Here is a 144,179-nt window from a genome sequence, read left to right as displayed (position 1 = left end):
TGTGACACATTCTGGTGATTCTGCAGTTCCTGTAAAAGGAACCTGCAATTACTGTAAACAACTAGGCCATTATGTACACGATTGTCCAGTCCTGAAACGTAACATAGCTACAGGTATTGCAAAGGAGAGACCACGATTAGTTAGACAAGATCAGAATGAACAAGGAGCTATGCAGCATGGACAGTCCATGCCAGTTCAGCAACAGTCCATGCCAGCCTCACAGCAACCCATACAGTTTGTGCCAGCCGCACCACCGTTGCCTGCTACTGCCACACAAACCACAACACGACAAATGTATCAGACTGCACAGTATGAATACCCTGAGTATCAGCGCTACGCATGAACCAGCCTAGAGAGGGAAGTTGACTTACCGCTTATCGAGATTCCTGTAGATCAAGAAGGACCTTATGTACATAGTGAATTATTAGGTCAAGATAGAAAATTCTTACTCGATACAGGGGCAAGTCGAACAACTATAAAACGAAGTGAAGTTCCAGGGGCACCCCTCTCAGGCTCTCAAAATGTTTCCCTTGGTTTTTCGGGAAAACCTATTGTTAATGAAGTATCACAGCCTCTACCACTCACGATAGGACCTTTGACACGAACTACAGATTTATTGCTTACTAAATCATGCCCAGAAAATCTGCTAGGAATTAAAACTCTGAAAGCACTAGGAGCCATAATATGTTGTTCTCCGGAAGGAGTAAGGTTGTTTTTGCGTGATTTTAAAGGTCACTATGTGTCTAGAGACATGGATCCCCGACTACAGACTTTACCAGTACATCTATGGGCACAAGGCCCTACGGATGTTGGCAATACTGCACTGCTTCAATATGTCGATGATCTACTGATCACAGCGAGAAGCGAGCCAGAATGTGAAAAAGCTTCTCTGACAGTTTTACATTTCCTAGCCGACAAGGGGCACAAGGTGTCCCCTTCTAAGCTGCAATTCTGTGTCCAGCGAGTTATTTATCTTGGTCACTCGCTGTCCAAGGAGGGAAGGCAGCTTACACCAGATCGCATCCAGTTAATTGCTAACATGTCAATACCCCAGACACAAAAGGAGGTGCGGGCTTTCATAGGCCTCACTTCATATTGTAGGCAGTGGATCCCTCAGTACGCATTTCTAGCAAAACCACTCATTCAGTTAACCACACAGGAGGCAGCCACATCGACTGTTCTCCCTTGGACTCAGGAACATACACAAGCTTTTGAAAGCTTAAAGAAAGCTTTATGTCAAGCACCTGTTTTAGCAACACCATGTTATAGCAAACATTTTACACTCTTTGTTACAGAACGCGAAGGTACTGCCTTGTCAGTACTCACTCAGGACCAAGCCGGATCACGCAAGCCATGTGCTTATTTTTCCAGTACATTAGATCCCGTAGCTCAGGCTTTGCCTGCATGTCTGAAATCAGTGGCAGCGACAGCTTTAGCAATCAGACAAAGCGATGCCATAGTATTAGGACACCCATTGACAGTACAAGTACCACATGCAGTAGAGGTTCTTGTGAACCGAACACAAACACAACACTTGACCATAGCAAGACTTACCGGTTATGAACTGACATTGTTTCAACCACACATAGAGATCCGACGGTGTAATACATTGAATCCTGCTACACTATTACCTGTAATTGGAACAGACCCACTAGCTCATGATTGTGTTGAAATCATTGAAATAAAGACGAAACCTAGACAAGACTTGACAGACGTTCCATTGTTAGATCCAGACCTGACGTTGTATGTAGACGGATCGTGCATGAGAACAAGTACAGGAGATTTAGTGGCCGCGTATGCAGTCACAACAGACAGTAAAGTTATTGAGACAAATTGTATAGATACTTTGTCAGCCCAAGCAGCAGAACTTATTGCTCTAACACAAGCCTGTATTCAAGCCACAAATAAGAAAGTTAATGTATACACTGACTCACGTTATGCATTCGGAGTTGTACACGACTTCGGCGTGCTGTGGCGAGAGAGAGGTTATTTAACCTCCCATGGTGCCCACATTCAGCACGGACCCCTCATTCATGCTTTGTTAGACGCAATACATCTACCCACTGCTATATCGATTATGAAATGTAAAGCACACACGAAGGTTACTGATACCATTTCTCAAGGCAATGATTTAGCTGACAGAACAGCTAAACAGACTGCTCAGAATCGCACATTAGACATGACAAAGCCAATAGTTCAGACACCAACACAGTGTATGACAATTAAGGATCCCGCACTTGACGTAATTGACATACAGACACATGCCACAGCAGAAGAAATAAAGAAGTGGACTGAACTAGGAGGGATCCAGACAGATCAAGGGTGGATGACGAAGGAGAAATCTGTATGGTTTCTCCCTGATTCCATGGTTCAAGCCATTATAGCTACAGTTCACAGTCCAGCACATTTAGGAGAGAAGGCTATGCTAGACAGCATTCAACACATTTGGTTCAACAAACATTTACGAGCAGCAGCTAAACAAAAAGTTCGTACCTGTATGATATGTTGTCAGTTTAATCCAGGAAAGAGTGTTCCCGTAGAGCAGGGTGGATTTCAGCCTCCTGACCATCCTTTTGAAGTCCTCCAGATGGATTATATTCAGATGGAACGTTGTCGAGGATTCAAATATGTTCTCGTAGTTGTCTGCGCTCTCTCCCGTTGGACAGAGGCGTATCCCGTATCAGATTACACTGCCCCGACTACTGCCAAGCAGCTAGTTCGAGAATTCTTCCCACGGTACGGTTTACCACGTGTTGTATATTCAGATAACGGCCAGCCTTTCTCATCCGAATTAATGAAACATGTCTCACTTTTGTTGGGATATCAGTGGAAATTCCACTGTGTCCGACACCCCGAGGCAGCAGGTCTCGTGGAACGACATAATCAACTTTTAAAAATCAGATTGTCTAAAATATGTCAGGAAAAAGGTGTGGACTGGATAGTAGCCTTACCAGTTGCGCTATTTTACATGAGAATGGTAGCACACTCTCGAACAGGGCTATCCCCTTATGAGGTGATCTTTGGTAGACCACCGAATATGTGGGGGACGCCTATACCCCGTAAAATAACTGATGTTGACTGTAATATGCTGACAGATTACCTGGCTTCCTTGATGTCTGCACTACAATCTTGTCGTTCACAGGTAGTCGCAGCTTTTCCCGACAACACCGAGGTGAAACCTCATGACGTAATTCCCGGTGATTATGTTCTCGTCAGGAATTTTGATCGGAAAACCCAACTGGAGCCAAGGTGGAGGCTTCCTAAGTTGGTCCTGCTGACGACCAGAACAGCTGTGAAGATCGAAGGGAGAAAAGGCTGGGTGCATTCCAGCCATATCAAGAAATTTCATGGACTTCCTCCTGACACAAACAGTACTCCCCGTGTGTCTTCCCTCATTGACTCAAAGCTACCCTTGGCTGAGGCCAGTAGCACCGAACTCTATAAGCAGAAACTCAGGTCCAGATCCAAGCTGTCGGACGATTTGATTGTTTAAGTCCTCTCCAAGGTGAAGCGGTTGAATCTGTCCCGACATGTATCCCTTAGGTCTGAATCACGTAGAGTCCAGAATCATAATGAAACGACATGCTTATTGTAAATTACTGCGTAGCCACTGTATTGTGACTTTATTAATTTTGTTTTCCTTGAGTTTTTTTATAGTTACTGCAAGTATATTGTTGCATATGTATTATCCTGTTTCTAAACGTGCTTTCAATATAACTGATGAACATTCTTTTAGTGACCTACCCCCACATGAGTTGTCCTATAGACTTGCGCTGCGCAATAACACATTCATTAGTATGTTACATCATTCCCATCAGACTAGTAATGCCACCAATTGTTGGGTGTGTGGCCGACTCCCTCCCTATCAGAAAAACAAAGGAGTTCTGCCTTTCTTTCCACATCCGTTCACACACAATGGCTCCTGTGGAGCATGGTTTAGTTTATTAAATTCCATAGACCCAGACACAGCAGTTTATCAACAACATTGGATATGGGGAAATCTGAATCTAGTTTTATTCAAAGTCTGTCACCCTAATAAGGAGGGTCACCCCAGTAGAACAGGAACTGATTTAGAAAATGAAGTGTATAAATTAGGTAATTTTACGCCTAATCTTATGATTTTGAATGTCAAGTCCGAAGTTGAACTAATTCTGCCCACTATGTCAGTATTTCCAGTTAAAGGTGAATTATGTGTAAGAAAAGTTGGTTCCATACATATGGGCCATAGCCAATGCGTTACTACAGTAGAATATAGCGATCAAGGTAAATCTTCATTTAGAGCTTCTCGCCATTCTTACTTTATATGTGGTCAAACGGCATATATGCGTCTGCCTCTAGATTGGGATGGTACCTGTTACATAGCATTCCTTTTGCCACCTGTTTTCCTAGCTCCCCCTGATTATTATCGAAATGTTCATTTAGTACATAAAAGAGAGCGTAGAGATCTCCCAGTTGTCGATTATACTGAGACGGCATGGGACAAGTATGTAGATTTCAATAAAGGTATCTTTCCCTATATAGGTACAATATCAAATAGTAAGCTGATACGTAGACTCACCAAGACTCTTGAAGCTGTAGTAAACGAGACTATAACCGCCCTAGGCAATCTGACAGAGGAACAATCAGTGATGAGAATTGTTGTTCTCCAGAATCGTCTTGTCCTTGACGTCATCCTGGCCGATAGGGGCGGAGCTTGCAGGGTCATCGGATCCAGCTGCTGCATATTCATACCAGAAAATTCGCCATCTGTATATAAAGCTATAACACGCCTTCATAAGATTGTAAGCCAGATACACGAGAATCCAGGCACTTGGACGTGGTCCGGGTGGTTTTGGAGTGTGATATCAGCCTGGGGATGGAGAGTTCTATCCTTCCTAGGTATTGGCCTTCTTATGCTCTTCAGTTGTTGTTTATGCCTGCAATGTGGACCAGCGATTTGTGGTCTGTGTGCCACATCATGCATTCCATATCACAGTTCTCGTTCAAAATGCCGGAAGAAGAAGGAAGAAGAAATGATGCTCCATGAGCAAATCGATGGAATGATGAAGATTGATATCTCTTGAAGGGCAAGTAGGGGACAAGGAGGGAATGTGGAAATGTGGATTTTCCTGATCAGTTATGTCCCCTATCTTGGACCCCAACGGTTCTATATGCATGTTACAAGTACATGTATGTTCCCTCCAGTTCCAGTTTCTAAGACGCAAACATATGTGTGTCTACCGTCAACATGTTCTTTGTCAGATCCGCCATCTATGGGCTGGATATTCGATTCCTAAGTATGAAAGGCCACCGACTTTATATGGCTAAGTTACTCCATTTTTACAGTTCAGGCAAGTAGGCCCGATTCTGTCCTCAAAGCCTTTCCCTGCTCTCTGTCTCTGACAGCTTCAGCTTGAGCTCGCATCTGTATCCATGAACTTTGTCCTACTCCCTGTGCAGCTAACGGTGCCTGCCTCGGCCAGTTTTCGCCTGCCTGCCAAGAAGCTGTATTTCACCTTCGAATTATCTATTTTGCTCTTCAGCCGATGCATTCCTGTCTAGTGATTTAGGTAAACATTTCCTTTAGCTCACAAGCAAAGGACTCAGCCTTTCCGTCCTCCTGCAAGTGATTCATAGCCCTGCTGCCATGGAAAGTTTTCTGCCCCTCGCATCTCATATAGACACTTAGACGCCTGTACACGCACACACAGTTAGTATAGAATAGATTCTGTCCGAGAGTCCTTCCTTGTGGATAACATAATTCTCTAAACATAGGATGGTAGATATGATTTGGGATTAGGTTGACTTGACCCCCCAGACTTCTCGTCTCCACATGTAGAGCTAAATGTCAAGTTCCCTTCACCCCCTAGTTGCACGTCAATTACACGTCATACTGCTGCGCACGCATCTATGTCAAGTATTATCGTATAGATCCACCTATGTCTGATAATCCTAACCAATCATGTTTCTTTTATTCCTTATTACGCCTAGTTTCGATTACGTACCTGTCATGTCACTTTTCTTATCAAATGTTACGCCTTCTACATTCGTTTCATTGTAATGCACTTATTATAAAAATACATGTCTGTCAATAAAGTATTGTACTTCACTTCCTGAACCCTCGTGGTGACGGAACCTGAAGGCCGCGACTCGAGTCGGCCATTTTGAATGGAATAAAGCCCATTTAGAAAACCTCTTATACCACGGATTCTGCCTCTTGTTATTTTGAGCTATTTTACTTTATTTTAAGATTCCGTATGAAATTCAGTCCGGTATTTTATTTACCACAGTCACCAGGGGGGGCTCAAATTAAGGATGGGGTTCTGTGCTCAGCGGAGCACGCTGCCGGGGGTCCCAGACCAGGGCAGGGAGCGCAGAGGTCACAGCGCTAATACCTGGTCGATCCCCGGTGGTTCTCCAGTCAGCTTTGCATCAGGGTTCAGGGGTCAGTCTGGACACGCAGTCTCAGTGCTTGGTGAATAGGTTTCAGAGTTCAGTCTGGCCACGCAGTCTCAGTGCGTGGTTTTGGTTCTCAGCTGTTAGATGAAGTCTTATTGGCGCAGATGTATCTGGCGCCCTTAAGGGGTTCTGTTACAGGGGGTTAGGAATGGAGAGGGCGACTAGATCCTTCCTAGTCAGGCTGGGCAGAGAGTCTCTGGGTCCTCCTACTGCTGGGCAAGATCAGTGGGTTTCACAGGGTCCCTCACTCACTTAAGAGGCAGCACCTAAATCCTGTCACTCTCAGAGGCATAAGTCCCTGGCTAGGCCCTACCACCTACACTCCTGGTGGATTCTTCCAGCTCTGCTTCACCCCAATGGCCAACTCACCACAAAAGTTTCCCTCCCTCTCTTAAGTAGCCGTAGGTCAGGTGACCTCTGGCCAAGGCGGCAAAAGAAAAACCACACCTCCCTTCTAGAAGGTTCCAGCACATTCCAGGAGCTTCCCCACTCTACCTATGGGACAAAAAGGCGGGCTGGAGTCGCAACATTGTTGTGGGGTTCCAGCCAGCTCCTGGCAGCTAGGGTGCTACTATGCAAGACCACTCTGCAGTAGCAGGGGCCTGTGGCAGCCATCTTGGGAGAAGGGAGCACCTGCACCTTAACACTGATTGGCAATGAAAAGGCGCCCGGAGACCTAGTCCAACATAAAAATGAGGGTGGAAAAAATGAGGCACGATACAAAAATAGAAGGGGAGACCACCCTAGGGCTGACAGGTCCAACATGCGTCCCCCCCAGCCGAAAGAGGGGAGAGCTACCCAACCTCTAGGGAGTTCTCATCACTAAGGTGGAAAAACCTGGAGAGACCTTCAGCATTGGCGTGGTCAACCCCAGGCCGATGTTCCACCCGAAAATCCATCCCCTGTAGGGAAATGGACCACCTCAACAACTTGGGGTTTTCGCCTCTCATCTGCATGAGCCAGCGAAGGGGCCGGTGGTCGGTCTGAATAAGGAAGTGAGTTCCAAAGAGGTATGGCCTCAACTTCTTCAGTGCCCAGACGCCCGCGAAGGCTTCTTGTTACAATTAAAGAAAGCTAGTCAGTCCATAGATGTGGTCCAAGATCTTAGCTTTATTCTTTAGACAGGATCCACAACAAGTTCAGATTAGGCCTTGATTAATATCCAACAATGCCCCACCAGGAGCAGCCTCCCTGCTGCTCAGCCCATCTCACCAACTGATCTTTCCTTCCACTCAAACACACTCAACATTCCGATGACATCACATAGACTGAGCAGCAAGGCAAGGACAGCAACAGAGAGTAGATGCATTATAAACTTCCTAGATTACAACACATCCCCCCCTCATCAAATTAATGAAAATATGAACATGCAAAAACAATGTACCTTAGTGCAAATTGTGAAGATAGTAAAAAGCAAAAACAAAGTACATTATGCAACAAGGCCAAATAAATAAACTGTGCGAAGATAGAAAAACACACATCCCAAAAACCAATGACCTTCAAGTAAAAACTTGAAAAGATTAACATTGCTGACAACAAATCAAGATGATAAAAAGATAAACAATATCTACGCGTGCGCTCCCATGACGCACAGACCAACCAATCACACCAAGTAACCTATTAAGGGTACAACCAGACATACGTCTGAGAAGGCTCACATTAGCAGTCTTCTAACGTGCATACTGATAACACGCAGTCCAACACCTCACACGAGGTACCACTAACCCAAAGGTAAAACCAGACAGTAAAGTCTGAGAAGCCATGACAAAGGTCTTCTAACGTGCACATCCACCACGCACAGGCCAACACTTCACACAAGTAACCAACACTCATGGGTAAAACCAGACAGGTAAGTCCGAGAAGCCTTAGTAAGGATCTTCTAACGTGCGCACCCATAACACACAGACCGACACCTCACACGAGGCAACCACCAACTCATGGGTAAAACCAGACAGGCAAGTCTGAGAAGACTTAGTCTTCTTACGTGCGCACCCATAACACACAGACCGAGACCTCACTCGAGGTAACCACTAACAAATGGTAAAACCAGACAGGTAAGTCTGAGAAGACTCAAATTAAGAATCTTCTGACGTGCGTACTCAAACACACAGACCAACACCTCACACGAGGTAAAGTTTAATTAAACACACACTATACACTCTTTCTCCCTCTTATCCATACAAACACACAACACAAACAACCCTCATAACCATCAACTCACAGGACCGGGAACACAAGACACCACCCCTACATCACCCATTTTTTACGCACTACAGTGCAGTAGCATTTGCAGGACTTAGAAGGTAACACAAACACCCCCCCTCTTCTGCACCTATAAGACTACAACTGCACTCACCTAACACCATAAGCCAGCGATGCCATACAAAAAAACACATTTACTTATTACTCCAATATATCAATCAGAGAACATAGTAAGACTTCATAAGCATGAGAAATAATTAAAAGAGTATAAATATGGCATTAGATATAAAGCATAACACAGACTTCGCATGAGAACAATGAATCAAAACAGTCAAAAATGACCGGTGAGCGACTTCTCACCCGAGGTGCACAGTTCCAAAGGAAACCTTCCATCCGACTTTGCCTCTCTCTTGGTAACCGTGGAAGAGACACCCGAGGCACAAAGGTACCTACAGACAGCAAACCAAAGGAACTCCTCCTCCAAGTGACTTCAGCGTTCCCTTCAAAACTCATGGAAAATCGCATGCAAGACCAAACAAAAGGAAATCTACCATGTCACTCCGCGTCTTACACAATCGCCGCTCCTTGAATGCGACTCCGTGTTACCCCCGGAAACCAGGGAAAAGTCTCCGCTCCTCCAATTGGAGCCTTGAATCAAAGATGGTGGCACGTAGGTGACGACGCGTCGGGTGGCTCTCGGCACGTTGTTGCATGCAGGCTACAATAATGACCCATGACGCATCGCAAAGGATCCATGGCAACCTCTCCTAGAAACAGGTACTGCTGCACGCGCGTCGTTTTCAAACTTTAACGCCACAGCCAACAGATTAGTTTGAGTAACGCTTTAAACTAAGTTTACGATATTGTAAAAAAATACCTCCTCTGCTAAGTCACGATCCTAGTACGTTAGTAAAGCCAACAATCCTCCATTAGACACACGCTGGTTCGTTCGTTGTTGAATAAATGTGACACTCCACTAACCAGTCACTCGCCGGATCAGTAGTAACTCAAAATCCACTCCTTCAGATACACCCCAGTTGTATGTAGGACAGCAAACCGAGCAGCTCTCCGAATCATGCTGTCTCTCAAAAACCGGGACTTGCCTCGCTACAGCTACAGGTCCAGTACATCTGAAGTACATCGAGGCAGAATGTAAAAGACATTAGCAGAGCTCCTCCACACTATACTACAAAAGCTTTAGAGATTACGCCATCATCTGCATCTCTGGAAGTGATCAGGAGAGTTAGCCTTCCACAGCACCCTTGAGAGAGTGTGGTACATCACAGCAGACCAACGTAGGAAGATGCAGAAGTAGACAGGCAAACAGAAACTGGCACAATCATGTTGTGGGCGACCGTTGACAGGGTCACTGGTGGGGCATTAGGTGTGCCATGTTTCTTCAAGTCCAGATGATTCACTAACAGAAATTGATTTCTTAAAAGTCCAATCAGCACGCAGGTTCTTCTAACTCGTCGCCAGTGTTACAATTAAAGAAAGCTAGGTAGTCCATAGATGTGGTCCAAGATCTTAGCTTTATTCTTTAGACAGGATCCACAACAAGTTCAGATTAGGCCTTGATTAATATCCAACAATGCCCCACCAGGAGCAGCCTCCCTGCTGCTCAGCCCATCTCACCAACTGATCTTTCCTTCCACTCAAACAAACTGAACATTCCGATGACATCACATAGACTGAGCAGCAAGGCAAGGACAGCAACAGAGAGTAGATGCATTATAAACTTCCTAGATTACAACACTTCTCTCTCAATGGTGCTCCATCGCCGTTCCCGAGGGAGGAGTCTTCTGGATATGAAGGCCACAGGTTGATCTTGGCCCTCGGCATTGAGTTGTGAGAGCACCGCACCTATGCCGTGCTCTGAGGCATCTGTCTGTACAATAAATTCCTTGCTGAAATCTGGTGTTGCTAGTACTGGAGCAGTACACATCGCCTGTTTCAGCATATCAAAGGCTTCTTGGCATGCAGCTGTCCATATGACCTTGCGAGGTTGCTTCTTTGAGGTCAATTCCGTCAAGGGGGCTACGATGGTACCATATCCCTTGACGAACCGGCGGTAATACCCAGTGAGGCCGAGGAAAGCTCGGACCTTTGTTTGGGTCTTGGGGGGCTCCCAAGCCAAGATGGTCTCTATTTTGGCCTGGAGGGATTGCACCTTACCTCCGCCCACCCGGTGTCCCAGGTACACGACAGATCCCTGTCCAATCTGGCACTTGCTGGCTTTAATTGTTAAGCCAGCGCGTTGCAGCGCCTGCAATACCTCCTGGAGGTGTTGCAGATGGTCCTCCCAGGTGCCACTGAAGACAGCTATGTCATCCAGGTAGGCCGCTGAGAAGGACTCCAGGCCAGATAGTACCTGATTCACTAACCGCTGGAATGTGGCCGGAGCATTTTTAAGCCCAAAGGGCATCACTCGAAACTGGTAGTGGCCCTCGGGGGTGGAGAACGCTGTCTTCTCCCGTGCTCCATCGGCCATGGCAATCTGCCAATATCCGGATGTCAGGTCAATGGTGCTGAGGTACCGGGCTGCTCCCAGCCGGTCCACCAGCTCGTCTGCACGTGGGATGGGGTGAGCATCTGTCTACGTGACAGAGTTCAACCCCCGGTAGTCCACACAGAACCGAAGCTCCGGTGTCGTACCCGGTGGGGCCGCTTTCGGCACCAACACCACTGGACTAGCCCACGGGCTGCTGGAAGGTTCTATCACCCCCAGCTCCAGCATCTTTGCCACCTCACGCTGGACGCTATCCTTCACTCGGTCAGAGAGCCGTTAAGACTTGTTCTTCACCGGGGGGCTGTCCCCTGTGTCCACATCATGGGTACACAAATGAGTGATTCCAGGCGTGAGGGAGAACAACGAGGCGAACTGTCCCAGGACATGGCAACAGTCCCTCTGTTGCTCTGGGGTCAAGGATGGGGAGAGGACTACACCTTCCACTGAACCATCCTTCTCTTGTACCGCTAGAAGGTCAGGAAGAGCCTCACTCTCTTCCTCTTCGCTCCCATCCGTCACCATAAGGAGAGCAAGCTCTGATCGCTCATGGTGCGGCTTCAGGCGGTTGACGTGGAGCACCCTGAGGGGCTGACGGGGGGTTTTCATATCGACTACGTACGTGGTCTGGCCTCGCCGCTCCACAATGTCGAACGGGCCAGTCCACCGGTCCTGGAGGGCACAAAGCTCCCCAGGTTCCATAACCCACACCTTCTGTCCAACGTCTAACTCGACCGTCCGAGCGTTGTGGTCATACCACTCCTTCATCACGGTCTGGCTAGCCTCCAGGTTCTCTGTGGCTTCCTTCCACAGCTTGGCCATCTGGCTGCGGAACGCCAGCATGTAGCTGACAATGTCACGGGGAAGCTTCTGTGAAGTCTTCTCCCACCCCTCTTTCACTAAACTGAGGGCACCCCTAACGGGATGGCCATAGAGCAATTCAAACGGGCTGAACCCGACTCCCTTCTGCGGTACCTCCCGATAGGAGAATAACAAGCAGGGGATGAGGACGTCCCATTAACGCCTCAAGCCCTCTGGTAGGCTTCGGATCATCCCCTTCAATGTCTTATTGAAGCGCTCTACAAGTCCGTTAGTCTGGGGATGGTAAGGAGTGGAGAACCGGTAGGTCACCCCACACTCCTTCCACATGGCCTGCATGTCGGCCGACATGAAATTGGTGCCCCTGTCCGACACCACGACCTTGGGGAATCCCACTCGGGTAAAAATCCCCAACAGTGCCCGCGCCACCACCGGTGCAGTGATGGTCCTCAGAGGAATAGCCTCTGGGTACCTTGTGGCGTGGTCCACCAAAACCAAGATGAACCGGTGTCCCGCTGTGGTCGGAGGGTCCAATGGCCCACCAATATCGATACCGACCCTCTCAAAAGGGGTCCCGACCACGGGGAGCGGTTGCAACGGGACGTTCAACTTAGTCCCAGTCTTGCCACTAGCCTGACAAGACTTGCAGGTCTTGCAAAAGGTGTCTGATGCAATCCTCATCCTGGGCCAATAAAAATGGGGGACCAACCGTGCAAAGGTTTTGTCCTGACCCAGGTGTCCGGCTAAGGGTATCTCGTGCGCTAACTCCAGCAGAAAGGCCCGGTAACATTGGGGGACCACTATGGCCCTCGAAGATCCATGTACCGGCACCCTGGGCTCACTGTATAGGAGACCATCCTCCCAATACATGTGATAACCTCCCAGTTCCTGACTGGCCACTTGGGCTTCGGCCTGCCGCCGCATGCCTTCAAGCGTGGGGCACGCCCTTTGTGCCTGACAAAATTCTTCCCGGGTAGGCCCTCCTTGCACATGCCAGTCAGCAAGGGTCAGCAAGTCCTCCACAGGAATGACATCTATCTCCGCGGACTCCGGGGGCACCTCTGCGGCCTCCCCATCCATCTCACGGGGCATGTCCTCTACCACCTTCTTCTTTCCACGTTTGGCTTTGGGTTGGGCCTTGATTCCAGGCTCCAACCCAGGGTGAGTTCCATGCCGGGCAGCCATGGACCGCGTGCTGACGCAAGTCCACCCTGGTAATCCCAGCATCTCGGTGTGAGCGTGAAACTCGACGTCTTTCCACTTGGTGTGCTCCAGGTCGTTCCCTAGCAAACACCCCACAGGCAAGGCAGGGTTCACAGCAACTCTCAGCAGGCCTCTGACTCCTCCCCACTCAAATGGAACACGAGCCACTGGATAGTGACTCATACTGCCGTCAGCCAATACGGCCGGATGGAACTCCTCGGGGACTACTTGGTCTGGGGACACCAGCCGCTGCACGACAGTGGTCATGCTGGCCCCTGTGTCCCTCAGAGCTTCCACCTCCTCCCCATTAATTCTCACCCTCTGCTGGTATTTAGCAGTGTTCGGGGGCAGGGACACTACGGGGACCACCTCTCCATCCCCGAGTGAAACCAGTGTCAGGCCTGTCCACTCCCCTTCCCTATCTAAGGGCAGCTCGACCCCAAGCGCTATACTACTCACCCCGGGACTTTTCCCGCCCGTTGGGGCTGGTGGTCGCTTGCGACACTTGGGATCTCCCCTGTAGTGTCCAATCTCCCCACACTCGTAGCACCGCACAATCCTAGGCTGCTGACTCCTGTCAGGGTAAGTGGGTCTTGTGGAATTGGACGGGGGTGGGGTTCCTACTCCCTTCCCAAACTTATTTTGGGGACCTTTTGAGAACTCCACCTTTTTATCTCCCCCTCTTACTTCTGGGGGAAACCCTGTCCGCCTTTCGAGCCATCTCCCCCGGGGCCCTTGTGAGACACCCGGGTGCTCACCCAAATATCTGCCTCCTCCGCAAGCTCACGGGGATCCATCAACTTGCGGTCCACCAGATGTTGGCGCAGCTCCGGAAAGCTCTTATCCAAGACGTGCTCCCTTAAAAAAAGATCGTACAACCCTTGGTAGTCCTGCACCTCGCTGCCACGCACCCATCCATCTAGTGCCTTCCTCGCATAATCAAAAAAATCTACCCATGTCTGTGTGGACAGCTTATGGCTGCCACAAAACTTTTGCCTGTACCTCTCGGGGTTGAGACCAAACTTTTTTAACAAGGCCTCTTTCATGGGGGCATACCTTACCTGATCCGCCTTGGCCAAATATAGCAGGGTGTCCCTAACATTGGGAGGTATATACCGGTATAAACCACCTCCCCAATTACTCTCGGGTACCCCATGGGCCGTCAAGGCTACCTCGTATGCCTCCAACCATTTCATGATGTCGTCCCCCACTGTGTAATTGGCGATTACCTCTTTAGGTAGGTAGAACTTTGACTCTTGAGGTTCCTTAGGTATGCTGCCACCATTGTCCTTATTGGACACGTTCAATTGGAGGGCGCGTAACTCCAGCTCTTTTAGCTGAAGCTCGTGCACCAGCTTCTTTTCCTCCATTGCCCATCTCTTGTTTTCCCTTTCCTGTTCTAATTTGGCTAATTCCCTTTCTTTCTCATGTTCCAATCTGGCCCTTTCCATTTCTTTCTCTTGTTCTAACTTGGCCAGTTCCCACTTTAACTGCCTCTCCTCCCTCCTGTCCTCGTATTCCTCTGGAGATGCGCTCCTCCTCGACCCTGTCCTACTACTGGCCCCAGAACGTCTCCCTGGGGGCACATTTTCAGATACGTCTACGTTTAAGAGGTCGATCACTTCCTGGGCGCTCTCCTCCTGAGGTGCATCTGGCGCCTCCTGTCCCTCATCCCCTCTCCCGTCTGGGTGGGCCTCTACCCATGCCCTAATGGCGGTGCGGAGTTCCGGTCCTTTGGCCTTCCGCACCCCAGGCACCCCCGGCACCCCCATCCCCTGCCCGAACTCCCTTAGTTGCTTCACAGTGTACCCCTCGAGGTCAGCTAACCGGAATTCCATTCTGGCAGGTGGGGACCTAGGCACTAAGGAGAAAATTTCCTAGGGTATAGGCAACAGTTATCAGCTAACCAGGCTTCTTGCACTCTCAACCTGGACATTGGAAATAGCAGTGCAGCAATCAATGGTTTTCAAGCTCTGGAACAAATAGGCGTTTAATTGTGGCGCCCTTCGCTTCACGGAAGGGTGCTGTATGGTCACAGGCCCTAAGGATCCCACCGCTGCCACCAATGTAGGACCTGGGGTCTCCAGGCCCTATGGGGCGGTAACGTGATACGAGCGGTCGGGCCACCAAAGGTCTGTGTGTAAAGCAACCATGCAACACGCACCTCACATGCAACGAGGAACACACACAATAAGTGACGCCACACTGTAGGAGTTATGTAAATACTCAAGTTTATCCAAGTAGATCACGTTAAATGCAGTTCATGAGGTAGCAGTACATTTCATATGCTGATAATACAATAGCTAGCGATGTACATATCAGTCAGGAGCTATAAAGGCTGTTTCTACCACATATGCAATTCATGAAATAACAGTACTGCCTGGGGCACAACTACCACTCACGTAGCTGCACACGCGCGTTGGGCGCGCTAACCGGTGACGACCTCAGAACGGGGCACCTAGCATGGAGAGCTACTCGTGATCTCTAGCACATAGCACTGTAATAGGGAATAACAGAGCGCTACTCGTAATCAATAGTGTTTAACACTTCAATATGGCACATGAATAATAGCGCGCTACTCGGAATCAATAGCACGTAACACTTCAACCTGGCACATGAATAACAGCGCGCTACTCGGACTTGATAGCACGTAACACTTCAACATGGCATATGAATCACAGTGCGCTATTCGGAATCAATCTCACGTAAGACTCTAAAGCAGGGCATGTAAAAACAAAGCGCCACTCGTAATCGATGACTCTCAGTACTTTGGAGCGGAGCGTATAACGTAAGGCGCCACTCGTAATCATCTCAGTACTTTGGGACGGAGCATATAACATGAAGCGCCACTCGTAATCAATGACTCTCAGTACTTTGGGACGGAGCATATAACATGAAGCGCCACTCGTAATCAATGACTCTCAGTACTTGGGAACGGAGCATATGACATAGAGCGCCACTCGTAATAAATGACTCTCAGTACTTTGGAGTGGAGCTTCCAGTAGGGAGCGCCACGGGACCTGAGGAGCAAGTCTCTGGGCTCCGGTGCAGTTCGTCGGGCACCGCGCTTCAGTACCGCTCGAGGGGGCACACGGAAAGGATCCCTCGGCGGGGTCTCTTCCGTCGCGAAGACAGGGGGGGGGGATCCCACGGAGAGGAAACTCGGCTAAGGGTGCGGTGTGGCTCCCAACCCGCAGGGGGGCGCACCGGGGGCGATCTCAGCCTCCGGGCTTACCTCGATCTCGGCGTCAGCAGGCGTCCGCTCCCACGATGATGGGGGAACTCGGCCCCGGCCTCGCACACCTCCTCACGCAGCTGTGACGGCAGCGACGGGGCCCCGGGCTTCTCCGCGGGCCTCGTGACACGGCAGGGCACTTCTCCAGGCCTCCAGGCCACGGCGGTGAGCGCGCTGGCTTCGTCGTCACCAGGGGGAGCTCAAATTAAGGATGGGGTTCTGTGCTCAGCGGAGCACGCTGCCGGGGGTCCCAGACCAGGGCAGGGAGCGCAGGGGTCACAGCGCTAATACCTGGTCGATCCCCGGTGGTTCTCCAGTCAGCTTTGCATCAGGGTTCAGGGGTCAGTCTGGACACGCAGTCTCAGTGCTTGGTGAATAGGTTTTAGAGTTCAGTCTGGCCACGCAGTCTCAGTGTGTGGTTTTGGTTCTCAGCTGTTAGATGAAGTCTTATTGGCGCAGATGTATCTGGCGCCCTTAAGGGGTTCTGTTACAGGGGGTTAGGAATGGAGAGGGTGACTAGATCCTTCCTAGTCAGGCTGGGCAGAGAGTCTCTGGGTCCTCCTACTGCTGGGCAAGATCAGTGGGTTTCACAGGGTCCCTCACTCACTTAAGAGGCAGCACCTAAATCCTGTCACTCTCAGAGGCATAAGTCCCTGGCTAGGCCCTACCGCCTACACTCCTGGTGGATTCTTCCAGCTCTGCTTCACCCCAATGGCCAACTCACCACAAAAGTTTCCCTCCCTCTCTTAAGTAGCCCTAGGTCAGGTGACCTCTGGCCAAGGCGGCAAAAGAAAAACCACACCTCCCTTCTAGAAGGTTCCAGCACATTCCAGGAGCTTCCCCACTCTACCTATGGGACAAAAAGGCGGGCTGGAGTCGCAACATTGTTGTGGGGTTCCAGCCAGCTCCTGGCAGCTAGGGTGCTACTATGCAAGACCACTCTGCAGTAGCAGGGGCCTGTGGCAGCCATCTTGGGAGAAGGGAGCACCTGCACCTTAACACTGATTGGCAATGAAAAGGCGCCCGGAGACCTAGTCCAACATAAAAATGAGGGTGGAAAAAATGAGGCACGATACAAAATAGAAGGGGAGACCACCCTAGGGTCCAACATGTTCCTATTTATTTTGGCGTGTGTTGTACATCTATATCTAAATCTGGCCATGGCAAATGCCAGACCAGCCTGTCATCCAGCAATGCTGAATGGACCAGCCCGGCCTGTAATCCAGCATTGCTGAATGGGCCAGACCAGCCTGTCATCCAACATTGCTGAATGTTTCAGTGGGAGCAACACTTGATGCCTAGGAGTGCTAGTGGCTCTCTATGCCAGGGAAGAGGGGAAGGGTTAAGTCCTTAGGTAGCACTTGTTTGCCACTGGTCCACTACTCTTGTGATATAGTTACAGTGCTATGGTTATAAAATGTAGATGTAATTCACTATATTCAGTCTAATCATGAACAAAGGCACCTTAATTAGTCCTTGTCTGTATAGTGTACTCAGGTACTGAGCACTGGCAAGCACATGCTCAAATTAAGCACAGCCTACATTGCTGTATTCCGCTCCTATTCCACTTGCTTCTCTACCCTCCTACCTTCCTTACTATTCATTGTCCACTAGGTCAATGATAAGGAAGGACATTGAGACACTGCATAGTGTTATAAATAACATTCCCTGACAATCACCTACTATATTTGTAAACACTAACAATACAAAATAAAGTTTTGAGCTCAGGAACCACTGCTTGCCTCGTTATTCTAAATTGTAAGGATTCACAAACATGCTCAGCAGTTTCAACTAACAGAACCTCAAACCATTTGTCAAGAGCTACCATGAATTTTTCTTCTTAATCATGACTCAGTCCATTGCATGTCACCGCACTCACACATAATGTGTGGCAAATGTCACTCACCATCTGTACATCTTCTGACATGTCTACACTCTAGCATGTCTTTAGATTGTGGAAAGCAACAAAATCTACTACAGGCAGCACAAGTTGCAATAACTTTAACTGCAACATGTAATACACTGAACCTGTAAATGAAAAACACATTTTCCATGGTTCAAGCAGGGCAAGTATGTGTGGCAGTCACCTTGTATGATAAGTCTCGTAAAAGACTTGAAAGCCATGCTATTTTGTGATTCCTCACTTTTTGAATGATAGATTTGGCAAACATTGTTGAACCAGTAGTCTCGATTGACCCAAGTACCAGACTCAGAAAGGAGGAATACCGTACAAAGGACTGCGACTCTTGAGAGAACTACACAATATAAGAGTCAACGAAAGGCAAAATCTTAAAAGGCAGCAACGTAGTGCATCATAAGCTGAAAGCATCCTCAGCAAATTATGATTTGGATATTCAGAACCATAAATGGATCACTAATATCATCCTCCAGCAATAGTCTGAATCACACAGCTCTGTGAATTCTGGCAGCATATTGTGCAAGTGACTTCTGAATAATATTAAAGAAGCTATGGGGTTTATTACAAACCCAGTGTGCAGGCCATTATTCAAATGGGACATCAGAAGCCACGCCTTTACTAACCCTGTTTCATGACAGGCCAGATGGAATGTTTTCTATTTTGAAAAGTTTAAAATCAATGTCCCTTAGGCAATGGGTGTCTTTCTTTCAGGACACTCGATGCTGATCTTTGTTAAGTGCTCTCCACTAGCATGTTGTGCTTGGCAGACATGGCAAGAAAAAACTCTGCTCACATCTGGCACCTTGGATCTGCATGTTTCGCGGCATCTGATCTATCGTGAAGGTGTTTCCGAAGGCAGACATGACTGAGACTCCACTCTGGAAACATAACTTTCTTTTTAAGTTTTAAAGTCTAAGGGGCCCATTACGATGGTGGGTGGATCGTCATCCTGCCAAGAATGACCCCCCGCCACATTAGGAAGGCTGGGGGGTCCGCGGTGGACGGGAAGACCAGCCGCTGCTTTTCTGCCGATCGACTCGTCGAGTGGGCGGAAAACGTGTATAATATGGTGGCGGTGTTTGCAAGACACCGCCATCCATATTATGATGAATACAGAGATCAGTCTTTACATGGCGGCATTGCCGGCATGGAAAGGCATGCGGTCCTGCATTTGGGGGCCCGTTGTGGGGCTCAGGGGGGTGGGGGGTGCACATGGGGGGTACCTATGGTACCCCCCAGCATTTGCATGCACAAGGTGGCAGGCACCACGTGGTGCCTTTCACATTGTGCATGCAAATGCACGACATGCATTTTTAACATTGCAGCGGGTGCTGCTTACAGCGCCGCCCACCGCAATGTAAAAAATGCAGTATGCGCCCGCCAGTGTGGTGGGTGCATCCTAATTTGAATGGCAGGACGGCTGCACCTACGGTGGGCGGTCCCTTTTGCCATTGCTCTGGTGGTGTCGGCCCGCCATCGTAATAGACCCCTAAGTTTATTATGACAAGATATAGTCAGAGAATATACAACAATTTAAGTAAGGAAAACATTAGAATAGGAATATCCGTAATATATGTATATATATATATATATATTTCCACACACATTAGGTTGCCCTGCAAGGAAACGCCATCACAATTGGAAATCTTTCCTTCTTTAATGTGGGAAGTGGGTACAGCGCATTCACCCTCCAAACAGAAGCGCCATACGCGTTTCGGGTTCTGCACCCTTAATCATTGGCTGTAAGTCGAAGTTCAAAACTGCATTTATGGACTGTTCATTTTAACCCCGCCTCTTGTAGGATTTCAATGCAGGTAAGCTTTCTGGGTCATGTAGTCCTAGCCTTCCCATAGTGAGCGCCATTCAGAACATTATTTACAATTGCTTTCCCCAAGTGGGTTCCATGGAGGGAAAAGTTTGCTGACACCACACTTGTCCAGTTGCCCACAAAATCGGCTTTCCAATTCCTCATGGCACCTCTGATTCAAGGTGCTGCCGGCCCGCTGGATGAGCGATGGGGCATTTCCGCGGCGAGGCGCGCCGCAAATTCAATTTCCACACACATTAGGTTGCCCTGCAAGGAAACGCCACCACAATTGTTAATCTTTCCTTCTTTAATGTGGGAAGTGGGTACAGCGCATTCACCCTCCAAAGCTTACCTGCATTGAAATCCTACAAGAGGCGGGGTTAAAATGAAATGTCCATAAATGCAGTTTTGAACTTCGACTTACAGCCAATGATTAAGGGTGCAGATTCCAATTGTGATGGCGTTTCCTTGCAGGGCAACCTAATGTGTGTGGAAATTGAATTTGCGGCGCGCCTCGCCGCGGAAACGCCCCATCGCTCATCCAGCGGGCCGGCAGCACCTTGAATCAGAGGTGCCATGAGGAATTGGAAAGCCGATTTTGTGGGCAACTGGACAAGTGTGGTGTCAGCAAACTTTTCCCTCCATGGAACCCACTTGGGGAAAGCAATTGTAAATAATGTTCTGAATGGCGCTCACTATGGGAAGGCTAGGACTACATGACCCAGAAAGCTTACCTGCATCGAAATCCTACAAGAGGCGGGGTTAAGATGAACAGTCCATAAATGCAGTTTTGAACTTCGACTTACAGCCAATGATTAAGGGTGCAGAACCCGAAACGCGTATGGCGCTTCTGTTTGGAGGGTGAATGCGCTGTACCCACTTCCCACATTAAAGAAGCAAAGATTTCCAATTGTGATGGCGTTTCCTTGCAGGGCAACCTAATGTGTGTGGAAATTGAATTTGCGGCGCGCCTCGCCGCGGAAACGCCCCATCGCTCATCCAGCGGGCCGGCAGCACCTTGAATCAGAGGTGCCATGAGGAATTGGAAAGCCGATTTTGTGGGCAACTGGACAAGTGTGGTGTCAGCAAACTTTTCCCTCCATGGAACCCACTTGGGGAAAGCAATTGTAAATAATGTTCTGAATGGCGCTCACTATGGGAAGGCTAGGACTACATGACCCAGAAAGCTTACCTGCATTGAAATCCTACAAGAGGCGGGGTTAAAATGAACAGTCCATAAATGCAGTTTTGAACTTCGACTTACAGCAAATGATTAAGGGTGCAGAACCCGAAACGCGTATGGCGCTTCTGTTTGGAGGGTGAATGCGCTGTACCCACTTCCCACATTAAAGAAGGAAAGATTTCCAATTGTGATGGCGTTTCCTTGCAGGGCAACCTAATGTGTGTGGAAATTGAATTTGCGGCGCGCCTCGCCGCGGAAACGCCCCATCGCTCATCCAGCGGGCCGGCAGCACCTTGAATCAGAGGTGCCATGAGGAATTGGAAAGCCGATTTTGTGGGCAACTGGACAAGTGTGGTGTCAGCAAACTTTTCCCTCCATGGAACCCACTTGGGGAAAGCAATTGTAAATAATGTTCTGAATGGCGCTCACTATGGGAAGGCTAGGACTACATGACCCAGAAAGCTTACCTGCATTGAAATCCTACAAGAGGCGGGGTTAAAATGAACAGTCCATAAATGCAGTTTTGAACTTCGACTTACAGCCAATGATTAAGGGTGCAGAACCCGAAACGCGTATGGCGCTTCTGTTTGGAGGGTAAATGCGCTGTACCCACTTCCCACATTAAAGAAGGAAAGATTTCCAATTGTGATGGCGTTTCCTTGCAGGGCAACCTAATGTGTGTGGAAATTGAATTTGCGGCGCGCCTCGCCGCGGAAACGCCCCATCGCTCATCCAGCGGGCCGGCAGCACCTTGAATCAGAGGTGCCATGAGGAATTGGAAAGCCGATTTTGTGGGCAACTGGACAAGTGTGGTGTCAGCAAACTTTTCCCTCCATGGAACCCACTTGGGGAAAGCAATTGTAAATAATGTTCTGAATGGCGCTCACTATGGGAAGGCTAGGACTACATGACCCAGAAAGCTTACCTGCATTGAAATCCTACAAGAGGCGGGGTTAAAATGAACAGTCCATAAATGCAGTTTTGAACTTCGACTTACAGCCAATGATTAAGGGTGCAGAACCCGAAACGCGTATGGCGCTTCTGTTTGGAGGGTGAATGCGCTGTACCCACTTCCCACATTAAAGAAGGAAAGATTTCCAATTGTGATGGCGTTTCCTTGCAGGGCAACCTAATGTGTGTGGAAATTGAATTTGCGGCGCGCCTCGCCGCGGAAACGCCCCATCGCTCATCCAGCGGGCCGGCAGCACCTTGAATCAGAGGTGCCATGAGGAATTGGAAAGCCGATTTTGTGGGCAACTGGACAAGTGTGGTGTCAGCAAACTTTTCCCTCCATGGAACCCACTTGGGGAAAGCAATTGTAAATAATGTTCTGAATGGCGCTCACTATGGGAAGGCTAGGACTACATGACCCAGAAAGCTTACCTGCATTGAAATCCTACAAGAGGCGGGGTTAAAATGAACAGTCCATAAATGCAGTTTTGAACTTCGACTTACAGCCAATGATTAAGGGTGCAGAACCCGAAACGCGTATGGCGCTTCTGTTTGGAGGGTGAATGCGCTGTACCCACTTCCCACATTAAAGAAGGAAAGATTTCCAATTGTGCTGGCGTTTCCTTGCAGGGCAACCTAATGTGTGTGGAAATTGAATTTGCGGCGCGCCTCGCCGCGGAAACGCCCCATCGCTCATCCAGCGGGCCGGCAGCACCTTGAATCAGAGGTGCCATGAGGAATTGGAAAGCCGATTTTGTGGGCAACTGGACAAGTGTGGTGTCAGCAAACTTTTCCCTCCATGGAACCCACTTGGGGAAAGCAATTGTAAATAATGTTCTGAATGGCGCTCACTATGGGAAGGCTAGGACTACATGACCCAGAAAGCTTACCTGCATTGAAATCCTACAAGAGGCGGGGTTAAAATGAACAGTCCATAAATGCAGTTTTGAACTTCGACTTACAGCTAATGATTAAGGGTGCAGAACCCGAAACGCGTATGGCGCTTCTGTTTGGAGGGTGAATGCGCTGTACCCACTTCCCACATTAAAGAAGGAAAGATTTCCAATTGTGATGGCGTTTCCTTGCAGGGCAACCTAATGTGTGTGGAAATTGAATTTGCGGCGCGCCTCGCCGCGGAAACGCCCCATCGCTCATCCAGCGGGCCGGCAGCACCTTGAATCAGAGGTGCCATGAGGAATTGGAAAGCCGATTTTGTGGGCAACTGGACAAGTGTGGTGTCAGCAAACTTTTCCCTCCATGGAACCCACTTGGGGAAAGCAATTGTAAATAATGTTCTGAATGGCGCTCACTATGGGAAGGCTAGGACTACATGACCCAGAAAGCTTACCTGCATTGAAATCCTACAAGAGGCGGGGTTAAAATGAACAGTCCATAAATGCAGTTTTGAACTTCGACTTACAGCCAATGATTAAGGGTGCAGAACCCGAAACGCGTATGGCGCTTCTGTTTGGAGGGTGAATGCGCTGTACCCACTTCCCACATTAAAGAAGGAAAGATTTCCAATTGTGATGGCGTTTCCTTGCAGGGCAACCTAATGTGTGTGGAAATTGAATTTGCGGCGCGCCTCGCCGCGGAAACGCCCCATCGCTCATCCAGCGGGCCGGCAGCACCTTGAATCAGAGGTGCCATGAGGAATTGGAAAGCCGATTTTGTGGGCAACTGGACAAGTGTGGTGTCAGCAAACTTTTCCCTCCATGGAACCCACTTGGGGAAAGCAATTGTAAATAATGTTCTGAATGGCGCTCACTATGGGAAGGCTAGGACTACATGACCCAGAAAGATTACCTGCATTGAAATCCTACAAGAGGCGGGGTTAAAATGAACAGTCCATAAATGCAGTTTTGAACTTCGACTTACAGCCAATGATTAAGGGTGCAGAACCCGAAACGCGTATGGCGCTTCTGTTTGGAGGGTGAATGCGCTGTACCCACTTCCCACATTAAAGAAGGAAAGATTTCCAATTGTGATGGCGTTTCCTTGCAGGGCAACCTAATGTGTGTGGAAATTGAATTTGCGGCGCGCCTCGCCGCGGAAACGCCCCATCGCTCATCCAGCGGGCCGGCAGCACCTTGAATCAGAGGTGCCATGAGGAATTGGAAAGCTGATTTTGTGGGCAACTGGACAAGTGTGGTGTCAGCAAACTTTTCCCTCCATGGAACCCACTTGGGGAAAGCAATTGTAAATAATGTCCTGAATGGCGCTCACTATGGGAAGGCTAGGACTACATGACCCAGAAAGCTTACCTGCATTGAAATCCTACAAGAGGCGGGGTTAAAATGAACAGTCCATAAATGCAGTTTTGAACTTCGACTTACAGCCAATGATTAAGGGTGCAGAACCCGAAACGCGTATGGCGCTTCTGTTTGGAGGGTGAATGCGCTGTACCCACTTCCCACATTAAAGAAGGAAAGATTTCCAATTGTGATGGCGTTTCCTTGCAGGGCAACCTAATGTGTGTGGAAATTGAATTTGCGGCGCGCCTCGCCGCGGAAACGCCCCATCGCTCATCCAGCGGGCCGGCAGCACCTTGAATCAGAGGTGCCATGAGGAATTGGAAAGCCGATTTTGTGGGCAACTGGACAAGTGTGGTGTCAGCAAACTTTTCCCTCCATGGAACCCACTTGGGGAAAGCAATTGTAAATAATGTTCTGAATGGCGCTCACTATGGGAAGGCTAGGACTACATGACCCAGAAAGCTTACCTGCATTGAAATCCTACAAGAGGCGGGGTTAAAATGAACAGTCCATAAATGCAGTTTTGAACTTCGACTTACAGCCAATGATTAAGGGTGCAGAACCCGAAACGCGTATGGCGCTTCTGTTTGGAGGGTGAATGCGCTGTACCCACTTCCCACATTAAAGAAGGAAAGATTTCCAATTGTGATGGCGTTTCCTTGCAGGGCAACCTAATGTGTGTGGAAATTGAATTTGCGGCGCGCCTCGCCGCGGAAACGCCCCATCGCTCATCCAGCGGGCCGGCAGCACCTTGAATCAGAGGTGCCATGAGGAATTGGAAAGCCGATTTTGTGGGCAACTGGACAAGTGTGGTGTCAGCAAACTTTTCCCTCCATGGAACCCACTTGGGGAAAGCAATTGTAAATAATGTTCTGAATGGCGCTCACTATGGGAAGGCTAGGACTACATGACCCAGAAAGCTTACCTGCATTGAAATCCTACAAGAGGCGGGGTTAAAATGAACAGTCCATAAATGCAGTTTTGAACTTCGACTTACAGCCAATGATTAAGGGTGCAGAACCCGAAACGCGTATGGCGCTTCTGTTTGGAGGGTGAATGCGCTGTACCCACTTCCCACATTAAAGAAGGAAAGATTTCCAATTGTGATGGCGTTTCCTTGCAGGGCAACCTAATGTGTGTGGAAATTGAATTTGCGGCGCGCCTCGCCGCGGAAACGCCCCATCGCTCATCCAGCGGGCCGGCAGCACCTTGAATCAGAGGTGCCATGAGGAATTGGAAAGCCGATTTTGTGGGCAACTGGACAAGTGTGGTGTCAGCAAACTTTTCCCTCCATGGAACCCACTTGGGGAAAGCAATTGTAAATAATGTTCTGAATGGCGCTCACTATGGGAAGGCTAGGACTACATGACCCAGAAAGCTTACCTGCATTGAAATCCTACAAGAGGCGGGGTTAAAATGAACAGTCCATAAATGCAGTTTTGAACTTCGACTTACAGCCAATGATTAAGGGTGCAGAACCCGAAACGCGTATGGCGCTTCTGTTTGGAGGGTGAATGCGCTGTACCCACTTCCCACATTAAAGAAGGAAAGATTTCCAATTGTGATGGCGTTTCCTTGCAGGGCAACCTAATGTGTGTGGAAATTGAATTTGCGGCGCGCCTCGCCGCGGAAACGCCCCATCGCTCATCCAGCGGGCCGGCAGCACCTTGAATCAGAGGTGCCATGAGGAATTGGAAAGCCGATTTTGTGGGCAACTGGACAAGTGTGGTGTCAGCAAACTTTTCCCTCCATGGAACCCACTTGGGGAAAGCAATTGTAAATAATGTTCTGAATGGCGCTCACTATGGGAAGGCTAGGACTACATGACCCAGAAAGCTTACCTGCATTGAAATCCTACAAGAGGCGGGGTTAAAATGAACAGTCCATAAATGCAGTTTTGAAGTTCGACTTACAGCCAATGATTAAGGGTGCAGAACCCGAAACGCGTATGGCGCTTCTGTTTGGAGGGTGAATGCGCTGTACCCACTTCCCACATTAAAGAAGGAAAGATTTCCAATTGTGATGTCGTTTCCTTGCAGGGCAACCTAATGTGTGTGGAAATTGAATTTGCGGCGCGCCTCGCCGCGGAAACGCCCCATCGCTCATCCAGCGGGCCGGCAGCACCTTGAATCAGAGGTGCCATGAGGAATTGGAAAGCCGATTTTGTGGGCAACTTGACAAGTGTGGTGTCAGCAAACTTTTCCCTCCATGGAACCCACTTGGGGAAAGCAATTGGAAATAATGTTCTGAAATCACCTAGTGAGTTATAGAAATCTGATGACATTTCTTCTAACGTACTGTTTTCAATTTTTGAAAGATTTTTAACAGTAGAGAAGAGGGTTTTACTGGAGTTTTTTGACTCGTTAATTTTTTGGATGAAGTATTTGCTTTTCTCTGTTTTTATTAATATTCTATAGCTGGTTAGGGCTGCTTTATAATAATTTTTTGCCGGGCGTCGTAGTTGGATCTCCACTTTTTTTCTGCACTTCTACACGACTGTTTTTGTTCCTTCAGAACTTCAGAGAACCATGGTTGTGAGGGGGTCTTTCTTTTAAACGTGACTTTCTTTTGTGGGACAGTAAGACGGACTGCGCCCTCCAACCACTCGTCAAATTGTTTACAGGCTTTGTTGCTGTCTGCATCGAGAGTTGGATAGGATGAGCAGAGGGTGTCAATAAAGGCTTGGGGTTGAACCTTGGACCAGTCCAGATATGTTGTTTTTTTTATGGCTTCGATGGGTCTTCCTGTCTCTTGTGCGACTTCTAATGAAAAGGAGACCATCTTGTGATCTGACCATGGGATCATGAGCGTATCAATGTTATTTAGGTTCTGACATGATGTAAAGATCCCGTCTGGCCTGCACAGTGTGTATTTAAATGTACTTTTTGTTCTAAATCAAAGTTTGCCATTTCATCTTTAAATGAGATTACCTTGGGGTCGGAACTTTTCTCCAAGTGTATATTGAAGTCTCCTAAAATTGTATAGTCAAGGCTCGAGACGCTTGATTCTAAAAATGGGCTTAATAGCTCAATTAAAGGCGTCTTGGCATTAGGTGGTCTATATATTAGTAGGCCGTTAAACGTATAATTGTTCGTAATCTTAATTTGAAAGGTCAATGTTTCACAATCCGGGTTGCTTCCTTTATCGGAACTTTTAATTTTGAATTCTTCTTTAGCTATGATTGCTAATCCTCCCCCGCGCTTCATTTTTCTGTCAGCTCTAAAGATGGAAAAGCCCTCGGGAATCGCAAGGGTCAGATCAGCGTCAGACGCTTCGTCTGCCCACGTCTCGGTGACAAATAGAAGATCGCTATTTTGGCTTTCAATTAACTCAGCTGTGTGGACATTTTGTTTGACCATAGACCTGACATTTATTAGACCTGCTTTAATAGAGGAGTTTCTAAAGCTTGGTATCTTAGGTTGGTTTAGGGGCATATTAAAAGCTCTAATCCGTGAAAAAGCGAAAACATGTGAGCAAGATGGACAATTTTTACCTTCCTTATGTAGATCGATCGGAGTACATGTGACGCAAGGTCTTAGTGATAGGAGTTCCTGGCTGGTGTAGGTCCGATTTCTTCTATCAGTATGATTCTGGACAGGGGGTATGGCCCTGGGCCCGGTCCCGGCACGGACGGGCGCAGACGGGCTTGCCTTAGGCGCGCCTTCGGCGCGCAGACGGCGTGCCCGCTGCGCTCGTCCGCTGCGCGTCCTGGTTATGCACATAGTTTATAGGAAAGGGGGAGCGTGGGGAGGGGCATGGCCTCAGGTAGTGGGCGTGGCCTGAGGGCTCACTGGAAATGGCGGCAACAAGTTTTGTATCCCGCGGCAGCGCTAAAATCCGCTGCGCGGGGATGTCTACTTCGTGATTTCAAAGAGTAAATGCCCTGGGAGAGGAATCGTGTAAGTAAAATCACAGTATCACAATAAATTGTTAAAAAGTTAAAACGAGCATCTCCTGGCTTCCACCTCAGGAGATGAGTGTCTTCTGACTGGCACTTGTAATCAGTGCGTCTTTATATACCTTCGGCGGGGGGGCGTGGCCTCAGGTAGTGGGCGTGGCCTGAGGGCTCACTGGAAATGGCGGCAACAAGTTTTGTATCCCGCGGCAGCACTAAAATCCGCTGCGCGGGGATGTCTACTTCGTGATTTCAAAGAGTAAATGCCCTGGGAGAGGAATCGGGTAAGTAAAATCACAGTATCACATTAAATTGTTAAAAAGTTAAAACGAGCGTCTCCCGGCTTCCGCCTCAGGAGATGAGTGTCTTCTGACACTGTCTTTCACGTAGTCAATTATACAACCCAACATTAGTCACTAATCCATGCATTCAGTAACATACATTCAATCAGTGACTTATAGAGTCAGTCATGCATCTAGTAAATAATGTATTCAGGCACTTTTACATCGACTTATTCTTGAATAGACCTTGGCAAAGATATATATGAAAAATATTTTTAATCTTTACAGAAACACACACTGAGTGAGGTCACTGACCATATCATGAGTGATGTAATATGTGACGTCATCAGCAGTGCATTGCAGGCGCGCGAGTTATTGTTAGCGCAACTAACTGTAACAGGCGAATTTCTCTGGTTTTATATGAGTCAAATGTTCAACTAACTATAACGTCCCTGAAACCTATGGTTTTTTCAGTGAATTTCGAAGGTTTTTTAAATGTTAATTTCATATTTTAATATTTATAAAACCTATATTTTTTCAAATTGTTTTTTAATATTTTGCAACTCTATCATCCTTTTTTTAAATTTTACAAATTATGTAATATTGTATATCTTCACCACAAAATATGTATATATATATTTTTTGTTGTTGAGAAAACTACAGTCCTGTACCGGTAGTCTACCAAGCTCGATCAACACGCAAATCCTATCCACCACATTTAAATTATGTGCATTTCATATCCGACGGGTTTGTGGCACCGTGTCCCGTGTAACAACATGTACATAGGAGGTCGCGCCAGCTGCTACTTTGGTATGTGACGGGTACGCACTACCAAGCCGTGCGTTACGTCATGTACGTATAGGGTCGCGCCCGCTGCGTGTTGTGTATGCGACGAGTGCATGCTGCCACGCCCTGTGTTACATCATAGACGTACGATGTCACGTCACATACGCCATTCCCTCATTTTTTTTGTCTCAAAACTATATCTAAAAAACTTTAAAGTGTATATGAGAGCAAGCGATAATTAAAAATATTTTAGCAGTTATATATTTCTAACTCTAATAAACTTATATTATAATAAATATATTTTCCCAAAATCACATCGAGTGCAGTCTCATTGCGCATTGGCTGCGCGATTGCCATGTAACCATGAAAAAAAGCATTTCATTAGTTCATAACATTTCCCATTGTAAGAGTTAAAAATCGCCACCCATTTTTGTCAATATCTGTACTGCAATTCATGAGACACACCTCTTCTGCTTAGAGAGGTTTGTTAAAAACGTTTTGCAATAAACACATATCTTACACTACACACAACATGCAACCATCATTTTTATCAATATTCATGCTCTGTAAAGTAGCCTTCCACCTATGATACCCATACACCTGAAAGTTACATTACCCAAATTTTCTCCAATACCACAGGTAACATGGTTCAATACGCTGTCCACAACACAACATAATATAGTACGGCCCAGAGACAGTATCATGCATAGATAATGAACACACGGACACAGATAGATAGTGGAAGTGGATACGGGCACGTACGCTCAACTCCTTTTTATTACCATATCCAGTGACGTCTGTGCTGGATGTGTGTGTGGTAAGTCTAAACCAGCCTTCAGACAATGGTTGCTGCTAGCATCAACTACAACAGTAATCATTGGATCACACACAGAGATTCAATATTAAAAGAATCAATAATTTATGCTGCTGTAAGGTAGGGACAGTAGATGTGAAATAATACAGAAATAATTCCATCGTAAAAGAACAACAACTTGTGACATACTGACACACAATCAATAGATCTGAAATAATACACAAAAAGATTATATCATAAACGCTCCATCAATTCTAGTGCACTCACATAATCACATCAAAAGCATTCAGCATGTGCACAGCCACCGATAATGCGTGCTGTAGACAGGCCGTACTAGGAGCAATATCTGTTGCCATCAACACTGCATCATCTGCAATACCGACTCAATCTGAATTATGAACACTGCTGTCACCATCTGGCCTCGGAGCCTTATCTGTTTTAAGTGTTAGTGGTGCAGAGTGAAGATCTGCATATGTAATATCTGATTCTAAAGTTGAAAAATCTAACTGTGGATGGTTAGGTTGTAAAAAAAAAGCTTAAATTGGTTTACAATGTCTGAGTCTTTGTAATGGGCAATATTAGAGCAATCTGTGATTGTTGCTTGATTTTGACAAAAATTGCTAGTAGTTTCCCAAATTTGACCACCTTAAAATTTGCTACTAGATTTAAGGAGATAAGATGACACACTTTCTGTAGTTTATTAAAATGAAGAGTAGCTTTTTTTGGTTTAAAAACCTTTTTTATAATAAGTTATATAAGTACAGAATTCCTTGTAGAATGAAAAATACAAGATTGTGCTAGAAAACAATACTATTATAGAAGTACACAAAAGAATAATTAGTTAATAAATAATACAAAATAAACTGTAAACCACTTACAACAATACAATAATTATGTACCTTTACAGAACAATTACCTTTTATATTTTATGATGTATAATAAAGGAAAGAAAAGAAGAAGAAAAAGAAAAAGGCAAAGAGAGAAGAGTGAATACAGGCATAAGAAATCAACAGTATACTTAATAGTACTTATATTATATAATAACATAGGTTGTGTTAAGTTAACAATATATAATAATTAACAGAATAAAATGATCCATATATAAAGAAAAAAATCATGGAGGTTGGAAGACCATCATAGAGTCCTGGGAACCTCTGTACTTTTTGTTTAGATTATCAGGAAGAGGTGACCAAAACAAGTCCTATTTATTCATCTGTAGCGTAGAGGTAATATTGACCATGGTAGCACTTTTCCAATTAGATGTGATGACTTGAAGTACAATGCCAATTAATAAGTCCACAAATTTACATTGGCTATGGTTAGCTGACCAATAGAGTGAAGAGCTTCCCAAGAAGAAGAATTAAATATCAAATGGAAATTTAATTGAGCACATATTGGATATAGTCCTACATACTTGAAACCAGAAGGTTTTAATTGGAGGGCAATGGAAAAACATATGCAGCATTTGTTTGGAAGAGTTGAGATATATTTATGTATAGAAACTGGAGGGATATATAACCTATTATAAAAAATAATAAAGAGTTTGGGAAAAGGAAACATGATGACGGCATTTATCTGCTTCCTCATTGTGAGCTTGCTTTGAGTATGATGCCTAGGTTCCTTGCATGTTATGTAGGCGTGGGGCCAAGTCGAGCTGGCCACCAGGAGTCGTTCCAAAGGGAGAAATTGCTCTCAACGATGAGCACCTTAGGTTTGTCTGTGTTGAGTTTGAGGCAGTTGTTCTGTTTCAATTTGGCGGCACTGGTTATGCACCTGTGAAAGTTTGATTTGGTGGCGGTGGGGTCTGAGGACAGGGATAAGATGAGGTGAGTGTCATCCGCGTAGGATATAATGTTCATCTCATGGGCTCTGCCAAGGCTGGCCAGTGGGGCCATGTATGTGTTGAAAAGGGTGGGGCTTAGAGATGACCCATTGTGGGACACCGCAGATGATGCCCTTTGGGCCCGAGGAGAAATGTGGGAGGCAGATGCTCTGTGTTCTACCGGTGAGAAAGGACGTGATCCATTTAAGGGCTTTCCCTTGGATTCCCATCTGGTGAAGACCCTGTAGGAGGGTGTAGTGGACACAGTGTCGAAGGCTGTGGAACGGTCAAGGGGGGTCAGTGCTGCCGTCTCTCCCTTCTCTAGGAGAGGCATGATGTCATTGATGGCTGCAAGCAGAGCTTTTTCCGTGCTGTGATTTTAGCAGGATCTTGATTGGAAGGGGTCCAGGAGTTTGTTGGTTTCCAGGTGACTGGTGAGCTGAATGTTAATTGCTTTCTCAGGACTTGTTGTAAACAGGAGCAGGGAGATTGGCCGGTAGATTTTGAGATCTGCCGGGTCTGCTGAGGTTTTTTTTAGGAGTGATTTGACCCCTGTGTGCTTCCAACCTGCTGAGAAAACAGGTTAGGTGATAGAGTTGTTCCCCAGGTTGAACATATGGTGGAGCAGGGAACTCTGGGTGCTCCTGAGTAGATGATGCTCATGATGGTGGCAGTGAAGGAGGATGGTGGAGAGTGGGTTCCAAGCAGCGAACGTGTCTAGGTTGCGGTCAGTGATGGTGAGGAATCAGTCAATATTGGCCAGCAGTGGTTGAGGGTTGAAGTGTTCATAAATGGTGGCGATTTTGCTGTGGAAGAATTCTGCAAGACAGCCGCAGAGATTCTGGATGGGTGTGATGGGATTCTCAGTGGCTATGGGGTTGGAGAACTCTTTGATGATGCAGAAGAGTTATTTGGTGTGGTTGGAGTTGGCTTTGAGGTGGGTGGTGAGTGCATTCTTGGTGTTTTTCAGTTGTTTGCGGTAATTGTTGATAGCTAGTTTGAAATGTTCTCTGTCGGAGGGTGCCCTGCTGGTGCGCCAGATCCTTTCCAGCCATTTGCAGTTTTGCAGTTTTGTAGATTTAGTTCAGGGGTGAACTAGCTGATCTGGTTGGAGTGTCTGTCCAGTCCGGTTTGTGGAGCTAGAGGGGTAAGACTTTGTCGGCGCATTTGGTGATCCAAGTGTTCAATTTCTTTATGGCCTCCTCGAGATTGGAGGAGGGGTCTAGCGGAGAGGTGTTGAGGGTGTGTGTCCATAGGTCATCTGTTACGTTGCTCCAGCTGCTGTTGGGAGTGGTAGAGGGGTTGGCAGTGGTATTGGGGCTGTTCGAGATATAGAAGTGGATGATCGAGTGGTCTAACCCAGTTATTTTGGTGGTGTGTTTGTATCTGATTCTGTCGCTGGCTGAGAATATGGGATCTAGCATGTGCTCGGTGATATGAATAGGGTTGATGATCAGTTGCGAGAGGCCGAGGATTTCCATGGTCTCGAGAAGGCTGGATGTGTTGGTGTTGGTAGGGTAGTCCAGGTGGACGTTTAGGTCCCCTAGGAAGTCGTCTTTCCAGTTGATGACCAGGGGGTGATAAAGTCGGAGATAGCATTGCGGAACGTCGAGCAGGGTCCGGGGGCTCTGTAGGCGAGAGTGCTTCTGATTGTGGTTTTGCAAACAGTGTTGATTTGGAAGTTTAAGTGCTCCATGATGTGGGTGGTACTGTATGTGGTGGCTGTACAGTTGAGAGATTCTTTGTGGATGATGGTTAGTCCACCTCCTTGTTTGTTGGTGTGGTCACATGGATTATCTTGTATCCTTCTGGTATGGCAGTGGCGATATCAGGTGCTGACGCTGGGTTGAGACAGATTTCTGTGAGGAAGGAGATGTCCGAAATGAGGGAAGAGATGGAATCCCAGATCTCAACTACGTGCTTGTGGAGCAATTGGGAGTCAGCAGGCAGTGAAGCTGTCCTGTCATGGAGGGGGTGGGAGCGGAATGAGGTGCGGGGGCTTTGGGGTGCAGTGGAAGGGGCAGCAGTGGCAGGAGAAGGGTCCTGCTGTGGATCATGGTGAGGTGCAGAAGCAGTCGTGGTTGTGAGGTCAGGTGTTGAGAGCTTGATGTTTGGTTCTGGAGAAGCTGTAGGTATTACGTGGGCAGGGGTCCTGGCACTGGACGCATTCTGGTGCGGACAGGCACAGACGGACTTGCCTTTGGCGGCCTCCATTAAGTAGGTTCCTAGGTGGCGGGAGGGGCGCTGGGCGAGGTTGGCAGGAAGCGGGAGGGAAAGGGCACGAGGGAGGAGGAGGTTTGGCTGAGGGCAGGAAAACCCTAAAAACTTCAAGAATTAGGAGCCTGAAAACAGAATAGGATAAGTGGGAGGAAGGAGGAGACAAGAAATGTTATTGTGGGACAAAAAGAGGCAGTTAAATGAGGAGAAAAGGATACGTTATTGTGGAAAAAAAAGGTTGACAGATGAAGGCGTAAAGGCAGAAAAAAGCGGATTAACATAAAGAAGTTTTAGGAAGAAAAAGGCAGTTTAGAGGAGAAAAGAGGATTAACACAAAGCGGTTTTGGGAAAAAGAAGGCAGTTAAGAGGAGAAAAAATGATTAACACAAGGGGGCCGATTCACAGAACTAATCTGAGACAAAATCCTAAACGTACTACTTTTGGTAGTCACAGAAGGCACTTACGATTTTTGGTATTCACAGAATGCACCTATGACTCCTAACTTTACGTCCGCACTCGGGCCGTAATTTCCGCACCCGGACCGTACTCTCTGCACCTAGGGCGTACTCTACGCACCCTGACCGTACTCTCCGCATCCGGACCGTACTCTCCCGCTAGGGCCATACTCTCCGGCTCGAGCTAAATTGTAATAAAGTGTAATCAATGAGCAGGATTGCAACTTTTACAAAAAAGGAACATTAGGAATGTGTGATAAATGGTAGAGGAGGTCATGAAAAACTGTTTGGGAAGAGAAAAGGGTTCGGCCAGACACTACATCATAACCCAGAAAAGTTTTCTCCTTTGCATCATGGTACAAACAGTGCACAATTTGTGCTCACAAAGCCATTTTGGGAAGAAGAAGGCAATTAAGTGGAACGCAAGACATGAGAGGCAACGTTATAGGGAAAAAACAGGTTTAACAGCAGGTGATTTGAGCGTGAATGAGGGCGATATGAGGGGTACCGTGAGACGTAGTTATCGAGCAGGAGGCTTGTGTAGCTAGCAGCTAGGGGAGCTGGCCCGGGGACCTGCTCAATGGGGTCGCGCAGTGGCCTCCATTAAATAGGTTCCTGGGTGGTGGGAGGGACACTTGGGGTGTCAGCAAGAGGTGGGAATTTGGAGGGAGAGGGCACAAGGTAGGAGAAGGTTTGGTTGACAGTGGAGAAAATCAAAACATTTCAAGAATTAGGAGTCTGAAAACAGAATAGGTTAAGTAGGAGGGAGGAAGCAAGAAATGTTATTGGGGAAAGAAAGACGGTTAAGCGAGGAGAAAAGGATATGTTATTGTGGAATAAAGGGTTGACACAAAAAGGGAGTCAGGTGGAAAAAGGATTAACACAAAGCAGTTTTGGGAAAAAAAGGCAGTTAAGAGGCAAAAAGAGGATTAACACAAATCGTTTTTGGGAAAAAGAAGGCAGTTGAGAGGAAAAAAGGATTAACACAAAGTGGTTTGGGGAAAAAGAAGGCAGCTAGGAGGAGAAAAAAGGATTAACACAAGGTGATTTGGGGAAAGAGAGGCAGTTAAGAGGGGAAAAGAGGATTAACAAGGTGCTTTTTGCAAGAGGAAGGAAGTTAAGCGGATTCATATAAAGCAGTTTGGGTTTTAAGAAAACTAGCGCAGTTAAGCGGAGAAAAGAATATTACCACAAAGCGGTTTTGAGAAGAAGAAGGCAGTTAAGTGGGATGCAAGAGGAAAGAGGCAACATTATAGGAAAAAAACAGGTATAACAGCAGGTTGAATTGAGTGTGAATGACGACAATACAAGGGGTACTGTGAGATGAAGGTATCAAGCAGAAGGCTCATGTAGCTAGCAGCAGGCAGAGCTGGCTCAGGGAACTTGTAGGATATGGCGCAGGGAACAAGTGCACGCACATATGGGTAGACTACATCTTTAGAAAGAAAACATGATATTGAATTGACATATGAGATAGGAAATGTTTGAACTGTCTATTCTTATCATGTAACAACTGAGTATTGTCATACCAACATCTAGAAGATAAGAGTAACACAACATTTTCAGGGCCTACAATGAGAAAAGCAAAGATTATATAAGATTAATGTTAAAATTTTGTAGATGCAGAAATGTCTATAGTTTCAAATCTACATGCCGCTAATAAAGCCTACAGTCCACCAGGATCTTCGTAGGTTGTTGTTTTGTTTCTGTAGGTAACTTTGAATAAGCAAGAGTGATATAACCCAAAACGAGTGCTAAGAGTGGCGTGTTGGTCGCATGCTTAAGAATTCTTTAAATCTATCTGTGGTGCTCTTGTCGTAGTCTTGGGAAAAGTAAAGATCAAGCCTAGACCATGAAATTTGTTTCAGTTGTTTGCGGCAGAGATGACCTGGATTAACTATGTATATTCCAAGAAATATAGACTATCTCCTCTAGGTGGTTGTGAAGTAGAACCAGTTGCACGAGGGTGACCTAACGTATGTGCTCATTGAATGTTAAGTTGTGACCTATCTGGTAGGCTGAGTAGCTTAGGAAGGACAGATTGAAAGAATGTGATAGTTTGTTCCCTCTGTCCCCTCTAGAAGACCAAAAATTTGCAGGTGATTCATTCTCTTTAGATTTTTAATATGCTCAACATGTTTCTGTAGGATGGAGATCTGTGTTTGAAGAAAGTTCACTACGAGGAAGGTTTCGTTAAGGTTTGTAATTTTTTGTTCTGCTGCAGGCATCCTTTCCTCCATGTGAGACCATCTGTCGATTGTAGTTTGGGGTTAATTTCTTCCATATAATGACATACGGCCCTAATTTCCTCCAGTAGAAGATCCATCAAGACAGTAGGAGGAGGTTTTGTTGGAAACGACAGGTCTTTTTTAAGCTGTTTGATTGACGGCTTGCTTGGATTACGTTGTTTAGGAATTGAATTAGAGGAGGAGGACAAAGTAGAGAAATTGCCTCTTTGTGAGGAGCTGGGATCCTCCACTGTATTAAGCAGTAGGACTACAGAAGGGTGATTGAGATATTTGATTGTCGCATTCTTTAGGAGCTGCTTGAGCTTTTTAAGTATGCACATGTACAGGAGTCAGTAGCAAGGGTAGGCAGCAAGGTAGTAGATTATAAGTGAGAAACAGACTCATGCAGGCCTCATTGAGAGCAAGAGAGGAATCAGAATTTTTAACACACCACTCCGGAGAGATAGGAAACCCAGGAAATGATTCATGCGGAAGAGGAAAGTTGTTGAAATATTCACTTTTTAAGAATAATCAGGGCAACATGTAATTTATAATAAGGAAGCCACTCTTGCCTGTGAAATAAGTTGAAAAACAGGATGAAGTAGCCTTAAAAGCAGTGTCCAGTCTAATGACCTATGTAAGGAAGTGCCCAAATGCAGTTACAAGTGTCAGCAATTCTACTTTGGCACCCACAATGCCACTCTGTTTCATTCAAAGGGGTGGGCGGCTCTGCGGTAAAGGAGGAGCACTGCCTATATGAAGAGAAGACGTGCTCCCTTAGTTATTTATTTCTGTATTTTATTTTGCAATTATTTATTTGAAAAGTTTTAGAAAGCAGAAAAAAAGACCCGTATGGGTATCAGAGCACTGTACAAAGGAACAAAAGCATAAAGGGACATGTAAGGTACCAGAAAAGCAACAAAAGTCATAAGGACCATGTGGGAAAACAGAATAACAATGTTGAACCAAGGTAACAGCCCATCTTGTGTGACATGTAAATTTCCAGAAGAGCAACAAATTTCATAAGACAAATAAAGAAACGAAAATTAGAACTTTGGACAGAAGTATCAAAGAGTATCAACAGGAAATAGAAGTAAGTTAAAGTGACTATGGTACTATTGCTGTAGATGGTCATTCAGGAATAACCCTTTGACATGTTTTTTGAATGAGGATGTAGAAGGGTTTAATTAGATCTCGGGAGGAAGAGTGTTCCATATTCTTGGTGCCAGACCAGAGAAAGCACGATTGTATGTTCCTTTCTTTTTGAATTTGGGAGGTTTCAACAGTAGGGTGTTAGTGCTGCAAAAGTTCAAGTTTCTTTGCAAGGTACAGGGGTGTGTTGTAGTGAATAGCTTTGTGCGTCAGGCAAGCTATCTTGAAATGGATCCTTGCTTCAATAGACAGCCAGTTTGGTTGCATTAGGTCTGGTGTGATGTGGTCATGTTTTCTGGAACCAGTGGTGAGTCTAGCCGAAGAATTCAGAGTGGCTCCAAGAGGTGCCAATCTAGCTTTAGGTAACCCAGCTAGGGTTACCAATCCATATTCCAAGCATGAGATAACTAGGGATTGGACTGCAGACTGAATGTCTTCAGAAGGCAAGAATGGCTTGATTTTCCGTAAAGTGTTGAGCTGATTATTGGCTCCCCTTATAGTTGCACTGATGTGATCTTGCAAATTCAGGTATTTGTCCAGAGTTATACCTAAAGATCTCGCAGAGTCAACCACATGAGGAGTGCAGTTGAGCGCTGTAAGTTGTTTGAGCCAGTCTTGAGTGGGAGCAGAGTGATTGTGGGGGGCAATTAGGAGAGATTCCGCTTTGAGAGTATTTAGCAAAAGATGATTATGAGTTAACCATTGTTGAGTTGTTAGCAGAGTAATTATGTCATCTGGTGAAGCGATTTTCAAATAGATTTGAGTGTCGTCAGCATACATATGGTATTAAATGTTAGAACGGTTCAGGATTTTGGAGAGTGGTTCCATGAAAAGTTTGAAAAGCGTGGGCGAGAGAGTGGAACCTAGAGGCACTCCAATTGTGACCGGGGTAATGGCTGCAAGGGAGTGGTTAACTTTGATTCTTTGCGTTCTGTTTCGTAGGAACGAGGCAAACCAATTTAAGACAAGGCCCATTAGCCCCATCCTTTTTTGAAGAAGAAGAATCAGGTTTTCATGTTTGACTGTGTCAAATGCTGAGGACAAATCAAGAAGGATCAGAAGACAAGGTACATTCTGGTCAAGAGATCTCAAGGCATCATCAACAATATGAATTAGGGCTGTTTCAGTACTGTGACCTTCTCTGAAATCTGACTGGTAAATGTCAAGGAGCTGAAACTTCTCAATGTGGTTGAACGCATTTGAGCTGTGTGTGAACACATTTCTAAAGCAATTTGGCTAAAGTCATGATATTCGTGATTGGCCGGAAATTGCTAGGATCAGCTAAGTCTGCATTTGGCTATTTTGAGATGGGAGTGACTTGACCCATCTTGAGGCAATCAGGAATCTTACCCTGCACAAGAGATTCATAAATAATCACGGACCAGGTGGAACAATGGACAGTTTGAGTTTTTTTAATAACTTGGCGGGTAGAGGGTCGTTGAAGTGATTAAAAGGTTTCAAAGAAGCCATAACTTGGAGCAGCGCAACATCGTCTGGCTTAGATACAACATTAGCAGCCCCTACTGTGCTTCATGGACGCTGTGGTGGCATTAAGTGTGACCACCGATGGGAGAAGCCGCCTACTCATCTCCTTAGCGTGCGCTGCAGAGCTTCACAGAAACACTGCCATCATTTGTCGGTGGGAAGGCATGCCCCCTCAACATAATTGTTTCTTGACTTCTAAATGAGTCCGACAAGTAGGATATTGGATTATTTTTATATGTATCATACGGCCCTTGTTGGCGTGAGGCCTGCATCTTCTCTTGACCAAGAGGTCAGATTTGATAGTGCTTGCATGTGAACTGATCCTGCACTAATACAGTCCATTGGACCTTGCATTAGAAAACAATTGTTTATTATCCCAGAACCTTTTTCTTTTTTAACAAACTTTATTGCATTTTATCAATATGTGATACATCTGTCACATTTTAATCTGAGATCAAGTCATTAAACAATGGATGAAAGAGAATTACCCAACATTACAACTGATGGGTTATGCACAAGTCTTGACATACAGTGCAATATAAAAAAGCAAACAGATCAAACGTGACGCTTCCTCTCCTCCCTCCAACAAACTAACAGCGTCAACTATTGATAGATTCGCATGTGGGAAGCAGTGTGTATGAGTGTGTATAAACACCATGAGAAATGTATGTGGGGAGGTAAATTGCATGTGTATTCTTGATGTGGTGGGGGGGCTCTGTGTCCCACCGGATGTGTACATAAATTTGTCATCGGTGTGGTCTTGGTTGGTAAAGAAAGAAGAGATGGGTGGGGGGGTATAGTGAGAGACAGTGTGCCAGGGAGCCAGTAAAAAAGATGTGCATTTAGCCTTTACCCTCTCATGCTGTATCTTGTGCTTTAAATCCCTCATAGAGTGCATCCCATTTAAGCAAAATGGGTTTGCTGCATTGACCTCTATACTCCTCTTGCCATAAAGCCCCACTTTCTACGAGCCCCCAGTGCATCACCTCCTCTCGCCTTTGATCTACTTGCGAAGCCCACAGCTATTTCCAGCATCTTGTTATGAGTCTCTTTACCAGCAGCAGGGCCAAGTTGGCAAAATGTTTGATCACCTTGGAGATTCAAGACTGATTTGCATATAGTTGTGTCTGAACTGGGGTGGCAAAGTGAGCTAAAGAATGATGATGGGTTCAACCCAGATCTGTGACTGGGGGTGAGTGTCTGAAAAGTTTCAGTGCTCCGTCCATCATGTCCTTGTGTTTGCTTTATATGAATATATACCATACTAATAGCTCAACCTAACTATGCTATAGAGCCTATTATGGTGCACGTTCTGCCAGATCTCTTGGAGTAGCTTAACTCCCCATTTACCTCTATGAGTTATTTATCAGGAAGCCAGCCTGAGCAGTTTATATAAGGGAGAGGAAGGCACTTCTAGCATTTATAGAATAGGAATTTACCAACCCAACAGATATCACCACATACACTCCTAATGCTTCAAAATCTTCAACTATAAAAGGGTTGGGGGTAAAGCTTGCTGTACTGGATTTACCTTGTCTGCATTGCCGACTTGCCCCCACCGTCATTGGAGTCATCTAGGGTGCTCTGCTGGTCTCCCTGGTCTAAGGAGAGGAGACCAGGAACTACCATCCCCAGCAGCCCCCGCGGCAGGCATACTGCCAAACACCCGTGGAAGCACCGGGAGGCGCATAAAGGGTCTCTGGGACTCCTGCAGCGCGGGAGCCCGAAATGATCTTGCCTGCATTGCCAACTTGCCCTACCACCATTGGAGTCATCTGGGGTGCTCTGCCGGTCTCCCTGGTCTAGGGAGAGGAGACCAGGAACTACCATCCCCAGCAGCCCTCGCGGCGCGCACGCTGCCAAACACGCGAGGAAACACCGGAAGGCTCATAAAGGGTCGCTGGCGTGCCCGGGCGAATCCCAGGCCAAGGGCAGGCCCGTCTGCGCCCGTCATTGCCAGCAAGAGGCAGTGCAGGGCCACCTCCCTTTCATTTGTTATCTGACCAAAATGTGGAGTTGCTTACTGTTGAACAAGGTACTGTGTTGAGTTGTGATAACCCTCCTTTCACCGTGAGAAACCCTCATAACCTAAAGGCGCTTAATACTTGCTACTCTGGGGAAAAGCTCGTGCTTGTGCCATTGCCCTTGGTTTTTGTTTTAGTCGACTTAGAGGAAAGACTGTGTTTAAGCAAACGTCGACGGCGTAACAATGGGCAAAAGGAAAGCCATGGAAGAAATGGGGGGGCAAATGGTGCTCCGGGCGAGGCGGGCATGGGGAAAAAGGCGAGGAAAGCCCCCAAGAATGCTGTCAACAATTGTGTGATTGATAGAATTGAGTCTCTAATCACAGAATAGGAAGGGATATTAGAAGCTGTGTTGCCTGCATCTGCTGGTGTTGTCAACCCCTTGCTTGAGAAGAGCAGCAGCCCTCTCCGCTCAGTCACAATACCTCCAATGTTTCAGAATTCCCCCCCTGTAAACACGACCCAAGGTTACCCATCTTTAGGCAAGGCAGCAGGTAGATATTTCCCCTCAACATTCTAATGCAGCAGCCCACGATGTCGCAGGTCATCTCGAGCCTACTGCTATTATCTGCTCCAATTGTTTTACAGCTTTGGCTGACGCACCTGATTGCCTTGGGGAAGTAGCACCTCATTGTCTAATACCAAATCTTGCAGAGAATCCCATCGAGTTAGTCGAAACTTGTGTCTCTTTACCTTTAGACCCTATGCAGGCTGTTAATTCACTTAGGATGGAAATAGGCACACTGAAGCTGATGATTGAAGAGTTAGCGGTCACTGTTAAACTAATGGCCCCGGACAATACATTGCATAAATCAGCAGTTAGTTTGGTGCCTAACACTTACTCGCAACGGATGCTCACAAATACACACAAAGAGGGAGTTACTACACACAATGGTCCCCTCTCCACTCCCTCAGCACCTGCCCGCCAGGCCTATAAGGCCCCCCCATCAGACAGGTGGGTCTCTCTCCAGCTACTGCACTTAATATTCAGCCAAAACAGCCTCCCCTTCAAGTTAGTGCAAATCACACTAGACCCAATAACATGTCAGTAATTCCACGCCCGTGCCCCAAAGAATCTTGCCAACCAAGTAATCCATTTATCTTCTCCACTGTACAAACGCAAACAGTCTTCATGGTCAACGTCCCCAAACTTGTTTTGCTTGGCGGCCGCGAAAATGAAGACTCCTTGAAAAACAAGTCCATACATTGGATTCACCATGTCAGGGGTTGTCGATCATTGATATGGGAAGATATAGTCAGGGCACGGAGATACACGTCCTACACTCAACCTTTGGACTGCATCGAACTTACCCTGGCTACGTCCAATCTGGCTGAAAATCTCTGGGCATTAGAATACCAAACCTTCCCTCCGGGTTCCTCGAACATCCAGTTTAGATGCTTCCCAACAATTGCTGCTGCTAGGGCACAGGATAGCATATTAGATTTGCACACAGAAGGGGGGGACCTCACTGGAAGCCATTGATTGACTGAGAACTGATCCCACTTCACATCACAAATCGCAACCTATCTCTTTTACTAGTCACTCAAATTCCCCTCTGTGCACACAGCAACCAAATCTTCCTAACCAACTATTTATTAGCTTGAGTTCCACTGATTTATGGCTCATGCTCATCTGGGGGCACAGAGACCTGCTTCATTGAACTGAATGGAAGTTCAGCAGTACTTGTAGAGGGTGGCGCTGCTTGGTGTGAGGCTTTGTGGCTGCAAAGCTTGCACTACGTGAAACCCTCAACTGGAGTCAAGACAAACTACATTTCCCAGAATGTCACAGCACTCTAACATGACTTGCGGTGGAGCGTGGGCTTAATACAGACCATGAGCTTCAATTCTTTCTAGGCAACTAACCTGCTGATACTCAGAGATCACTGTGTGGCTTATGATGTGGTTCATTGATGCTTTCTCCCTACTGAATTATAGCTGCATCGTCTTAGATGTTTCAGGGATCATATGTAATCTGTGTTAGACTGTGTTTGATGTATCATGAGTTGAGTATGATTCACTTTATATTAACAGTAGATTTCTTTAAATAACTGTAATTTCACAATACAGTGAATTATGATTCTCTTTTAACTTTTGTATATTCGTCTTCTACCCTGCTTGATGTGTCGCTAACTGTTGTCTAATTTTAATAATGAACCATTTGATTTCTGTGGAATATATTCTATATATTCTAACCTTGAATTTTAAGGTGTCATACATGTCAACCTTAAGCCTTTATTTGGCCTTTCAGTCTATTCACGCCTTCGGTGGCCTCGAAATTGCTACTTCGTACTATAGGCATCTCGCTATATAGTATATATGCTTTTCTTTCTTTTCTTACCGTGTACATGACCTGCACGGGATGTCCTCTCCTCACCGATGGTGTATACCATTGGGTTTTTCAATCCGATCCTGCTACTGAGGGTAATGCCTCTTGCTATTTGTCTGCACTTAGTTTTATTAATATCACCGGTTGTGGCGCCCATCCTGAAATTGTTTCTCGCTTGTATTGACTTTCACCCCTTACTTCGCTGCCGATGATGATGCTCGTTGCCCTACACGATCTAGTAGTAGGGTTGTGCAATTTATCAGGTATTGTTTAGACATATGAGCGTTAATTTTGGATTCTGGTTCCGTACTCTGGACTAGGGATACTTTTCCTTCACGTCACACCCCCTACTTTCAACTGCACTGCTTGATCATTATTGGCTCTATTTTAAATTTAGAGCAGCAGTACTTCTGACTGATTTCACCTTCCTAGATTCTTTCCATGACGTCATTCACCCAGATTACTAGGTATTTCTTCCTTTATTCCCGGTACTTTTTAAACTTTTGCGCTTGGTGCGGTCTAGTTGTCCGCCCCGGATTGACGTTATAACGTCAATCATGTTACTTCCGGTGGTTGTTACAATCGGAATCCCATTGAACCGGTGGCGTACTCGTCTTTCAGGTAAGAATGGCCTCAGCACTAAGCCTGGGCAAAGCACTACGCTACGCTCGCGTAGTTTGCGAAGTTCGCGCTACTTCGCACTACGCGAACTGCACGTAGCACAGTGCGAACACGCGTAGCGTAGTGTTGCGTAGTGCTGCGGTCATTTTTTGCTTGCTCGCGGTCCTCAACGTCAAGTTGGCGACCGCGAGCAAGCAAAATGACATCCCGGCGAGACTTTTTCCTTGTTCGCGATCAGCAACTGCAAGTTGGCGATCGCGAGCATGGAAAATAAACCTCCCGGCGAGATTCCCAACGCGAGGAGGTCAGGTTTCTCATTGCGAGTGGTCGCGTATGCTCGCGACCGCTCGCGATGAGAAACTACCAGTTCGCGTTGAGAAAGCTGAAGCTCGAGTAAAAATCTACTCGAGCAGCAGAAAGCTACAGCTCGCACTGTGCAAGATGCCATTTTCAATGATTGCACAGTGCCGGTTGCTTGTTCGCACTGTGCAATCATTGAAAACGACATCTGGCACAGTGCGAACAAGGTACTACGCAGTTCGCGAAGTGCTACGCGTAGCTCGCGTAGTGCGAACTTCACTTTGCGTAGCTTCGCGAAGTGCTGAGTCAGCACGGTCTCACACGTAATCGTTAGGGATATTGAGTTGGCACTTATCGTATGTACTGGGAAATAGAGTGACTTTTGTTTACGCATTTTAGAGGCTGGTAGCGTTTTTTGCTACTCTCATGTCTGCCATTTCGTTGATGGACACATTCTGTGCCTTTGATCGTTTCACTAAAATTACGTTTCACATTAGTTGCACGGACTTTATCCCTTATCATAATTTCGGGAGACGCACACCTCGCTATCAGGAAAATTGACTTATTCTCCCTAGATTTTTGGAACCGTTTACGGTTGATTATACTCACTGATCATAACGTAAGGTCAGACACGTTGTTTCACTTCATAGTGCTGATGTCCTCCTACCACTTTCTCTGTAGGTCCTGTGTCAGAAGGGGTACTTACCCGTGTTACACATTCTGAGTGTTCATCACTCACTTGTTTTCCCGCGCAGCCGGGACGGAAGTATACCGGCGGACAGGTGAGCTGGTCTTATGCTTATGTTAACCTTTGTACCTTTATTTGCACTGTTCGGTTTACATGCCGTTCTGTGACTTACGAGACGTATATTCTCGCTTGTTTTTGTAGACTTTGTACTCTTTCCTGTTTCGCCTCTTAGGTAAGATTTTTGGATTAGTTCCTGTTCACCCCTTGGCATGATCGGATTGCAGAGCACTCTACTCCCTTCTACTGATTCTTGTTCTTTCCCTCTTTCTCCTTCTGTCCTGTTATGGTCTTCAGCCAGGTACCTATTTCATCCCTGCGGTGGGCCACATATGATTATACTGTTCGTAATAAAAATTGACTCACTGGGTCCGATATCTCCTGCGACCAGTGTACGTTGTATATGAATAGCCTTAGTATATCCCATGGGACGCTTTCCCACCGGCACTATTACATTAACTTGCTCACACGTCTTGTTTAAATTACTCTGTATTACCTGCTTATGTTTCTTTTTTTTTCCATATAATGTTCTGTAATAAGAGTAGTCATCTCTACACTACTTTGTTTTGTATCATGCATTTGGTATCACATTGTAGGTGCTACTATCCTTTGCAGTTGTTGTCTCTTTCTATGTAGCTCTACACAGAATCTCCTGTTCATGGATTTTTGCTTTTTCTTTACTCTAATACTCACTGTCGCGGTGTCTGATATAATTTTTTATGTTCTCATGACCATTGGATGTTAAGACTACTACCGTTTCTAAAATGTACCCTTATATGTTTCTTGTAGCCCTGAAGAAGTCGTGGGTTCACACCCAGACGAAACACGTGTTGGCTGGGCAACAGAACTTTATTAAATCAAGAAATATTCACTTCATTGGACTTACTAAGTGTTTCTTGAACTTGTGTTCTCTCCATTACTTTCTGTACTTACAGAACTGAATCATTGACGTGTGCATGGGTATCCTGTGTTCTAGTAATTGTGACCTTGGTCTACTTGGGGGGTTTAGGGTTGTTTCCCCTCGCCCTTTTGCACCGTTGTAAATTTCATCGTAGACTAATTACGTACACACCGGTGGGCGCCACTACCTACCGTATACCTGAAACCCTTTGCATGTATCTCTAGATGTTATTCATCTTTCAGACCATTTGTTGCTCATCAATTGTTACTTAGTTTCTGCAGCTGGAGCCTTGTTGCCTGGAGACTGGAAATGTATTGTACTTTCATCAAGAGTTACTTAATGAAGTTCAAGAAGTATTCACTTGAAGTCAATGACTTGGATTTGCACATTAGTAATACAGTTATCCTTTCAAGGATTACAAACTCTATTGCACTGGAGTCATCCATCCTAGGATTATGAGCTCTACTTGTTGTCAAAAGCAGTTAAGCACTTGGAATGTGCAAGTGAACTGACAGGCAGATTCCATATGAATTACACCTTTCCAATTGAGAGTGCCTCTGAAGCACCCCTGGGCTCACTAAAGCAGGGTCTAGGAGAAAGAAGAAAATACAACAAGGGAAGAGAGGGAAGGCACACTTCGTCAGCGACTTGTGCAGGTGGACGTTGGTTCTTAACTCAAGGGGAAACTTCCCTCTGTCTCATCCTGATAATCAATGCACCATGGAGTGGGCAAGAAGACTTCAGTAGATTGCACAGAGTGCCAATAAAATAATAGTGAAATACAGGATACAAGAAAACTTACAAGTGTATGTGAAGGTCAGACTACCCCTCTATTAGTGGATGATCACATGGAGTATGTGAACATCTCCAGGAAGCAACCCTGGACGCCCCTGCAAGGTGGATGGCACACACAATACAAACACAACTACTCAACATTGGAGCAGAAAAAGCTCAGAATGTGAGGAACAGAGGAGGGAACAAAACAAAAAAGTAAGAGGAGACGAAAAGCTAGGGCACAAACTGGAATTGGTGACAAGAGCCAAAACAAACCAAACACAAAGTTTCCACGCATATTGGTCTAGGTTTCTAGCCTCTTTGTACTGCTAATGCCTAGCATGACCTAGCGTTACTGAGAGACTTATATTTCTTAGCGCGCCTGATGACCTGGAACTACATCATGTCACTGTTTCCCACAAATGCCATTAGCCTGTTTTTCAAAGCTGCCCATTTCTGGATCCCAGACTCTCGCACTGTTATCATTGAGTAATATATTGTTAAGTCTCTTGTTATGTTCTGAGCCCTCTTCGTACCATCTAAAAGTGTGTGCATGCCTCTGCTTATTAGATGAGAGGAACCAGTCAACACTATCCTTGACCACTTTGAAGTATTGAGCACTGTCAATAAAACAATTGCTTGCAAAATATGCGTTTGATCAGTGATTGTAACCTAAGCAGTGTAAAATATGTAAAATTAGCGTTTAATAAGTTAATACAAGCAAAGGAGAGCTTATTTTATATGGCACATTTTAAATGGTAGCTAGTTGAGATCAGGTGGCCTCAACAAAATGGTTATTTCCTTTTTAACACATGTATGAAGACCATCTTAAAACAATCTACCAAAAGTACAGGCCCATCAACCCACTTGCACTAAATAACATATTCAATATTTAGATTTGACCAGGGAATTGGTGAAAGAAATTAAGAATATGTTGGAGGAACCCAGAATCTTTTTCAAAAGGATGAAGGGTACAGTTGAGAAAGCACAACACCTGACAGCAATAAATAACACTGAACCTACAGAAATAGGACTTACAAGGGGACTATAAAGCAAGAAAAGGGAGGAAACAAGGGGGAGGATGGGATTTTGCCTTTACTGTGGAAAGTCATGACATTTCAGGAAAGACTGTAGATGATATCCTAAATTTAATTAGAGGGAAATGCTTATGCTCAGTGGTAAGAGGGGATAGTCATTAAGAATACATAATTCACAAATGCCCCTTGTCCTAAATATCAGATGCAAAACTCAGCAGATTGCAACACATCACACGTTGCATCACATCATACTTGCAGCTATCCTGCCTACAAAGCACCTACACTGAAAGTGGATATGCCAATAGACATTTGGACTACAGGAAAATTGACTTGACCTATGCAAATACTTTCGGAGTATCCTTACTATACAATGCAAGACCAGAATAAGACAAATTCAATAGATGAAGCATACTACACTTTCAATAATTATCAAAAGAGGGAAAGAGAAGCATCTAGTGATTCTGACCCCACTCAACTTCCAGGTGTATTGCGAAAAAAATCAAAAAGGAGTGGGACCGTGTGGTCTGAAGGGATCTCAATAGATATCTGTAGCACCCTCAACAGCTATTTTCGGCCAATTGTATATGCTTTGCCATCGGCGTACTAATAGTTGGTAGCGTCATCATTGGGTCTTGTTTCCTCCACCAGGAGGTGATCCCTCTGGTTTGAGAGATTAGTTGGGATCCAAATATGAAAATGAGATCTAAAATAATCCCGTATCTAGGAACAAAATTGTTTAATAAGGAAATAGATAAGGGTAAGGTTAAAATGAAAGTGAATGTGAAAGGAGGATGTATGATGTATCCCTCACATCATTTGATAAAAATGGTCTACATGTTTCAGCCCCCCTGCGCCCTCACCGGGTCAATGGCTTCCATCAGGAACAATATTTTGGGGTATCTTTTTAGTTTCCCAGGCGGAACACTGTCTCCTGAGTTTACTTTATATTACGGTTGTATTTGTTCCAGATTGTGAGAAAACGCTGTTCTCAGCTGAAATGAGAAAAAAATAAACAAAATACTATATAGGTAAAATTGTCCTAATTTTGTATGTACGCTAATTTACTTGTAGACTTATAATGTCCCCTGATGATGGTTACCTGATTTGCAAAGTATATCCCTATACTCTTGTCTCTCTTATTCATATTTATTTGAACCATTCATATAAGGTATTCTGCTCCATATCCCTGTAACTCAGCTTCTTACGTGTTGTTATCATATGTATATTCATTATTCCACAGTGGAATCTTTAAGTAAGAAATTTTCACTACGAGTCTCTCATTTATCGTTTTTCCAATGTTTATTATCTAGAGATTGTGCTTTTTAATCCAACCTCTATGGTACAATGAGCCTATTGCCTTGGATTATAGTAATAATAATTCCTACAATGTTAAGTCCATCTCATTTGTTTCTGTTGTAATTAGCTCCAACTGTGTTTTTTCTGAAATACGAATCGTTTGGTGATCTTAGCTTGGAGATCTCTCAAGAATCTGTTTTGTTTTACTCCAGAAGAAAAACTGTTTGTGTGCTCAATCAGTAGGATATATATTTATTTTATTCTTACACTATTTACTATGTCTCATTGTCCACAAATGTAATTGTGGTCATGTCGGTAATCTAGCTAAGTGCAAATTTCAAATACAAAACATCAGTACCTCATGAGTCATGTTTGTAATGCATTCAAGACATTCCGGTGTATTAAAGAATTTACCTTGTCCTACTTAGAAGGGGCCCCATAGGTTTAGGGGGGGCGGTGTGGCCGCCCCCCCCCCCTTAAAAGGAAAGTAGGGCAAGGTAATTTTTTTAATACTCCGGAGTGTCTTGACATCTCTCCAACAAGTCAAAAGATACATAAGAAACAACAGAATGCTTATTAGATTCATCAAGGATTCTAAGTTCCTTTCTGTGGTTCAAAAAGGATACCAAAAGTAACTATGGAACTATGGGTTCTAATTTTTAAAAAGTTTTTTTTCCAAGGTACTTTACAAACAAAACATAGAAAAAGGCAATAGATTAAATTTTTTATACACCATACAACCGGCCACGCATCGAAACAGATGAGAAACTTTTAATATAGCCCATGGAGCGCTTCTGCCATTTCCAATCATCATAAACACCAGGCGTTAGTATTATCTAATATAGCGGTACTCCCTTCACAGACCCCAGAAGGATGGAAGGTTTGTTGAGATTCAAACCTATAACCTCTAATTCATTGCACATGAATGGTTAGATTTTAATTGTTTGAGCCACCCAGCTGGCATAGGATATACATGGAAATAAGCAGACCAAAAACAATCAGACCAACACCCCTAAATTCAACCATACACAAAGACAAGCTGATAAACAGGCACACATGCCCAAAGACCTCCTGACATGTTTTCACCAAGTAAGTCACCATATGTCCAGAATCAAGAAATATATGTAATATTATGTTGGTTGCCAGTATGGTGCTTTATGCTTTGTATAGCACTTCACAAACAACAAATACAATATTACAACATCATAAGTATTACACATTAACACTGATGACATCCAACTTTAAATCCTTATTGGTCTTAACGAGAAACCATCAAACGTTGTCTGAAAAATGTTTTCCATTGGATCAAACAGAGTTCTCTTGCCTGAACAGAGCAAAAGGAAATCATCGGTCAGAGATACAGTCCATGATAGGCTATCCTTCGTTTTGCTAGAGGAACCAAGTTTCTTGATTACTCTGTCCAAAGAAGTTACAAATATCAGCGTATGGTTTGATGCAGAGAGGTGATTTGGTCACTATATCACATATGTAACCATCTATTTTTAACTCATTATCCTGAGAAAAATGTCAAGTGTTTTGTTTTAGCTCCCCTCTCCAATCCAACCGACTAAAACGGTTGCTTTTTCAACAATGGAATACTGTAACTTTGCTTACACAGAACTCCCAAAGAAACAGCTATCAAGACTGCAGAGATTGCAAAATTAAGCATCTAAGCTCCTTTTCAACGTGATTAAATTGTCAACTATTACATTGTCTGTCAAAGGCCTGCACTGACTGGTAGCACAAAGAATAAAGTTCAGATTTATCAGTACAATCTACAAATCTATTTTGGGTGTTTGCCTAAAATATATGTCCCAAAGCAACACTGACAACCACAATTGGAGATCCAGCAAACCAAATCTAGTAATGCAATTTTCCATCTTGTTAAATTATTTGCATTGTAGGTCATCACCTATAGAACACTCTGTTGCCAAATCTCAAGATATAACCTAACTCGTCAACTTTAAACAAACCCAAAGTCAAGACTCTTCAGAGGAGCCCCCTTAACAGCTTTGGAACTCACCTGGATTAACCCCCATCGGAAGAAGGGAAGGACACTTCTGTGAGCAAGCTGCCTCCTGCTGAATGCTGAAGCTGCCTTATTGTCTTCCCACAACTTAAATGTATGTACCAGACTAGATGATATCTGTTAGACCTGGCTTGTCCAGCTGGTTTATCCTTAGACGTTTTGCTTTCTGACCTGTTTTTGTTGGTTTTATGACTGGGCACTTTACCACTGCGGATCAGTGCTAAAGTGCACATGGTCTCCCTGTAAATTGTTATGATGGATTGGTGATTCCATGATTGGCATATTTGATTTACAGGTAAGTCCCTAGTACAGTGCACTGTGTGTGCCTGGGCCTGTAAATCAAATGCTGCTAGTGGGCCTGCAGCACTCATTGTGTCACCCACCTAAGCAGCCTGTAAACTCAGATCTGCCACTGCAGTATCTGTGCGCAGTTTGGTACTGCCAAGTCAACTTGGCAAGTGCACTCACTTGCCAGGCCCTACCCTTCCCTTTTCTTACATGGTAGTCAGCCCTAATGTAGGCCCAAGGTACCCCTGTGGGCAGGGTGCAGTGTATGTGAAAGGTAGACAGTGGATGAAAACTTCCTAGGTGTCAGGGTATTTAGTATTTAGTTTTACAAAACAAACCCTCACTGGGAGTTTGCTTTGTTAGAACAGAAATGTTGTGGCATGTCCTGATAGTGAAATACTGACAAAGTCGTTTTTCACTATTGTAAGGCTATCTGTCCCCATAGGATAGAATGGGGAGTTTGCTTAAAACATCTTATAAGCATTACTGCCAATAGGAACAAGCTAGGAAAATAAAGTTTGATATGCCTGAACTCAGAATGTTAAGATGCATCTTTTAGTGAGGGTGATTTTTACATTTTGGGTTTGAAAAGAACAATTGTAGAAAGTAGGTATTTTGTTGCTTAGCCATCCAGTGTGCCTCTGCTAGGTTGTGTATTGACTGACTGGTTTTGGAGTGGCAGGGGCTGGGGATGTGCATTCTGTTCAGACAGCCACTTGAGAGGTTGAGGTGTGTCCTGCCTTTCCAGGGTAAGTCAGGGCTGGGCTGAATAGACCTGGGCTGCATTTAGAGTAGGGGGAGGAGATTCCTTTCACACGTGAATGGGCCTAGGCTGCCAAGGACAATGCTATCTCCGCCTCCTGCCAGGAAGCTGCACCAAAGAGGATAGAACTGGTTTTGGCTGGGCACAGGGCTTCTCTGCCACCAGAGAACAAAGGATTTTGCTGTATAAATATTGGGGCACATACCCCAGAATTTTAGACTACTTTGGACCTCAAACAGAACCTCTGCCAAGCAGAAGAGCTGGAAGAAACTGGTGGAGTAGTACTGCCCCTTTGCTGTGTGCTGTCTGGAGTTAGCCTGCAGTAGCTGTTTCTGCCAAGGAGAGGCACTGTGTGGGTATCCTGATTGAGAAGTGTCTCTAAGGGCTTGGAAGTGGAGCTTGCCCCCTGTTCAAGAGGTCTCAGGAACAGTAAAGACCTCACCATCCTTCTGGGCACCTTCTCTGGAACCGCAGGTTTCAGTCGCCGCAGAAGACAAGGGTAACCGACTCCGTCACTGAGTCCGTCGCAGGATTCCATGTCCTGAAGGCCCTGCAGAAGGCACCGATGCACTTTGCAACGCATCCTTGACCTCACCAACACCGTCTTGACAATCGTCACACAGCCGTTGCTCACACCGAGTCTTGTGGGCACCGCATTCTGCACCGCCTCGCTTCACCCTGCCTGGACAGCACCGACACCTTCGCTGCCCGACTGGTACGTCGACCGTCTCCGTCGCCTACACCACAACCTGCCAGCACCGCATCGAGCACCACCTCATCCTGCACTGTAAGCCTCGGGCTCACCGATGCCATCTGGACGATCGTCACCGAGCTGCTGACTGCACTGCATCGTGAGGACACCTCACCCTGCACTGAGTCCATTGGTTTGCAACGTAACCGTGATGGTTGCCCCTGACCGGCTCGTACCATAGTGTTAGCCGCAATGAGTAAAGGTACTGTTTCAGAGACCAACGCAGTCTGCTGGAACTGTTAGACTCTGTCGTTTTTAGGATCGAGGTAGCCCCGGACGGAGCTACCGACTCTGAAGAACTGTGTTTTTTAGCTATTTCTGCAATTTAAAGGTTATCTTGCAAAGTCACTACTTGCACAGTGTTGTATTGTGGATTTTTGTCATATTTGGTCTTGTTTTGGTTGAGATAAAGATTACTTGTTTTTCTAAACTGGTGTGGTGTCCATTTGTAGTGTTTTCACTGTATTACCGTATGTGTGCACAAATGCTTTACACACTGCCTCTGAGATAAACCTGTCTGCTCGTGCCAAGCGACCAAGGGGGTGAGCAGGGATTATTTTAGAAGTGAATCCCCTTTACCCTTACTAGGAAGAAGGGTCCCTACTTGGACAAAGGTGCAAACCCTTGCCAACTAGAGACCCCCATTTCTAACAATATCACATTACCAAGTACATTTGCATCACATCGTTTTTAGTTATGCAAAGTGACAATCATTCAAAGACAGAACTTTAAAAACCAAATGCGTAATAAGAGTAGGAGGGAATTGGAGCAGTTAGAAGGAATAAATAAAGGAGGGCAAACAGTGTAAGGAATCAAGTTCCGCACAGAGTTACTGAATAAGATGAAAATGTTAGAGTGATGCTAGGGAGAGAAAGGATCCATATCAGAAACCAACACACAGAAACCGATACAGAGAAAGGACGTAAGGCACACCTACAGTCTCACGCAACAGAGCTGGAGTCAGACAGCACACAAGAATGAATATATGAAGGGCCTGGTGTTAAACAAACAAAGTGGGACAGATTATGTGAAATGTAGGTTTCATGTCTGTTTAACCTTTATGATATTTGCTGATAAATTTTAATTTAAGATGGCACAACCTCTTGAGTTAATGCCTAATCAATTCATAGCCTCTCATTGGAAAAATCACTTCTACTACGTGAAGGAATATCTCTGTCTTGATGCGGGGTAAATCATCAACCACTTTGGGAATGTTCATCTGTCTGTAATGAAGCTGCCCTGCATGCCCCTTCCATCCATAGTCTCTATGTAATAATCATACATATGTAAGACTGCAAGTCAGTGGATTAAATAATTTTAGGTTTACTTGGGGCACACTTAATTTTGCCAAATCAACTCCATCTACACAAAACATTATAACTGTTCCTGGAATCCCTCTTTCAAATCTTTGTTATGAGGTTCAATCCTCAATTTAAACATACAAAGTCTCCCAAATCCGAAGGACATTGATTTGTTAAATGAAAGTCCAAGCTTAAAAAGATTGTGACCAGCATATTTAGAGCTGTTTGCCATAGAGGGTTTTGTAGCTGTTGAATGCTGTTGCTCAGACAGAGTATATGCATGAGTTCTGTTGTGCAGAAGAGTTGGAACCAGTCAACATTGAACTCTTGTGATGTCCTCCTCTTCAACATGTATGTTCGCTTCTTGAGCAGAACTAGGCAAATTTACGAACATATAGTAATCATGCAAAGCCACTTCCACCTTGAACACAGATCAGAAAATCCAAGAGATACTTCCACTTGAATGCAGCATGTGTACCACTGGATGAAAGAACAGAGCTAATACAGAAATCTTAGAGACCTGAAATCCTAGGCCCAATGCATCATTGTTGGCTAAGCAATCTCATCCAAATTGAGAAACATATGCATTTTATTTGAAATCTAGGTCTCCTTTGCTCCCCAAGTTGATATTGAGGCAAAGAGTGAAAAAGCAGCTCTCCTTCCTCGTTAAAAAAACTTGCACTCTACCAAACTTAGCACTTATCCAAGCTAATTAGAGGTATCTTCCTAGCACACCTCAACTACTGTAACATAGTAACATAGTCTGGTCTACCCAAGAAACGTGTTACTAGTCTACAACAATTACAGAACCAAGCAAGAAGAACAACCCTCAATCTAAGACTAACGACTGATTTAGTGTGTGGCGAACATGGTACTCTGCCATAAACATGGGGAGTGCCTTGTTTGACAAGCTGACAGGCGGCCCGCTCAATTTAGAGCATGACAGACCGTCATGTTTCTAATGGCACTCCCCCACTGGCTCTGATAGCTAAAACCTTACACCGAGGACCCAACAAACTTGGGCCCTGGATATAAGTACATCAAGTTGTCCGCCCTATTTAGAGCAGATGGTCTAATATACTTTTGTTTTTATTTTCGAAACTGCCAGGAAAAACCTGCTGGTCCTGCATAGAAAAAAAAGAAAAATTATCCCCAGACTGTGGATGAAAACTTCCTAGGTGTCAGGGTCATTAGTATGTTTTTTTACAAAACAACTCTCACTAGGAGTTTACGTTATTAGAACAGAAATGTTTGTTGGTTCCTCTGAAGGCAGAAAGATCTCCGCCAGACTGTTGGAGGTCTGTAATTATGGCAGGTGGTAGGGGTCTCCATCACCCTTGCAGATAGTGGAAAACTCTCCAAATTATAAATAAGGCATAAGAGCTTAACCCAAATACATGACGTTCAGAAAACTCCTTAAAACTTAACTTTTTAGGCTTGGTGGAGAAAATATCGTCTTGTTTTCTCACCCTGCCTCATTTCAGTTTAATGTCCCCTTCCAAAAACTGTACCTCACACCTAAACCTTAGCAATAGCTCAGAATAAACACAAAATAAACATGATCAATAGTGGAGGCGAAGGGAAGGAGACAGTCAGTTAGAGCTTGACGTAAATGGGAGGCCTGAAGCAGGTAGGCAGGGTAGAGGCCAGAATACCACAGTAAATTGCAGATGCCCTGGATGGAAACCATTTTACAGATAGCCTAGAAATGTTAGGTCATATGCTCATCTCTGGCAGTATTCTGTGACAGCCATCAGGGTCCTGAAAGTCAAGTGTAGTTTAGTGAACAAAACTTACTTACTCATTGAAGAAAGCTGTTCATAAGATGAAGACAGTGAGATAATTAGTATTTAAGATGAACCGCCAGTATTCACTTCAGTGTGCAACATGGTGGTAATGTAGACACGCCTTTGTTTCACACTACTTAGATAGCGACCCCTCAACGCAAGGGTCGGGGTTAAATAACAGTCACTCAAATAATAGGCCAACTTTCCAGAATATCTATCAGCTTCTCTTACTAAAAACTCAACACCGAATTACTGTGTTGCAAGGTCACTTAAAGTTACTTTGTTGAAGCCTTCAGTGAAATTACATTATTTCATCTAGACAGTTTTGTGATTAAACAAATAAGCAAATTAAAGCCTTGCACAAGTCTCAGTAGTCCACATTTATTAGAGAATCTATTATAAATATATATTAATACCCCTTCTTTTTATATAAAGAGACAAAACATACTTAACATCGTACACAAATTAAGTTATATCATGCTATTACAATCTTAACTAAGATACTGTTTAGGTACATGATGCACCCAAACAGATCTTGATTATAAACAGTGTTCATAAATGTTTTTGCTAATGCAGCATTTTTTGTATAAATAGAATGTTGCACCTTTTTCAGAACAAATAACACATAAGTTCACAAGGAATGCCTGTGCCTCTGAAATCTCAATAGATATGTGTAGACTTAGCAGGCTGGGAGGTGCTTGTGAAAGTATGGTATGGCTGCAGGAAAGTTAAGCGTGAGTAAGCCCTGTGGCTGAACTGAGCCCGACACAAGTCAGATTTGGCCAACAAATGACAACTACTGCTCTGCAATTTCAGTCTCTTGGCCAGCCTGTTTCTCTGCAAGATCAGGAAAGTTAAGACAGCGTCAACTGTAGAATATGGTTTTGCTTCCGCAACCAGGCTGCTGCTGTAGAAGAGTTAGTCACAAGCTGGGTTGTGGTGGGGTCATTTACAAACGAGGCCAATGCCACTAAAAGATTAGTGTGGCTTTCGTAAAGTCAACACCAAATCAGGCGTGATCCTAAGGGACGCAGATAGGTTTGTGGCTGAGTCAGTCGTCTGCCCTCTACCAAAGAAAGTTTAGTGCGTCTGAGTTACAGCAGTCAGACGTCAGGCCTCTGAAAGTATATAAGAACTAATGCAGCATAATTCAAATGTTATGCCTGCCCTCGGAAAGCCAGTCTGTTCTCTGACACTGGTGCAGATTGGGGTGTACAAAATCTCCCTACTTCCACGGATAGAGTAAATTCACAGATACACGCACATACACTCATCATACGCTTGGGCCCATTTCACTAACATACACTCAGATTACTCTATTAGCACTGAACCTGTGGAAAGAAACCTTCTAAACACCCTGCATCTACACACATGGTCGATAAGACCTAATTGACACTGTCCTGAGTCATGATCTAAACAATCTATACAACAATAATCAAAATCGAGTACTCAATAATTGACAAGAAATAACCACCAACACTGTATTTAAAATTATGGTACTTTATCTAAAATTAGTCAAAGAAAAAATCAATCAAGGAAATCATTATTCTCATAATTACCTATTCTAGCTAAATGTCAGAATGGGTCAGGACAGGTCTCTCAGTAGAAGTCTCCCGAGTCGCCGTCCTCACAGCATAAGTCCTCACCAACGCAGGTTTGGGAAGAAGTGGCAAAGTGGCAAAAACCCTCTCTAGGCTAACAATATTTATAATGTGTTTAACAATAGAAGGCAACATAAAATGTTTTCAATATCCGCTGAACCGCTGAGCAGAGCGAGCAGGAAAGGATGTAGCATCGCTACATTTGGAAAATCTCCGCTCAGGAAAAATCACAAAAATAAAAAGACAGAACAGGAACTAAAAATTAAAAAGTATCTCTCCACATTCACATTTCCTCGGAACTAACATCGTGATCTCAGAGTTCATTCATTATGGCTCCTTTGTCCTCCAAGGCTACTCGGATGTATCTGGAGACTTGCCCAGAACTGCTACTGTCCTCACGGAAAATTTTAACCAGGCGAAGACTGTGGTCAGATGACTCTCGACCATGTTCAGCAAGGCCTTCTCATCACAAAATTCACTCGAATACAGGCTTTAAACGGTAGCCATTTTCCCACCAGGCCAAAATGTACCATCTATTAAAAGAGACAAAACAACGTTACCACAGCATAGTGATTAAACAGTGTTAACCCCACTAATACCCTTATGTGTATGTAATTATCAAGCTTTTGCAACACAAGAAAAGCATTAGTACATAACATTTAAAAAGCGTTTTTCCGTGCTTTAAATAAACAGCACTCAGCAACATTTATTAATAAAACATGCACATTTATTAAATAGCAATGCAAAAGCATTCCCACGTGTCGTTTTTCTCTCATTAGTACATATTGGTTAGTTAAAATATTTACACAAAACAAATAATTAATAGTTAAAATTAATATTTTATTAATCGACAAATAGACAAACCAGAGCTTTAAAAACCCAATAGATTTTCAACAGAAAACTCTGCTCCAGCAATCCCTCCTTTGGTGATATTATCACCAAATAAACAACCCCAAAAAAAAATTAGTAAAATTTTAGTCCCAATTTTTAGGAGAAACTGGAAATGTCTTTTTCTTATACACAACACTAGACACCAGACTCCCTTTCATCATCCCTCTTTGTCTCCAAATAAACACTCTCCCTCAATTCTTCTAATTCCATTTCTTGTGGATCTCTTTTTCTTTTATTTTTCCTTTCAATATTTCTTTTAATCAATTTCTTTTTCCCTCCCCTGTTTTTACAACACAAACACACTAATCTTAGTATCAATAAAGCAACAATTATACAAGTCAAAGGAAACAATATCTTACCTATAATATTACTACCTATTTTTGCAATAAAATTCTTAACAGCAACTACTTTATTAGCTATTTTAGTCCAAATACTCTCAGCTTTCAGTGGTACTAATTCTTCATGCAAATCAGTAATATTTTTGATATAGACCTTCAGGTCTTTGCTTTCGTCTGGAATGTAAGTGCAACAATGTTGAACTTTCAATATTCCACAGACTCCACCCTCCTTGGCCAATAGAATATCAAGGGCAAGTCGATTTTGCATAGCCATGGCACGTACGGCAATCAATTCCGTATTCACCAAAACAAACCCTCCAGCGGTATTTGTCGATAAGCGATCCACCACTGTTGACAGTTTCCTAATTTTATATGCATTCAAAGAAATTCCCACTGCTGGAATTAAAGCTCCAAAAATGTCACCCACTATTTCAGACCAAGTTTCTCTCTTAAAACGTGTTAGTAAATTAATATGTTCTACATCTTCTATTCTATCTATATGAAAAATCTTTGGAAAAACCAGGCCCACATAACACGTGCCATACCAATGGTCAGGCAACTTGTAATAAGCCTTGTTCCCACAAACATAATACACTCCTGGAAAAATTGGATCTTCTCCTCCTCTAAAACCCCATCCTGTTGCAATGAAGTATGTATCATGACACTCACTAGTCCCAACAAAGTATGTATCATATTGGGATTTCTTTCTTGTAATGCATAGCTTACCCTTCCGTGGTGCATCTAAAGCTAAAGTTGGACTAGCTCCATTTCTCAATTCTTTTCCCATCTCAATGTCCCAAATTGTCTCACTCATTTTGTCTTTCCCTGCCTTTTCATGCATGCTCAATCTCCTTTCCTCCACCATGTTTAGGAAAGCTTTCTCCTCTTCTTTCAAACTGCAAGTTAAATTATTCTTAAAAATGTAATCTAATGTTAATTTTCTTTCTCAATAAAAATCTCACCAAAAATGTTAGCTTCTTTAGCTGGATTCAGCTTCGCATTCATAGGTAATTGCCCAAAAATACTATCTTTGTTAGACATCTTATAATCTATTTTCCCTAGCAAATAAAACACACTACTTAACACACTACAAGAAATTCCATACGTGGCTGGTAAATGGTGATAAGTAACACCCTCTGAAACGGATGCAGGTAATTGCATACAAACATAGCAATCCCTCACTTCCATTGTCTTCACATATTCATACAACAATTTTGAAAAAACATTGCTAGAAAAATCATTAATTGACCTATCTTTATGCATGTAAGTATTACTAATTCTAGTTGGAACTACTTTTTGTGAACTTTTCTCTACATTAGTCTCATTCTCAGTATGTATTTCAAATGTACCTATTGTAACTCTAAATGTAACTAATAAAGCTAAAACACCCCATAGTAGCATTAACAATGCAGTACAGCACCAGCACATTCTACACCATCTTTTCAAGAAGGCACATCTACTTTGATTATTCTCTATGTTAGCCATTTTACTACTTTGACCTTGTTTTTTTACTTAGCCTCTACTACTCCACTACTGTATTACTTTTAATTTCTGGATTACTTCAAACAGCTGGATTTCAGACTTTCTCCTTTTCACTTTTCTCCAAGTGATTTCTTCAGTTCACTCAATTTGGATATTCATCACTTTTCACTCCTTCTTCTTCAGCAACATCAAATTGTATCAGATCATTAACAACATCCTGTGCATCCGACTCTTCTCCAATGTCAGTCAGGATAACTTTTAAGATTCCAACAGATTTGTCCTCTTCCTCAACCACTTTTCTCAAGATCCCCTCCGGATTGTCTCGATTCACTGTTTCTTCTTCTTCTCCTCCTTCAGACAGTGCCACATAAGACCATTCCGGTGATCTGTACTTTTGGTTGGGTTTTCTAATTCTCTTTATCTCCTCAGGTTCTCTTGACTCCTTTTGCTCCTTCCTTTTTACTTCGTTTTGACTCGACACCTCATTCACTTGTTCAGCTTTCGATGTATTTGCTCTTATCGGTCTGTATCTCAGCCTCTTTACTCTGTTGTTAGGCCAAAAATCTCCTCTTACAACCTTTTTCGGTCTTGTTTCTGTATTATTTCTCTCTCCAATCCAAGTTCTCTTTCTCAGAATTCGACCTTCTGATTTTTCATTCTCACTTTCATCCGATTCTGTTTCAAACGCCTCTTCTTCTTCAGCAGTTTTCTTTCGCTCCACAGTCTTTTCCACCACTGTTTGAGACTTCCCTACTTCTTTCCCTCCTCGAGTCTCCGACACGCAATCTTCTTGCTGTCTACTTGTCCCTTCACCTAGCTTATCAGAAATGTTCCCTACACCTCCTTGGGGGTCTTCCGCAATCTGTCCCTCTCTATCTTCTTCTGACCCTACTTCTTCAGGTATAATCTCAAGTGGTTCTTCAATCTCCTCCTCTTCTAATTCAGGAGTAATTTCTGTGGAACTGCTCTTTTCTTTTCTTTTTCCTCCACTGCTTTTTGGAAATTCAGGCTCTCTTACAGAATCTGATCTCCCTTCTGAGACCCTCAATGGTTCTCTTGAAGTCTTTTCTGCTTCTTTTCCTGAATTTTGATTTTTTCTCACTGGTTCTGGGTCTTCATCATCACTGGAATCTGATTCTTCAAAATACTCCTTGCCAGTCCCATCCTTTGTGTTTGGAACTCTCAGAGTATGACTTGCATGTACCCAGTTTTTCACACCAGCACACTTCACTGCAGTTGTTGTAGTCAAAATAACTTGTCTTGGTCTTCCCCACCTAGGAACCAAGCAGTTTCTTCTTCTGTGTACTTTAATCCTCACCCAGTCTCCTGGACTCAGATCATGAGCTTGCTTCTTCTCAAGTGTGGTAGCTTCTTCTCCAATCTGGTGAAACACAGAATGAACTGCGTCAGCCAGGCCTTTACAGTAATCCAAAATCATGTTATCAGTTATTGTCATCAACTTATTGACAGGCACATATGCATGTCGCATTGCGCGTCCCATCAAGATTTCGTGCGGACTTAAACCAGTAGTTCTATCTGGAGTAGATCTAATAGTCATTAGCACTAGAGGCAAAACATCAGGCCATTTCATTCCAGTGGCTAAACACATCTTACCAATCCTGTTCTTCATCGTGCCATTAATCTGCTCAACCACACCAGAAGCCTCTGGCCTGTATGCACAATGTAGCTTTTGCTGTATGCCCAATGCTTCACAAATCAAACTCATGAGCTCATTATAGAAGTGTCCACCTCTATCAGACTCAATCGTTACTGGAAACCCGTACCTAGGAATCAACTCTCTTAACAGTAACTTTGCCACTGTTATTCCATCATTTCTCCTAGTCGGATAGGCCTCCACCCATCTTGAAAACAAACAGACTACCACTAGAACATACCTCAGTCTGTTCACTTGGGGCATTTCAATGAAATCTACCTGCATTCTCGTGAAAGGACCACCTTCTCTGCCTATTGTTCCCAGACTCACCACTGTCTTTTTCCCAGTGTTAAATTGCTGGCAAATCAAACACCTTTGACAGATGCTTTCTGCAATTGTCCTGAACTTTGCATTATACCAAGTTTGTTTAAAAGACCTGATCATCGCATCCCTTCCCAAATGTCCCTGGCCATGATACATCCTTGCCATTGCTGACAGCATGGAGTTTGGCATGACTGGTCTGCCATCCCTATAGACCCAAACATGGTCTGTTTCTCTTGGGGCACAACCTGCCTTGATCCAGTCTTTCTTTTCTTCCTTTCCTGCCTCATCCTGCAACTGTTTCACTTCATCCCACGTTTCTAGGACATTAGTAAACATCACAGAACAAAAAGACATTTCACCTTCTCGTTCCCGATTAATTGACTGATTATTCTTTGCACAATATTGTGCAATGTCATTAGCATATCTATTGCCAACTGTCACAAAATCATCACCTTGTCCATGAGCAGCACATTTTACAACTGTTAATTCTTTAGGCAGCTGTATCGCCTCAAGCAATTTTCCAATCACTTCAGCATTCTTAATTGGAGTCCCACTCGACGTCAAGAAACCTCTCTGTAGCCAAAGTTGGCCAAAATCATGCACCACTCCAAATCCATACTGACTATCAGTCATCACAGTTACTCTCAGATCTTTCCCAATCTCACAAGCTTTCGTCAATGCCACTAATTCAGCAACTTGTGCAGATTTCACTCCTTTCAATGGTGATGCTTCCATTACTTCTGAAACTTTGCACACTGCATATGCTGCACTCAGCACACCCTCATCATTCCTCAAGCATGATCCATCTACAAACAGCACATGATCACTCTCAAGTAAGGGAAAATCCCTTATGTCTGGTCTCGGTTTTGTACAGTACTCCAACACATCCAAACAATTGTGATCATCTTCCGTCTTCACACCCACATTTTCAATATCCGGCAACAATGTCGCTGGATTCACATTCACACATCTCTCCAGAGTCACATTTGATGCTCCCACAATGACTTTTTCATATTTAGTCAGCCGACTATGTGACATGTACTGAGTTCTGCTTCTTGTCAAAAGAATTGCCACATTATGAGGTACAAATACCCTTACAGGATATCCCATTATAATTCCCTCACTCTGTTCCAGACTTTTGCATGTTGCAGCCACAGATTTCAGACAACCTGGTAAACCCACAGCTACAGGGTCAAGTGTCGATGAGAAGTACGCAATAGGCCTTCTCAGTAATCCATGTTTCTGAATTAACACTGAAAGTGCACATCCATTTCTCTCACTGCAGTACAATTCAAACTCTTTCTCATAGTCTGGCATACCCAAAGCAGGAGCTTCACACATTCTGCTCTTCAGCTCCTAAAATGCTGCCATTTGTTCTCCATCTAGTTCCAATGGATCTGTCATCTCACTTTTTGTCAGCTTAATCAATGGCTTTGCTATCAGCGAGAAATTAATTATCCACTGACGACAATAACCCACCATTCCCAGGAACATTCTCACTTCCCTCTGGGTCTTTGGGGCTTTCATTTCTCTGATAATTTTAATCCTGTCATCAGTCACTTTTCTCAGACCTTTTTCAATATTGTGTCCAAGATAATGCACCTCTTTCTTGCAAAATTGCAATTTAGCTGGAGATACCTTTAACCCTCCATCTGCCAGATGATTCAGTAAAGCTATGGTATCTACTTCACAAGCTTCACGTGTCTTTGATGCCACCAATAGGTCATCAATATATTGTACTAGCACTGAGTTTTCAGGCATGATCAAACTCTCCAATGACTTTTTCAATAACTGATTGAATATCGAAGGACTCTCCGTATACCCCTGTGGGATACGACACCATGCTAAAATACGCTGGCCAAATCTAAATGCAAAAATCGGCTGGCTGTCATGATGCAATGGAATTGAAAAGAAAGCATGACACAAATCAATCACTGTGTACCACTCAGCATCATGTGGAATCTGATACAAAATCACTGACGGATTTGGCACAATAGGACAACATGCCACCACAATTTGATTAACTTTTCTCAAATCCTGTACAATCCTGAACTTCCCATTAGGTTTCTTTAGCCCCATTATCAGTGGGTTACACGGGCTACTCAATAGTTCTCTCAAAACTCCTTGCTGAATCATTTTCTCAATAATAGGAGTTATTCCTTCAATTATTTCTGGTGTCATTTTGTACTGAGGAATGTTAGGATAAGTAATTCCCTCTTTCACTGAAATTTTCACAGGATCTACATTATTCATCAATCCCACATCTTCTCCAGTAAAATCCCAAACTGTCCTTTTCACTGTATTTCTCAGCTCTTGAGGCAAATCCTCCGGATCAAACACAGCATATGCACCAATTAACTCACTCTCTCTATTTTCTAGAGTCATTCGGTACAAAACATCCTGATCTGGTGTTTCAAAAGCTATTCCATCCGGTGTACAAAAAATTGTACAATTCATCTTACAAAGTAGATCCCTACCTAACAAATTCACTGGACTAGTGTCACAGACAATAAATCTGTGCATGTCTGAAAATGTCCCTATTTGTACTCTTACTGGTTCAGTAAGACGTGTCTTGATTTGTGTATTAGCTACACCAACTACTTGGATTGCTTCATCCGAGAGAGGAAGATTTCTAATATCTGCTGACCTGACAGTTGATCTTGTTGCACCTGTGTCTACTAAAAAAGTAACACCTTCTTCATTTATTTTTCCATCCACAAATGGTCCTGCCTGGTCTATTTCTAGAGTTGCACCAAGTATGCACTCTTCCTCCTCTCTTCGGCACCGTCAATAATCACCTTCAGACTCACTCCCTTCATTCTTTAACAAGTACTGTTGTACCTGGTTAGAACGCCTTGGTTTGTTTACCTGCTCATCATTGTAGAATCCCGAATCCGGATTATACTTTTGTGATCCTCTATTCTGCGGCAAGGGCGGTTTTGGCTCTTGACTCTGCTGTTTCACAACAGAAGATTGTTGCTGCTGTCGATTATTCCCTTCGTTCTGCACCTGTTGATTTAAGTTTTTATTTTCATTATTCGCTAATGGTGGATTGGTACACTCAGATCTCCAATGTCCCAGTTGGCCACAGTTGTGACACGGGAACTTTTTTTTGGCTTCCTCAAGATTCCCCTTTCCTTTCCCTGCATATCTAGGTCTATTCCCTGGATTATTTCCTGCATTATTCGCCTGTTCCACTAACTGTGCTTCCTGTCTTTCCGCAACTTTCACTTGTGCCCACATTGCTTTCTCTTTCAGCTTTCTCTGTTTTGCTTCAATTTCATCACTGAAGTATTTTGCATGTCTCAAAATCTCCTCTATTTTCTAACTCTGCCAATCCACAGTATGCTCACGAATTCTCTCACTAATCTCAGGTCTCAGGCCATATACAAATCTGTATACAAAGTGACTCAAATCCTTGTCACCCAGGTGTTCATCCCCACTGAATTGTTTAAAAGCCAGTATCAGCCTCTCATAAAAAGCATGAACCGATTCTTTTGCTTCCTGATGTGTTCGATCTATTTTAACCCAGTCTGTCTCTTTTGGAGGTACTTTATTTTTCAGGTATACGATCACCTGCTCATACTTTCTCATTACTTCTGGATCTGGTGCTCCTGTTCTCTGATCTCTTGGATATTCCTCAGTAGGCCAACTTACAACTATTTTACACTCAGCCCACAAGTCTGCTGGAACAATTATATCAAACAGACTATTCAGGTCAATCCACAGCACTTTTGACAATTTCACAAATCTGTCTACCTGCCTATACCACTCGACGGGCTTTTCTCTCAGTCGAGGGAAATCATTCGTAAATGATAAAATATCCTGTCTGGTCCATGGAACATGTACATATCCTCCTCCAGGTATTTCTCTCATAGGATAAGCAACAGTGGATGCTTTCTCTTTTTCTCTCACAGGAAATGCTGAATAAGTCCTATCCCCTGATTCTTCTCTTTTCTTGTACCACCTATCCTTCCACTTCTCAACATCACCCCATTTTCGCAATAAAGCGATCATCTCTTTAATCTGTCCTGTTCTACCAGCACCATTCAGATTTTCAATGTCTTTGTCTGTGAAATCCATCCTGTAAGACTTCTGCAAAACTTTCACTTTATCAATGTCAACTCCATAGTCATTTGCTATTGCTCTTAATCTGTCATGTGTATTTTTAGTTCTCCAGGTGATATTTTTGCACATAAATAACAATTCACCATCATGATGATTTTTTAGAATTTCCGTAGGAACTGTCCCTGCAACAAGCTCTTCTAATTCTACACGTAACCTAGCCACATCAATTGCCTGTGAATCTTTATCCCTCTTTTGAAGAACTTTCATCCATTCATTCAAATCTTCAGCTGTTATTTCAATAGATTTTCTCACTGGAACCACTTTCTTCTGCGGTTCTAAAATCGGCATCCCTGAACAACTAGCTTCACCAGCATCCAATCCTGAATTAGACTGTATCTCTAATCCTTCACTACATGTCTCATGTCTGGATTTTTCTGTCCTTTTTCCTGAATCTCCTGAAGGACCAGCCAAACTTGTCAATCTATTCCCAACATATGGAATCACCAAACCATTCTCACCTGTCCTCTGCTTATCAAAAACAGGCATAATCGGACCTATGGTTACAGGCACCGTAACAGCGTCTAGATTCTTTGTCAGCTCTTTGATCTTTTCAGTCAACTCCGATGTAGTTCTGGCTAATTCTCTCGTATTTTCGCCACTGCTTCTATTCTCTCTTTCCCTAAAAGGATTACCACTTCTTAACTCAGGTGTCACATTTTCTGTCTCAATGATACGCAATGTATCTCTTATCGGAGAAACAACTGGTGTGCTCTCTTCTGGTTCTGGTCTATATGGAGGTGGTCTTTTGTAAATCATGTCATTCAAGACTTCATCCTCATACTCATTAACTCCATATCTTCTCACTTCTGCCTCAGGAACCCTTTCTGTACCCTTCTCTTCAATTGTTCTCATAGGGTATAATCCCTCTGACATACTAGCATCTCGCCATCTCGTCATTCGATCATGATGAGTTTCACGACCATGTCTCCTCCCAAACATATATCTATAGCTTCCCCCAGACCTCTGCTTTTCTCGCTCATGTACTTCCTCTTCCCATTCCACTAAAGCCTCAAACTGTGTCGGCCTTGGTCTTGGGTCAAGACATAACATCTTTTCCCGCAAATTTTTCAACACGGCCAGATTAAATGAACCATGTTCTGGAAATGCTAGAACACCATCTTCCTTTGTATACCTAACCCAATTCTCCAACCATATACAGGTATGATACCCATATCTCGCAGCCATGAAGGATGCAGGCGTTTTCGATGGAGGTAACAATTCACCCTCTCTCGTTTTAACATCTTTATCCTTGTCGAACCAATTTTTAATCTTTCTGAACAAAGATTTTTTCTTTTTCTCTTCTTGGTAATACATTTTAGCTTTTACCAAACTTTTCTAATCCTTTCCTTAATACAACTTAATTGTACGATGTTTTATCCAATATCAGCGCGACTCACACTAACGCACCAATCCTGGAGCGTCTACGTCACTAGAGTACAGAGTGACTCTTTCCAATCCCTGTGCGGCTCACACCAACGCACCAATCTCAGCGCGAGCACTGTTCTGATCCAATATCCAATCAGAGCGCGGTCTGTTTGACGTCAGCAGTCGCTGCAGTCTCTCGCTCCTGTCTCCTGTCAGTCGTCTACCCCTCCTTTACAAAACTTCTCAGTAGACTTCGTGTCAGATTCTACAAAATCTATTAGTTACAACATATAAACATCTCCATTGTCTGCTTCGCTAACCAAAGAATAGTAAAGAAAAAATCTATTTCACAAGAATCCCGTTGACACAGTAACATGCATTCATTAACTGTTTCCTCTAGGACTGCTCCAAAGAGTATTACAATTAACTAAAATGAGCATTCACGCACATTCATACAAGAAAATATAGTACATACACACAGAATCCTGCTTTTCCCGAGAACAGCGAACAATCTGCCCCACTACAGAATTATAACATACGTTAACCAAGCAGTGTTTACCTTTGCCCAGTCCTTCAAACAAGCTCAGAGAATACCTATTACTCCTCCCGCTATAAGCTTTAACGGTGAACCTTACGGATCCCTGGGACTTAAGACCAGAGTTTCACAAATAACCTTCGCTACCATACACACTCCTTTTATACCAGAAATGTTTCTAATAGTAACACATAACGATGTCACTAATTCCAAACACAGACAATGTGACGCGCAATTTCAATTGTCACACGTTTTTCCTGCATACGTACAGGACCAACAATCCCGTCTTTCCCGAGAGCAGCATATACTTCCCTCTGCCCTACTACGGAACTGCTACCAGCTCCCAAATTCCAGAAGCACTACATAAAACTCAACATGACGACTTCAACATATAATATTAGTACATATACCAACATCAATCAATAATCAATAAATCAAACGCCAATGTACAAGCAATCTAATCAGATCAAGACAATCATCAATAACCATCAAATTCTGCTACCAGGAACTTGGTGCAGATTGGGGTGTACAAAATCTCCCTACTTCCACGGATAGAGCAAATTCACAGATACACGCACATACACTCATCATACGCTTGGGCCCATTTCACTAACATACACTCAGATTACTCTATTAGCACTGAACCTGTGGAAAGAAACCTTCTAAACACCCTGCACCTACACACATGGTCGATAAGACCTAATTGACACTGTCCTGAGTCATGATCTAAACAATCTATACAACAATAATCAAAATAGAGTACTCAATAATTGACAAGAAATAACCACCAACACTGTATTTAAAATTATGGTACTTTATCTAAAATTAGTCAAAGAAAAAATCAATCAAGGAAATCATTATTCTCATAATTACCTATTCTAGCTAAATGTCAGAATGGGTCAGGACAGGTCTCTCAGTAGAAGTCTCCCGAGTCGCCGTCCTCACAGCATAAGTCCTCACCAACGCAGGTTTGGGAAGAAGTGGCAAAGTGGCAAAAACCCTCTCTAGGCTAACAATATTTATAATGTGTTTAATAATAGAAGGCAACATAAAATGTTTTCAATATCCGCTGAACCGCTGAGCAGAGCGAGCAGGAAAGGATGTAGCATCGCTACATTTGGAAAATCTCCGCTCAGGAAAAATCACAAAAATAAAAAGACAGAACAGGAACTAAAAATTAAAAAGTATCTCTCCACATTCACATTTCCTCGGAACTAACATCGTGATCTCAGAGTTCATTCATTATGGCTCCTTTGTCCTCCAAGGCTACTCGGATGTATCTGGAGACTTGCCCAGAACTGCTACTGTCCTCACGGAAAGTTTTAACCAGGCGAAGACTGTGGTCAGATGACTCTCGACCATGTTCAGCAAGGCCTTCTCATCACAAAATTCACTCGAATACAGGCTTTAAACGGTAGCCATTTTCCCACCAGGCCAAAATGTACCATCTATTAAAAGAGACAAAACAACGTTACCACAGCATAGTGATTAAACAGTGTTAACCCCACTAATACCCTTATGTGTATGTAATTATCTAGCTTTTGCAACACAAGAAAAGCATTAGTACATAACATTTAAAAAGCGTTTTTCCGTGCTTTAAATAAACAGCACTCAGCAACATTTATTAATAAAACATGCACATTTATTAAATAGCAATGCAAAAGCATTCCCACGTGTCGTTTTTCTCTCATTAGTACATATTGGTTAGTTAAAACATTTACACAAAACAAATAATTAATAGTTAAAATTAATATTTTATTAATCGACAAATAGACAAACCAGAGCTTTAAAAACCCAATAGATTTTCAACAGAAAACTCTGCTCCAGCAACACAATGTCTTTTTCCTGGTTATTTCATATATTCAACCCCATCGGGTTCCTCACGACCCTCTCTCACATTTGGCACAGCTCTGGTTCTAATGTAATCAGTCTTTGCAGCGAGGCCAATGATTGAAGAAGTGTGGTCTTTTCCCCACAATATAACATAGCACCCCTTCAAACGTATCGCCTCTGCTTGAAACAATCACCTTACTGAATGAAATGGGCCTCGCAGTTCTGAACCAAGCAAACATATTCTGGGAATAGTTGTAAATCAAATCATAGCAGAATTTCATCAAACTCAACTTTCAAACAAAAAAACCACAATAAAGAAGCATTGCCTCCTTGTTAGTCTTCCTCGCCTGATGAATCACGAAGTGAGCTTTAGCTCCACACCAGATCCCTCCAAAGCAAAAAAGTTAGCCTCCCATGCCTCCCATCCCTTCCCAAGATGGCCGACCCATATCACCCTTGACCTTTATAAGAGGTGGGCCAGCCCAACCAATCAGCCTGTTTTTTTGGTTCTGCGCTGCAGATTTTCCAGAGCGTGTTTCAGGTAAGTTGGCTGAGGTCCTGCTCCAACAGGTCCCAGTGCCCTGAGCGGGAGGCCCTGCTCGAGCCGGGTCACACACTGGTTCCCCCGCCTTCTGGCCCTCGCGCTGCCCCTTTGATTTTGAGGCTCTGCTGTAACGGGCTCTGGTGGTTGCAGGCTCTTGGGGTTTATTCTCCCCTGCGCTCCCTCCTTGTAGCTTTATGCCCTGCTATTGCGGGCTCTGTGGTTTGGGCTCAGCTGTCTGTTAGCCCGGCGTGGGCGGGCTCTGGTGGGAGAGTACTTTCGCCGCTGCTCCCGCAGCAACTGCGGGCTTCCCTTTGGCTTGCCTACATTCCGGTCTGGGGCAACATGAACTTGCTCTTCCCGGCCCCGGTTGACGCTGGGGGTCACAGCCGGGTTTTCGGTGTGACTCCGCTCCATGCCGCCCCAGCGGTCCAGTGCATGCTCTGGCCTCAGCCCGACTCGGTATGCTGCAATTTTTTCTAATTCTTTTTGCGAGATGCTCAAGTGCGTGTCTCATTCCCTGTGGCAGCGGTGAGCGTCTTGTGGTTCCCACCCTGACCCCACATCTTGTGGTGTTTTCTGCCTTGCTTTGGCGGGCTCCAGGGTGTGTGGCTTTCTTGGGATATGGCCCTGTGTGGGCGGGTGTGGCTGGGGGGCTCCCTTGCTTGCCCGGTACCTCTTGTGGGCTGCTACCGTCGCCTCAGAGGGTCCCTGTCACACACAAGGCCGCGTTCTCACCGGTTCCTTTGACTGGCGTCGTACGGCTCGTGTTTAATGTGTACTTGGTGGTACACCTGTTCTTTGTGTACGTGTTCTGGCTCTTTTCGGTACATTGTGCTTTGTGGGACTGTCTCCTTCGTGCTTTCTGTATTCCCTGTGATTGAGAGTGTCTTGCTCACACGCATGAGCACCACGTTGTTCTCCCGCTGCATACATGTCACCCTGGTTTCCAGCTATCAGTGGGAGTAGGCAGGTGATGTTTGAGGATCTTCTGCTGCTGTCCTGTTTTAGTCTTTTGCTGATCATTGTTTTTGGGGTCCTGGTGGCCTAGTGCTGTAGTGCAGGTTCTTCGTACTCTGGGTGTGTGTTCTATGTGTATTTTAACCATTCCTGGACGGTTTGTGCTTATTTTTCCACTCTGGGTGCGTTGTTTTCCCCCATGTTCAACGTCCTGCCTTTATTCGCTGTGCATGTATGGGAAGGAGAGGGGATGTAGCCTTCTGGCTGTTGCGGTCAACCCAGAGGCTGCGGTTGCCAATTCGTGCCTCGGCTCTCGACGCTCCTCCCCCTGTGTGTCTGGCCATGTCTCTGTTCTTTTCGGTATTTGTGCTTTTTGTACATTGGTCCTCTACGTACTTCGTTTCTTGCACGGTTTCTTTTATTATTGACTGCTGGCCATTCTGACTATTTTTATGGCCCAGGAGCTATAGCTCACTTGTACGTCTTGTGTCTCTGCTGGGAAAGGATCTCACAGGCCAAGGGTTCGATTCCTGCTGCTGCTATCATATTGTCCTAAGGTGGTGCATTTTTATATGCAGATTTGTGATTTTTTTTTACAGCAGCATCCAGGTGCCGTGTGTGTAGTGTCCCATGCCCTGCATGATACGGCGTTGGTTCATTCCTGGTGTTTTTGTGACTTTTCTTTCTTCTGGGGTCAAGATGGGTTCCATTGGGTGGTGCTACGCACTTCGTGGTGTGCTATGTAATTTTCCAATTTTGTTCGTCCTGGAGGACTCATTTCCTTCTTCCTTTTGCCCTGTGGGTTGTGTGTTCCTGTTCTGGAACAGAGTCACCCTGGCCTAATGGTTCAGGTCTTAGACTCCTACCCTGAAGATTAAGTGTTCAATCCCTGGTTTTTCAATGGCACCGTGTGCTCAGCTAAAAGTGTGGCACTTTCTTTAAGTAGTAGCGGGCCATGACTTTGTTGTTTGCTGTGTTTGTCCCTGACTCCTTCTTCCCTTCTGGCTTTTAGGCATGCGGTCCTTCCATCCTGTTTGCTCCTATTCCCGCCTGCTCTCCATTTTTGTGCGGGGTCTGGCCTAGTTAGTCCCTGGTGGGTCGTACACCTGAGGATTCCGTGTCTGTTGGAGGTGGGCGTCTGTTGGCTCCTATCCGTTCGTCTCTGGGCTGCTTCAGTGGTCGGCATGTGGGCTTTTTGTTTTCGCTTCTGTTCCTGGTGGGCTTGCCTTTCGGGTCCAGTGCCGCGGCCATGGCACCCATTCCTCTTCTGGCTTCCTGGATCGGCGTGCGGCTACTGGGCCCCCTTCCTGATCATGCTTCTCCTCGCATCCTGGGGGTTGGGGCTCTTTTGGGGGAACTTCTGTTGCCTCTCCTCCCGTCCTGGGTGGCCTCTGTCTCGGTTCCGTGGGTCCTGCCCGCTGCCGGCCTTTGCCGTCCTGTGGGTTCCTGGTCTGTATGGGGTTGGTTTGGCTGCCTGCTGGCGGGTTTCTCATCTGGCTTCTATTGGCCGTTCCTTGGCCTGGCGGGGGTTTTTCCCTGCCCTGCGGGGGCTGCTTGTTGCTGTTCTGGGCTGTTTTTTGCCTGACTCATTTTCTGGGGGTCTGCTGGGTTTGCCCCTTTGTTTTCTTTTGTCACGGTTGTGCTGTCCTTGACTGGGTCACTTTGGTTCTGGTTTCGGTCTGCATCCCCGGTGTTGGCTAGGTCTTCCTTCTCGTCCGGGCTCCCGGCTTTACGCTTTCCTCTGGTCCCTTTCCTTAGGTGGGTTCTGGGCTTGTTTGGCCTGGTCGGGGCATTTGACCTGTTGGTGGTGCGTGCCTGGGTGCTTCTCCCTTGGTTTCTGCTGCTGTAGGAGTTGTGCCTTGGAGTTGTTGCTCTATGGTCTGTATTGTGCTTCTGGGGGCCATGGCTCGCAGAGGATGTGGGTTTGTGCCCTTCCACTGTTTTCTACATGTTCCGTGGTGGCGTTTGTTCGTGAGGGTTTTTTTCTTTGTCCGGGTGTGCTAGGTTTGCCCAGTTCTTCTGCCCCGGGCAGGGCCCTGCGCTTCCTGTGCAGTTTTTGTAATCTCTTATTCTTTGTCCCTGGTTTTGGGATACTGGGGCCTGCTGGCTCGGGGTTGCTCCCTGGAGGTGTTGACTTGCTCTGGCTCGTTTCGCCCGGTTCTTCTGTCCTTCTCGCCTTTGGTGTGTTTCTGCCTGTGGCCTTCCCTCCAGGTACGCGCCTGTTCCTGTCGGTTCTCCGTTGTTCAGCTGGGTTGGGGCCTGGTGGTTGGTTGTGTGTATGGTCGCCTGGGTGCTTGATTCGGCAGCTTCATGTGGTAGGTTGCAGGGACCGTTTGCTTAGGTCCTGCGCGGGGCTGTCTTGCTTTTCGTGCTGCGTTCCACCTTTCTGCTGGGTTCTTTATGCTTTCTTTTGCGTGGTGGCCCCTAGTGGGCATTCGCATTCCGTTTTTTGGTGGCTTGGCCTTCGGCCTGGTCCCTTTCACTGTTCGGCCTCCGTGGGCGGCCTTGTGGGCTTTCCGCTTTCCGCAGTTGGCTGGTTGGGTTCCCTTGGTGGTCGGGCCGCTTCGGAGTCATTTACTGTGGACTCCTGGGTCTGTTTTGCCTTATGCCTGCCTGGGTTCTATCGTTGGTGTTGCGCTCCATTCCGGGGGTTCCTTTGTGCGACTGGGGTCCGTGTTCCACCTGTTTCCCTCCTTGCTGGTGGGATTTTTGTTGTGTCACTGTGGTGGGGGTGCCTTCTGTTTCTCCAGTTCCACTGGGCTTTTGCTTCCGTCTCGCTGTTGGGTGTCCATGGGCAGTCTTGGTGTGTTTGGACCGGCTTACTGCTTTCTGTTTGGGGCCTGTTTGCTGTTGCATTTGTCTCCATGTGGTTTCAGCCCGTGCCTTCTCTGTCCGCCTTCTTTTGTTGGTTTGGGCTTGCTTCTAGCTAGCCTACGGGTCTCGGGGGTCCGGGTTTTCGTCCCTCCCGGTGTCTCTCTGTCCTGGGCTGGGTCTTCCTGCTCGTGGTTGCCTCTCTTTTGGGTGGTTCCTTCCAGTCGTCTGTGTTTTTTTGGGTTTGCCCTGCTTCATTGGCATCCCCTCCTGGTCCGTTGGTGTCTTGTGAGTTTCCATGCAGCTGTTTGGCTTGGGTATGTGCTCACTTTGTGATTCATGTGGCGAGGAAGACTAACAAAGAGGTAATGCCCCGGTAATGCCCCGGTTACTTACCGGTAATCTTCATTAATCCAAGTACAGTCACATGAGTATGCAGAACTCTGAGAAGTGACAAAAAAACGACACTGCGCTGATTTTTAGCATCTGGTGTTAGTCCCACATTGTAAAATCAGAGAAAACTGCATCACGCGCAGCGCAAGAGGGCGCTGCTTCTTTCTGCCGCTTGAATAAAAATTCTACTAGACCAACGGCTTCCTTAAAGCAAACAGGTTTCTCAACATGAGTGGATGCGACCATCCGCGACCGCCAGCGTTGAGATATCTCGCTGGGAGGCAGTCTAGCGTTGGATTTTCCTCATTGGCCAACTCAACATTGGCGAGCGAGATCACGGAAAAAACTCTGCTAAGCAGAGCAGAGTTTTTCTGTACTCCGAGGAGTCTTGAAAATTCTGCGAATGGAGCGGAGTTCCTCAGCCAGGCCTTTTGGGGACATTAAGAGTTAACTCTTCTAGCAGCAGCAGGTGAGCTATAAGCACATTATAAAGTGTACATTTGTTAACATATTGATAAACTGAGACTAGAAGTCCAACCTGCACTCGATGAAGATCACGAATGTGACGTGGGCATTTGGCAGCTCTAGTTGAGTGAGGGGAGGCTCAAGCAAGGTTTAGGCACCTTGCACGATTCATAATTCGCTGTTGGTGCAATTCACGAAAAGTGACGGAGCAGATTTCCAAAATGTTATTGAAAACACGGCATCACGAAGACGTAGTCAGAGTTTATGACAGGTGTCGATTTTGCTTCCAAGGAAAGTCCCTCTGTTTCGCCGGAATCACTCACTCCCACCATAACTCAATGCAGGAAACTGAAAATGTGTGGATACTACACAAAGCTTTCCCCATGTGCCTAGTGCATCGGCCTTTCCTAACATCTTATCCTTATTATGCAAATCATATTCGTATACAGTTACGTGGAAATATTATTGAACATACAAAAGTATTATTATAGGACATCATTTATTTTTTGTTTCCAATCTTCATGAAAACACAGACAATAACATGCGTCCTACTTGAGACGGGTTTCTTCACGTGAACCATTGTCACACGGACTATGTAAACGCCTTGTTACCTTATCCATGTGTTGCGTAAAACGCAACATGTTGATACAAGATACCAATAGCGTTTTCAGCTCTTTGGCAGACACTTAAGTAAATTAAAGGATCACATCCAGTGATTGATTTAAATAAATAAAATACATAATAGCTACTCACTAATAACCCTTCGATAACCTTTTACTACACAAAACGACCTCCACCACACTCCTGCCTATCACCCTTTTATATCCGTGCTCAACACCCGGAAGCTACCAGGATCAGTCCAACTACTTTAGCAGGTAGGGTGGTGTCCAATTATATTTACGAGGACTACTTAATATGTTACTACAACAAAACACGTTAAAGTATTAGCATATATTTAATATATGTATGCATTCTTATTCCTTAACTTATAAAAATGCCAAGCCGAAAAGAAAACGAAAAAATAAATTAAATAAAGCCACTCTTTAAATTAATTCTTCTTGGAATCTTCCACATCATGTGACTGTCGTTTTACTCAAGTCAGCTGAGGCATTTTGCTCAATTAACACCAACATTTTCTTCAGGTCAGTGGCTCAAACTTTTCCTTATCTCGCATATATAGAATCTTTTACAAAGAAAACATATACAAACGTTTCTATGCAGTACAGGACACACCAGAGCACTAAACATGGTCAAACGCTAAACAAGTCTAACTGTGCTTATCTAACACGTAGCACACACCTGTAAGGTAAACATGAAAATAAGAACAAACACGCACTTTTCACCTTCGAAATTGTGTAATGCGTTTCTTTTTTAATTGCCTCCCTTATAATAAGCAAATAACAAAATCACTCAAGCTATAGTGATTTTTTTTCTCTATTCTTTAAGAAAGAAACTTTAAGCTGGAGAACCACAATTTTGCTGGTCACAGCAGAATCTCAAATTCCCATAGAGATGTGTAAAACGAGGAATTATTCATCATTTACAAATGCGAGCAAATCTCTCTTATAGGCCTCCCGTTTTTGTAAAAATATAACTGGGCTGAAAAGTACAACATAAATAACATTCTTAATTTTTTTTTTACGTTTTATGCAAACAAAATATCTTTTACGTCACATTTCTTTAACTTCTAACCCAACATTCTAGGTCTTGGGCTGACTGTGAAGTTATGGAAAATTCATTTGACTGAACTGCCAGATTTCTCCCACTTTCCAGTCTGCCCAACCAGACAAACGTTTTGAAAAGTTTGAACTATGACCTGCAGTCATGCTGTTTATTTTCAGCAGATTTTCGGCTTCCTTGGGGAATCACGGAGGGTGGTTGCTTTTGAGATCCTTGTGTCTCAGTGCATTGTTTGTCAAATACATTTTCAGGTCTCGCCTTCCATATGGCACAAGATGTCTGGTTGCGAAAAGACCTATTGTCAGCTTGCAGTGGGCTTAGAGAATGGCAGTTGTTTACCGTCGACAGGCTTTCTTATCACATTTGCTTTCATTTTATAGGTTAGTGTATATGGGTTTCCTTCCGGTTCTTATGTTTGTCCCTTCTTTGGAGAAGAGCCTAATTACTTTTGTCCTCCCATTGCTTTTCAGGTGCTAGTTTATTGGTTTGGCTACGCACTCCATGAGAGTGCATATGTTTTCCAACTATCTCTTTCATCTACTCCTCTTTCACTCTCCATAACCCTCCTTGTTCATCTCTTCTCCTTTGTGCTTCCCATCGCTCTCTACGTTGTACTCACCCTCATGTGCTTCTACCCCACATTGCCTGTTTGCTTCCCCATTCCACCCTCTTTTCCTCCTTGCAGCTCCTTCGTGTTCCCTGTTGCTGCTCCTTCCCCACACCAGTGGTCTTTTCTAGATGTATACCTTTTGGGGCAGAAGACCTGTCAGCTACTTTTGCACTACATCTATTTCCTTTTTCATATTTACAGATCCATCTCGAATTTGTAATTAAAAAAATGGCACCTGTATAATTTTATAGGTACGCCGGCATAATAGAACATTCGCTTGCCTTAAAATTTGACATGGCCGAGGGGGCCACATCATTGCACGTTTTTTGTTTTTTTACCTTTTCACTATGCTTCATAGCATCTTGTTGATGCTTGACAGCATGGCTAAAAGGCACCAGTAAAGCCAATAGGTCTCAAAGGTGAGACCTCTTGAATTTGCCTGTGCCTGTTGAAGATGTGCTTATAGATATTCGCATCACCTTCACCATCTTGTTCGTGTTTCATTTCACCACCACATTGTTATGACAGTTGCGTTCTTAGAGGACTAAATCCACATTGTAAGGCTCATATGCTGCATGTGCACGTTTCACTACCAGTTTGGAATAGGTGGAGTTTGTGGAGGAGCTGAAGGGGGATGGGAGCACACTGCTTCACCTCCCAGCACAGTTCACCGCTTAGCATTATGGTAAATACAGTTCATTTTAAATGCTTACTTGAGTTTTTGATGGTGTTTCACCAAGGTTGGTGTAGGTTAGTGCTGTCAATTTCTAGACACGTGTCTTTTTTTGTGGAGGAGCTGTGTGGGTGGCAGATTGCTAATCTGTGTTATGACACTGCATGATGATGGATTTTGGCTTCAAACTATCAATACATTGGGCAGATTTTCTGTCACTTCACATTTACACTACTGTGAAGGAGAGGTGGCTTTTGTTGCTGAAATGTATTTTTGCTGTTTGTAAAAGGCGTGAAACAACCCTGTCCCCGAATCATTGCGCCACACACTCTACAGATTATATTAGGGCAGAGATGGGTAGTTTACTGCTCAAATAAACTACTGTGTTGTGATGCATGAACTGTACCTCATACACTGTAGCCAGCAACAAACAACAAGCGTCATTTAGACCATTGTTGTAATCACATTGAATGCTCAATCTCTAGTCTGCTTCACCACCAAATTGTTGCACTCAGCTGAAAGCCCATCTGTCATGACACTGTAGCCTGTAACAACATTTTGTTTCACCACAGATAGCTCAAAAGATTCAAGTGCTGCGTAGGCGTGGCCACGTTCAATGAAGAGTTCAGGCTACAGTATATGTAGGAAATGTGCTTGAGTGATTACAGTCAGTTACCAGATCAAGGCCATACTTTGGGTTCAGTGTCTTGTCAGTTTCTGAGGAGCACACATTCTCACGACCTTGCACAACCACTGTGTCTTCCAGTCTTGTGGAGTTCAGGGGCTTAGCTTCTATGGGAGCAGCAGGCATTTCACAGTTCAGACAGTGGTCAGTGGCCCATTTCCTTTCTTGCACTAGAGCCCATGATACACTAGCCACACAGGTAGAGTTGGACTTCTGACACACCCCTTAGGGTGCTGACAGGAAGTCCAGGTCCTCATTGACAGTGATTTACTCATCCACTGAGCTATAATTGGTGCATATGCAATACCAATGGCTGTTAACCTTTGTGATTCTGTCACCATTTTTACACCAGGTGAACACATATGTGCACTGAGCACCTCTTGAAAACAGTAAATGTTTTATCTTTGCAAAGTGTTTGTTTTTTCTTTTCTTATACCGATGCATAATTATCATCATAAACAATTGTTGTGTTTCACATTTGCTGTTCTGCCACTCAGAATCATTGATCTATATGTGTTAATTACCACTGGTTGCAAGTGTTTTTTTAAAAAAAGGATAACCCCTGGTTTTACAGCCTGAGGGGGAAAATATTTTCACTACAGGAACAAATGGGCTTTCAGTCAAAGTTAAGATGTAACATCATGCACAAATAATTCAGTTTTTGTAGCCAAACTTACATTCTCACACAACAAGATTTAGCTCATAATCATGTCTGCAAACTTTAGCGAGACAGTGACGACCTGACTGGCAATGTTGACACTTTCCTGCTTCACACTCTCTCTCTCAGTCTAATTCACAGTCCATATCTCTCTCCATTCATTTAAAGGTCAGATAATTACCCCCGTCTTCTGATTTTACCAGTGACTGGAATGTCGCACTGTGTTTGCTGCTCCTACAGCTATGACTTCATGGAATCCGTTCTTGTCAAAATTACAGCCGTAGAAATATGAAACCTGAACATATATAAAGCACAAAGTATAATGAATGTGATAAGCAAACATTAAACAAGGCAGAATAAATATGCTGCTTGGTGAATAATATGATTGACTCATATATCAAATTGAACAAGACGTATAAATGTATATCAGCCACAATTAAATGAATATAGGGATATTGAAACTCCTGCAATGGTTCATGACACTGGTCGACTCAGCCTCACTACTAGGCTACCAGCACATCCCATCAGAATCGCTCCCACTCCTCCTCCCACTCTTCCGGCCCCTGCCCGCAAGAGCATCCCTCCTTTAGGGATATGGATACTCTCCACCGCAGAGCTACCAAACTAACTCTTAGCATCCACAACACCATTCTGGATCAAAAGAACCTCTCCTTCTCGAACTTTAAGCTCTCGCAGAACTGTACTGCCCTCCTTCCTCCGAGCCCCTCGTTCACCCTTTACCGCTATCTCTGAGGCACATACGCCCTCGCAAGCAGCCTTGCCACCTCTCAAAGAAGGAAACTCTGGCCCTCCTCCGTACCTACAACACCTGCCCCTGTAACACCTAGCCCTCTAGACCTCACGGAGGAAGAAGTTGTAGACCTCCTCAGCTACGATTCAACACTGATTAGCCCATACGCCCCAATCTGAGTGACAAACACCCAATCCGCACAGTTGCAACCAACCCCAACATATCAGCTACCCTCCGCGACAGAGGAGTGATCAACAGAAACCTAGTGCTAGTACCCATCTCTGCCCCTACTCACGACACACCCTCTGACCCCCCTCTATCCGGCCCCTAATTAACTGCCACTCAGCAGTAAAGTGTCGCCGATCTCAACCTGAGCCAAAAATCGGACATAGCGATCTTGACTGAATCTTGGCTCAATGAATCCTCATCGTCCTGCCTAGATCTTAGTCCTGCCCAATTACAACATCGTAAGACTGGACAGGCAATCCCATAAAAAAGGGGGAGGCATTGCCTGCATCTACCGCTCTAACCTTCATGTTACTAAACTGGCTGATCCTACAGACTCCTGCAAATACCTTGCACTTTCCATATGCAACAACACCACCTAACTGTGCAAACTGCACATCTTTTACCACCCCCCAGGCACGAATGACACCTTCATTGACCTCCTCATGGAAATCATCAGAGCCAAGACCTCCCCTAATTCTAATGACATGTTCCTTGGCGACTTCAACTTGCACTGTAATGACCCCAAGGACCCTCAGGTCAATGCCATCAGAGACTTCTTCGCCGACCAAGCCCTTACCCAAGCCTGCTCACTCCCAACTCACTCGAAAGGCGCCACTCTAGACTGGATCATCACCAAGGATTCAGCAGTCAAACTTATCTCTATAGACCCATGTGATTGGTCTGACCACCACGCTATCACCTCCCTTCTGCCTGACACCCACAAGACTTGGACACCACAACCCGGGATTCCCATACATTGGTTAGAGACACCAAGAACCTTGACCACTGGAAACTGGCTGCCCGCTATGAGTCTGACCTTCCCCCCCATCTCACTACAGTCAACAAACTTACTGATCATTATTCCACAACTATATCCAACATTCTCAATGACTTTGATCCAATAAAACTAAAAAGAACCCAGATCAAAGACAGGAACCCCTGGTTCAACTGTTCTCTCAACATGGAGAGTAGATCCCTCCGGCAGTCAGAACGTAACTGAAAACAGCACCCATCAGCAGCCCATCTAAAACTTCTCCATCAGTCCAGAAACGTCTACAATAGGAAAATCCTCAACGCAAAAAAAGAATTCTTCAGAACAGAACTGGAGAATGCCAAGAACAGAACTCACAAGCTATTCGACCTGGTCAAACATCAATCTAACAAAATGGCTAAAACCTCCAAAGAAACCCCTAAATCTCTAATATCATGCGAGGAATTCTCCTCCTTCTTCTGTGACAAAATCACTGCCCTAGGAAACTAACTTAATTCCGCAACGCACTCCCAAACTACGCCGGCTTTACCTTTTCTCTCCGATCTGCCCTCCCACACTTCACCCAAAAACCTAGCACACTGGTCCAACTTTAAAGTCTATGACGAACACTCCATTTTGAAAATTCTATCCTCCTTAAACCCGAACAATCACTACAATGATCCTCTCCCTTCTAACTGTCTAGCCGCCGCCTCTGAGGCAATCATCCCTTCTTTGACTGCAATAATCAACGTATCCCTCCTACAGGGATCGATACCTTACTCTCTTAAAGCTGGCCAAGTCGTCCCCATCTTAATAAAACCTACGCTGGATCCTGCTCCCCCTGACAACTATAGACCAATATCTAACATCCCAATCCTAGCGAAAGTGCTGGAGAAATGTGTGCAACAGCAGTTGAGCCAACACATCACCAACTTCCAACTACTTGATGACTTCCAATCCGGGTTCAGACCATGACACAGCACGCAAACCACCCTCCTCCAAATCGTGGATGATGCCCTCTAAGCCCTTGAACAAGGCTAAACCTGTCTCCTAGTCCTCCTTGACCTACCCTCGGCTTTCAAAATTGTCAAAAACAAAACTCTCCTGGAACGCCTCAAACTCCGGATGGGATTGGATGGCACCATTCTTGAATGGTTTAGGTCCTTCCTCCAGTATCGCTCACAGAGAATCCTAATCAACGGTAACCGATATGTTACTGCCTATTATTTCTCTCCTTGTATAATGTATCTACCTGTTCTTATCCCAATTGTATCCACCCATCCTAAGTCTGTTTATACCACCTGTCAATCCTGTAAAGCGCTGTGATACCCACACGGGTCTGATTCACGCTCTATAAAACTCATAAATAAATAAATTAATAAAATAGTCCTCTCTGAAAAGAATGTAGTAAGTAATTAAATGAATGACACACATTACAAAGTTTATGGCATTCACTGAAATGACGCAGATGCCTCATTAGAAATGTTACATGTTGAAATGAATATGATACACTGAAATTACTATAAATCTATTTGAAATTAAGATGATACATTTTAAAAGGACATCATACATATTGTCGTAAATATGACTGGTGTTGAAATTAATATATCTGGCATTGACATGAAATATGGCATGTATTGAAATTAATATGAAATGCTTTACAACGGATATGACATGCAAGGGAATGAATGTGACACCTTTCTAAGGAAATTAAGACAACCTGAAAGGAATGACACTTTTAAATGTATGTGAGATGTGCTAAAATAAATATAAAAGTGTTTGATTGTTACCTGCGTTAAAAGGAATGTGACATTGAAATCAATATAGAATGCATTTGAAGGAATGTGACCACATTGAAATGAATATGGTTCATGTTAACATTGTAAAGACATACATTAATATTAACATGGCATACATTGAAAGTCATTTGACATGCACTGAAATGAATGTGATAAATGTTATGCATTTACTGACTATGACAATGAGTAAAAGTAAAATGATACACATTGAAAGGAACATAACACAACATTATTATTACATGTTGATGTGAATGTCCTATGTTGAAATTAATATGACACGCTAAAATGATTTTGTCAGATAGAAATAAACATAGCATAATCTACATCGAAATGAATGTCACATGTTTGTTGGACACGTCCTCTTTTCAGTTGCTCTGATGGGACGCGCCTGCTGATGAGAGGCCTTCCTTCTGGTTGTATTGTAGGTGCTGCGCTTGCAAGGTAACTTCCCTGCAGCTTCCATCCAGAGTGGTGGGGTGGTGGGGTTCTCAGGGAGTCCGCATGGTGGTTTAGGGATCAGAGGGAGTCCAGTGACGATAAATAGTGGTGCCATGGTGAGGAAGGATTTCTGGTCATTTCCCCAATCCATCATGGTCACCATCTCATTTGATTCTAGAGCAATCTTCCCCAACTAATATGGAGGAAGTTCTTTCTTTGGACCAAGTTCTATTTCCAGGTCTTGATTTTCTATAGAAGCCTGCAAGGGTCTGTTTGTTGTGCATCACAACACTTCTGGATTCTGACCTTTTTACTATATCCCAGTGTTCCTGCGGAGCCCTGTGATTTATATTGTGCTATTGCTGTTTATAAAGTTCCTGGAGGTTTGTCGTGCCATTGAGTTTTTTCTCCTCCTGGTGGGTGCTTAGAGGGCACATTCCAGCTCTGTGTTTTCTTCATTGCATGGGCAAGGTGGTTTCCAGAGGAGATCGCCCTGTCTTCAAGCAAACAACTTACAGATCAAAATTGCCTTTTTTGTCAATCTGCAGAAACAATTGAAACTTCTCGCCCGGGCTGGGATGCAGCAGTGGGTGAGTTGGTATATTGTGACGCTTCCCTATAACAAAGACGGGCTTGAATCCCCTGACCTGGAGAGTTATTATAGGGTTGAGCAGTGTATGTTCACCCACTATTGGCTGCATAGCCCGACCGATCTCCCTCGCCTGTGGTTGGAGCATGATGCTGCGCTCCTGGAGTTCCTTCCTGAGAAGCTTCTGGATAAGCCGATGAGGCATTATAACTTTATTGATCTGATTAACACAATGGTTTATTCCTGGAGGCTGTTGGCAGAGCTGCAGGGCCACCCCCTGCTATAATCACCTTGGCTCCCGATCATCTGGTGTTTGTGGTTTCCTATGGGATGGGTGTGGTAGGTTTGCTGCAGCGATTGAATCTGCAGTGTATTGGGGATTTTTTCCAAGATGGGGTGTTGCACAGCTGGGAGCAGGTGCGGCCATCAGAGGACTGTCATACTGCCCTTGAGATGTTTCAGTATTTTCGCGTGACACATACTATACACAACAGACTGGGGAGCACCATAGCGGAACTTCTAGCATTGCCTGCCTTGACATATTTGTTCCATAATGACACCCCGCAACAATTGATGACAAGGCTGTACACGTTTTTACAGAGTGCACATTCGGTAGGCATCTCGAGGGCGAGACAGGAATGGGAAAGGGACCTCGGGGACGAAATTCCAGAAAAGTAGTGGGTTTACTGTTTCTCTCTTATCAAGACGGTATCATTAAACATTTGGCATAGGCTGAGACACTTTAAATTTATTAACAGGATGTACTGCACCCCTGCCAGCATGTTCCTCTATGACCTGCGAGATAGACTTGGTTGCCATAAGTGCACCGCAACGATGGAGGACTTCGCGGAAATGGTGTGGTACTGCCCGGGCATACAGCAGTTCTGGGGTACTGTAGTTTAGTCCCTGCATGAATAAAAAACCTGTTGAGAAAATTAAGCGTTTAGATGTCTTGTGTCACCTAAAATCCAACACCTGCACCTGAAAAATTTCATGCGGTATGAGTAGCTTGTGCCCTATAGACAGAGGCTAAGTGTGTATTTTAGCCACAGGAAAAGTTGTTTATGACCTTGGGTGCAAGAAAAGACAAAGAGGATGTTGGGGACCTGGACAAACAGTGAGGGCTTTGGAGCACATTGACATGCAGTATGTACACCTGTGGCACATGTACATTCACCGTGAGGAGCATATATATACTGTATGAGGAGCTTAGGTATATGGATCAGAGGATTTCTGAAGCATATGGACAGAAGCAGACTATTAGGAGGCACGAGTTACTTGGATAGAAAGTTAGGATCTTTATAACTCCGTGAAGATATCTAGAAAAACGGACTTACAGTTTGAAGAGGTTGTGATACAGGTATTATATTGTGATTGCATTTATGTAGCCTGTAATACCCCAGATGAGGGTTTGAAGCACTTTACAGTGAGTAGCAAGCTACTCTGGAACCCAAGGTTTGTGGTAAATTCAGTGATTATTGGCTATTGTTAGTTATTGGTATTAATTGTGTGCTCTCAGGAAACCATTCCATGCATTCAGTCCAATTTCTTTGTAGCAGAATTAAATTAAAAGGAGTTAGGTTAAATTATTAATGAGGGCCATGTATGTTTATGCAAATGGCTGGTGAGATCAATGGATAAACTAGCAGAAATTAGTTATTGTTAGATTACAGAGGTGGAGTTTTAAAGATGGAGAACTTGTACATGTAGTGTGAGTAGTGAGGTGCATATAAATAGACTGTATGAGGAACCTGAACACCATGCACGCAGAGATTGAGGTATTTGGATTCCAGGAATGTTCAGTTGGAGCTTGCTTGGATAAAACTGACATGCAGTCAAGAGCATAGGTCTCCTGGGCATTCAACTAGAAGTGTTTAGTGCTAAGGTATATGCAGTGTGAAGAACCATGGAATATGCACATACAGCATGTAGAACCTTAGAGCTTGATTGGATTTTGGGACTCACAGAAATTAATTAAAATTGTGGGGTGTGAGACTGATGGATTTACTAAGTGAAGACTTTGGTCTGTTTGTGTGTCTACAGATTGAGGAACTTAAGCACATGGCCACAGAGATTTATGAGTTTTGAGGTTTTATTAAACTCTGTACACACTGGATGCAATAAAAACACACACACCCCTTTGACATTTAAAGGGAATAAAAGCCTGGTGATAGGGCAGAGGTTTCCTCTTATGAATTATGACAAATAAGAGAGAAAAATATTTGCAACAATATTTTCTCCTGAATGATGTGTCAAGCTGCACGTTTCTGAAAAATAATAAATGAAACTCTAATTTAGATACTGCATCGTGAAAGCATGGAGAATGTTAGAATGAGCCTGTATCATATCTTGTGTTTACTTAAAAATGTGCACTATTAAAACCTTTGATACAGATCTTGATGGAAAGAATAACACGTATTTCTACTCACAAAGTAACGTTTCCTGTGTTAGAAGCAAGTAATTATTTCTAGATGTAGTGTGAACACTGAAAATGAGAACAGACAAGTGTTACTCGAGTTAGATATGAACTTTTCCTCAAATGATGCCTTTAAAATGATGTGTGAGTTAATTAACACATACATGAATAAGATTATATGTACCTTTTCCATTTATATGTGAAAGAGTAACATCTTAAATCTTTTATGAGTACCTATACTTACATGAAATCATTCAATGTGAGATTCATATTTTAGTATAATCAATCGAAGAAGAAGTCTATTTCATATAGGGCTCACATCTTGATTTTCTATAAAATGTGAATTCATGAACTGGGCAGTCTGAAGTCTATGGAAACATTTAGTGAAGTTGCCACTTGAGTACTAACTCTCAATCATTTCCTTTGACACAATACAGTGCTACTGACTGTATCTGCAACAAAAAGGATACATTCTAGAAGAGAATACTGAAATGACAACACATTTTTTCACTTAATTAATGAATATCTTATTGTTCATATGACCAAATAACAGTGATTTAAAGAACTACATGACTTGAACTTTAAGATTCTTCCAGATGTGTATACTTTTTACCTACTACATCATTCTCACCCTACTGAAGTTGACCAATGGGACAGAGTGGTCTGATATTCCTGGTGATGTCAAGGGGTGGTGTTCCAGAAATCACTGGAGTATAATTGATTATATCTTGGAAGTGTGGGGGAATGAGAGCGTGTGCGATCAGCTTTACAGCGGTGAGGCCAACGACTTCGACATCTGATGACTAACGCGAACTGTGATGAAATACTGTGGTTTAGTACCGGCTGGAATGCTAGAGTACTGGAACCTTTCGGCTGAAGGGTTCGTGTCATAATGCTTGACTCTGGAGTTACAGCTACAGAGTAAGACAGATTGTTATCTTTAACAAACTGAAACTGGTCACTTGGAACTTTTCTGAACTTCTCTAGGGGTTTGTATGAGGCTTAACTGATTTTCCTTATTGATCTATGTGTAATAGATGCTCAAAACTCCCTCAGCTGAAGAAGTTAAATTCTTGTCCTTTTGGATCTCTCGAAGTTAGATATCACTATATTAAAATCAATAATGATTAAAATTTAGGATTGTACACTGTCCCACTTAAAGTCCTCTATCCTTGAACGTTATACTAAATTTGAAATCTGAACTAAACTCTGCTGATTCTGACTCATTATTTCTTGTGGGTAAATCATTTGGGTTAAAATCTCTTTGATTAGTTTTCTCAAAAATACTGAATAGTAATTGAATATAGCAAATTATCACATTCCTGGTCCTCATTTGATGATTGTTCATCCTTCGAATATCCTGGCCCTTTCAGCACAATACACGATCCATCAGTGGACCAAATCAGTATGGTGGGTATACAGAGGTTAAAGAATAATTATAGTGAAAATTATTTGAACGATTTTGGGACCATTATGTAAACGCTACAAGTACAGTAATAAGCAGATTCTGGTACGGTTAGCTCCAGAATCTGCCGGCTATGCCCCATTTTAGGAAGAAAATGCATAATAGGTTCTATTTCTTGTGCCAAATAAATACCATGCTTCACAGTCTCATTATCAATTGCAGTAAATACCACACCTCCACAGGTGAATCAGCATGAGGGCCGCTGATATGTGTGCCTCTGGAGGAACCCCACTCTCTACACCTTCACCCGTTTTGGGGCTGTTTAAAATTTCATAATGGATACTGATTTTCTCCTGCCATTGACAGGATTGAAAATTGCTTGCCAAGATTTTTGACTGCTCATTTACTGAGGAAGGCATCCTGGCCTTGGAATGCCGATAGCCTGGGCCATAAAGCAGGTTTGCTTACATGTAAAATTATGAATGCTGGTTTAACTTTATTATGTGTTCCAGTACTGGTTTAGTGAATGTAACTGCACATGTGATGATATTCTTGAACCTGTCTCTTAGATGTCCAAATGGATTTTGAATTGTGAGCTTGACAATATGGTCAGACACAAGGGGCATGAGGCTAATTAATATTTATAATGGTGGGCAAATGGACAGAAGCATAAGGGACATAGTGGATTAAGGGATATGAGCATGCAGTGTGTAGAATTTAAGGAATATGAAAACCATAATAAGATGCTTGAGTATTTGTTAAAGTGGAATAAGATATTTGGAACGGTATTTGAGCATCTTTTGTCACATTGACAGGCAGTGTGATTAGGTTGGCATAATTGAATTGCAGTGTGATGAGCATAGACATTTCAGCTTACAGGAGTGGGGCCACACACCTATAGAGAGAAGAGCTTTGACCAAATTAAATAATACATGAGTAGCTTAAGGCACCAGGACCTGCAATGTAAGGCTTTAGGTGCATATTGACAAGCATCGTGAGGCACATGTGGCAAAGAGCAGACAATGTGAGGATCATTGGTGCATGCACCGTCATTGAGTTGCCTAGGGCAGATGGACTGACAGTTTGAAGACCTGATATATATATATATATGTAGACATGCAGTGCAAGGATCTTGCCTTCTTCCCTAGAGTACCACAAAGTAATCTTAGATGGGATTGATGCCTCTAATAATGCACAAATGGCATCTGCGATCCTAGTGTGATCTGTGAGAAGGCCATTTTTCCTGTTATGGCCACATATTTAAAGTTGTTGGACAGACCCATCCATTCCAGCATATTATACTGAAACACTGTATTATGATAAACTGGCAAGAATACCAAGGCTGTTGCACCTTAATATAAGGAGACAGGCCATATATATGTTGCCTGATGGTATAAATGCTGTAAATGTGTTAATTCACATTAGGACACAGCCACTATTTGTAACACATTCTGAACTTGGCCCACGCATGCTTGACCTTCATTACAGCCCTAGCTTGGATTTTTTGAACTTGTGAGACAATATGATTATATAATTATGTTTTTGCCTCAGACTGAGCATTTTAGGATTTCAGAGTACCAAACTACTGTTTGCTTTTTCAGGTATGTCAAGTGTAGACATAAATGCAAAATTTGGAGAATAAAGGCCTTGAGGTCAAAAAGGGCCAGTCAAAAAGTGTTATTTATTTGCTTGAACATTTTGTTGTTGTTAAAATACCTGGAATCCTTTGGCCTGTAAATACTTTACATATGGTATGCAGCTAACATAATTCTTCCAATCAATCAATCAATCAATCAATCAATCAATCAATCAATCAGAACATTTGTAAAATGCACTACTCACCTGTGAGGGTCTCAAGGCGCTGGGGGGGAGGGGTGCTGCTACTGCTCGAATAGCCAGGTCTTGAGTAGCCTCCTGAAGGTTAGTAGATCCTGGGTCTGCCATAGGAGGATGCGGATGTGTTCCAGGTTTTGGCGGCGAGGTGGGAGAACGATCTGCTGCCGGTGGTCGCTCTTCGGATGCGGGGGATGGTGGCGAGGTCGGCGGAGCAGAGCTGGCAGTTCGGGGTGTAGAAGGTGAGTCGTCTGTTGAGGTACGCCGGTCTGGTGTTGTGGAGTTCCTTGTGTGCATGGGTGAGGAGCTTGAAGGTGATCCTCTTGTTAACGGGAAGTCAAATGCAAAAGCTTCATGAAAGGGGTTCAATGCTTTTGCATTTGACTTTTGAGGGACATCTAGTAACGACTAGTGGAACTACAGCTTGATGTAATAATAATTTCAATGCTTTTGCATTTGACTCGTGACGGACATCTAGTAACGACTAGTTGAACTGCAGCTCTTTGTAGACTTATTTTGATATTGGACACTATAATATTCACTGCCCACTGCTAATCTCGTCCCATAATGCTTTCCAGGGCCTTTGGTTGGGATTGTATTTTTGCCCATAACTGTGCTTGGGGTGGTCCTAGGAGGAAGGGACCACCAGTGAATCGTTCACCAGCATGATATGCTCTTTGTGTTCAAGGCATCTGCTTGGTCCCCTCCCTAGTTTAGGGGGGACCCCAAAATCATCACCTCTCTCATTGCCTACTATTGTCATTTACAGTTCACTTTGGTGAATTGGTTATATGCTTTTTAGCATGTAAAATTTCTTTATCAAAGCATTTGTGGGTATTGTTGATGCTTCTACGCTACATGTTGTAGCACAGTTTTTGCACTGTGCTACGTGCATTTTGCGTAGTGCGTAGTAGTGCAAACTGCGCATGCTCCGTGAGCGAAGCGTAGTACTACGCTTAGGGTTAGTTATTTTGCCTCAAATGGACACAGCATAAAGAACAATGACCCAATCCCTTTAATTCCTGTGTGTTAAGATCAAGTAAAAGGAGCAAAGTTATTTACTAAACTAGACCTGCGTGGAGCTTACTATTTGGTCAGGGTAAGTCATGATGAGAGGAAGATTGAATTTAAGACCTTTGGGTTGTTTGAATATCAAATAATGCCCTTCCAACTGAGTAATGATTCTGCTGCTTTACATATTTGTTTTAACACAAAATTCAAGAATTACATACATTTTGGATCAGTATGCTAAGTCTCTTTCTGAACGGACTCAGGATGTGAGAGTAGGTCCATCTTTATTGAACAAAAATGATCAACCTGATAAAGTTAAAAAGTGTTCTTTTTTAAAATATACCTGTATTGGCATTTTTAAAGGTATTGATATCTTCCACATGTACAGACATTCATATGGCATCCACAGTACATTTGGCTATGCACATTTTACTCCAGCTTATACACATGTAGTCAAGCTTCACTTCTGTGGACAACAATTTACACTAGAAACAATGCATATTTCATGCCTAGTCTCTGTACTTTGATATATGTGTACTCAAGGGAGTTACTTGTAACCATAGGTAAAGATACATTTCTATTTTGTCATGAACTAATATTGTATAACAAATTATAATAAACGTTTTGGTGATGTGTCTCCTAGTGTCTCTCCCGCTACAGGGACTGTTGAAAAGTGTTCTTGCCATCAAGATTCTGTTGTGTTTTTATGAATAATCATTTCTGCACAAGGTATTCAAATAAATGAAAGGACAGTGGAACCTATTTTGATGTGTCCATCTTCTAAATAATTGAAAGAAGCTCTAAGATTTATTTTGATTACCAATCGCTATTTAATTTATTGAAGTCTTTTCTAAATGTGGGCCTCCAGTAACTCAAACTACCGAAAGCCTTTCTAGATTTTGTTGGATTCTAGAAGCTGGGAAGAATTTTCAAGTATTAAAGACTAGTTTTACTTCTTTCCTGTACCACATTCTGGCACTCTTCAGCATTCTTTGTGGAAGTCATTGCTTCAGAAATTGCAGCAGGGCCAGTTGCTATCACATCCTACTACAGCGTAAAACAGCTCATCACCTATTTTTCTAGAATGTTTAGTCGTGCTGAAGTAAATTATAAAATAGCAGACAAGAATTTGCCTACAATCAAGATCACATTTTAGATGTGGAGACATTATTTGCTTAGTGTACAAGAACACATAGGTCAATAGAATCTTGTCTATCTCAAATCCGCAAAGGCTCTGTCATGTAGACAAGCAAATTGTTCCTTTTTTACAGAGTATGATTTTGTGATAACTTACAGAACTGTTAATAAGAATGTAAGATCAGATACTTTGTGTAGATTGGGTGAAGATGATAGAGTAGTTTCAGAGGTTACTATCATCTATTCCCGAAAGAGTATAGTTTGCTACATCATGGCAGCATCTGCACACAGATTAAGCAAGATATGTCCCCACAAGAATTATAGAAATCAGTGATAAAGGGAACTGAAAGGCAAATATGAATGGTTTGCCTTATTATAAAGATGTCTTATGTGCCCCTTCACCTACTCTACCAACGAGTTTTAGAGGAAATACATGATTCATGTTTGGCTGGAAGTCAATAAAATGCTAGTATTCATTCAACACAAATCCTGGTGAGAAGAAATTGCTCCATATGTTGTCAGATATGTTCAAATGTGCAGTTTATGTACGAGCAATGACATATAAGTCAAAGAGTAGAGGACTTTTACAAATCTTAGAAACTACATGGCCCCCCACGCAGCCATCGTCCAACAACACGGCCTCAACATCGTATCCAACACTGACAACACCCAGCTCATCATCTCCCTCACCAAAGACCCCACCACTGCCAAACTCAACTTCCAGAAAGGAATGCAAGACATTGCAGTCTGGATGGCCAAAAGCTGCCTGAAGCTCAACGCTGAGAAGACAGAAGTCCTCGTCCTCTGTACCTCTCCTTCTGTATGGGCTAGCACCTGGTGGTCAACTGCCCTCGGAAGCCCACCTACCCCCTCAGACCATGCCAAGAACCTCAGCATCGTGCTCGACTCATCACTCACCATGAACCTACAGGTCAACGCCGTCACCTCCTGCTGCTTCAACACCTTCTGCATCCTCCGCAAGACCTTCAAATGGATCCCCCCTGAGTCAAGGAAGACAATCACCCACGCACTAATCACCAGCAGACTGGCGTCAACAAGTCCCTACTCTGCAAACTCCAGACAATACAGAACACCACCACCAGACTCGTCCTCGGCATCCCCAACACGAACACATCAGCCAACACCTACGAAGTCTCCACTGGCTCCCCGTGGAGAAAAGAGTCACTTTCAAAATCCTCACTCACCCCTACAAATGCCTACACAACAACGGACCCAAATACCTCAATGTCAGAATCAACTTCCACGTATCCAAAAGAAACCTCCGATCTTCCAACCTCGCACCGGCCAAAACCCCGCGCATCCACAGAGCCAGAGCAGGCGGAAGATCCTTCTCTCACATTACAGCCAAGACCTGGAACGAGCTACCAGCAGACATCAGACGAGCCCCTCCCTGAACACCTTCAGGAAAACCCTCAAGACCTGGCTCTTCGGCTAAACAGATCTGTGGACCCACCCCCAGCGCCTTACAATTCCCTGATTGATTAGAAACTCCCATCCTACCTTGGACAGTTGTCACAACAGATTGTATTGCAGATATGTTTTTGTGTTACTGTTATTGTAGTAGTAGATACATTTACTAAAACGGCCCATTTCATCGCAGAAAAGGGTCCTGCTATGGCCAAAAGTACTAGTCACCTATTTTTAAAACAGATAGTCAGATTACATGGCTTGCCACAGAGGTTTATTTCAGACAGAGGAATCCAGCTTATATCTTAGTTTTAGAATGCTTTTGGAAATTTTTCAGAATTTAAGTAGCATTGCTTCTGCTTATCCTCAAACTGATGGTCAAACAGAGAGAATAAATCAGGAGATGGAGAAGGACTTACACTGTTATATTACTGTAAACAGTATTTGGTAGGACATCTTTGGGTACCCGAATTTTGGTATAATAATATCACGCACTCCTCAATGAAGAGGTCTCCATTTTACAAAGTTATCATCCATGAGTGTAAATTAGCATAGTTCCCAAAAAGTCTGTTAAACCTTCTGTTTATGATATGATGGGCTTTGCCCTCTCTGCAGGGTCATCCTCAAACATTTTGCCTTCACCCTACTGTTTCCTGAACCCATTTATTTGGCTTTTAGGACTCTGCGCACTTTACCACTGCTAACCAGTGCTAAAGAGTACTTGTGCTCTATCCTTAAAAACATGGTAACATTGGCATACACCCGCTTGGCACATTTAATTTACTTGTAAAGTTGTACCATATGTACCCAGGGCCTGTATCCTAAGTGCTACTAGTGGGCCTCCAGCATTTATTGGGGCAACCGCTTAAGTAGCCTTTTAAACCCTATTTAGGCCTGCCATTGAAGCCTGTGTGTGCAGATTTAAACTGCCATTTCAACCTGGCAAAATAAACCATTTTTTATTCTCAAAACCTTCATATTTAATACATATAAGTCACCCCTAGGGTAGGTCCTAATTAGCCCAGAGGGCAGGGTGCAGTGTATTTATAAAGTTGAGCTACTCTGGCTTCAGTTTTACATGACCTTGTGAAAAACTCCTGAATTTGTTTATCACTACTGTAAAACCTACCTCTCCTGGGGGATAACATTGGGTAACCTTCCTACATTTAATAACTGATTGTGAGACTGGTCAGTCTTGGGGTGGTCTTCCCTCCAAATGTTTTGCCTTCACTCCTCCTATTTCTGCTGGTCTCGTTTATGTTGACTTTAGGCATTTTACTACTGCTAGCCAGTACTGAAGTGCTTGTGTTTTCCCCCAAACTTGTTAGAATTGGCTTACACCCAATGGGCATATTTAAAATGTACCTATGGCCTGTAAATTAAATGCTACTAGTGGGCCTGTTACACTTATTGTGCCACCCACTTCTTCAGCTTCTTAACCATGTCTTGGCCTGCCATTGAAGCCTGTGTCTGCAGTTTTATACTGCCATTTAAATATGGCATAATAAACCTTTATTCAGGCTCAAACCTTCCTTTTTATACATATAGATTACCCTAGGGTAGGCCCTAAATAGCCCAGAGGGTAGAGTGAAGTGTATTTTAATATTTGGGCCTCCAGCTCTTATTGTGCCACCCACTCAATAACATTGGGTTACATTATTGCATTTATTAAGCAATAACTTTCAATTGGGAGCAGGTTGACAGCTCAAGTTTGGTATTAAAAGAATTGTAATTTGAAACTTTATTGGTAAGGTCAGATTGTAAGTCACAATTCTTAACTACAGGAACCGGGGTTCTTTTTAAAGAATTTGATAAGTGCTATATTTCTACTTTTGTATTTTACAAAGGTTTTATCAAATCATGCAATAACGTTTTCAAGATTGTAAGTCACAATTCTGAAAATGCCACTTTTAGGAAGGTGGCATGTTCTTGTCCCAACCATGTGGTGCCTGATGCCTGTTCCTTTGTCACATGACTGGGTGTAGCTGGCAGTTGGTCTTCGTGTATTACTTTCAGACATTGAGACAAAGGGAAGCTAGGTTTTGGCAGGATGGGCTACTCTGGTTTAATGAAGGGCGGAAACTTTCACATGCACACTTGCACATCACAAAGGGTTTGTCACTAGCCTTATGTGCCCCTAGACAAGCAGGGGCCAGGGCAGGGAGGAAGGAGATATGTCTGACACATCAGGGGGGAAGAAACCTCTAGAAACATCTCCCACTTCAAAATGGGCACCAGATATAAATATTGGACCTCAGACCAAACTCTTCAGTACACATCTGGAGCTGTGGAAGTCTCAGATGAAGGACTGCTTTGCTGCAAGAAGGACTGCCATTATGCTGCCCTACTGTCCTCTTGCCTGAGTGAAAAGGACTAGACATGACTGTTGAACCCAGGACCTCCAAAGGGACTCCAGTGGCTAGTTGGGTGGCCTTCTGATCAGAAGCCTCAGGGATAGGCTTCCACCATCTTGAACCCAGCACCTGCCAGAAGTGCCCTCACAAGTGGTGCAACCCCAGTGCTGGACCCTTGGTAGGGGGCCAGAATGTGCTCTGCCAGCCCAGCTGTGGTCCCCATTGGAACTCAAGAAAAGCCTCACTGCACAGCTGCTAGCCTCAATGGAATTGATACTGAGCAATGCAAAGCCCCACAAATCCTTGTTGCACTGCAAAGCCTCACTGCACACCCTCATTAGAACCGACGCCGGTCAGAGAGAAGCCTCGCAAAGCAACGCGGCGCAGACCCCACACCAAGAACATAAGGTATTTTGGTCAATGGGCCTAAATGCCTGTATCTGGCACACCCTCCATCGCAGTTTGCCTGAACTTGTGACTTTGTCCCGGTTCACTGCGACCAGATACCCACAAGGGGCGCTTTGTGCTTTTTTTAAACACAATTTTTCCAAAACCTTTGAAATTGCATACCTCTAATTCTACTAATTGGTCTTTGTCATTTTGCTCTCAAATAATGTATTACATTTTACTCTACTTTTCTAAATTGGTGTGTGATTTTTCTTGTGTTGTGTTTTCACTTTATTTCTGGTTGAAGTGCTGTATAAATACTTTATACATTGCTTCTAATTTTTCGGCTGAATGCTTTTGTGCCAAGCTACCAGAGGGTTGATGACAGGTTCATTTGGGGTTTTCTTGTGTTTCACCCTGGGAAGAATTGTGGTTGCTGCTTGAGCAGAGTTTCACCCCTCTCAATCAGAAACCCAATTTCTTATATTATATCATTTCGAAATTTAAACTGAATTGAAGAAAGCTGGGTCTCAAATACAACATTATACTATACATAAGAAACCGGCAGACAAGAAAAGCTGACCTGCTCCACATTATGCTCCTGGGTCTACAGTTTAGCTTGAAGGTCCTTTCTACACATGAGTACCAACATGTTTTACCTTGTTTCTTTGGTCCCTGTAGGATTAAAAGGTGTATCAATTCAGTTACATGTGTCCGTATTGGTTCCCTCTTTGTTAAAGACTCATCCTTTTTTTCCATGTTTCTCTTTTGAAATTTGTGGTTCCTGGTACTTGTTTAAATAACATTCCAACACCTATACCTCTATACTCTGAACCTGATTATGAGATACGTATTAGGTTAGACTTCCATATTGTTAGAGGAACATAAAAATATTTTAGCAATTGCAAGGGATATGATCCACAGTGGGGCATGTGAAATTCTCATCATTATGGTAAAATTTATCCTTGCATCTATTTTATTCATAAGGACAAATTTAACAAATGCACTGCAAACAACAGTTGTTTACATTCTGTTGTTTAAGTGTGTTCATGGTAAATATTTTACAGCGAATGCTGCATAATTACACAAAGTTGCATAATGGTTTAATTTGAGGACTGTAATATAACAAGCATAGCGTGAAATTCCCAAAATTATGTGGATTACACTGGTGTACTTTAAATTTTACCCAGGCCTAGTCAACAGTAACTGTATAGGGAAGCTTCCTCCTAGAGACATGACTCTCATTTGATTAACATTTTTAATTTCAGATTTCCATTAAAACCAGGCCATGAAAACTCACCTATTTTTAAGAGTGTCCATAATGGAAGATTTGCAGAAACCTATGTTATTTTGCGATTGTAGACATTTTTTACTTGGTCAAGTTTTGTTGGGTCTTGAAAGTCCAAATAATCAATAAAGATGGCTTTAAATTCTGTATTTTCCTTGTCACATTTGCTGTGCTTCAATTCTAGCGGACAAATGTCAGTGCTACTTATGTTTTTCTAACAAGGGGATTGGTGTTTACAAATTCATCTAACAACACAGTCACAGAAAGAAAAGTAAAGTGAATTATGTGGCAATGTTTCCTTTGAAAGGCGAAAAATGTCATTTTCTGTAACTTGCAACAACATGTATAAATGAACTGTACCCTTTCAGAAGTTAGAAAAGCAAAAATTAAGCCCATTTTTTTTATTTCTTAAGTGTTTATGGAAGCATAGATTTTAGTAGTATCAAAACAAATCAAGACACCTTACTTGATGATGCACAAATAATAAATATTCATCGAAACCCCATTTCCGCACATTATCACTCGTGTGAAATATAGTTTTATCAGTAAAACTGTACATCTTTTTTTCTTGTAGACTCTTATTAGTCTATATACTAATGGGGCAGTCAAACGGCTATATGGATGTACGCATGACGCATCCAAGTTAGCAGGAGAACCAGTCCCGCTCTTAATGTTCGTAGATGACACTCTGCTTATTTCCAGAACTCCCATGGGCCTTCAGTCGGACCGGGATTCCTTTGCTGCCTTCTGCAAAAAGAGGGGCGTTGAAATAAATCCAACAAAAAGAACATTTATGGGGATAAACATACACAAATCCTTCAGAGCAAGGATGGTGATCGAAGGCTTCTTGATAGAGCTGGTCAAACACTTTGACTACTTAGGAATAAGACTGTCATAAACTATGACTTAGGGTCACCAAATCGAGAACAGCAAAACAGCTTTTAATCAAAGAGTACAGCAAATTGAGAGGAAATAAAAGGCTATAACGGGTGGAGCGATATGCCATGCCCTGAAGATATATGGAGCTGCAGCGGTGGCGACAGCCATCCATGGGGCCGAGGTATGGTGGTACATTCCAACACCTATACCTCTATACTCTGAACCTGATTATGAGATACTTATTAGGTTAGACTTCCATATTGTTAGAGGAACATAAAAATATTTTAGCAATTGCAAGGGATATGATCCACAGTGGGGCATGTGAAATTCTCATCATTATGGTAAATTTATCCTTGCATCTATTTTATTCATAAGGACAAATTTAACAAATGCACTGCAAACAACAGTTGTTTACATTCTGTTGTTTAAGTGTGTTCATGGTAAATAGTTTACTGCGAATGCTGCATAATTACACAAAGTGGCATAATGGTTTAATTTGAGGACTTTAATATAACAAGCATAGCGTGAAATTCCCAAAATTATGTGAATTACACTGGTGTACTTTAAATTTTACCCAGGCCTAGTCAACAGTAACTGTTTAGGGAAGCTTCCTCCCAGAGACATGACTCTCATTTGATTAACATTTTTAATTTCAGATTTCCATTAAAACCAGGCCATGAAAACTCACCTATTTTTAAGAGTGTCCATAATGGAAGATTTGCAGAAACCTATGTTATTTTTCGATTGTAGAAATGTTTTACTTGGTCAAGTTTTGTTGGGTCTTGAAAGTCCAAATAATAAATAAAGATGGCTTTAAATTCTGTATTTATCTTGTCACATTTGCTGTGCTTCAATTCCAGCGGACAAATGTCAGTGCTACTTATGTTTTGCTAACAAGGGGATTGGTGTTTACAAATTCATCTAACAACACAGTCACAGAAAGAAAAGTAAAGTGAATTATGTGGCAATGTTTCCTTTGAAAGGCGATAAATGTCATTTTCTGTAACTTGCAACAACATGTATAAATGAACTGTACACTTTCAGCAGTTAGAAAAGCAAAAAATAAGCCCATTTTTTTATTTCTGAAGTGTTTATGGAAGCATAGATTTTAGTAGTATCAAAACAAATCAAGACACTTTACTTGATGATGCACAAATAATAAATATTCATCGAAAGTGTAGAGAATACATTTATTAGGTGTCTTGTAAATTTACCATAAATCACACCCCTTCTTCCCCTGAGGCAGGATCTAGCTCTAAACCTTATCCACATGGTGTCTCTTTTAAAGCCACTGCTGTATTGGGCATGGATATGGACAGTCCTGGAGATGACTCCCTATAGGGACTCCCTGGTAGATCTAATCTCCTGTACAAATCCGTACCCCATGGTTGAAAAATGTTAAGTAGCAGTGTGAACTGATGAAAATGGGAGAACTATGGAATCCACTGGCAGAAGTTGCAAAGGGTCTCAATCAGAAATTCAAAAAAGCATACTGGGAAAATGCTATGCTTCGGATTTGGTCTGACCATATAGATGGGAGTCTGACTGGGCAGTTTCTGAGTTTCAAATGTTTGCCTGAGCTTGCGGCTTAAATGGACAGAATCTAGCCTCCACACTGAATGTGCAGTTTAGATTTGGCACATTACCCCTAAGATTATTAACATCTAAGTGGGACAAATTAGGCTGCTCCCCAGAACACTGTCCATTTTGCCCACAGGAAAAATAATTGGTAGATCGTTTTCTCCTGTTTTGCCCCAGCTACTCACTCCCACGTACGAAATGCATAATTGCGGTTTGGAGGCTGGAGGGAATAAGGCACCACTGGGAGGCTTTAAGAATCCTAAAAAGAGATCCAAAGGAATCGATAGTCTTTGCAGTGGTGCTTTTTCTACAGTGGGCATAGAATATTAGATTGAAAGGGTTGCCCTCGGAGAACCCCTCAATCCTTATGAACATCTAAGGTCCAAAGGGCCACATGCATCAAATAAAGATTTAGCGATTAAAATAGCGAGAAATAAGGAATCGCTATAACTGATTCGTTAAACCGAATGCACAAAAAAAAAATCGGTAAATATTTGCAATTCCTTTAAAAATCGCTAAAATATTCACCGATTACTTATTTACCGAATCTGTATTTGCGAATGCGCAATTACAGAATCGGTAATTGCAAAAGTGTTAATCGTCTCATGGAGATGACATCACAAGCAGGAAGTGATTCTCAGATTCCACACACCTGTGCACAGGGAGAGACTGAGGAGGAGGAAGACTGTTGGTGCTCAGCCGGGAAAACACTTTTTCCTGCAGAAGTTGAGACAAACAAACACCATGGACACAGGAAATAAACAGCAAAAAGGAGAAGGCAGGAAGAGGCAGATTAAATTCAGTGAGAGGGAACTGGAAATACTCACTGAGGAAGTTGTTCAAAAACATGACCAGCTGTTTGGGAAACTATCCCTGCATGTTGCTGAGTCAGTGAAGAGGAAGATCTGGCTTGGGATACAAGCCAGGGTCAATTCTGTGGGGGTAACACACCGTGACATCAACAACCTACAGAAGAGATGGTATGACCTTCGCAGCCAGGCAAAAGAGAGAGTGGCTCAAAGGCTGGCCTCTGCAAGAAAAACAGGAGGGGGAACATCCACTCAGTCTGCAAACACCCCACTGGACGACTTGGTATAATCCATTCTGCCGCCAGACGCAGTTTGACACCACAGGACATGCGGGGATCTCCCAAGGCAAGAGCACAACCAAACATATTCCCATAGAAATGTAACCCAAACTGCCACAAATGCATACCCTGCATAGTGTAGCAGACATGAGTCCAGTCCACCTCTTACTTGCAACCCCCTAATGCATTGTGGGAGTTGTATGCATACAAATGTAATGGCAAAGCATGGAGGGAGTAGCACAACTCAACTGCATCAGAGTACAGCAAGGCAGTGACAACAGTAGACTTTCTGCATCACAGAAGTCAATTTATTAGACCTCTGTAAGCGCAATTACACAAACGTGCCAAAAAAATATTTCATATTTTTTTATAAAAATGATCTTGCACTGTTTCCCTCACAGATGCAGCACAGGAGAGTGACGTGGCAGACGTCCACGATTCTGAGGGACATGCAGAACAGCCAGATGAAGAACAAGAGATACCAGCATCCTCGCCCCTACCTGTTCCCACTCATCGCAGGAGAAGAGTCCAACCACTTCCCAATTTGGATAGTGAGGACACCCAAACAGGAGCGCACCCACAGGGTACTGCCCATACACCACCACCCCCACCACCAGAGGGAACAATCCCGCAACGTCACAGTCTGTTCCGCAGGCGAAGGCCAAGTGCATTTCTGAGGTCTGCTGGGTATGATAGTGAAGCTGCCTGCAGTGTGCTGGAGTCCAAGATGCTGAGGGTCCAGCGTCTGCAACAAAAGAGCATGCGTATTATGCAGGAGCAAATGGGAACAATGGTCACACACATGGGTGGTATACGTGACTGCATGAAGGAGCAGACAACTGCAGTCATTGAGTGGCTCAGGGCACACAGTGAGAAACTTGACCATTGTATCAACAGCCATTGAACAGATGTCCAGGGTCATCCAGGCTGAGCATGTCTCTAATGCCAAGAGGCAACACCATTCTATAGGGCGCATGCGCGGATACACCAGGGCCATCAACAGGCTGAGTACTACAACAGCTCAGCTTTACAGGCGTGCAGTCGGCATGCAGGTTGAGATGACACACTGCTGTGGGGATGTGGCCAGGGGCCTAATCCAGGTCACCACTGCTGTGGAAGGGCTACAGACAGCAGCAGCCAGTGGGAACCTCGTGCATGGAGGGGGGGGACAGTGAGGAGGCCTCCAGCCTTAGCAGCCTACTGGAGCCTGTGGCACATAGCAGGAGGCGCAGTAGCAGGAGTCAGGCAGGCAGAGAAGGCACCATGTCGGATGTAGCTGGGCCTACTACAAGGGCCACAGGAGGGCGTCACAGGAAGAGTTAGACATTTGGACATTCAAACTGGTGAGGTACCAGATATGCGTTACTTATTCACACTGTAGTTGCAGTCCCAAGGCAATGGAAAGTAATTGTCTGCACATGGCATGTGTGCATTAACACAACTGCAAAAACAACAGTTGATGGACAGAATGCAGAACAATGTCATACATTCACCCCAGTACAGAGATATGGGCCTAAATCCATCGTTTTTTTTGCTCACCGTGCCATTCCAGTTTGAACCCAGCCATATGCAAATCAGTCTTGACCCTGTGCCTCATAGGAACCGTCCAGCCCAAACTGCCAAGCCAGGTCCTCCCTGAGCTGGAAACAAGCATCCTAGGACCGGTTTCGGGGTTTCACCCCTCTTCAGCCAGGATAGCTTGATTCCAGTGGCGTGGAGAGCACGGGACTCACGTCTGAGCATACCCGTCCCACTCGGGGTGACAAATGCAAAAACAACAGTTGATGGACAGAATGCAGAACAATGTCATACACTCACCCCAGTACAGAGATCTGGGCCTAAATCCATTGTTTTTTTGCTCACTATGCCATTCCAGTTTGAACCCAGCCACACAACTGTAACATTAAACCTTTAAGCAAATACTGTTCTGTCATGTGCTTACTCACCTTAGAAGTAATGTTGCGTAATTTCTGCTCTTCTTTGTCTGCCCTCTGCTGCATTTGGTCCGCCTGCTGCATGGGGTGGTTGTGTCAGCTTTATGTCCTGTTCTGGCTCGCTGTCAGAATCCACCAAGGGTATGCCTCGATTAGTGGCTATGTTGTGCAACATAGCACACGTTGCCACAATCTTACAGCATTTCTCCGGACTATACTGTGATGCCCCACCGGTCTTGTGTGGGATGCGGAATCGTGATTTTATTACCCGAAATGTCCTTTCTATCACATTGCGTATCGCAATGTGCACACAATTGTAACGTTGCTCCCTGTGTGTGGAAGGATTCAGGCATGGGGTGAGTATGTAAGACCTCACAGGGTATGTGCTATCACCTACAGGATGTGAGAGATACATACATTAGTCACTGCTATGTGTCACCATGGCGAACAGTTTTGAAATACAGTATTACATAGTTTACCCAGAAGATATCCTTCTCCAAAATCCCCGGCAATTAGACGTCTGTGTATACCACTGTGCCGGAAGATGTAGGCGTCATGTGCACTGTTAGGGTAACTTGCCACTATGTCAGTGATTAGTGTTTTGGAGTTGCATGTTACCTGTATGCTGAGTGAATGGTAAGATTTCCTATTGCGGTAGATATACTCATTGACTGCAGGGGGATATATGGGTACATGCGTCCCATCGATACAACCAATCACATGTGGGAACTGTCCTACCTGATAAAAATCTAATTTGGTTTGCATCAATTCCTGTAGGGTCTAACTCAGCAATTAGATCTAAGATAGCTGCAGCATTCAGCCTATATTTGTCATAGATCTCCACGCCCGTCTGCCCTAGCAATGTGACGCGCACTCTAAAGATTCTCTCCTGGATCTTCCTTCTCCTCTGTGCTGCTGCTCTCACCCTCATCTACCTCACCACGACGTAGAGCGCTGCCATAGTGGGTCATTGTGATGCATTATGGGACTGTTTCAGTTGTTTGCTGATGATTTCCACCTGTTTTGCTTATGTGTAATTTTTACCACCTGATTTGATTTCTTCTAGTTTAAGGAATGCAAATAGCGATTTTTGGCTAGTTCTGTATTTGCAAAAACTTGATGCATCCCATTTTGCGATTTCTTAATTGCGCTTCCTAAAATACAGAATCAGTATTACCGATTCTGTATTTTATGAAGCGCTAAAATTGCAAAAAATACTATTTTTTGCGGATTTGCTACATGCATCAGAACTAGCTATTTTGCGAACGGAAGCTGAATTTTTTACCGATTCGCAATGTTTCCAGTCGCAAATTAGCTTGATGCATGTGGGTCAAAGTGTATACATGTATTTATTTCTGATTCCTGTGCACAACTGGGTCGTGGTGGAGTTGAGTAGATTCTAACAATTAGGAACCGCAGAATAATATAACCCCTTCAGGAGATTAAAATCTATTTGTACCTTTACAATTAATCATCCAAAAATATGCTGACTTAAGCCCTGTATGTATAATGTTGCTACGGTGGTCATCAAGTTTCGATATTTACTGTCCTTCCATAAGCTAGCAATGATCCTATTATTTTTCAGTTTCTGTCACAAGCTAATACCAATATATATATATATATATGATACTAGGGCCCATTTAATCTAGTACTAGATTGGAGAACCTAGGCAGCATAACAGACCTTGTTTGCCCACTATTAGGTCTTTTTAGAGGTTCTTGCTGTTATTGGTTTTACTTGTCCAATTAGGAGCATGGATTGATAATGTGGGCTTTTATTCAATATTAGCTTAATACTTGATAATTATTCTTGTGTTTGTAACATTTATTTCATAAGGTACTTTAACTTTTTCTTATTATGTAACATGTATATATGTATTTTATTAGATATTTTAACTTATCTTTATTATGTATTGCAGGTTGCACTATTATTGTCATTCGCCCGAAATAAAGTCTATTGATTGACAGTAAAACTGTACATCTGTGTAAATTTTGTGCCCCATTCTATGGAAAATGTCCTGTCTGTAAATGACAGTGTGCTACCATCGATGCTTTTGTTACTTAAAAAAATGTGCCCATTTATTTATGTAATTTTATTATAGAGTTTTATATAGGACAAACATGATCCAAGTTGGTATAAAAGGGCTTTACAAATAGTCAGGAACAAATGAGAAGGAGACACAAAGGCCAAACAAGAACATGGTTGTGAACAATACAGGCGGTCCCTTCCGAGCTGGTGGAGGAGGACCACTACACTGTAAAGCCGAAAGGTCTAAATATAAAAGCATAGATAAGCAATAAAACATTGGTGTTGAGTACAACAAAATGTTCAGGAACGATATAGAATGTAGCAACGCCAAGATGGGAGAGGAAGCCTGTACCGAGCCATGCTGATAAGACAACACACAATGGCGAATTTCTAGTTCAGGAAAGTATCCATCAATAGAGCTGTCACTTCTTTTTCGAAAGACACTGTTGAGGGATTCAGTCTGATTAAGGAAGCAGGGAGTTTCAGATTCTCAATGGCAATATCTCAGAGGGTGCGGTTATACGTTTTCTTTTTTGGAAATTGTGGTGGTTTCAGCAGCAAGGTGCTAGAGCTTCTAGAGGATCTGCAACCGCCAGATAGTTTCAGTTTTTCAGCGAGGTACAGAGAGGTGTTGAAGTGAAAGGCTTTATGTCTCATGCAGGTGAAACCCCGAAACCGGTCCTCGGATGCTTATTTCCAGTCCGGGGAGGACCTGGCTTGGCAGTTCGGGCTGGACTGTTCCCATGAGGCACAGGGTCAAGACTGGTTTACATATGGCTGGGTTCAAACTGGAATGGCATGGTGAGCAAAAAAACGATGGTTTAGGCCCAGATCTCTGTACTGGTGTGAATGTATGACATTGTTCTTCATTCTGTACATCAGCTGTTGTTTTTGCATTATGTGTCAGGCAGGCAATTTTTTGTTGAGTCCTGGCCTCATATGGGAGCCTGTTTAGGGATTACATATCCAAAGAGATGTGGTTGCTTCTTTTAGATCCTGTGATGAGCCTTGCAGCCAAATTCAGAGAGACTCTAAGCAGAGCCAACTTGTAGCTAGGTAGAAAGCAAAGGGTTGCACTACCATACTCCAACCTTGAAATGACTAAGACTTGAACAGCGGACTAGAAGTCATCAGGAAAGGTTTTTGTTTTCCTTAGGATGCTCAGTTGGAAGTTTGCTCCTTTGGTGGCTGAGCTGATGTGCTCCTGCATATTCAAGTTCTTATCAAGTATTAATCCCATAGATCTATTAGAGTCTGTGATGTGTGTTATGCAGTTGAGAGCCAATAGATGTTTAATATATTCTTCAGTAATGGGAAATTGCTTGGGTGGGGAGTTTAGATGTTTCATATATTCTTCAGTAATGGGAAATTGCTTGGGTGGTGAGATTAGGAGGAATTCCGTTTTGAGGGAACTTAGTTTGAGATGGTTGGAGGTCAGCCAGTGTTGGGTTGTTTGTAAGGTTGTGTTGAGTGACCTGATATCGTCAGGGGAAGAGTTTTTCAGGTACAATTGGGTGTCGTCTGCATACATGTGATAATGGATGTTAGATGCTTTGAGAATTTCAGTCAGAGGCTCCATGAACAAGTTGAAGAGCGTGGGTGAGAGAACGGACCCCTGAGGGACCTCTAGTGTGAACACAGTGGAATTGGAAAGGGACCAATTGACTTTAATTCTTTGTGTTCTGTTGTGGAGAAACAAGGCAAACCAGTTTAACACTGACCATGATAGTCTCATCCTGCGTTCCGGTAGGTCCAGGAGGTTGTCATGTTTGACAGTATCAAAGCTGATGAGAGGTCAAGGAGGATTAGAAGGCAGGATTTGTTCTGATCAAGAATTGTTACCACATCATCAACTATGTAAGTAAGGGCCGTTTCTGTGCTGTGACCCTGACAGAAGCCAGATTGGAATTGATCTAGTAGCTGGAATTGATCCATCTGTTTACATAGTTGGACATGTACACATTTCTTGAGGAGCTTCGACAGAGTTCTCATATGCCCATTAAAGCTTGGTGGGTTGCAAAAGTTGGTAGTTATACAAAGTGGGTTGTGGTTATAAAAAGTCTGGGAAGTACTGGTCTAATGTCTAGAGCAGGGTTCTCCAACATTTTCTGTAATAAGAGCTACTTATCTTAATTGAAAATCACCTTGAGCACTAATAATATTCGTGTTGTAATAGTTACCATGTTCAACAACAGTATATTAGTCACCGGCCTATTCACATTTACTGAACAATAATCACGTCAGTGCATCAGGCAGGGTTGCCAGCAGTAATTCATAAAAAGGCTTTGCCAATTTGAAATTTCTTTGTGCTGCCTCCGCCATCAATGTAAAAATTTAAGTAAGAAGTCTCCCTAATGCAACATGATTTATTACTCAAACATCAGCTTTAAAAATATTTCAGAAATTCAACTATTTTTCCTCAAACATCAGCTTATGAGTTCTAAAAATGCACATATTTTCATCTTGAATACACACTTTTCAATTTTGCTATGCACATTTCTTAATTTTACGAAGCAAAAGGTTCTGATTTATTAGCCTGGACTGCACGCACGAGAGCTACTTATAGGTAGCTGGAGAGCTACTGATTGCTAAGCCTGGGCGGAGTTCGCGGAGTTCCGTGTTGCGGATCTCTGCGAAGTGCAAAAAAAATGGTGCCGCGCTATACGGAGCTTCACGAGGTGCAGAGTGCGTTATATAAATGCTGTTCTCTGTGATTTTAAGTGCCAGGTGCTTGTCCTCACTGTACAATCATCGCACAAGGCACCATGCAAAGCGCAACCGGGCGCTGCTTCCTTTTTGGCGCTCGAGTAGATTTTTACTCGAGCGGCAGCTTTCTCAATTAGAACGGACCGTTTCTCAATGCGAGCAGTCGCAAGCATACGTGACCACTCGCAATGAGAAATCTGACCACCCGCATTGAGAAATCTCACCGGGAGGTTGATTTTCCACGCTCGCGAACACGAACAAGGAAAAATCTCGCCAGGAGGTGGAATTTCCAACTTGACGTTGACGAACGCGTGCGAGGGAAAAAACCCTGCTCCGCTATGCGGAGCAGAGCTTTTCAGAACTCCGCAAGCTCCACGTAATGCAGAGTGTGGAAAACTTCACAAACTCCACGAACGGAGTGGATTTCACCGCCCAGACTTACTGATTACTCACGAGCTACTTGTTGGAAACCTGGTCCAAGTTATCTAAGACTCATTTGGAGCTTACACTGTATGAAGTTTTTGAATTGTTTGCTTTATATGTGGACAGCAATTAATCTGTTTGTCAATGCAAAAGTGTTTTCTTTTCAAAAGATGTTTGTCTGGACATTTAGCATTTTATTTTATTTGTCTCTTGGATGCAAAGTATGGCGATTCAATTAATCTTCAGTTTAGCTTGAAAATTTCTGGACAAGGAGAATATAATAATTACTTTTTAGATCAATGTAAGTGTGAAAAGATCTGTCTGAATAAAGTCTGCGTTTTAATTTGCGATATGTTAAGAGATTCTTGGTGCTTTTTTTGATTGAAAGCTTTCAAGAAAAATCCAATGATTGATCTAGGACTGCATTTATTTTTGGAACTAGCGTTTTGTACCATTGTATTTTGTAAAAATTGTATTTTTACTTGTGTGTATATATATATATATATATATGTTTCCAGAACGGGATCCCACTCGTGCTGTCAAAAACTTCTGACACAGTAAACCAGGCCTTAGTTCATATCCAAGTGGGGGTTTATTCTTTTCAGAAACCCACCGTGACGCGTTTCGCCACCGTAGTGGCTTGTTCACACAGTGATTTTCAATAAAGTATGCCAATACATATACTTCCGTGTTCGTAGTTCTTAAACATAGAAAGAGGACTTCACAGTTTGTACAGCGAGTTACCGCATTTCGTGCGCCATCTTGTAGCGTCTCATCACATCGTAACAATGCACTACTGTTCTTATACATTGTAAATGTATACAAGTACATATTCATCAATCCAAAAATTAATTCATTAATTTATCTAGGAGATGTCCTGTGCATTCTAGCATGTTAGCGTAATGTATCCCTGTGGAATTATGCTCGTACTCCCCTGGTTAGTGGGTAAAACTATCGTACTAAAGTGCAACCTATCGTGTAGGTACTGGACTGAGTGTGCAATCTATCTCACATATATATATTTCTTTGAAATGTGATTCTTTTTACAACAGTCTGTTAACAAATGTTGCAAGACAAGAAAGGTTAGTACCAGTGCTGTTGTTACGAGTTTTTTGTACTTCAAAACACAAATGTATGTTGTGACAGGAGTATCTGTGTTACATGTAACTTAATTTTTAGGGTCATGAAAAGTTCAAATGTACTGTTAAAACCACACTAATCGCCTGATAATGAATCTGCTTAACTCCAAATTTGTAAAGTAAGCTTTATATCAATCTCAGCCACTGTTGATCCTATGGGGTTGCATTTAAATACATAGTAATTTGCCAACTATAACACTCTGGACATAGACTGGACATAGACCAGTCATATGCAAATCAGTCCTGGTCCTGCTACTATGGGGTACAGTCCATCCAGAAAAGCCAGTTTATGTCCATCAAAATATCATTACAATTGACTCATACCGATTTTGGCCTACCTGGGCCTTATCAGTGAGTGGGGTTGCCACCTGACTGAGTTTATACTGGCATGACCAGTATTTTAATGTCACTGCTAGTAAAAATAAATTGGGAAAATCACCTAAAGCCAGTATTCTTTTACTCTCATCAGTGAAAACCTTAAACATTAAATGTAAAATAAAAACACTGTTATACAGCTGCCTTATTGACCCCTGACTAATAATTAAAGAACACAAAGACGTAATGGCCATGTTAAAAACGATTAAAGATTATTTCATATAAATGTCTACTTAATAATCATATCCAGGCTTTTGCAGAATCCTAAAACATGAAAAGGTGGCTGATATTTTTCTCTGGGAAATGTGGAAACCATGAGGTGCAGCATGAGTTTTCTGTCACAGTGAAAATAGAGTCCACTTCTGACTATAGCTGTTACCCTTACTTGTACTGTAACAAGCAACAAAGCGAAGGAAGGAATTAATTTTAGTTAATGATGATTGTTCAGGGCAATTGGACTGATTTGGAATGGCTTTCATATTTCTTTTGCAAATGTCAGTTGCAGGGGGGATGGTGGCACTAAAGGTTGCGTATTATGGAAAATCCTCTTGTTACTATATTATAGAATAGAATGAAAGGTAAGTTATAGAAACTGCTACTGTCAGAGTGACAATTTCTGTCCTTTGCGAATTTTTATTTTTAACTTGGCCAGACCAGTGTGTTATGCAAATGATGTACATCTATGTGGGGCTTTTCATAAAGGTAACTTACACTTATGAGTATTTTACACTTGTAATTTAGACTTACATTTTTTAGTAACTTTACTAATTTGGACCATTCACAACATCTGAATGTAAAGTTTCTAAAATATATAGACTTAGACTTCTCCACCCCTGAAAAAAGGGCTGAAGGCTAATTTTCTTGTGTAAGTTACTACTGCCAAAAAGAAACAGCAGTAAGTCTAGTTCCCCAAATGACCAACCACTGGTGCTCTAACACCCTCCCATAGAAAATAATAGAGAGAAGGACTTAACTAAAATCCGACAGGAAAAAATGTTAAAGTAAATGTAATTATTTTAAATAGTTAAAAATATTAATAAGTATAATTTAATGTTACAAATATATTAAAACAAAACATTTGCACCATGTAAATATAAAATATTTTAACAACCTTTTCAGAATTAAAATGTAACATGAGATTAAATATTAAAAATAATACTTTTAAATAATTCTGTGAATCATTTTTTATAATTAGTAATGCATAATAAAAAACAATTATTTTTTTTACTTTATATGGAAATTCAATATATGGCATTTTAAAAAAAAATACCTATATAAAATAAATGTAAATTATTATTCATCATAAAAATATGTATACAAACCTTTTTCAGGTTTTATACTCTTCTTTAGTTTTCCTGACTGCAGAGATTCACTATGGTGAAGTATGGGGTAAAGTAAAAAAGTTTAGTTAACTAGAAAAATTAATAAACATATTTGTAAGTTAAATAATATTGGATGGGTAACAATTTTACTCTTTATCCCTGGTAGAATGTAATCCAATTAATGGTGAGGCATTGAATTCCTGTGTCACTTAGCCTTTGGAGTTGAAGTTGATAGTTGACAGTGCAAAAGGCTGATGACAGGTTGGAAATGAGGACTGCCACAACACTATTAAAATCTCCAGAACTGTTGCTGTATTTTCATACTGCAATTGAACCCAATTCAGTGCTTCATTTGGGACAGAAATATGTTTGTCTAAGATCTGAATGAAGTCTGCCTTTTCAGCAATAATTTGTAGGCAAAAAACAGAATGCTGTTCTGGTTATGGTAACTACATTGGAGAGACAGATAACACCAAACTAAGGCACAGAACGTAAATTAATACAGTTAATATTAATATGATCATTATTGTTGTTACCGTTATCATTGTTATTGTTATTAATATTATTTATACATAAATAGTTCTACTGTTGCTAAAAATGATGATGCGTTATTGCAATATCCATATTATTTTTACTATATTATTCAGTGTGTTTAGTTTTAGATTATATAAAGCAATTTAAATATAACATATCCTCACAAGGCTCATATTCAATTAATCAAACTTCACATTAGTCTGCACAATAATCTCCAATTAAATAGACAATAGTTGACCATTATTTGGTTTCATAAACTATTTCATTAGTTAGAATATATCTTCAACATTTCCTCAAGATATCCAATCAAACATCACATTTTCATTTCTAGGGCTGCCTGTAGCGCAGAGGGTTTCCTGCTCTTGCTACACAAAACACTTGTGTGTCATTTAGTCTCTTGTAGCTCATGAGCATTTTGTATTTGTTGTGAAGACCTCTGAAGCCACCTCACACTTGAAACTCTCAAGCATTTTGTACTCCAGTTCATTCCTGGCTTAGATTTTCCTACCAAATATTTTTAATACCATCTTGTGCTCTTAACCCAAGAGTAGTTTGTACTCCAGTGATTACATGCATAGTTTTTCCTCATGAGTAACTCAATGTAAATAGCACTTGTTCTTGAAATACTTGCAAAAGTCTGAATTTTCATTGTATTGGTGTGATTTAGGTGTACTTCACAAGGAAAAAACTATCCTCTCCGCACCCCAATTCCCAACATTTCCTTAATGGTTATGTTGTGTAATGTTATGTGTATTCGTACGCGCACCGAACACTTGGTTGTTACCTACCTCTGATCCCTGCATCTCTCACACGCCGTGAGGGCAACGGCCAGCGAGGGGGAGACGCTCTGTCACAGCTCAGCATCGCCGACACCGTGAGGGGAACGGCTATTGAAAATACAAACCCCAGAATCCTCGGCGCAGGGCGAACGCCGATGATGTCATCTGGAAGTGCCTAGCCCCTTGAAAAGACCATCTGGTGCCCCGCAGCGTGGGACGCGCACCAAACACTTGGTTGTTACCTACCTCTGATCCTTGCATCTCTCACATGCCGTGAGGGCAACGGCCAGCGAGGGGGAGACGCTCTGTCACAGCTCAGCATCGCCGACGCCGTGAGGGGAACGGCTATTGAAAATACAAACCCCAGAATCCTCAGTGCAGGGCGAACGCCGATGATGTCATCTGGAAGTGCCTAGCCCCTTGAAAAGACCATCTGGTGCCCCGCAGCGCGGGACGCGCACCGAACACTTGTTTGTTACCTACCTCTGATCCCTGGATCTCTCACACGCCGCTAGGGCAACGGCCAGCGAGGGGGAGACGCTCTGTCACAGCTCAGCATCGCCGATGCCGTGAGGGGAACGGCTATTGAAAATACAAACCCCAGAATCCTCGGCGCAGGGCGAACGCCGATGATGTCATCTGGAAGTGCCTAGCCCCTTGAAAAGACCATCTGGTGCCCCGCAGCGCGGGACGCGCGTGGGCGGCGCCCGGGCGAAGCCCGGGCCAAGAGCGGGCCCGTCCTTGGCCCGTCACTGGCCAGGTACTGGCAGGGCTGGGCCATCCCTATAACGTCTCCCACCTGCTAAGGACTGGAAGGTACTGTTGACTGTTACTGTAACTAGGAGTCCCTCCCGCTGATTGAGCTATTGTTGGTCAGTGTGTTATTGATCTTGCCTGCTCTGTCATATGGTGGTTATTACCTTGTGCGTAGCTCCCAATTGCACGTGCCGACGTTGAGGAATCTCATTGTGATTTGCTAGGGAAATTGTAGCAGTTAGGTGGAAAATATGACTACCAAGTTGGGAAGGGTGGCTAGGGGTGAAAAGTCAGGCCCTGCAGGCTCAGTTTCGGGAACCCTGGATCAATTCATTATCCGTGCATCTTCAATCTTGGCGCACGAAATTGACCGCACTGAAAAAAGACTATCGTTGGAGATTGGGGCCAATAGAAGGTCTTCAATGGGTCTTTTAGCAGGGGTGGTGACTCCCATCTTGCCTAATAGAGCCCCAGTGATACCTATCACTACCCGGGTCCCGGTTGTTCATCCTGAGGAGAACACAGGTATTATTCAAGGAGGGCCCACTGTGATAGGTCCCCCAGCCCCTAGTGTTCCCAGCAGGGAGGGGGAAAATATTCCTATAATTGTATCTCCCTCTGCGTGTTCCCCAGGCTCTATAGTCTCCTTAGCTGGTAGTGTTTCTCCCGACCCTAAGGAGAAAAACCCTAGGACTTGCTACAAACGAGTTGCAAAAATAGTACATTCCTTGCCCGTAGTTAAAAGGAAGCGCAGAAGCACGGCCCAGAAGGGCAGGAAATCAAAAATTCAGAAGACAACCGTCTTATCTGAATCTCCCTGTGGAATACAGGTTCCTATGGAGAATATTGCCGATAATCCTCCCACTCAGTTGACTGAGTTAGACCCGGCAAAGTCGGCAGATCCTGATATTCCCTCAGAATTGCCACAGGCTATTTGGGACCGAATTGAATTGTTAATTAGTGGTTTTTGTACGCCTATCCTTAAAAGATTAACCACGATCGAAAATAGATTGGATCTGATTGAGGGTGGTGTAGGTAATTCCACTGGTAATGCGCGATCTGGTGATAGTGGTGTGAGGGGACAAGATGTGGTGGGATTGATCAAGCCTATCCCTAGTACCAACCCAAATCCCCTAGTGCCCCCCTCCCAATTAATCCAATCTGGTAGTCCCCCCGTTGTGACTTCGAATGCCCCTACCTTTCGGGCTTCTTCCTTGGTCGATACTGGCTCAATTGATCCTACTAGGGTTGGTATATGTTCTGCCGACCCTGGCCCATCTAATACAGCCATAGCAAGGGGCACTCGGGGGTTTCACGACATATCCCCAGTTAGCCTTCCATGTATTGATCTTCCCACCGCATCTAGGCCCTATGTGTGTATCTTGACAGGGGTACCGCCATTGAGACCCGGGCAACGAGAGGAATACTCCGATTTGAAAAATAAGTGTATTCATTGGTTGAACAAGAACCGCCCCCTCCCATACGGAGTTAAGGATAAAATACTTTTTGCGCGGAGAGTGGACTGGGTTGGGCAAATTCAGAAGTCAATTGAGGAGGATTGCATCATTATCAACTTTGGGGATCCCAGTGCAGGGGGGCATATTTGCAGAGAACATTACCAAGGCATGGCCACTTAGATAAGACCGGTTCCTCTAACATTTTTTTACCCTGCCCCCTTTCAAAGTTTTCAGCAGACCAGGGCCTATAGGACCGACTTGAGGGGTTGGTCAAGGGGTGGAACGGGTGTTCCGTTGGGAAACAGATTCAAAGTACTATCCGGCTTAGAGGAGTGTGATTGACTACAAACTACAACTCCTGAAAATAATTCAACTCACACTCCCAAAGGTCCCGCCCCCCAAAGTGAAGGTAGGTCTAAGTCTAAGTCTGGTATGGACCAAGGAAACCCATGTGCTTCTAGCCATTCCATCGTAGAGCTTATAGGGAATACTGGGGGTAATAATTTGGAACCATCGGAGGGGACACCAATGATTTTAGGTTCCTCCCCGATCCTTGGGCACAGCTCCACGTTAAATACCTCATATATCCAAAGTCTCCCATTTTTAAAACTTTTATCTTGGAACATAGCAGGGTTGGGTTCTAAGTTGGCACACCCTGAATGGGCAGAGTATATTGACTTGCATGATCTATGTCTCTTCCAAGAAACGTGGGCAATAACGCCCCTTTTACGTCAAGGATATTTATCTTTTCAGGTTACTGCAACTAAACAAGCAAAGGGCCGCCCTATGGGGGGCTTGGTCATATGGGTACGTCAGACACTGTGTTGTAAGGTTACCCAAATACCCACAAAATGCAACGATATCCTTGCCATAAAAATTATTATAGGTCAAAGCCCTACCCTATACATTTTTAACGTTTATGTAAGAGCTTTGCCAGGCGGTCGTTGTTCCCATGTCATAACAACCCTGGAAAGATTGCTGGACAACATCCAAAAGGACTCTTATTTGTTGGTTGTGGGGGACTTTAACACCATGTTTGAACCGTTAGGTGATATCGCTTATAATCTTATGGCAGAGGAGGATGAATTTTGGGGTATACCCCCATTAGAGGTTGAGCCCATAAAAAAATGGTCAGATGCGGCAATTCAATTATCTGGATTGTGCTTCGGATACCAACTGCGGGCCGTAAATGGACGCACACCCTCTGATAGGAATGGGGCAAACACATTCAATAATGGGCGTAGGGCAAGTAGTATAGATTATGTATTGGTAGGTTTGTCTTTGTGGCATTGTGTGAAGGATATGGCTGTAGTCACCCGATTAGAAAGTGATCACGACCCTCTTGTAGTTACATTGGAGGGCCTTTTGGGCGGACTAATGCCGGTTAGCCTAGCACTGGGATCCATAGGCTTAGTGGTGTCTAATGACACACGTCATCTGCGGTGGGAAAATGTCTCCAGATCCCAGGAGACTCTGTCGAAGATGAATTTCGAGATGAATAGGTTGTTGGATGTTTGGGCCTCAGGAGAGGGAAACCCATTTCCCCTGACCCAATTCACTGAGATGCACACAGTCCTGTTTGAGAAACTAAAACTGTTCTTTTGTAGACCTGCTAGGTGTGGTCAGGCTAAGAGGAATGGGAAAAAAATAGAGGGATGGATCTCCGACAATTGTCGCCAGATGCGAAGTAACCTGGGGTTAGCCCTAGGTGAAGGCGACCCAGGGAAGGTTAGGTTGGCACGTACCTTTTACAAACAAGCAGTCAAAGATGCAAAAAAATCCTGGGATCAGGCAAGATGGTCTGAGCTTAAAGCTGCCTGCTTGTCGCAGAACCCTAAAGTGTTTTGGGACATGTTCAAATGGGACCGGGGGGGGATCCCGGACCCCCCACAGAACAATGTTGCCCAACACCATTGGGTGGAGTACTTCAAACCCCAATATGCTTCCTTGGAAGATGAACAGTCCTTAGGGACATTTGAATTAACATTCTTCTCCGGAGAAGTTTTTACGTTGGGGGATGTGGATAGAGCTTTGAATACCATCATCTCTGGTCGTGCTCCCGGGATGGATAACATCCCAGGGGACGTGTTCATAAACTATAAAACATCTTGGCGCCTGTACATTAGATACCTAGCAAATGCTATTGCTTGTGGGGCCCCGATCCCGGCCTCCTGGAAAGGGGCCGAGATTATACCGGTCTTTAAAAAGGGAGATCAATCAGTTGCGGCAAATTACCGACCAATAAGTCTTATTGACGCCATCCAAAAGATTATGGGCCGATTGATCCTTTATAAGATGCAGTCATGGATGGAAGAGGAACACATTCTTTCCTCACTGCAAGCTGCTTTTCGTCCCTTCACAAGTACCATAGACCAGGTCTTCCGGTTTATTAACATCTACTGGAAGACTGTTGTTCTGGGTAAGGGAGCCCTATATGTGGTATTTGTGGATTTGAAGGCGGCTTTCGACATGGTGCCGCGACAAAGGTTGTGGGACGTTCTCAGTAAATTAGCAATTCCTGCTGATTTGCTGTCCTTGATCATTCGTCTACATGAGGATAATCACGCTCGAGTTAGGTGGGGCTCAAAAGGTGAAGTCACCGAGTCATTCCCAGTTGCAAGGGGTGTACGGCAGGGTTGTGTGCTTGCACCCACGCTGTTTTCGCTCTTTGTGAATGGGGTGGTTGACTTCCTGCAGGAGTTCCCCACCAATGCTCCTGTGTTGGCTAACGAACGTATGCCAGTCCTCATGTTCGCGGATGATACTTTGCTAGTGTCTAAAACCCCTAGTGGTTTACAGAAGGCCCTGAGTAGATTTGAAGCCTTCTGCTTGTCTCGTGGTTTAATAATAAACACAGATAAGACAAAATTCATGACATTTAACGAACACAAGTCCTTTCGGGGCAAGGTTTTTATGAATAACGTTCCTCAAGAGAAAGTAGATGCATTTACCTATCTGGGGGTTTTGCTACAGGCAGATATGAGCTGGTCTAAGCAAATTAACACAGCTACCCTGAAGCACAAGCAATAGGCTGGGATCCTTGCAGCTAACTTTAAAACCTCTCTCACCAAGCCAATTAATCCACTAATGGAGATATATGGTCTTAAAGTTTTAAGTTCTACCCTTTATGGTGCTGAACTTTGGGGGTTTCCGAATTTATCGACCCTAACTGTGGCTGAAAATTTATTTTTAAGAAAGATCATTGGTGTCCCTCAAAGCACTCCTATGTGTCCACTACTATTAGATATGGGTAGGAAACCTATAAGGGACTTGGCCAAACTCCACCCTCTATTATATTGGAGAAGATTGTGGTGTACGGCCGAGCTCTCACACTATGCAAAAGGCCTTAAAGACGTGATGGATTCAGATCACTATCATAGGATTAAATGGCTGGGGGAAATAATATCACTGTTGGTCAATTTGGGTTTGAGTGAACTTTGGGAGGACCCCCAAAATGCCTCCTTTCCCTCAAAGAAGGTTCTAAAGGAGTTATATTGGGATCTGATAATGGTTTCAATGCGTACTAAGTGTGCACGCAAGGAATTGTCTGGTCGGTTTCTTGAGTTGAAGTCTAAGCCTGCTTTAGAAGATTATTGGGACTTCATCGAGAAACCATTTGACAGAAAGTTATACTTCCAACTGAGGATTGGCACCCTATCAGTAGGATCATTTAATGGCAGTTGGGGTGGGGTTTATAAGAAAGCATGCCCAAAATGTATCGATAAAGATGAAACTATCAGCCATCTGCTGTTTTCTGTCCACTATACAAGAAACCTCGAACAAAGTGGGTTATACCCATCTGTAAGATCCTGGGCTTTAGGAAGCATGATGAGGCCCTAAGAATACTCACAACGGCCCCTCACAGCCTATAGCAATAGCTATGGCTAAATTCTTAGGTTGGGCTTGGTCTATTAGATCTAGGGCGTCGCCCCAGAGTGTTTGACTATCTCGGCCCTAGTACTATGGGCAAGCTATCTTCTGTCGTATATGGAATTGGTTCTCTGATCAAGTTAAGGGAAAGATTCCTTTTCAATTCTTACGTTTAATCTATTCGACAGCTACCATGTTTAATTTGTTTTTAACGTTTTAGAATTCAGAATATTTATTGTCTTAATAATATTGTATGTATGTGTTGCTTTTACGACAATACTGTCGAATAAAGCTTTGGAAATGAAATGAGAATGCAGCTCACCCAGTAGTGTATTCTGGTGCTGAAGCAGGTGCTGTATTGACAAACCCAGGGTCGGGGCTAGCTAGAAAGTTGAGACTATAAACCATGTTTTGGTGTTAAGTTAGTTAGATATTTTTTGGGACGTCAAAAATTTCATCTAAATTGGAACCTTAAGGTGAGGAATGGCAAGGTGGAAGGGAACTATGAGAGGGTCCAGAACAAAAGAGGAAGATAATTGTTAAAGAAGTTTGTACAATGCCTATTTGCAATGGAAGAAGTACTGTGATCATGTGGTGGTCCAGAATATTTCTATTCATTATTTGTGAAGTCTTTGCCAAACCCTCCACTTCATTTGGACATGGCTGTTTTGTATTTCAGCAGTCAAATCAGTGAAAACACAAATAAGTTACAGATAGTTGGCACAAAGAGCAGGAACAAAACAGACATAGTACAAACTAGAATATTAAACAAACAGCTTTTAGTACTGTAAAATGACTAATGTAATTTTAGATAATAATAATAAAGAAACAAAATATGAGTAGAAATAACACTCTGGTCAACTTACATTCTCACATTTGTGCCTAGTAGGTAGAAAAAAATTGCTAAACTTGTCAGTTATCTTTGAAAATGTGTTTTTTCTATCCTAAAGAGCCTCATTAAGATGCTGGTTGGACCGACCGCCGCGGCTGTAATCCGATTCCGACCACCAAGGCCAGGAAAGTTTCCCCTGCCATATAGTGGTCAGTCTGAGTACATGATGCATGCATCGTAATCCGGCGGTCGGATTGACCGATTCCGTCGAAGCTGTGGCGGCCTGACCGCCTCCGTCAGAAACGCGGAAGCTAGTACGACTCGCATCGTAATGAGGCCCAAAATGTCTAATAATCCTGAGCCTTCAGTGACCTGCCCAGCAGTGGCACAACAACCCCTATACTCTAGTGACATAAAGGTTAGCATCAGCCAGGCAACAACAAAAAAATGCCTCACAGTTCCCTTCATTCTGGCTGTAAAACAAACACAAGCTGAATTTTCTGGTTGTAAGGTAGATATGATGTACATTCGAACTTATTTTTCCAAATTATTGTGAAAAATGCATCCCTAATTTGATACACAAGATTAGCAAATAGGCTAACCCTTCTTGCTCCTCTAAGCAGCGTTGACATTGGGAGATCCTCTAACTAATCTGCAATAGAACTTCCTGGTGTTATTTTATGTTATGTAATGTTGTGGTATGTTATGAAGATTTTTATCTTACTAATCACCTGAGAGGGTATCCGGGTGCTTAGCAGGTGTGTGGTGCTAACCTCAATGGGAATTACTCGAAGAGCCAGGTCTTCAGCTTCTTGAAGAATTCAAGAAGTAATGAGGAGGCTCTAATGTGTGAGAGGTCATTCTAAGATTTAAGAACAACGTATGAGAAAGCACAACCTTCTGCTCTGCTTTTGCATATATGTGCAAGTGAAAGTCTGGCTGGGGTTGGTGAAACTGCACACGTTTGTTCATGTATGCAGGACCTCTATTGTGTAGCACTTTGTATGTGTGGGCAAGGAGCTTGAATTGTGCACACTTATGTATAGGGAGCCAGTGTAGCTCCCTTAGTTGTGGGGTGACGTATATAGGCGTGGAAGGTTGAGGATCCATCTGGCTGCTGTGTTCTTGATGGTCTGAAGTCTTTTTGTGAGTTGGTTGGTGATTCCAGCATAGAGGGGGTTCCTGTAGTCCAATCTGCTGGTGATGAGGGTTTGAGTGAATGTTTTCCTGATGTTTTAGGTAGCCACTTGAAAATATTTTTCAGCATCCTCAGGGTATGGAAGCAGCTCTGGCAATGACATTATCCTTGACGTTCATGCCCATATTGCTGTTGATTATAATCCAGAGGTTTTGTACTTGTTTGAGGGGGGCTGTGGTCCCAGGTCCATAGGCTACCAGGCAGAGTCCCACAGTGAGGCATCTTTTCTGAAGATCACCACTTCAGTCTTGTCCGTGATGAGTTTATGGCAGTTGGACTTCACCCAGGTGGCCGCTTTGGTCATGCAGGAGTTGAAGTTGTTTCAGGTGTTGGGTGTTCAGTCTGAGAGAGACAGTATCCATTGTGTGTCATTGGCGTTGGTGAGTATGTCAATGTTCTGAGCATGGATGACATCTGCTAGCAGTGTCATGTAGATGTTGAAGAGGGTTGAGCTGAGAGAGGAGTCCTGCAGGACTCTGCAAATAAGTTTCTGGTCTTCTGAGGAGTATGATGGAATGTTGACTGTTTGTGTTCTTCCGGTAAAAAAGGTGCAGATCTGTTCAAGGGCGGGGTCTGGTCAGGATGGGATGGGTGACTGTGAATAAGGTAAATTCAACACAAGTCCTTGTTGTTTACTAGCCTAATGGTTGCTGGTCCAGAGCTCTCTTCATGAAGTTAATCAAAGTCCTTACCCTGTCTCAGCTAGCTGCTCCGGGTCAGAATTACTTCAACCTCGAAAGGACCTATAGGATTCACTCATGAACTGCATGCGGACAGTTATTTTTACAGCTGGTTTACCCTTGTGCAAGTTTGGTGCCACAAATGCACAAGACATATAGGTGTTTGAGTGTGTTTGAAGAAGTGTTAAATAAGTAATAAATCTGCATTTTCATCTTGTTAAATAACTTTATACCATTAGAACTCAACATTTAATTAATCAACACAAGGCCATAAAAGCTATTATTTAGGCAAGGTGAATTATTGTAGGTGAGAGTGAGCACATAGAGCTGGGACTCCAAGTATTTAATGTTGAATGGGGCAGTGAGCGAGCCATCGGCATGGATACAGTACATTGGCTGTGAGAAGAGAAGCATAATAAGGGAGGTAAATCATTGAGGCAAGTCCAGTTTCTGAAGTATAACAAGCAGGAAGGGCCACTCAAGTGAATCAATGGCCTTCTCCGCATCGGGAAGTGACACAGCTGCAGGAACCTCAGGGGAGATTCTGTGAAGAACTGAGAATACGCAGGTTTAGGGATGTGAAGCAGTGGGAACAGATCCCGATTGCAGAGGGGAGATAATGGTTTCTAGGAGAGAGAGACGGGTGGCTAGTATTTTGGCCAATATCTTATTGTCAAAATGTAACAATTAGAGAGGCCTATCGGATTGGCAGCGGAACGGATCTTTGCCAGGCTTGGCAAGAAGTGTGATCACCGATTCGCGGAGAGTGGGACATAAAATTCCGACATTGAGTGACTCTGCGTACATGGCCAGTAAATGGGGTGCAAGGAGGTGCTTGTAGGCTTTATAGAAGATGCCCAAGAGGCCGTCCAGCCCGGGAACCTTGGACCCTTTCATGGAGTCAATGGCAGTAATCACTTCCTCCTCTGAAATTGGCTCACTGAGCAATTGCTGCTGTGGGGTTGAAAGCCAGACCATGGCTATCTCCGAAAGGTAGTGCACCATTTCTCTGGCCATTTCACTGGTTTCATCCATAACGGGAGGTATTTCAACACAAATAGTAGTGTAGGAGTTTGGTGAGTACCATTGTGTTATCGATAGTGCATGTTCTGTTTTCAAGCAAGGTCTCTGGGATATAGTTAGCACATGTGGACGAAGTAGGCACACCAGTGTACATGGTGGACATTCTCGTGGTATGTGGTGCCGAATAGAAAGTGTGGGGTTGGAAGCGTGGCGAAAGTGCCATGCGCCCGAAGGTAGTGGTTAGTGCAGATATCCTTCACTATGTGTAATAATTTCAGTTTACCGCTGGGCACAGCTACAGTGGAGTCCAGGAGAGGGTTGAGGCATAAATTGGGGTAATCTCCCAGGATAACAACATCTGCATCTGCCTGCCCTATGATAGTCTGCGGGTCCTGGAAAAAACCTGGGGAGTCCACTTTCGGGACACAGACATTAAACAGCAATATGCTGTGGCCTACCAGCAGGCCTACGACTGCCACATACCTGCTGCCCTCATCTGAATAACTTACTCTGGGATGAAAGGGACTGATTGGTGTTTTGGGATGCAGATCCCCCAGGAGTAAATGCTGTAGAATGACAAATATTGGTGTGGGCCCCAAGACAATGCACATTTGGGGGTAGTGCCTGGAGAGAGATATGTCTCCTGCAGAAAGGCTATCTTTATACCATGTCTAGTCAAGTAGTGCAATACCCGTTTCCCTTTATAAGTGTTGTTGATGCCCATGATGTTCCATGTCATGAGTGGAATCTCAATCCTAGGTTCCTAACAGTGCACGGCATGTTTGTGTATTGTAATGGTGTAGGATAGTGCATCTAGTAACCCTTGGAGTATGTCCTTCCAGGTGAAAACACATGGAAACACATTCAAAACTGAAACAATAACCCATCCTCCACCCCCCACCCATAGTAGGCCCCTAGTTGCCTAGCAAATCCCCATAATGCAACACAATAAAACTTCAGCACAAAAAACCTAAGAAATTAACAGGACGGTGTACACCACATGGGGCGAGCAGAGCAGTGGCATCTATTCCCAATTTGACCAAGAGAAGAGAAAAAGAAAATATTATGGGATTTTGAACAATGCTAGTAGTTACTGCAAGCATGGAGGCCTATCGGGAATCAATTAGGTTCAGTAGGATCAGGCGCTGCACCATGTTGGCCCCATCTTCAGGAGCATCCATGGACCATTAGGACCGATATTGAGGGGGCCAATCATTCTTCTGGTGAAAAGAGATCGAGCTGTTTGTGATATGTAAGTCTGGTGGCAAGAATGCCAAGGAGCCATTGTTGGAGGGTAAGTGTTCTTTGGTATGCTGCTTACAAAAAGCAATAATGTCAGCTGAAGAATTGTGCTTTGCCGTCAACTCGCATGTGAGCTGGGTACAGCATTCCATATCTCAGCCCCAGTCAACGGAGTGCAGCTTTAGCGTAGGAGTATTTGCATCTTGCCTCCTGTACTATTGCAGTGAAATCTGGAAAAAAGGAAAGTTTGGAACCCTGGTACTGCACCTGACCCTTCTCACGGGCAAGCTGGAGCACACCATCTCAATCTCTGAAGATCAAGAGGTGGGCAATCATAGTACAGGGAGGTGCTCTGGAAGGGGCTGAAGACCTAGAGAAATATGAGCACACTCCACCACAAAGGGGGTAGTGAGGTGTTCGTGGCCGAAAACCTCCATCAGGAGTCGTTCTACAAATAAGTCTATCTTGCCTGTCGCCATGGATTCCGCAACACCTGCTATGCGTATATTGTTGTAGCGTGACCTGGACTTCAAATCCTCGTTTTTTATGGCTGTCGTTTTCATGAGATGTTCCAATTTGTCAAGTGTTTAGCCATCTTCGCCACTCCATCCTCTAGCGTGTAAAGGTGCCCCTCCGCACCATCTAGTCGTGTCTGATGTCCATCTAGATGTACCCCCATGACATCCAACCTACCCGTGATGGCATCAAAGCGCGCATCCATGGCAGGGAAACCGAATCTTATCTCGATGAAGGCCTCAGTGTTAGTGCGCTGTTCAAGACCATTCGGTTCCACCACGTTGTCTGCCATTTCTGTAAGGGCCTCTGCCCTCTCCCGGTCTTTGGCTCATTCAAATGGGATTTTCCTTTGCTTTGGGTGCCCATTCCCCATGCGAGGCTATGCCTGTGGGGAGCATATGGCCAGGTAGGCCGGTGTGAAGAAGTGCCCTAGAAATGGAAGGAGAGCATGCCCAGAGACTTGCGCAGTATGTGTATTCCAGGCGTGCTGGTCGATGGTTCGCACAGAGGGCAGAGATGTAGGTGTTTGGTGTACCCATGAACTGGACCAGGAGAGCAGAAGGGGGCGAGTCTTTGATGGAGCAACAAGCAAGACCAGAAACTCAACCACTCATGTCAGAGACAGTGGTAAGCTTGGGCAGGTATCCATGATCATTTGTGAGCATCCAGACACCAGTTCCAGCATGCAGACTGTCAGGGGAGGCACTGACTGCGGCTCCAGAAACATAGCGGTTATCCACAGACCCAGGCAAAGAAGGGAGTGGTAGAATGTCACTCACCCGGCAAACAGCTGTGAGTAGGTTGTGTCGTGGACCACGGCCCGCGCTATTATCAGAGGGGGTCCCGGGCAGGTCCCACCATCAATGTCTATTCTTAAAAATGCGTGGGCTTCTCCAGCCCCAGCCAGGGTCTCACTGTCAAGCCTCCCAACAGAGGGTCAGAGCGGGTGCCAAAGGAGACCAGGCCCCCACTGCAACCACCAGCCTCCAATATTCCTGGTGTGGTCTCCCTGTCAGCAACACAACCTAGGATGCAGCCCAGTGTGAGGTGATGGAGGTGGCCGTGGGACCAGCACTGACACAGACCACATCCTGAGCGGGCGTGCAGGGAGGCCTCCACTTCAGCATCTCGACATCAACAAGCTGCCCAGGTCGCCCCATTCACGAGCAGCTGGAAACATGGCCACAACCCTCCACTAGTCGTGCAGCGGCCAGAGTCCGGGCGCTCCTCACAGAGTGCATACATCAAGTTGAACTCATAAGTAGTTTTCTTGCTAAAAATCCCAAATTAGAGGTTTTCTGTCACATTAGTAAGCAGTATCTGTGGAATGCCTAAAGTAAATCTGTACCTGGAGAACTAGCTAAATTTAATATAGAGTTAATTAACTACAGGCATGGTCATACAGACTCACTAGATATTTTAATCACATCATCGGCATAGACGACAACATGGAAGGACTCACCAGAACATGGAAGGACTCACCAGACCATGAAATTCTCTGAAGTCAATCAAAGTAAAAAAAAAAAAGATGCAATTAAAATCAAAGGTTCCAAACACCTGGCAAAAAGGCATGGAGGATAAGGCCACCCAGATGAGTACTACTTTGACTCAAGACCACATAAGGTAAGAATTGATTAATATGGAGAGTGGCCAAGGGACACTTATAGTTAATATGATTAGCTGCAAAAAACTCAGAAGGAGAGTTGAGTATTTGCTTAAAATTCTACAGAAATGCCCAGTTGACACCCATCAAATATCTCCTCAGTGTATAGAGCACTCAACAAAGTAGTGCCTTGTTCATGCACAATATCCGTAAAGACCAATTCCAAGTTAATATGGTTGGTACGATCATCATATTGAAGAAATCAATGCTGATGCAGTGATGTCATTTGTGTTGGAATAGACATTAGTTTTTTAGCTAATATCTTAGCTTAGTCGTTAGAGTCTGTATTTAATAGGAATGTGGATGATAAGGTAAGCATCAGGTTCTGTATTCAGATTTGTAAGTCTGGTTAGACCCACATTTAGCTGTCTGACCGATCTCGTGTGGTCAAGCATGCAACAAAGCATACATATAAAAGAGTTTTTGCATCAGTTCCCTTCTCCCATTCGGATGTTTTGTGAACAGCCTTCAGCAATTTACTACTGGGCTGCTCATCAACAGTTTGTGTCAATTCCACAGCATTTTGTGAATAAGTATGTTTTTCGCAGTTTCATAAAGTTTGAATTGGTGATGGGTCATACCATACTTCTTTTTTGTATTACTTTTGCTGTTGTTGGTGCCAACAACCTGATATTTTCTGGAAGTATACTCATATGTTTCAATGCTGCATCAGTTTCTATAGAGGACTCCAGTCACATTGAGAAATCGACTGTGCTCTGTGATATGAACCAATTGAGATGCTGAGCTTGGGACAATTTGCCCACACAATGCTATTAGCACCCAGTTTGTGATACACTGCGCTTGAGGAACGTAGGTTAATAGCTTTTACCTCTGAAAGACCAAGTCAGGCTGTTGTGTGTCTGTGTTGCATGCCCAACCTCAAATATTCTCTCTGGGTGTCCTCTTTGACGAAAGCCATTCAGAATTAAAACTCAAAATTATAATATATAGCTATAATGCCTTCCTCTTCTGGCAACAGATAAATATTACAAAATGTAGTGTTACATCTAATTTGTGATTCAAAAAATAATCAACAACGGAACAAAATGTGAAGCACTTTGAAGTACCGTTTTCTTACAGTATTCTGCAAACAATCTGTTCCACTAGTCTGTAATTAGAGTATCTAAATTGCATCTTGCATGAAATGCCCCTGCTGTAGCTGAAGACCATGGCGGAAATGGCCACTTTAATCACACCAACACTTTCAGCAGTTTCTACTTCCTACTCTCATAAAGAAGGCCAGAGTTACACAACATGGCCAGGCTGAACCTGCAAACAGCGAGGCAGAAGAGCTGGAGGGGTGACATGCATAGGAGAATGCAAGCTGCAGCTGGCTGATGGATGGACATCCTTATTTTCATCAACAAAAACTCACAAGAGGAGGATGACTCCCAGACAGACGCACTGTTGCACTTTTGTTCTCTTTGTTAAGGTAGGATCAACACCCCTCTTCATAACCAGCCCTGTAGCCTGTACAGTACAATACTTCATTGTCTACATTGGGCATGGAAATGAGTAGAAGCAATACAGAAGAAATACTATGCATTTTGACAAAATACAAATTGTAAAACGAAATCACCTACCATATTAGGAAAAAGTAGTCACTCACAAAAGACAAAATAATGTGGCATGTAAGCAAACAGTATGGACCGGTCCTGAAAATTCAAGCAGGGTATTGACAAAAAGTACTTGAGAAATTTGGAACAAGTGGCTGCACATTTTTTTGATATTTAGTTTTAAATTTCAGATTTTTTGCATGCAGGATTTGGAATATTAATCCATGGCCTGTGCTGTATTGATAATGTTTTTTCAATCTGTGAGCTACTGTTATCTGTTTCCTCCCTGATGCTGCACGATTTGGTTGATTCCATGGGAGACTGCCCTCAAATGGCGTATATTATTTCCGCACATCCGATACTCCACCCTGTAGATTAGTCACTCCCTACTATTTAGAACATAGAGAGATTTGCAAGATTCGGAGGAAACATTGGGAGGAACTGACCACATTTTTGGTGACATGATTACAAAAACTCCTCTAATTACATTTAGGAGGGTAAGGTCATAAAAGGATGATTTGCCTTCTAAGAAAAATAGATTTAGAGAATGCATTAGATGTAAAGCCTGCCAGAACCGATTCCATTGTATTTCATCAGACATCCCATTTGTATACATCCGAGTCAGAGCTGAGAAGTTTACATTGCAGAACTGGTTATGAAATATATGTACTAAAATGTAAATGCTTAAAAAGTACATAGGCAGTACGGTATTCCCAGAATCTGGGAGAATATGTTAGAAGACCTTCGAGCAATATGCAATGCAAATGTAAATTCTTTTGTGTCCCGTCATTTCAAGAAGGAACATATTTAACTACTTTGAGATTATTTGTATTAAAACAACAAATTGTTAGAGAAGGGGAAAGAACACTCCTCCAGTGGAACTGAATATGGAGGAGGGAATTGCAGCACACTAATGAGTTAAGAACCATTTGGAATTTAAATTGCAGCACCATTTGGAATTTAAATTACTGCACCATTTTAAACTGCGGCACCATTTTGCAGCCTTGCTTTGCTGCCTTTCAATCTGGCCTGGAGCTCGGCTGCCAGCAGGGGCTGTTTCTGCGATCCCCTATTCTGCAGCCTCCACCCGCTGCTAAGATTCCGAATGCCCTAGGGGTCGTCCTGGCCTGAGTATGCTCCTTTGATTTTAAGATGTGATCACCGGTACCTTCCGGTCCCTGGTGCCTTATTGCAGCCTTGCCTTTGTGCCCTTCTATCCGGCCCAAAGCTCGGCGCGCTACTCACCTGTGAGGGTGTCTCAAGGTGCTTGGGGGGGGGGATGCTGCTCCATTCAGCCGAAGAGCCAGGTCTTGAGGGTCTTCCTGAAGGTGTCCAGGGAGGGGGTGCGTCTGATGTCTTCCGGTAGCTCGTTCCAGGTCTTGGCTGCGATGTGAGAGAATGATCTTCCACCTGATCTGGTTCTGCGGATCCGCGGGGTTTCAGCCAGTGCGAGGTTGGCGGATCGCAGGTTTCTGTTGGGCACGTGGAAGTTTATTCTGTCGTTGAGGTATTTGGGTCTGTTTTGTGCATGCACTTGTAGGCGTTAGTGAGGATCTTGAAGGTGACTCTTTTCTCCACTGGGAGTCAGTGGAGTCGCCGCAGGTGTTGGCTGATGTGTTCATGCTGGGGGATGCCGAGGACCAGTCTGGCGGCGGTGTTCTGTATTGTTTGCAGATTGTCGAGTTTGCTGGTGATGAGTGCGTGGGTGACTGTTTTCCTCGATTCGGGGGGATCCATTTGAAGGTCTTTCGGAGGATGCAGAGGGTGTTAAAACAGCTGGAGGTGACTGCGTTGACCTGTCGTTTCATGGTGAGTGATGAGTCCAGTATGATGTTGAGGTTCTTGGCGTGGTCTGAGGGTGTAGGTGGGCTTCCGAGGGCAGTGGGCCACCAGGTGTTGTCCCATGCTGAAGGGGTTCTTCCGAGGACGAGGACTTCTCTTTTTCTATGTTGAGTTTTAGGCAGCTGTTGGTCATCCAGACTGCCACTTCTTGCATTCCTCTCTGGAAGTTGAGTTTTGCGGTGGTGGGGTCTTTGGTGAGGGAGAGGCTGAGCGGGGTGTCGTCGGAATAGGATACGATGTTGAGGCCATGTTGTCAGACAATATCTGCGAGGGGGGCCATGTAGATGTTGAAGAGAGTCGGGCTCAGGGATGAACCCTGTGGTTCTCCGCAGGTGATGTCGGTGGGGATGGAGAGGAAGGGCGGTAGTTTGGTCCTTTGGCTTCTTCCGGTGAGGAACGAGTGGATCCAGTCTAGGGAAGTGCTTCGTATTCCGGCCTCGCGTGGTCTGGAGATTAGTGTGTGATGAGAGACGGTGTCGAAGGCTGCGGATAGGTCGAGGAGGATGAGGGCAGCGGAGTGCCCCGGTCGAGGAGGGTCCGAATGTCGTCTGTGGCGGCGAGTAGGGCGGTCTCGGTGCTGTGGTTGGCTCTCCGGATTGGGACGGGTCGAGGATGGTGTGTTCTTCGATGAACCTTGTGAGTTCCCTCCCTCCACTTGCTACTACGAATCTGGATGCCTGTGGGTCCTCCTGGCCAGAGCCTGCTAGGTATTTCAATCTCCAACCTCTTCCTAATTTTTAATTTCTGACCGCCTCTATCTGGCTCGCAGTCCTCCACCTCCGAACGATCAACGCCTTGCCCAGGTCCAGCAGGGGAGCTGCGTTCTCTCATTTTCCACGATGCTACATGGGCCGACACAGGTTTCTTTCCCTGGTGATGACTCTTTGACCAGAATTTTAATTTGCAGCCTCTTCTAAACCGGCTTCAGTTCTCTGCCGCCGAAGGTTTCGACGCTTTGCCCAGGACCAGCAGGGGGCTGCGCCCTCCTATTCTCCTTGATGCCACACTCACTGACACATGTTCTGGTGAGTCTGTGTCCCCCCTCTTGCTCCCTACCCAATCTGACCCCGGAGAACCTGAACTTATCGTTCATGGAGCCATTATGAGGCTGATCGTCCTCCCCTAAGTCACCCTACCCTATCGCATTCCGTCCATCCTCTTGTTCTCCTGCCGCTCCCGTCCTTGAGTCACCCTGCCAATCTGCGGACTTCCTAGGTAGGCCCTGGAGCCAGTTTCTCAAGGCCAGAGCCCGGCATCTCTGCGGACCTCTTGGCGGGAGACCCCCACTCCGATGTAGATGAAGATGTAGACCTCATCATTAGGTACGATTCGGCCCTGATAGCCCCTCAGATCTGAGCGACGAACACCCTATGCGCACTGTTGCAGCCAACCCTAATAGATCAGCTACCCTCCGCGACAGAGGAGTGATCACTAGCAACCTAGCGCTGATACCCATCTCTGCCCTGACTTATGACACACACTTCGACTAAGGGTGGGCGTAGTTCGCGAAGTAGCACTTCGCGAAGCTACGCAAAGTGAAGTTCGCACTACGCGAGCTACGCGTAGCACTTCGCGAACTGCGTAGTAACATGTTCGCACTGTGCAAGATGTTGTTTTCAATGATTGCACAGTGCGGACAAGCAACCGGCACTGTGCAATCATTGAAAATGGCATCATGCACAGTGCGAGCTGTAGTTTTCTGCTGCTCGAGTAGATTTTTACTCGAGCGGCAGCTTTCTCAACGCGAACTGGTAGTTTCTCATCGCGAGCGGTCGCGAGCATACGCGACCCCTCGCAATGAGAAACCTGACCTCCTCGCGTTGGGAATCTCGCCGGGAGGTTTATTTTCCATGCTCGCGATCGCGAACAAGGAAAAAGTCTCGCCGGGATGTCATTTTGCTTGCTCGCGGTCGCCAACTTCACGTTGAGGACCGCGAGCAAGCAAAAAATGACCGCAGCACTACGCAACACTACGCTACGCGTGTTCGCACTGTGCTACGTGCAGTTCGCGTAGTGCGAAGTAGCGCGAACTTCGCAAACTACGCGAGCGTAGCGTAGTGCTTCGCCCAGGCCTAACTTCGACCCCTCACTGTCCGACCTCCTAATTAACTGCCACTCAGCAGTAAAGCATGTTGCCGATCTCATCCTGAGCCTAAAATCCGACATAGCAATCTTGACAGAATCTTGGCTAAATGAATCTGCATCGCGCTGCCTAGACCTCTTAGTCCCGCCCAATTACAACATCATATGGCTGGACAGGCAATGCAAAAAAAAAAGGGGAGGCATTGCATGCATTTACCGCTCTAACCTCCTTGTCACTGAACTTCAGGCTGATCCTACCGACTCTTGCGAATACCTTGCACTTTCTATATGCAATAACACCACCCAACTGTTCAGACTACACATCTTTTACCGCCCCCCAGGCATGAACGACACCTTCACTGACCTCCTCATGTAAATCATCACAGCCAAAGCTTCCCCTAACTCTAATGTCATTTTCCTTGGCGACTTCAACTTGCACTGGAAGGACCCAAAGGACCCTCAGTTCAATGCCATCAGAAACTTCTTGGCCGACCAAGCCCTTACCCAAGCATGCGCACTCTCAACTTACTCGCTAGACGCCACTCTAGACTGGATCATCACTAAGGAATCACAGGTCAAACTCATCTCTATTGACCCATGTGATTGGTCTGACCACCACGCTATTACCTTCCTTCTGCCTGGCTCAACAAGACTTGGACACCACAACCCGTGATTCCCAAATGTTGGGTTAGAGACACCAACAACCTTGCCCACGGGAAACTGGCTGCCCACTGTGAGACTGACCTCCCCCCCCTCATCTCACTACGATCAGCAATCATTATTCCACAACTATTTCCAACATTCTCGATGACCTTGCTCCGCTAAAGCTAAAAAGAACCCAGATCAAAGACAGGAACCCCTGGTTCACTGGATCCCTCAACAATGAGAGGAAATCCCTCCGGCAGACAGAACGTAACTGGAAACAGCACCCATCAGCAGCCCATCTAAAACTTCTCCACCAGTTCAGAAATGCCTACAATAGGAAAATCCTCAACTCAAAAAAAGAATTCTTCAGAACAGAACTGGAGAACACCAAGAACAGACCTCGCAAGCTATTCGATTTGGTCGAACACCAATCTAACAAACTGGCTAAAACTTCCAAAGAAACCCCTAAATCTCTAATATCATGTGAGGAATTTTCCTCCTTCTTCTGTGACAAAATTACAGCCCTAGGAAACTAACTTAATTCTGCAACGCACTCCCAAACTACGCCGGCCCTACCTCTTCTCTCTACGCTGCCCTCCCAGTCCTCACCCAAAAACCTAGCGCACTGGTCCAACCTTAAAGTCTATGATGAACACTCTGTCTCGAAAATTCTATCCTCCTTAAACCCGAACAATTACTTCAATGATCCTCTCCCCTCTAACTGCCTAGCCGCTGTCTCTCAGGCAATCATCCCCTCTTGGACTGCAATAATCAACACATCCCTATTACAGGGATTGATACCAGAATCTCTTAAAGCTGGCCAAGTTGTCCCCGTCTTAAAAAAACCTACGCTGTATCCCGCTTCCCCTGACAACTATAGACCGATATCTAACATCCCACTTCTAGAGAAAGTTCTGGAGAAATGTGTGCAACAGCAGTTGAGCCAAGACATCACCAACTACAACCTACTCGATGACTACCAATCCGGATTCTGACCTGGAAACAGCACGGAAACCACCCTCCTCCACATTGTGGATGATACCCTCCAAGCCCTTGACCAAGGCAAAACCTGTCTCCTAATCCTCCTAAACCGATCCTCGGCCTTCGATACGGTCAACCACGAAACTCTCCTTGAACGTCTCAAACGTAGGATGGGACTGGATGGCACCGTTCTTGAATGGTTTAGGTCCTTCCTCCAGAATCGCTCACAGAGAATCCTAATCAAAGGGAACTTATCCGCTCCCTCTATGATCACGGTTGGAGTCCCCCAAGGATCAACCCTGTCCCCCACCCTCTTCAATCTTTACCTTGAACCGCTCTCAGAGTTGCTGCGCACCGCCAACATCGCGTACCAACATGTATGCCGACGACACACAGATCTACATTAACATTTCTTCTCCTGAGGACATTCGCTCCCTGAATGAGGCCTTTAATCTGACCGTGCACTGGCTCACCTCTAACTAGCTCAAACTGAACGCAAAGAAAACGGAATTTCTTCTTATCTCCCCACCCAAACCCAATCCAGACATTCAAGAATGGATCAAAGCTGTCACAGCGCTAAACTGCCCTCCTACCATTGTGGACTCTGCTTAATCCCTTGGAATAAACCTAAACTGCAGCCTGAATATGCGTGCCCATATCAACTCGATGGCCAAAACTGCCAGATTTCACCTGAACTACCTAAACCTTTCCCTGACACTCCCGACCTAAAAATGGCAAACCAGGCACTAGTCATCTCCAGACGAGAATATGGTTGCTCTACCCTCTCAGGTCTACCCAAGAACTCTTTGGCCCCATTGAAAACCTGCCTCAACGCTGCCGCCAGACTCCTAACAGGTTCAAAGAATTTCAACCACATCTCTCCCCACCTTAAAGCTCTAAACTGGCTTCCTCTCGAGGCCAGAAACCAACTTAAGCTTGCTTGCATCACGCACAAGGCTCTTTACTCCAATTCCCAGCATATCTCACCCAGAAACTCGTGATATCCGAAGGAGCCAAAAACTCACGGTCCACCAGAGACATGTTGCTCCAACCAGCACGCTAGCGGAAAATAAAAGTACAATCGGGCCTTCTCTGGGGCCGCCCCAAGAATATGGAACTCACTCCCACCCGCCATCAGAAGAATTCCATCTCTGGCACACTTCAAAAAGGAGGCCAAAACTTTCCTAATGGGCAAATTCCTCTCCTAATGCTCGCATTTCAATCACCTCAGTGACTTTGTTTCACATACTACTACGACATTACCCACAGTTTTTCCAGATTATACTTGCCCGTCACTTCTGGGCATCCCACCCGGGAATTGAGACTGCCTCTCTTGCATAATGTTTCTATCTGTTTTTATCCCATATGTATCCGTGATATGTTACTGCTTATTCTTCTTTCTTTTGTTGTTCAATGCAGGTACCTGCTCTTCCCCAACTGTAGCCACCATCCTACGTCTTGTATACCACCTGTCAATCCTGTAAAGCACTCTGATACCCTCACGGGTCTTGTTCGCGCTCTATAAAACTCAAAAATAAATAAATAAAAATAAATATGAATAATGTCTGGATTCCCTGTAATTACAACAGACATATTGGTGGTAGATAAATTGATACATTAATTAGGAACCTGCTTTAGATTAGCATAATTAGTATTGTATAAGATAAAATATTGCATTAAATATTATAAAATATTTTCTCTTGCCACGAATGTAGGTTGGGAAAGTTCCCTTAAAGGGTAATTATCAGTTGAATCATTGAGAAACAAGGGCATATCCCAACTCTACTGTACCGTAATAAATTATTCCGCAGATACCAAAAAGATTTGAAGCCCATATGGGAGGAAGAACTGGGCTCCTGAGAGGTAGATGCCTGGACGGAAACCAAGATGGCAATCAAAACCCTGGCAATATCCTATTTACTCCGTACAATTTAAGCACTTCCATATGTTTTACTATTACCCATTGGCATGCTGCACAATGAGGCGGGCACCAACCCCTCTGTGTCTTATTTGCAAGGTATCTAAGGGCACATATGTTCGTGTAATATGAGAATGGGCAGTAATATCACAATATTGGCAAAGTATAGCCCAGGTATTGGTAGAGGTGGTGGTCAGGTGTGTGTGTTTAGATCCCAAAATGATGCTGTTGAACCTCATGGATGAGTTGGGGTGCTCGAGCACTGAGTATTCAGACCCTGTTCGGGCTGGGGCTATTGATAGCCAAGAGGGACATTGCTATACACCGTCACTCCGACAGGGACTCCAGTACTGAAGAATGGACTCAGGCATGGATTTCCGTGAAGCTTGTTTGCAGAGTGAGGGGCTGTCCCTAGAAGCATGCAAAGAGTTGGGACAGATGGTGAAACTACTCATTTGACGTACATGATAGTGCGAGGACTTTGGCATATCTCATGGGTATTTTGATATGTTTAGATCACTAAAGTGTACATGTGTACTCTCTTGAAAACTGCGGGATAATGGTGGACGTGGGATAAGGTACTTGGACTATGCTGTTTATTGTTGACATAATATACCAAAACCAATAAAACATTCAATTAACACAAAATAAAATAACATATTTTGTATTTTGTGACATTTGAAGGAGAGCAAACTTTGTGTATGACTTGACTCAAAATGTATGAATTATGCTTTTGGAGTTACTCATCTGTTATTGCTGCTTTTGATGCCATTCAACCATATGTCACATTGATGTTTCCACACCACTATCGGGAATGAATATTCTGAGTCTTCATTAAAATGGGCGCTGGTGTTATATGACCTGACATTGCTCTGGTACATAAAACAGCTTAAAACCATTCAAATAAAATGCCAATTAAGTACATAAAATATTGCTAAACTGCTTTATCTGTCGGGTGTTAAAAATATGATAAAATTCACTTGTTTTGTTGAAAACTTGAAAAAACTGCAGCAAATAGTGCTGAGAAATACAGCATCAGTTACTGCCACACAATTAAATGGTGCCATTGCTTATTGATAGGATCATACAGGGAAAGGGAGTGCCTCCTGCTTGATTGAGCGAAGTATCAGCAATGTTTAGATAGAGTGCATGATGGTATTACTGGTATATGGAGAAGATACAATAATGAATTTGAAAATAAACTATTATGTGCAATTAGAGCTGGTAGTGTAGTTTTCCAGGGCCCAATGTACCTTTGAATTCACAAACACTGCGATTCGAGTTGCAGATATAACAGGGTTTTAAAAAATATATATTTTCACAAACCTTTATTATAAATAAGCACTGGTGAACACGGCATGATGCCTACAACCCTGGTCGGGCCGGCAGCGTGTAAGGATGACAAGCACAGCAGTTTTACCAGTTTACGGATACACAGCAAGCCGCCTACAACCACTTCGGGCCGGCCGCGTCAAGTGAAGCATTACCCCAGAGTCTGATCAGATGGTAGAGAGGCCCAGTGGTTGGGGGTGAGAGCCTGGTGAGGATGGAGGTGGTGGCGTAGTGTAGGCAGTTGCTTACTAAATTGGTAGCCCAGGGTCCCCAAGGGATGCAGTTAGTGTATGAGACTAGAGTCTGCGGGCGGTGTTCCTCAGGGACAGCAATTATCGGTCCACCCATGGAAGATCAAATGTCCTTTTGAAAGCAGTGTTCTATTAGGGTGTACCTGCAAGAAGAAGCGCGACCAAGAAGGTTTTTGATAAAGAAAAAGAAGAAGAACAACACCGTGGTAACATGTTCTGTGCAGGTCGCGAGACCCTGACGTGGTGCTGCTACAATAACAGGGTTTTTGAATGTAAAACTGATCTGCAGCACTAAACCCGTTTTGTCAGCTGGGGAACACTTTTCTACTCACCAAATGGGTTTTGAAACCCATGTAAAACTGATCTGCAGCACTAAACCCGTTTTGTCAGTTGGGGAAGACCTTTCTACCCACCAAATGGGTTTTGAAACCCATCCCGAATCGCAATTAGGTGGTGGAGTGAACGGGGCGTGCCCTCCTAATTGCGACTCGCAGTGGTATCAACGGTTTGCAATTCATTGAAAATTTACCCACACCTCAAAGGAGGGAGTAACCGTTTTGGAAATAGAAATTGTCCCCATTGGATAGTTTCTCCTTTCCGAATAGGTTTAGGCGACCACCACAGGGGAAGCAAATACTGGTCCAATGACACCAATCTATGCTCCCACAGATGTCTTCCCAACTGGAATTTTGTTTAATGCAGCACCTGCTCCTCTAAAGGACATGACGTACTCTTAAAAATTAAATGTTTCCCATTTGCCAGTGTGAATGAAGGAGCGGTGGTGGTCTGATGTCTTTGCAGGTTACAATCCATGCATCCATAGCCAATCTCAAGGAGTCGTAAATAGAGACAGGCCGAATTCAAATTTATAATGCTGGTAATTTTGTGACCCTCTACGAATGGGACATTTGCAATATGCACAGCCCCAGTTATAGCACATTGGACCCTCAGAATTATAGTAGCATAGAAGGAATGGTTTTTAATCAGGGGAAGTGAATGAGGGGTTGTAGGAGAGTAGGGTCTGCTATCCTATGGTCACCCCAAATGTTTGCTTTTTGCTTCACTGGTTTTTGACATATTGAGGCTGTGGGCCTGCTAATCAGACCCCCAGCCTGCTGTTCTCTCTAACTAAATTGACACTATGCACCCTAGGTGCATAACCAATTGGAAGTAGATCACCCAGTGAGCCCCTGTACCAGTGTACACTAGGTACCCAGGGCATTGGTGTATCTAAGGCCTACCAGGGGCTGAAGCATGTATTATGCCACCCCTGGCCTGGCCTAACAAATTTGACACAACTGGCTGATCACTCAGCTGGGGTAAGTTGGTGTAACCACCTCTTACTTAGGTGTAGTATACCTATACCTAACCTTAAATGGGACACATGTTAACCTATAAGTCACTCCTATGGCAGGCCTTAACAATCCTGAAGGCAGAGTGCTTGGTTCCATGTGAGATGGTGCTCTGGCATGAGCTGAGCCTGTCTGCAGTGGTCGGAACAACTTCCTTCTACCGTTTCCAGATATCGTCATACCATATACTCTTAAGTGCATTATGAACCTCGCGGTTAAATGCTATCTTTGGTTTGGCTTTATCAAAACATGTCGAGTAAGGTGTTATACGAATTGGAATACTAACCCCTCGCCAATTCTGGCGACGGGGTTAGCATTCCACCCTTCTAGAGGGACACGACATGTACAGTACCTGAAACCCGGGTAAAATCAGACATAGCCTCAGCTCCACAAAATGGATGCTGCCACCACAGACACAAGTCTGCCCTCCTGCTGCTGGGAGTCCTTCCAGCTTGGGAGACGTGGACAAAGGGTTTCCTGCCAGGGGGGGTGCGAGCACCACCCCAGACAGGATTTTGTGTATTGGTCAGGTAGGGCTTGAAAGAAACCAGACATGCCTGAGGCTCACAAGGAGCCTCGGTGCATATGCCAGTTCAATCCGGTCCTGGGGCACACCAGCCCCGGACCTGGGGCGAGCTGGACAAAGGATTGGGGGTGTAACCACCCCCCTTCCTGGTCCCACCCTTAGGGAGGGACCTAGCAGGTAGTCCGGCCCCTAGAATCCGCTTAAAGGTAGGAGCTGTGTCCTAAGACTTCAGACATCCTGGAATCAACTTAACAACAAGAAGAAGACGGGAACTTCGACGCTCTGCTGCACAGAGGACTGAAGGAAATCTCCCCTATGGTCAGGGAGTGACCATCTTGCTAACGCAAGCACCAACCAGATATTGAACGTCTGCTTTGCCGCCGCCTCCTGCCGGAGCCCGAGCCCAGAGCCCGACAAGACCTAGACCTCCAGACCTCTCACCGCCCGATCCACAGTCCCTGAGAAGAAGGAACCCGTGGAGGCACCGAGACACGTGGAGCCAGCCATCTTGAAAGACCGACGACAAGCTGCAAGCGCAACGACAGAGGCTTCCTCCAAGTTGTGCTTTGGGTCCTGAGAAGCCCAACCACCGAGCAGCATCTGCACCAAAGGTGAGCCCTCCAGCCTCTCCACGATCTGCGTGGGGCCCCTCTGCACTTTGCATCTCGATGCGCCTGCCCGGTCCCTGGCCCGTTGGCTAGTGCCCATTTTTGGCAACGAAACTTGAAATCAACAACGCTGGTCTGGTTGCTCCAGACTGGCCCTAGCTGCTCTCGAAAAGAGCAGCCCCTCTGACCTTGCTGGTCAGAACAATCAGCTTTCCTCTCTTTCCACGACTCCTGCCTTGGCCAAGGCTTGTTTGCTTCTTTTGAGTCGCCGACACCGCCGACAGCGAGAGCCTGCGTGGGACAGCTCGTGACCCGACTCCTGGACGTCGTCGACCTTCAGGGACTACGTGGCTGCGGAGACAAGCTACCCTTCACCACCTGTTTGCACCCGACATCGCCTGGTACCTACCTGGTGCCACGCCGGTCACTGGCTAGTGACTGTGAACACTGTCCCCTCTGCTTTCAGGTCTTCTACAACTCCAATCCACCCTTGGATCCAACGCAGCTCTTCTGGGCCGACCGCCTGCAGCATCTTTGTCATCAGGTTCCATTGAATCGATAGAAGAAACACGACGCACTTCGAGACCTATGCACCCGCTTCCTGTGGGTGAGGTAAAGCTGGCACTCCGGTGCCCAAGTGTAGAGAAACCTCTCTAGTGTCTGTGTTTTGAATCTTAAGATCGTAGTCCATCCAGAAGACCCTTTCTGCAGTAACTTTGTAACTTTTACGCACCCATTGAAAACCTATGGGAGCCCGCGTGTGACTTTCCTCACTGCACACGCGACCCGTGGACCTCCTGGTCACTAACTGAAGTTAGCTCCTTGTAGGCCCAGCGATTCTAGAGGCCCTAGGCCTTTTCCCTTTCCTGTTCGTGGTACTTATACCACTATTTTAGTATATGGTTTGAGTGGCCACCAGGGCCCATCCATATAAAGTGCAACTTCTGTATATTATAACGTTGTCTTGTTTAACGATTTGTGCTCCTGTGCTCATAAAGAGTCTAGGGGATACTTTGAGAAATAAATACATATATATTTTCAATATATATCTGTGTGGTGTCCTTTCATTGGTATAAAGGGGGGTTGCATTTGGTAAAACAGCCTGCTTAACACGCTTTAACGAGTTTAGCCTCAAAGACTGCTTAGCCTACGCTACCACTAGGGCAGCTAGTCCGAAAAGGTTGACTTACAACCACACCATAAGGGTTCCTTGGCATGGTACAAGGTGGTCACTTAAACTAGTGAACATCATATACCAGGCCAACTTCTCACAGGGGTGAAAGTAAGATACATGCTGGCCTACACACTTTGTAGTGAAGTTGCACTTATTTATTAAAAAATGCAAGTCACTACAAAATTACATTCACTGAAAACACGCAAAGAATTATAAATTATACATTTAAACAAATTATTAAAAACGACTATGTTAAAAGGAACTTATTCAAAACTAAAGGAAACCGTAAAGCCTAGACAAACAAAAGGCTAGCAAATGGGGGGTTACATAAACATGATAGAATCCTGAACGATTTTGTGAATCTAGGGTGAAAAGTTGCAGCTGCAGGAGGTGAGCGCAGACCTGCAGAAAGCACTTCCAGAAGGACTACATTAAGAACTGTTTCTTCTGGCAAGAGTGTAGGGCAGCCTGGCATACCACAAGCTTCAAGGGTTCTCTCTTATTTTGAAACCTTTGAACCCAGGCCGTCTCATTAGCATTGCCCCCTGACTGATTACTCGCAGATCGTGGTTTGCAAGGCCCATTTTAATTTGAAATCGTTTCGCAGGGAGTCAGTGGGCCAGAAAGTACATTTCCCTTCTGTGACGGAAGCTGTGACTCATGCACGTCCTCAAAGCCGTAAAATGGATCCCATCTTGACTGACTGGGGCCTACCATGACGAGTGAGTGTTGATTTGGGTTGAAAGGAGGAGCCAGGTGCGTCTAGCAGGATCAAGCTTGTATTTCTATGCCTGTGTAAGAATTATTCGCTTGTTCTCACCAACTGCTCTTAAATGATATATTTTCGTCTGATTTAATTCCAGTAAATCCTTCACGGAAATGGACTGTGCCCGTTAAAACCGACAGGCCTCTCTCTACATCAGAAAGCTTTTTTCTGTGCGCCCAGTAATTCTGGTCCATTACAATCCCACAACACACCAAAATACTGTTTTGACCCCTTCGCCAAACAGAGCCTCTTTTATTAATGTCAACTCACGTTTTTGAAGGGGATTTATTTGAACATTTTAAATCTTTTTCACGTTTGCAGCATTAACAAGGGTTCCCAAACATAAAATTGTGGCCGCAAACCCCTACCCCTACTCGGGTGTCTTGGGCCGGTACTTTATTGCTGGATTTCACTCCCATTCACGACATTAATTTTGTCTCCCCAACGTGTAAAGGCTCTAACAACACCACGTGTCGGCTGTATGCACATAACACCAGACACTATTGTAAGTACTTAGGCAACGAGCTTTATTTTACATATTTTGTCTCACATTTTTATTTTAATGCCTATCCCAAATGATGTTCACATTGTGACAATTATTATATATCTCTGCCAACGTTTTTCTCTAAGCAATGTTCATGTCTGTGGGTCATACATGGTATTTCCAACATAAGCAGATTTTCATTTTTGGCATGTCCTCAAAATTACTTGTCATGTATTTACTTCTTTCATTATTAATACATGGTTATGTTGCCGGCTTCCTATAAATACCATAATGAGCAAGTACATTTTATTTTTTACATTGGAGGGTGAGCCCACTGTGTTAACCCTGGGGAGGGGTGTTTTCTGGGTCAGCCCTTTTCCCTGTGCCTCGATGGTCACAGCCGTGATGTAGGGACGAGACTGAATAAAAGTGGCCTCATGGTTAGATATGGGTACTCTGAGTATGGGCTACAGTCATTGCTAGCGGCACTGTGCAGCATGTTCGATTAGGCCGCTGCACATAGTGCCATGCAACCAGGGTCGGATTGGGAACACAATTTGGCCCGGGCACTGCCAAAAAAGTTACCCACATTCGTGGGGCTTGCCCTTTCATGAAACACTGTTTGGTTACTCTCAGAGATCTCATTTATAGAGAATTGTTTGGTAAATTAAGCATTTCAAAGCTTATAGAGCCAGGAACACTAATAAAGACTAGGAGCACTGCAGTTCTGATAACTGAATACTTACTTGCAATCTTAATGCCCTGCACAATGTAGTTAGATACTCTTTCCCAACCAGCTATGTTCGTGACTCCGATCATCACATAAATCAGAAATATAGTACAAAGTCAAGGAGAAAGGGTTAGACTGGAATCTCTGGGAATAGAACATGTAATAACAAAAGTAACAGAAAGAGTAGCTCTGAACCTCTGCCATGGAGAATAGAACCTCTAATAAAAAACAGTGAAGAAATACATTCTGCAAAACACTCAAAAGAAATAAAATGTTGCTCCCTCACAAATGTTGCTCTTTTCCCTGAATGTAAGTACCCTTCCCCTCTTTCCTGAAGTATTTCTCACCCCTCACACAGACTAAATTTGTCGAGCACCAAAACTCTCTCCGGCCGCTCTCCTGGTCGTCCACCCTATGGACCTTCCCTCACCCAGACACCGGCTATACTTCTCTCTCCACCTTCCCCGTTCCTGAAGACTACTTCATACCCCAGTCTAAGGATACAAAGAGTGAAAGGTCATGAAGCCCACCCTTGGGTAAATCCCACTCCACATAATTCCAGTACAGTCAAAACCACATAATGACTATCCACATAATTCCACTGCACACCTTGCCACATAATTCTATGCCACACTATTCCACAATTAGCAATACTAATCTAACCCACATAACTGCACTCCACACCACATACCTCCACTCCATTCCATAACACATGGGTAAAACACAGTGTCATTTACAACACCAATAGCTCTAACTCTTGCAAATGCGCGACCTATTGGCATTGCCAATGCTTGTTTTTCATTGATGTTCTTTTTGACAGTTTTATATATTGTGAACTCAGCCCAAGGCAAAGGTTATTTGAGCGCTATTCATGAGCACCAATTACAGTACAGAAGATCAGATTTTTTATTTAAGGGCCGGAGAGATGAAGTGATTTGGTCAGAATCACAGGATGTTGAGAGCAGATGCTGGGACTTGAACCTGATCCCCCATCTCTGCAACTCTGACCTTTAGGCCACATATGCCAATGCACACACAAGGCATGAAAGTGGAGGATATTGTTCTTTGGAAGGACACTGGGAGCAAGGTGACAATGTCCTATACCCTGAGCAATAGGACAACAGGGAGGCCTCTTCACTTACTAAACCCCTCCCGAACCCTCCATTGCCTGAGCAACAGAACTGCCAGGGCCATTTCTATTACTAAATTCCTCCAGCCCTCCTCAGTCCACCACTGCCTCGGGGCAATGGCCTAACAGGGGAGGGTATAAAGCATAAACCACCACTGCTGTGCTATCCATAGAGGCGGGGGATGAGGTGAAGATGGTTCAAGTCCACAACATCACCTGACCCCCACAGTGAGGCCCCAGCACAAGCCCACCCTCCTCCACCCACCAGTGCCCTGAATGAGAAGGCCCATGTGCGAGGTGTCAGATAAAAACACCTTTTCTGGGCTGCGTGGTCCCAGGGGGGCCGAGGTGAGACTGGCTCACTGGCCTGAGCAACCCAAGGCCCCCAGGGAGGCCGATTCTCGCATACAATCACCTTTTTTCCAGCCCACCATCAGGGCAATAGCTTGGGAAGGCAGGGGGTCAAAGAGAGAGCACAACTAATCATCACCCAAAAGCCATATCACATGCTCCCCTGCAAGGCAGCTTTTCCTTATACCTGTCCAGTGTCCTCTGTGGGCTGGGAAACAAGAAAAATAAACAACCCACAGAGGGCAATGAACACCGGCCCTTCGGTCAATACCCGACTGCCCGCTACGCAATCCGCCCCTGCATGTGACAACTGACGAGGAGGCAGTCAGGACTCACCACTTCACCTCGTCCTTTCCTGGGTGTCCTGCAACCCGCTGTGGCAGCCCTC

This window comes from Triturus cristatus, chromosome 4_2 (genome assembly GCF_964204655.1).
Source record: "Triturus cristatus chromosome 4_2, aTriCri1.1, whole genome shotgun sequence".
Taxonomy (NCBI): domain Eukaryota; kingdom Metazoa; phylum Chordata; class Amphibia; order Caudata; family Salamandridae; genus Triturus; species Triturus cristatus.
This window is presented reverse-complemented; position numbering follows the sequence as displayed.